The 139,897-nt window shown below is 41.4% G+C and overlaps 5 protein-coding genes, 1 long non-coding RNA gene and 1 other non-coding gene across 9 annotated transcripts in view; 3 read left to right on the top strand and 4 right to left on the bottom strand.

Annotated features, from left to right (window-relative positions):
* LOC145458605 (uncharacterized) overlaps positions 1 to 24,897 on the top strand; it is a 42,949-nt gene extending 18,052 nt beyond the window's left edge. The window contains exons 10-16 of the mRNA XM_080337022.1: positions 2,518 to 2,693; positions 2,760 to 2,860; positions 4,139 to 4,213; positions 19,594 to 19,759; positions 22,572 to 22,690; positions 24,005 to 24,117; positions 24,575 to 24,897. Of these exons, the coding sequence (XP_080193148.1) occupies positions 2,518 to 2,693; positions 2,760 to 2,860; positions 4,139 to 4,213; positions 19,594 to 19,759; positions 22,572 to 22,690; positions 24,005 to 24,117; positions 24,575 to 24,734 (910 nt within the window). The 3' untranslated portion in view covers positions 24,735 to 24,897. The remainder of the gene's footprint in view (positions 1 to 2,517; positions 2,694 to 2,759; positions 2,861 to 4,138; positions 4,214 to 19,593; positions 19,760 to 22,571; positions 22,691 to 24,004; positions 24,118 to 24,574) is intronic.
* The window catches only part of LOC145458607 (S-adenosylmethionine synthase-like), a 178,678-nt gene extending 124,981 nt beyond the window's left edge, over positions 1 to 53,697 (top strand). Inside the window, exons 2-10 of one of the 2 annotated variants that reach the window (XM_080337025.1) lie at positions 44,938 to 45,095; positions 45,382 to 45,459; positions 45,611 to 45,733; positions 45,796 to 46,052; positions 46,487 to 46,612; positions 47,916 to 48,008; positions 51,592 to 51,774; positions 52,242 to 52,375; positions 53,146 to 53,697. In XM_080337025.1, the coding sequence (XP_080193151.1) occupies positions 44,996 to 45,095; positions 45,382 to 45,459; positions 45,611 to 45,733; positions 45,796 to 46,052; positions 46,487 to 46,612; positions 47,916 to 48,008; positions 51,592 to 51,774; positions 52,242 to 52,375; positions 53,146 to 53,317 (1,266 nt within the window). In that variant the 5' untranslated portion in view covers positions 44,938 to 44,995 and the 3' untranslated portion in view covers positions 53,318 to 53,697. Of the gene's footprint in view, positions 1 to 44,937; positions 45,096 to 45,381; positions 45,460 to 45,610; positions 45,734 to 45,795; positions 46,053 to 46,486; positions 46,613 to 47,915; positions 48,009 to 49,676; positions 49,860 to 49,920; positions 50,058 to 50,121; positions 51,043 to 51,591; positions 51,775 to 52,241; positions 52,376 to 53,145 lie in introns of those variants that run through there. The other variant, XM_080337026.1, reaches the window with a different exon arrangement.
* LOC145458614 (uncharacterized) lies at positions 13,492 to 21,314 on the bottom strand. The gene is made up of 2 exons (XR_013921167.1): positions 20,454 to 21,314; positions 13,492 to 15,645 (listed from the first exon to the last, which is right to left on the bottom strand). It is a non-coding gene; the product is annotated as an uncharacterized LOC145458614 (long non-coding RNA).
* On the bottom strand, positions 36,904 to 36,976 carry Trnar-acg (transfer RNA arginine (anticodon ACG)). The gene has a single exon. It is a non-coding gene; the product is annotated as a tRNA-Arg (tRNA).
* A 12,455-nt stretch (positions 53,698 to 66,152) lies between the features above and the next one.
* On the bottom strand, positions 66,153 to 70,950 carry LOC145459307 (uncharacterized). The gene is made up of 5 exons (XM_080337953.1): positions 70,543 to 70,950; positions 70,167 to 70,420; positions 67,981 to 68,079; positions 67,598 to 67,821; positions 66,153 to 66,598 (listed from the first exon to the last, which is right to left on the bottom strand). Exons 2-5 carry the CDS (start codon positions 70,411 to 70,413, stop codon positions 66,404 to 66,406), a joined length of 765 nt encoding a protein of 254 aa, XP_080194079.1. The 5' UTR covers positions 70,414 to 70,420; positions 70,543 to 70,950; the 3' UTR covers positions 66,153 to 66,403.
* A 3,329-nt stretch (positions 70,951 to 74,279) lies between these two features.
* LOC145459306 (uncharacterized) lies at positions 74,280 to 105,721 on the bottom strand. Of its 2 annotated transcripts, none has more exons than XM_080337951.1 (26): positions 103,678 to 105,721; positions 102,109 to 102,429; positions 101,935 to 102,045; positions 101,689 to 101,847; positions 99,612 to 99,720; positions 99,431 to 99,543; positions 97,130 to 97,211; positions 96,949 to 97,068; positions 96,043 to 96,151; positions 95,850 to 95,971; positions 92,229 to 92,308; positions 91,608 to 91,732; positions 91,382 to 91,544; positions 89,485 to 89,625; positions 88,318 to 88,411; positions 88,088 to 88,255; positions 87,001 to 87,094; positions 85,156 to 85,303; positions 84,510 to 84,917; positions 82,321 to 82,435; positions 79,770 to 81,227; positions 79,637 to 79,707; positions 78,622 to 78,721; positions 77,343 to 78,239; positions 76,019 to 76,120; positions 74,280 to 75,952 (listed from the first exon to the last, which is right to left on the bottom strand). In XM_080337951.1, the coding sequence occupies exons 1-26, from the start codon at positions 103,792 to 103,794 to the stop codon at positions 74,610 to 74,612; spliced, it is 6,870 nt and encodes a 2,289-aa protein (XP_080194077.1). In that variant the 5' UTR covers positions 103,795 to 105,721; the 3' UTR covers positions 74,280 to 74,609. The 2 variants fall into 2 exon arrangements, with proteins under 2 accessions (XP_080194077.1, XP_080194078.1); XM_080337952.1 differs by having other exon boundaries at positions 96,043 to 96,148.
* Positions 105,722 to 115,096: 9,375 nt separating this feature from the next.
* Positions 115,097 to 139,645, top strand: LOC145458795 (uncharacterized). Its single transcript, XM_080337285.1, has 20 exons — positions 115,097 to 117,944; positions 120,527 to 120,695; positions 120,758 to 120,943; positions 121,007 to 121,114; positions 121,173 to 121,306; positions 122,665 to 122,825; positions 123,041 to 123,260; positions 124,746 to 124,904; positions 125,815 to 125,956; positions 127,628 to 127,842; positions 128,062 to 128,142; positions 128,474 to 128,573; positions 130,197 to 130,429; positions 132,620 to 132,816; positions 133,793 to 133,961; positions 135,307 to 135,462; positions 136,382 to 136,462; positions 137,145 to 137,302; positions 137,941 to 138,058; positions 139,272 to 139,645. The coding sequence occupies exons 1-20, from the start codon at positions 117,762 to 117,764 to the stop codon at positions 139,488 to 139,490; spliced, it is 3,189 nt and encodes a 1,062-aa protein (XP_080193411.1). The 5' UTR covers positions 115,097 to 117,761; the 3' UTR covers positions 139,491 to 139,645.
* Positions 139,646 to 139,897: the final 252 nt, after the last annotated feature.

Below are 139,897 nucleotides of genomic sequence, written 5' to 3'. Positions count from 1 at the left end.
TTGCTTTCCGTTTGTGAATATTTAGTTACTCTGTACTATGAGCTTGACCCGCAATCACACTGCACGAACGTAATACACTAAATGTGGGTAGTCAGCGATTGATGCTTATTTTAACCAATCATTGAAAATGATATAAAAAATACGTCGTTGTCTAATGTAAAATATCCAGACGGTGTACGGGATCAATCTTGATTACATATGTTTATTGTATCATAACAAAAAAATATCTGCTATTGGGGTGATGGCTACTGCATAACTTGTTTATGGCGTAACATTGGAACCAAGTATAGAAACCCATTTTACAATCTGCTCAATATAAATATAGCAATATAATAGTCAGACACCAAATACATTGTCCGGTCTGGACTCGACTGTAAAGGCATAAGCTTATATTCCCTTGCAAGTCCTGGTCAAACTTGTTGGCAAAGTGACGGAAGATGTTGATTTTATGGGACTATTATAGCATTTTAACCGGAACCTTTCAGGGGTTCGCACCATCCCTAGTATTCGGTCTCCAGTTCGTTCATTACGACTATGCACGGGAATGCGGCCGTAGGCTACATAAGTAATCGAAATGCGGCCTTGAATAGCAAAAAGTTTGCTGCTGCTGCTGTTTCAGTTGCTGAAGAGTGGTGTCAGGCAATGTTCCCTCTAATTTTTCACGAGTCTGCGCAAACAGGCCAACTCACTGCGCAGACCCCCGGAGTCTGCACTTTTTTCAGTACTTACCATCTGTATTGTGTGCCCGTTTAGTGGTTGTCTCTGCTAAGCGCGCGAGGCGCGAACAATTTATATCATTCATCAATTAATCGGTCAATCTGATAGGGAATTGCATATGTATTGGAATTAATCGTTATCCTCTCTCTGCTCACATAATCAGATTTACCGGTGGAGCTGATCAAGTGGGGTGTTTGGGAATAGATAGGCCCGCTAAATAATAATAAAACATCTTCGGGTGTACCCGTTGGTATCATTACTTCGTAACATGATGCTATTTCGTGACTATCTGCTATGTCAAAAGATATTGAAATCGCCCAAACGTATTGAACTAAAAGACGTACACGATTTCAAATTGGTCTTTCACTACTGGAAAAAAATGTTCTCTAGATATGGCATTTGTCTTGTTGTGGGACTCGGATCGCCAGGATAGGAACATTCGGCCCCAGCTATTTAGGACCTATGGACAATTAAACATATATGTAGCCTATATATATCGAAGTTTTCATTCAGCACAGGGGCAATCCTTTTCGGCCAAAGTTTTCTCGCTGCTGATCGTTCTGGCGCACTTCTTGGAGTCGCATGTTACATAGCCTATAACTTCATATGTCTTGGCGCGTCGTGGTGCGGTAATGGCCGACGCCCAAGTGCCCGTTTCTATAAATCATGTGTATTTTTTTGTTTGGAAAGGGTACCCAATAATCAAGATATCTGACAATATTAAATCGCGCCCAGCGCGAGAAAATTTATTGAAAAGTCCCAAAAAATACACCATGATTTATGTTAATTCACGAAATAATTTTCGGCCCCCTTCGAGCGAGGCATCTCCAACTGGGGGGTTTGGGGTGCGGCAGTTACGGTCCTGAGTCAATCTTACGCAATGTTCATGCCACGCAGAGAAGACTATTCGTTAGTTTCTCGCAGATTAACTTCGAGATGGCCCATTGTTATTTATAACTTTGGTAAACCATGTTATTTCGCCATTCCCAGAAGATAATGTGCTATTGAAATGATATCAGTATCGCTCACGCATACGAGACCATACTAAAAAATTTCTTTCGTGAGGCGCGCGTGATTGCAAATTCTCATTTCTTCGCGGAGCGCAATAATTAACTTTGCGGGCCGCACTTGTACCTCAGTTTCAGACTTCAGTGATAACGCTATTTCCCTATGGCAATGTTCCATCTAATTTTCCACGAGTCAGCGTGCCTGCGTGGTCCATTCTCCATTGGACAACAGTGCGCAACGACTAAAAAAAACATCACTTCGGATATTTTGTGCGCAGCTTAGATTTTCTGTGCGCAGAGACCGTTTCAGCACTGCGCATTTGCGCACGTGCGCAGCTTAGATGGAACACTGGTGTCAGGTATCATGCGCAGCTCATAGTTCAAAATAGAAAGAAATTGATGATCATGATTACTTTTTGTTGTATTTGTATTTCTTCAATAAAATATTATTTCTTTGTGGTTACTATGCCCTTCGCTCATGTTAAAGAGTAGAGCGTTGTACTGACGTAGAGTCATCAAAACAGCGTTACCTATTTCAATCTCGATATTGAAGTCATGCGTCCCGCGGTCTCTACGAATTTCGAAAAGTGGTCCACGACCCATTTTGAGTTGGCGACCCCTGTTCGAAATGGTATTTCAACGATACATTTCAATGGATGACTTTGAATCGGTATTCCAGGCAAGGATTTTAATTAGAAACATAATTCGTATATAGAGGGATTTCTACTTTTGGTAATTAAAACCCCCCTCAAAATATGTTGTGCTCTCTTTACCAGCTATTTTCTATGTACAGACCGTTGAAACAGATAGCATCTGGTGCAATCTGGGTTCTTGAAGAAGATGAGCGATTGAACACAGTGGAGTCGACAAGGAACATTAGTCGCTCTAGTCCACCCCGGCATTCCAAATCAAATAAACGAAAGATGGCGTCGGTGAAAGAGGATATGCATGAAAAACAAATTTTGGATGGTCTGAAATCTAATATAAGCCCACTACATTCGCAAACGTGACGCGTTCTATCTCCGACACTTTCAGATGATATCAATAGTGAGTCTAGCACTGAATGGAGAGCTGCTTCATCCGGCCAACATATAATGATAAGCTACCAATGGGCTCATCAAAATATTGCAATACGAGTAAGATTACGTATGTATTCAGCCATATTGCTAACTGAAAAGGAGTCACGTCGATGCGATATTAGTAATTAGTATAGATGGGCACAATGATCCAAGAACTCGATTCCGAATCATGATTCGAGTCGAGTCGAGCAGTGCAAGACAATCTTTTCGAGTAGTAAAATTACCTGCCCCGCTCCACTAAAAGTTATATTACACAATGTACATACCTTGATCACCAGAATCTGTGAGCAATATTTCACCGGGAAGAGTACATGGCTTCGGCCTTCATATTCCCATACGAGCACACTCTTAACGGTGTAATTTATCCGGGATAAGAGTTTCAAATGTGGCGGGCCGAAAGTCCCGTCAGCTCAAAACAAGAGGCTGTATAGTATAGCAGCCGAGGGATGCGGCCACAGACGTACCTTCAGTTAGCTATCTGCAAGTCTCGCCTGCAATACTTTGAGAAGTCGAGTGAGAGTCGGCAAACCCAACAGTATCAGGCATTCTAGTACGACCTGGCTGGCAACCAGGTACGAAATGCCTGATCTGTACTCACTGTACCTTCCGATCATAGGCAGAGGTTTTTCTCCGGGCTCTCCGGTTTCCTCTGTCAGATAGGACGAGTGAAGAGAAACAGAAAAGAGAGAAATACAGAAAAAGAATACACCAGAAGGCAAACTAAACCAGAGGAGAAACATTTGGTACTTTCGACCATTTGGGAACCCAAACCAAATTGGCAAAAAAAGCCAGAGGGGGAGTAGGCTGCGGCCCTTCAGACCCTTGCCTGGTCTCCGGTCATGCTAACTTCGCCAGGTACCAATTTGAAAATGCGATACCAACAAGTATTGCGTATATCACACTTCTAGATATCATAAAATTATATTTATATGTACTGTATATACAAGATGTTGCTTGTCTTTCGACGGAAGTGAAGGTTCACCATGATACAAAATCAAGGGTTGAGCAATTACATAAGTTCTAATTGTAGAATTGTAGCTAATTTTTCAGAATCCTCGAAAATTGCTGCGCAATAAGTATGAATTTTACTTATCATTTATGGTCCCATGTATGAGGCTGCCGCTATCCATAGATATTGGCTGCAAAGTGGTTAAGCCGGAGGTCGGTCGCGGGCCATGCAGTTTGAGCGTCTCTGATCTAAGCTGAACAAACGGCTAATCCCGACATATTATACCCAAAGGAAATGTGTGTCTGAAAATGGTTCTTGCAAAACCGCATTACCGTTTATTATCCGGTGACAATCGCGCAACTCAGTATCTTCTAACACATTTTCAGATAAAGGATGAATTGGAAAAGTCAGGATACCGAGTATGGATAGATACGGAGTCTATGGGCGGATCAACATTACAGGTATATGAGCTAATATTTTGTATGAGCTGATATTTTGCCTTGCGATTTCTGTTGGGGTGCGACTTGCGGGGGAAGTTTGTGTGGCGTATAATTAGTTAAACACGCCAATCCTTCTGGAGATATATCCCATGACCGTATAACGAGTGTTGTTTGCGTGTAACACCTTTTTGGATTTCTTGGGTGGTACACGAAAACAGAAACCATGACACCCCTGGGATATATATCCATAAGAATTGATGTGCTTGACTCATTTACACCTGTTGGAAGGGTGTGAAAGCACAATTTGGTATCTGGAAGTGCCGTTGACCTGATTTATATCCCACGCTATGGTGGAAATCTGATAAATGGGTATACAGCAGGGGTTTTTGAAGTATGGGTCGCGACCCAAACATCGATCGCGAAGTGTCTAATTTTGGGTCGAGACGGAACCAGAGAGATCTTAGAATCTGTGTGTAGTTTAATATTTGTTGCATCATGCAACAGAAAAATTCATCTGGATAGTTTAGGCATTTCCGCGGTTACTATAGCCCAGTCACCCCAGTGCTTTCCAACCTGTGTGACGGTTCGCACTTGTGCGACTGAAAAAAATTGCAGTGCGGATGACGAAGGTGGTGCGAATAGTGCGAATGAAAATCCGGATCAAGTGCGAATGAAAATCTCTGTTAAATTTTCTGACGTGGAATAATTCAAATAAACCTTATAGCAAATTTAAGATCAGTGTAACTTTTGTAGTTGCGACGCAATTGTAAAACTTATACGACGCACCACTAATCGTAGCTCTCACAAGCCGTAGTGAATTAATATTCCGGCACTATAATTATTACGTAACCAAAAGCCTGGTTTGGACGCTGGTTTAGTGGCAGTATAGAGATCTCTGCAATCTCTATAGTGGCAGACATACAGTATGAAAAATGACTTCAAATTGACTTTCTACTCTCTTTCGCTAAACAATCATCATATTTTTGTAATAACTGTTCGATAAGCGCGAAGCACGAGGATAGTAGTAAATACCACCCACCATTACATACTCAAACTTGCAAGTTACCGTAACGCAAATTTTTACCCCTTCAAGGGTTATTAAAGTATGGGCCGCAAAGGGTATATTTTTGGGTCGACACGGTGCTATCTGTTAATATGTATGTAATATTTATTGAATTTATTGCAAAAAATCCTGCGATAGATTTTACATATCCAAGGTCATTGTGTTGATTGTATGAATTCCTTTTCATGGGTGAGGCTCGGCCGCTCGGGTCGCGAGATGCCACAAAAACTCAGATTTTGGTGGTAGTCGAAAAGCAGCTTTACCGTTATTAAACTTTAATGAATTCTTAAGTTAGATTGAGCTATCGAGTAAAACACACAGTATCGTGAGTTATTTGCTCTTCTCATAAACTCGCGAGACAGAAGTTGGAGCAACGTATCATAAGGTAGCGATCTCTAATGTGCCTTGATCGTTTTGCACCGTATGTTCCAATGACATAAGGCAAAAGCCTCTACACAAACATGTGGGCGTTTCATCCTTTCGACAAACTAGAGCCTCGCAGGACCTTTGTGTCGACTCTCAAAAACGATTCCTGCCAGAAAGCATTTTTCACTCGCGAAAAATACGCTGTATTTTGGATAGTAGTGCAAAACAGATTATAAGACCTGGCCATCCAAGCACTATAGTAGACGTTCTTGTGCAAATTCCCAACAACATTGTTTGGCCGAGAAGGGTTTTAGGGAAATAGTTGAAAGCAAAACAAGCGAAAAAAGTTGCCTTTTTAATGAGACACTTGACAGCTTAAGCTACATAGTAGTCAATTTATTGCACATCTATACAAAATGTTGTTAAGTAGGCCTATCTTCATCTTCTTTATGTGTAACAATTTTCGATTAGTTTGTGCGAATGAAATTTATTTTACAAAAAAAAGTGCGAAACGAGCTCAAAAGGTTGAAAAGCACTGCTATAGCCAATAAGCGAGACAAGTAGAAAAACGTTACTACACTATGGCTTGATCATGAAAATTAGGGTCACCATATGTTCTCCATTCCGGATTCCAAAATATAGTAACCCTATTAAAATTTGCCGACCTTTATATTACACAAATAGGTTCGTGGTCATGCTAAGATGTCGGAAGTTGGATTCTTGGAAAACACTTTGGGAGACCGATGGAGTGCTTTATAGTAGGGGTGTGCAACTAGCGGGTGCAAGAATATGATAGTGTTGGGATGACTCGAGTCATGACTTGACTCGAGTCAGACTCGAGTCACCTTTTTCGCATGACTTGACTTGACTCGAGTCACTTTGCTAAAATGACTTGACTTGACTTGACTCGGCGTATCAGAAATGTGGATTGACTTGTGACTCGGACCAAAATTCACGAGTCAATTTCAAGTCATCAAGTTATCGGTGTGGATAAAAATCACTGTATCTTGCATATATTAGGATTGTTCGCGAAACGCTGGTGTAACCCGTGAGAGCGAATAATCAATCAAATATTGTGCGTTTCACTAAGTCTCGATTGTTCTCTCACAAATAAATTGACCGCAAACGAAGTGATTGAAGCTTACAGCTTACGTTGTCGTAACTTGAGTACTAAATTAATAAAATAGCGAAATGTCTATTTCTGTTCTCTGTTCTTACCCTAACCAAACCAAACCCTTTGTCTTCTTGAAATCGAATATAGTTTAAGTAATTCTCAATCATTGGCGCAGGCTCGAATTGTATCATCAATTTGTAAATGGGTAATGTGTTGCATCTTATAATTATGTTTGTCTATTCTCTATTTTGGCTGGTAACTATAAACTGAGGCTATGCAAATACGTAGTTTAACAGTTCTACGTATATGTGAGCGATACAGCGTCTTCTTGCGAGTATATTTAACTCTGTATTCGTTCATCGGTTCGGAAGTAATGACCACTCAATCTGCATTTCAAACAGCTAGCAACTTGCAATGACGTAATAATGCATCATACTTCGAAAAGGCAACTTGACTTGAAATGTGACTTGACTCGTGACTTGACTTGACTTGACTCGACTTGACTCGAGTCACCTCCAAAAATCGAGTGACTTGACTTGACTCGAGTCACCTTTGAAAATCGATTGACTTGACTTGACTCGAGTCAAAATGTGCAATGACTCGAAATGACTCGTGACTCGAAGGTAGTGACTTGATCCCAACACTGTATGATACACGGTATTTCGAGGTCAATCACTTCCGCGCCTGGACACATGAATGCATGAAGTTTTGGCCAACATGACGAGTAAAGTGCGGTTTCAAAAAGAGCTGCGGCGATAAAAACCCAGGCCAAAATTGACCATCGCTGGTTGGCCAAAACATTCGATCTTGATATGGATATATGGATGTGGACTTGGAGTAGTCTTTGAGATCAGACACCCACCTAAGCCTAGGCGAAGTAAAAAAGAGGCATGCACACTGAATGAAAAGTACAGCAGAGTACAGCATGTGGCGGAAGTCGAGATCGATGTTAGGTCGTGGTCTGGTAATCCTGAAGGCTGGCTAGTATTCATAAGAAAGTGCTTGTATTTCGACTTGAATGCGGTCATGCTCGACGACTGTCGGATAGCCGGCGAGATGCTGTTTCACAATTGGGGTCCGGCATACTTGATAAAGCAATGCGTTTTCGTGTATTCCGTCCTGATCATATGATAGTTGTTCTTCGTTGACACGCGTTTGCGGTACTTGTGCGCTTTTGACTCCGAGGTGAAGTAGTCGTTGAAATCTGAGGGACACTGACCGCAATGGAACTGATACATAAACTTGGGAATTTCTAGCTTCCTCATATCTTCTACGTTTAGAACACCAAATCTTTTGAGTAGCGATTTATCAGTTGCACATCCAGGCCCCCGTATGGGGCTTTGGCAATGATACGGATGATCCGATGTTGTAGTTTCTGCAGTGGGTCAATCGTATTCTTGCAGGCAGCACCCCAACAAAGAATTCCGTATTGTAACTTTGATAGGCGTTGAATAGTATCGACAGAACCCTAACTGGTAGAATGTAGGTAAGGCGGCGAAACGGACCACATACCTTCGATAATTGTGGTTTAAGGGATTGTATGTGACTCTTCCAAGACCTGTCCGAATCCAGTAAAACACCAAGGTATTTAGCATTTTTAGCGTTGGAAATTGGTTGGCCAGCGATGTCAACGGTTAGGTTATCGCAGGAATTCATGACCAATAATTGGGATTCGCAGCGTTAACCAGAAGGCTATTATGGGACGTCCATACTCATGAACTTTGGGCATTTGATCACGGGTTGCGGCATTCAAGCTTGCGGTAGTATGTGTGTGTTTAGAATGTATACATTCTATAGTGCGTGAGATAGGAGGTGACTATATCGTCAGCGAGCAGTGTGGTATTCAATGCTGAGGTTTCAAAGATATAATTGACATATAAAGTAAAAAAGACCGGTCCAAGAACTGAGCCTTGCGGAACACCATAGGTAAAAACGTGGGGGGACAAGGTGTTGGATATCGAGACCATTTGATAAATCGTAGTCAGCTAACTTTTCATGAGCTCTAGTTGTGGACCCCGGAACCCGTAGCGCGCCAATTTCGAGAGAAGAATACCATGATCGACGGAGTCAAACGCTTTGTTAGATCAAGAAAAATGCTACACCCGACACTTCATTTCTCCAAGACATCATATAGTAATGTTCAGCCACTGTTAGCAGGGTATGCGGGGTTTGATGCTTTTTGCGGAAGCCGAATTGCTGTGGAGAAATGATAGACATCTTGGCGAGGAACGAAGATAGGCGGAAGAGGAGCAATTTTTCGAACACAATTCCAATACACGTTAGGACAGATATAGGTCGGTAGTTGGTGACATATTAGCTCTATCTCCGGCTTTGTAAACCGGGACAACTCTGGCAGTTTTCAAATAATTGGGGTAGGCACCATTTTCTATCATGAAATTGAGAAAATGGGCAGTTTTAAAAACCAGGCTGGAATTACATCATATCCAACTGCCTTAATGGATTTAAGTTCATGAATTGCAACATAGCTCTTCCGTGGAAGTTGCAGGCTCGAGCATGATGGAGTGGGATACTGATTTAACATTTAACAACGCAGGTTTCGAGATAGATGAGGCGATATTAGGCCCTACATTGCAAAAATATTAATTGAAGTAATTTGAGATGACCGCAGGATCTGTCAGATTGTCCCCGGTAATCGAGTTCGTGATTTGCGAGACAGGCCTGGGGCGTTTTTCTGGTGCAAGAGCAATTTAATTCTTGACCAGGTGTTGTGAGTGTCCTTCCTATGTTTGTTGAAGAATTTCGCGTTAGCCTTCGCTTTTGCCTTGGAGACATGATGGGCGACGAGATTTCTGAAGCGTCTTAATATTTCTCGTTCGTCTTGGGGAGTGTTCGTGGTATCGAGTCTGTGATGCAACCGGTTTCGTTTTCGGATCAGTTGCACCAACTTAGAAATGGTCGGCACCAAAAAGTTGCATCCTTGCAATCTCACTAGACAGTAGTACACACGCAGTATAAATGCGACCCCTGAGGAAAATAAAACACGCCAATTTGAAGTCGCGTGCGCCAGACATGTTTCATAGCGGTGCGTTGCGCACAACTGTTGACTGCGTTTCATGATGTTATTTCGTGACCTCATATCTGCTACGTCAAAAGACATTGAAATCGCCGAAACGTACTAAACTAAAAGACGCACACGATTTCAAATTGGTATTTCTTCGCTGATGGCGGGATGGTATTTGCCTTGTGGGATTCAGATTGCCAGGACAGGAACATTCCGCACCAGACATTTAGGCGCCTATGGACAATTAAACCTTAGTGTATGGATATCGAAGTTTTAATTCAGTATAAGGTCAGTCCATTTTGGCCTTGGTTTTCTCGCTGCTGATCGTTCTGGCACACTTCACAGAGTCGCATGTTACATGGCCTAAAACTTCATACGTCTTGATGCCGCCGGTGCGTCGTGGCGCGATAATGGCCGAAGACGAATTGTCTATTTCTAAAAATCATGCATATTTTTTTCGGGGGTAGGGTACCCAATAATCAAGATATTTGTCAGCATTAAATCGCGAAAATTTTTAGAGTAAATCGCATAAACTTTTAAAAATATACGCTATAATTTATGTTAATTCACGAAATAATTTTGGGCCCCTTCGAGCTCGCCCTCCCACTCACAGTTATATCGTGGTCACATAATATACTACGTGCCTACGTCTTTATATACGGGCAAGCATCATTTGGATTAGAATGTGGCGTTTGATTTATACCGTGGTGTAAGTCTGAGGTAGGTTCTAGTTTTCTGTACCACGGGTGTATATTCACACCCGTATATCATGGGGATATATGGGTGTCAATACACGCTTTTTTCGCTAAGATTTTAGATTATTTGTGCAAGTCATCACTAGGGCCAGTTTTTGCAACTTCTGCAACTTTTTTTACACCTTCCGGCAGCTTCCTAGATACTCAGAATCTATGTACTATGACGTTTTAAGCTGTTTGGAGGGATCTTATAGTGCAACTTTTTGCAACTTTCTCAATTTTTCATGCCACTTTTTACTGCAACTTTTGTCAAATATTGCGTAAAAATGTGAAGGAGTGATTTAAAGAAACATGCTATAAACTATTTCTAGATTGGTTCTATTCTCTTTTACTTGCATAAGAAAGAACTATATGATGAGTTAGATCAGGCCTGGGCAAAGTGCGGCCCGTGAGACAAATGCGGCCCGCGAAGCCATTCTGTGCGGCCCGCGAAAGGTTGCTTGGAATTCATAACATTAAACCTTCTCTTTGAATGTTGATACGTGTACTAAAACCATCAACTAAACAGGAACTTCGTTTAGTTTGAAGCCTGTTCATTATTATGCAACAATTACGCTGCCTACGTACCTGACATTCGTAATCCAGATTCAAAATAAAGGCAATGTGGCAAAGTATGAGTAACCATTGAATTCACAGGAAATCACTCTTTCCATATAGTTTACGTCAAACCTTCTTTGTTTCCATTGTCACATTATGCATCATGCGGGTACGGGTACATGTTGCAAATTGTTACGAGAGGCGTTTCCAAATCCTTAATTCGGAAAACAAATCAATCTGTGCTCGCGTGCTCATCTCTATCACCCATAAAAGACAAAAGGGCATGTCAAAAAGAGAAAGCCGAAAGCTGAAATTCAAAGAAGGTTTAGAGCACTAAATATTTGTATACTGGAGTAAACTCGGTAAACCCATCCTTTTAGCTTGTGCCGGTACGATATGGCGAATTCACACATGCACGGTTGCCGGGCACGATGTTTGGCCAGTAAGATTTTAATTATGACAAAAACACGAAACAATCGGTCAAGGGAGAGCGAATTTCAGAAAAACTGCAAACTATGCTCAACATCAAGGCTATTTGAGCTGCACACTGCTCGGAATCCAGCAACCAAGACAAGCTTTGTACTAACCGCTATACATTTCAGTGCAGTGGCTCTCGAACTGGGGGACGTGAATGCATCTGAAGGGAAGCGCGCAGCTGAAGTTGAATGAAAAATTTTTCGAGCTCCGCTCGATTTAACTCCGGCGTATGCTATATTGCTCTGTGTATTGTCCGACTTTGATATTACAGAATTCTCTCGTCAACAACCTTAACCCTCCATGCCGTCAAACTATCCGTCGGGATTGCTAGCATGCTGGTTGCTCTTTTTAATATGTTGTGATATCATGATATCTCTATCTTCTCTATCATGAAGGGGGCGTGTCTAAAAAAGTTTGAGAACCACTGTTTTAGTATAGGGGTTTAAAAAGAGTTAAAATGTATCATGTTCAATATTGTTTCGAATCATGACGGCTAATATATATTTTTTAATTAACCGCCACTTTCTCATTACCTAACATCAACACATGCACAGAGCAGCATTTATTAACATTGTAATTTAGAAATAAAATAGAAATACGTTGGAAAATATAGCTAAAATTTTTCACTCGGCCCGCCAACGTATTTTCTACTTCTCGTTTGCCCGCGGAGGAAAATAATTGCCCACCCCTGAGTTAGATCATGCTGGCCTACTAAAACAGTAGCCATGGTTAGATGCATCTCAATGTCTTATGTGACACGATTCCTTGCAAGCAAGAAGTTAAACTACCCCTGCCAAGCCCCAACGTGCCCAAACAATATGTTAATTATTCGCTTTTTTTAATTCTGTCGTTTAAATTTGAGATAGTTTCCTATTTCACGAACGTCCAGGCTATTGATTTTGTTAAATCGCCAAGAGTGAGTTTTTCTGCAATGCCGTGGGTCAAGTTTGCAGACCTAGGGGTTTGGGGTGCGGTCATAGGCGCTGAACTCTGATTTTCCCTAGGTGTGCGAGATCGATGACGTCACAAAGGGCTGGCGTCATAGTGCGTCATAATTGACAAATGAGCCGACTCGCAAGCGTTCAATATCACCTCTCACTTGTATATGGTGACAAAATCACGATACTATTAAGCAGGCGCGTAGCCAGCCGGCCGCTTTCTGGACTGATTGAATTCATTTCAAAGTTACCAAGGTCGCATCAGTTTATTATGGTTAAGCACATGCACCAATGCCGGTAATACATCGATCGGATCAGCATCCTTGTGTAATGGACTCGCTCGCGTGATATATATATGCGTTACACATCACGCTACCATAAGATTACAAGCGAGTCCGACTGTGCATGTGAGCTGTGCAGTCAATTAGCGGGCTACATATTAGCCAACACGCGCGCCGACAATTAGGAGATTTCACCTCGAGAACAAACGAATACGCATTTTTGGCGACGGCTAATAAACTACAGTTACGGAAATTAATCTCCCAAATGGAAAGTCAGTTCCGGACTCTACTCATTAGTGACTCTGATTTCAGAGGAGTCAGAAGTTTCGATATCAAGAGCCTGAAAGACATTTTCCAATCATAGTATTAGCGTTAATCAAAATCAGGGGTGGGCAGTTATTTTCCTCCGCGGGCCAAATGAGAAGTAGAAAATACGTTGGCGGGCCGAGTGAAATTTTTTAGCTATATTCTCGAGCCTATTTTAATTTTATTTCTAAATTACATTGCTAAGAAATGCTGCTCAATGAATGTGTTGATGTTGCGTAGTGGCGATTTATTAAAAAAATATCTATTTGCCGTCATGATTCGAAAAATGATAACATGATATATTTGTAACTCTCTTCAAACCCGTGTACACGTTCTTCTGTTAAGATACTAAAACTGGTTCTTTTTGGGCACGCCCCCTTTTCTATGATCGTGAAAAATTTCGCGCGCAACCCCCTCCCCATCATGCTATCACAAGATACTAAAATGAGCAACCAGAATTCTATTAATCCCACCAGATAGTTTCGTGGCATGGAAGGTTATGGTTGTTGGTGAGAGAATTCCGTAATATCGAAGTCGGACAATACAGAGAGCAGTAGCTATACTATAAGCTGGGGTATATCGCGCGAAGCGCGAAAAAATATCAACTTCAGCTTCGCGCCTCCCTTCAGATGCTTTCACGCCCTCTCCAGTTTTCGAGAACCACCGCACCGAAATGTAACTGGGATAGTGCAAAGCTCGTCTTGGTTGCTGCATTCCGACCAGTGTGCACCTCAAATAGCCTTGATGTTGAGGGAAGTTGGCAGTTTTTTCTGAAATTCGTCCTCCCTTGTCCGAGTGTTTCGTGTTTTTGTCATAATTTAAATCCTCAATCTCAGCGACATGCTCGGCAAAAACCAAAAGGACCGGTTTGCCCGTAACTCCAGTAATGCTCTAAACCTTCTTATTTGAATTTCAGTTTTCGGCTTTCTCTTTTTGACATGCCCGTTCATCCTTCATGGACCCACCCGTGATAGATATGAGTCATATAGTAATCGCGAGCACTGATTGACTTGTTTGTACGAATTAGTGATTAGGAAACGCCTCACGTAACAATTTGAAACACGTAGGCCTACACCGTATATTGCGTAATGTGACAATGACAACAACGTAGACTTGACCTAAACTTTATGGACTGAGTGATTTCTTGAGAATCAAATTGTTACTCATACTTTACCATATAGCCTTTATTTTCAATCTGGATTACGCATGCGAGGTAGGTAGGCAGGGTGATCGAGGCACATTAATAAGCAGGCTTCAAAGTAAATGAATCTCCTGTTTAGTTGATACAGCCTACGGTTCAACTCCTCGCATCAACATTAAAAAAGCAGGTTTTTTATGAATTCCAAGCAACCTCTCGCGGGCCGCACAGAATGACTTCGCGTGCCGCATTTGGCCCGCGGGCCGCACTTTGCCCAGGTCTGATCAAAATCAATTACGCCGCCGTCTGCTTACGGTCAGAATGTATTTCAATCAATTCCGTCGATGTTCAATGTCTGCGCCAGTCTGACACCACAATCACAGAAGACGCGATAGTTCCGGCCGGCGTATCAGATATCATATGTTTACTGTACACAGCACAAGATGACAATCGCCACATTTCGCGTCCAGAGAAATTGACATCTCTGCTAGTATCGAGGTCTCGGTTTTGTTGGTTGCCTGTCTCCTAAATACTTGCGTCCAATGTATTCAGGCGCATGGCCGAGTTGTTATGGAGTCTGTTTTACAATGGCGGCGATTTCAGGTGGTTTAACCCTTTCTCATCTTTTATAACTCAAACCTTGACACACATCTTCTGATGATGCTATGTTCAAGTACGTACGCGTCGCACATTCGATGTCAATCTTTAATCACAATCGAGCGATAGGATCCAAATCATGCTAGGCCCGAGACGCGATAGTTAGGCTAGCAATGATATATTTCGTACCAGGTCTATTTCAGACGCAATTGTGTAGGGCTGTAGGCCAACGATGGTATCGTGCGCAGACCAGCGATGGTATAGTGCGCACCGGACCTATTGCAGATGCGATTCTTCAAGCCAGCGAAACTCGGCTTGGTAGACACGCGATAAATCAGGCCAGCGACGATTGCAGAGCGCGCGGCAATTAATGACGTAATTTCGCATTCATCTCGGCGGGAAACCGCGTTGCGTTACATTGTGCACAAACGATTCCCGCTAATTGGAAACACGCTTCTCGCTAATTGGAGGTGGCCGCGCGCAACTCTGATCAAATAGGACTAACTGAGTACTGTATTAGCGTCGGAATGGCCATTTTAAAAGGACGAGGTTTTGCTACGGGCTTCAATATATTGCTGCTGATTTGCCTACGTGTTCAGCAGCACTACGAAATGCATTGCTTATTTCTAAATCGATCAATTCACCAGCCAGTCAGTTACAGACCTAACCGAATTCTGGGTATGCCGCATACCTAAAATATTCCTAGGTATGCGCGGCATACCTAACATACCTAAGTTCAGGGCCTATGGGTGCGGTATTTGACAGTTGTTTTACGGGGAGGGAGGGGTGGATTATCGCTATGTTGTTCGTCCTTTTTGAGAGAAATTATTCCGCACTGCGTCATCTTATTGCTGTGTACCTGAAAAAAAAAAAGTGATTTTATGCGGTTTCGCCAAACTGTCCGTGAAATGCTAAAGCAGTGGTTCTCAACCTTTTTGGCCCGCGGACTATTCTCAAGCTCGCCTATATATCCGCGGACTCGAGCTATATATTAATGAAAATTAGTTTTTTTTTTAATTTCTATCCAAGAGAGTGCGGTATCAACGAAAAAATCAGGCACTGTTTTTCACTCAACACACACTCAATTAGAGCCTTGTCCTTGAAATTGCTTGACAAGTTTATCGAATTCCGGAATTGTGGTTGGTAATGTAGGCCTACATCTGATGTCATCTAGCGGTTGAAGTCTATTGCGATACTTCTTTTGATCATCGTCAGCGTTGAAAAGTCAGATTTTCACAGGTATGTGGTTGGAAATGGCAAAAGAGCTGTTGCAGCTTGCTAGCAAAGATCTGAAAGACTATGCTCCATCGACTGCACAATTGCCCAAAACTGAGTCAAAGAAGCCTTTTTAAAGTTGTCTTTCCATATCTGTCGGCTTTGCAATGCAAACAACTGTTCATGTTCAGTAATGTAGTCCATATTTCGAGTTCTACTGTTAATAGACAACTATAGATTGTTTCTGTGATGAGCCCAGCATGTCCCTACGATTTATCAATATCCAAATAACGTCTACAAGTGGACCATAAGTCTCAGCGTATATCACTCAGCGTATATCGCGCCGAAAACGCTTGCATACGTGTGTATGAAGAGCTGTCATAGGGGTTTATACCTGGCATTTTCGGTATGTGAATACTCAGCGTCAAATTCCGCATCCAAGCGTACCAAATTCAAGTCAATCCGTCCAAAATTGTACATTTATAACCAGGATGGAATAGGTTATGACAATTTTACCAATGGGCCACCTCGGGCATAAATGTAGGGCATTTTGAAAAATTCCAGTTGGCGATAATAAGGGTTTATAGGCACACCTGACATATTTGGTATCAAGCAAGAAAGATGCTAGCGATGCGCAAAGCATATCCGTCTTGCCTGTGACACTTGCAACCAAATGGATTGCCCAAGACACAGAACATTTCAGGAGAACGAACATTGCTTGGAATGCTGAACAATTTGTTGTAGAGCTTGATGTTTCGTTGTTCATGCGTTTGAAATATACGTGGCGAAACATCGCTTATTGAGGTATCTCTGATATTGCTTTCCAAACTACATTCATTGTAGTATAATTTATTAACTTGAAGGCATTTCGTATGACCCTCATCAAGAGTTAACGGCACAATAAGAAGCATACAACGAAAACCAAATTGGCAAGATATGACGTAACAGTGTAATAATAAAAAGGAACGCTAGCTGGCCAGAGTCAGCTGTACCGGTAGTCTAATAAAGGGACAAGACAAAAATAAAATTATACAATGCACAGAAGACGTTACACAGACAATTAGCGGTATATATTTATGGCATACTTAACGATTGTAGACAAACTCTTTCTCCTTCTTATTGTATATCTCTTGATAAGGGGAACGCGAAAAGTCTTCGAGGTAATAAATTCTACTACAATGAATATAGTTCTGAAAGCACTATTCAAGCTCAGTACCGCTAGTCACATATTTGGGTATCTTTGCATTTTATATGACAGCTATTAAGGTGACTAACAGTTCAAGAGTTGTATTTTGCGAATCACCCATCAAGGTTGAAGCCCAAGTATCAAATCTGAATTTGACGAACCCGGACCAGTACGGGGCTCATGCACTTTCGGACCAAAAAGCTATTTTCTCCGTAAGGCTGTGATGACTTTGGTCCGAAAGTGAACGAGCCCCGTAGGTCCGTCAATTTCATGTTCCGAAATCATATCGGAAATTCAAGAAAAAACTCTAAATTTCGATATTTTATGTGGATATTCGACATGCTCAAGCTAAGACTATGTCCGTGGACCTCCAAATTAGGATCTATGATCGTTTGGTAAGGTTTTATCAATAAAAAATCATCTAATATAACACATTCAAAATGAGACTTCCGCTTTTCCATTGAAAAACATGGGGAAATATCAGGTTGACAATTTGTCAACGTGTGTGTCGATTAATTTACCGAAAATCCCTGTGCTCGCGGACTCATCCATGTCCTTCCACGGACTCATTTGAGTCCGCGGACTCGGGGTTGAGAAACACTGTGCTAAAGTAACAAATTTGACATCTCTGCATGAAGCTTTCGAGTAACTCATACCCTAATAATCTAACAAAAATCATAAATGCAACTTTTGTTAAAATCAAGTGCATCTTTCTGACGATTTTAGTGCAACAAAAACTTGTCCTAGTCATTACTCGATTGAAGAGTCTTTGTACTCGGGGAAGTAAAATTTCCTGCCTCACTTGCATAAAAGGAAAGGAAAAGGACGTAGTTTATTTTTGTCCTTGATGTTTTTGCGGCATATACACCGACTCATGATACACATACACACGATCTGCGCATATGCATACCATGAGTGCTTGATGTACATATGCCGCTGGACAAGGAAGTACAAATATAGCCTTTACGGCTTTCTAAGTCATGCACCACCCCTCCATGCTATCCCAGTAATGCATTAGCACCAAGCAGGGAAGTCATGGATACCAGTGTTACTAATCCGGTCTTTGGTCTGACCCGGCCGGGAATCGAACCCACGACCTACCGATCAAGAAGCCGGACGCTTAACCATTACGCTATCTTGTCCGTTAATGTCGGTGCATACAATGCACAGCCGAGTTTTAGTAGGCCCGAGTGAGGTTAATGGGTCGATCGCTAACGACAACGTCCTTGTCCATCATCCATTCCATCTTTTTATTGCCGCATATAACTTTCCATCGACCAATAAGCATTTGAACTCGTACTTGAGGCGCGCTGTCCGCAGTTAGCAATTACAATCCAGACTATGTCTAGGACAGTGGTTCTTAAGGTTTAATAACCTTGGGAACACTTACGGCCCTTGCGCTATTCTGCAAGCCCAAAGTTTTACTGAGTCATAGAAACATAAGTTTACCACAATGCATATCTAAATACAGATCTAATACGTTACTATAGAATAATATCGTGCACACAATGAACTGTGCATCAACAGAATGTTAAAGGAATAAAACTATTAAAATATAATTCTCACACAATAAAGCGAAAACGTTATAATGAGTGTTTATTGACAATCATTGTGACTCCTGCTGTTTCCTTTCAGACCAGAGAAATGCGAGGCATTGGAAAGTGTCATCGTTTTGTTCGGTCGAAACGCAACAACTTGATCCTAATTGCTTAATTGCAATGGAGCATATAAATACTGCTGATAGTATCGGCATTTCAGAACGACGTGGTTTCGATTTCGAGCCCAAAACCTCCCCTGCCTACGCCACTGCTCATGACTTACCGCGACAACAGTCACCATTCGACAAATGATCGCGCCTAATTCCCTGGAGCCAATGATGGCCATGACGGGCGTATCATCACAAATTATATGCATGAGTTGAGCGTGTGTCTTGACCCTCAGTGAACCACTGAGACTGTCTCATGGAGCCCTGTATAGTGTTCCATGGGACACCGGTTAAGACACATGGTGTATGGTGATTAAACTTCGTGTGAGAAATGACAGAATATTCATTTATCAAATAACTAACTGAAGAGCTTCTTGGAGGTACAGAACTTCAATATACAATTAAATAGTATATTCATATTGAAATGAACCCGAATATGTTCGGCTGACACTCGTCAGGGGTAATCGTCAGCAAAATATTGTAAACACTTGAACTAGTTGCTGACGATTACCCCTGACGAGTGTCAGCCGAAAATATTCGGGTTCATTTCAATATGAAAATAACTAACTGTGTAAATAACAACTTCATTAGCAGCTCGCATGCTGCAAAGGGTTTGCCACCCTTGGCCTACCCATCCCAACGTATACTAAAACACCATTTGGTATTGTACTGATATATAATCCTTGTCTCTCGTCGTTAAGGCTATGGCTGACGCTGTCGAAAAGTCCGCAATCGTACTAATATGTATGTCGCGAAGTTATAAAAGAAGTCGAAACTGCAGAACCGAGGCGGGATATGCGTATAAATTGCAAAAAGATCTGATTCCCATAAGAGTTGCACGAGGCTACGACCCTGATGGCTGGCTCGGTAAGAAAATTGCTACTATTAGGTTCAGGTGGCGTTGTTCAATAATCTCATCAATTCAAAACACCACAACATCGCGATTAAATTTGGTTTAATATAATTTAATTGCGTTACAGTATATATCAATATACGTTTAGGCCTATAGTCGTGTCTCCTGAAGTGCGACGATGAACACAATAGCTCAGTGTTATTAAACCTTTTTGAGCTCCATTCGCACTTTTTTGGTAACATAAATTCCATTCGTACAAACTAGCCGAAAATTATACAAAAAGAAGATGAAGATACTTAACAACATTTAGTTCAGATGTGCAACAAATTGGCTCCTATGTAGCTGAAGCTATCAAGTGTCTCATTGAAAAGGCAACTATTTTCGCTCATTTTAATTTCAACTATTTCACTAAAACCCTTCTCGGCCAAACAAGTTGTTGGGATTTGTACAAGAACGCCTAATAGTGCTTGGATGGCGAGGTCTTAAAATCGGTTCTGCACTACTATCCAAAATACACCGTATTTTTCACGAGTGAATAATGCTTGCTGGCAGAATTCGTTTTTGAGAGCTGACACAAAGGTCACGGAGGCTCCAGTTTGTCGAAAGGGTGAAAATCTCACATGTTTGTGTTGAGACTTTTGCCTTATGTCTTGGAAAATAATGTCCAAAACGATCAAGGAGAGTAGGCACATTAGAGCTCGCTATTACCTTATGACATGTTGCTCCAACTTGTGTTCTGCTTTTTTTCTTTTCGATTTCTCATTTTCTGTCTCGCGAGTAAAAATACCAAAGCATCTTTAATGTGATGGATAACAGGCATTACGTTCATTGTGGTGGCATAAAAGGTACATATTTGGACTTCTACATATTACATCATATTGTGACGTCATAATGACTGATACTCGATTACTCGACTCGAAGCATATTAGGTGATTCAGAATCGAATCACTCAGGTACTCGATTTTGCCCAGCCCTACTTGAGAATCCATAACAGTTTAATAACGGTAAAGCAGCTTTTTAGACTACCACCAAGATCTGAGTTTTTGTGGCATCTCGCGACTCGAGACTCACCCATGAAAAGGAATTCATTTTTAATATTACAGTAGTATCCTACGATTTTACGGACATGTATCACACACAGAACGCGCACACCACAATTCTATACCCAACACAGCACTACAAAACATGTCTGACGCGCGCGATTTCAAATTATGTGGTGAATTCAATTCCTCTGCGTGTCGCAGTTGTACTACTGTAACTACTGTCTACTCAGATTGTAAGAACGGGACTATTCCGTGCCGACAACGGAGCATATCCATATCGAAAGGTTTAGCCATCCAGCTTCGGTCATTTTTTACCAAGGTTATGTCGCCGCTTAGGTTTCTGGCACCGCATTTTATCAGCGGTTTGTTGGCCAAAACTTTTCGTCGTCAGCATGTGCCCCGACGCAGAAGAGGTTGGCCTCGAAATGAATGAGTGTCATAGGCCTGAACTCGCTCGTTGCTCACCCCTACACTGGTTCATCCGAACGGTCTTCGACCATGTTTTCCAGAAAAACCGGTCGGGCAAATCTTAAGGATTCTCATGATAAAGCCATATTTTCTGCGTGTCTCTCTTATTGACTACAGTACTCAACATAATGACCTTGGATATGTAAAAACTATCGCAAGATATTTTGCATTAAATTCAACAAATATTACATACATATTAACAGATAGCTCTGGCACCTTGTCGACCACAAATCATACCTTTTACGGTCCATTCTTTATTAAACCTTGAAGGGGTAAAAATTAGCGTTACAGTAACTTGCAAATGTGAGTCTGTAACGATCGTACTACTATCCTCGTGCCTCGCGCTAATCGGACAGGTATTACGAAAATATGATGATTGTATAATGAAAGAATGCAGAAAGTCAATTTGGCGTCAGTTTTCCAGCCTGTCGCAGGCTCAGACGGTCTGATATACTGTATGTCTGCCACTACACCAGCTTCCAAACCAGGCTTTTGGTTACGCAATAATTATAGTGCGAAAATATTAATTCACTACGGCGTGTGAGAGCTACGATTATAGTGGTGCGTCGTAAGTTAAACAAGATTTTACAATTGCGTCTAAACTGCAACTGTGACACTGTCCTTGAATTCCCTATTAGGTTTATTTGAATTATTCCACGTCAGAAAAATTAACAATTACTCTCGATTTTCATTCGCACTCATCCGGATTTTTCGTTCGCACCATTCGCACCATGTTCGTCATTCGCACTGCAATTTTTTTCATTCGCATAAGTGCGAACCGTCACACAGGCTGAAAAGCACTGCAGTAGCTTTAGCTTATAGATCGTATCGGATTCGGCGAAATGATTCATGTTCCGTGGCAACTTCATAGGGTTAATTCAACAATATGTTCCCTATCGATTTATAAATTTTGTATTGTAAGATATGACCGTTCGCCCGTTGCTGACATATGCACAGTACACACGTACAGATAAGGATCACAGATTCAAGTCAGGACATCATATAGTATTATGCTATCAAAAAATACCATTATTCTGCATTCTACGGATTAGTAACGTCACATGTCCAATGATATCACCCTGCTCCAATCTCAAAGCCTAATAGATGAATAAGAGCGTGTTGGACACTTCCTATGCTGATTGAGGTGGACGAATAAGCACTTATGATATATACTATGCAGTTACGGCACAGAATTATGCGCGGCGGTTCATGAATTGCAAAATGATTGCATTCACAATCATTATATCACGCATGTTTCGAAGTGTTTGTATATTTAAAAATTAACATTTACTAACAAAATACTAAATTTATTAAGGCGCCTTGCAAGAAGCGAAGCTTTACTTCGATTTCAGTGACTTACCGGAGTTCGACACGATGATGCATAAGCTGAAAAAAGAGATCGGAGACAAAGCTAAAATTGTAACTGATGCTATAGTAAGTTTTCTATTTGCAGGAATGTCACATGAAATTAACCTCTCTCGTTCATCGTGGGTTCTCAGGGCGTCGACCCCCGTACCACACTGCTCTGAGACCTATCGGCCTCATAAAATTATACGGAGCACAATCCACCGGCCGGCACATCTTCGCACACACGCCAGCTCAAATATAATAGCCACACAGTAAAACAATGCGCATGGCCCCATAAAGTCATAATATCGGGCAAATATTATTCTCATATTCACCACCGGTCCCACAACACTATCACATACCTTGCCTTTGCAAATCTGCAATGTGATGTAATCTACTGCAAAGCATGAGTCTAGTGGTTTCCAACCTTTTTCGTCTCGTGGACCCCTCCGCCCGATATTTGATCGAAAATCCCTCCCTGAAAAGTTGCTAGGTCGCTAAAAAAGGTACGTGTTGTGTGGTAGAAGACGGTAGCCGAGAATAGGGCAGAGGGCAGAGGGCAGAGGGCAGAGGTGCCCGAACTATTTCGAATGCGGACTGCATTATCCTTTGGTGAGGCTTGCCACTTCTGTAAAAAATTATTCTATTGTCTAGAAAATATATGAATCAAAAGAAAAGAAGTCATCCGCACCCTTTCCGTTGTGGAATCATTGCACTAATTTGGCATTGAATTTTCCCGATCGAGTAGCTGTTGACTACAAATATGTCATCAAGTTCGCTTGCCACGACTTTGAGTCGGATTAGTGAATTTGGAATGTATTTTTAGCGATGGGCAGATGTTGAATTGAAAAATGGTAAATAGGTCCATCGTTCACTAGCGGCCTCGTCGTAATAGATTCGGCATGACTTTACCACGATTAAGAAAGATTTTGTCGAGAGGCTGCCACGGGCTACTCAAAATCGGCTCGCAAGTCGCACATTTAGTACATATGAGCTATATTCTCAAAAATTAGGGGTATTCGTACGAAAAGGGAAGATTTCAAATAACATACTTCAAGCTAATATTCAGCCAAGAGGAACTTAGCTATGGAAAGAACTAGTTTCATACTGTACAGTTCTGCTATACAAATGAAACATTTGGTGAGTCGGGTGTGCCAGCGCTTACTATCCTAAAGCAAGATCCGCCCTAAAAATTACAAATTTCCCCCTGATTGGATAATTCCCCACTGGTTGGAAACTAATCTGAATGATGGAACTACAGGTTTATATGAGCGTTCGTTGATCGTGGTATGATATAACACAACTCGCACTGTTCGACTTGACTTCCAGTGTTTCATGAAGTCCCTTCATTTAGTTATTGGTAGATATTGTACAAAATGAAAAGCTTGCATTTTTCAAAAGGACGGACCCCGTAACATCGCTAAACAACACTCCGCGCATCCGGCGCGTGCCCGCGTAGAGGACTGGATGTCAAAGGAAGTCAGAAAATGGGCCTCCCAGAACAACGTTCAAGCGTGAGATTATACGAAGTTCTGTTATCGGTTACATTGATGAAATAATCGCTTCATGTCTGATGAATATGATCATTGGGAAATTCGTGTGACACTGCCAAACTAAATTGTTCAGACTTTGCTGTGACAGTAAATCGCGCGAAGCGCGAGGTCAATTTTCCAAATTGCTCCCAGATTTTTAATCTCTTCCAAAATACCCAATTTAGTTTCTGTTGGTTTACGGAAAATTTTTGGAGATTCCTCGGGCTTGCCCCCTAAATTGGGTGCTTGGGATGCAGAAGCTAAGGATCTGATTGTGGCGCCATATTACCGAAACTTATTACGTTAATTTTGTTACGAACGGTCATGCATGATGCATATCAACACTATATAGTAGTTTAGACAACGTGGAGCCGAAGGTTAAGCTTATACTTGCTGTAGCATGGACAGGTTTGCATAACGTAAATTGATTGTTTTACAGGAAAACTTTATCATCGTTTGATGGCAGAACCCTCCTATTCTTGAGGAAACTGAGCTGCGACGCTCCGGAGTTCTACTACAGATTTGTATACGACCAGCTGGGTGTGACTGCACTCAGCAGCATCCTGAATCTTAACGAAGCTTTAGAAGCATTGGACTGAGTTTCTTTTAGTGGCACAACGTGAGGTGTTAAACTGTTGAGTTTATGATATAGCAACTTGTTATTTAGTGATATAGGCAGTATAATTGAAAATGTATTTTATTGTAAAGACTGCAGCGGTCGGTGGATCTTCATTGGAATCGGTATTACAGTTTCTGCCGTAACGCACTATATAGCATTGCTGACTAACGACGACCCAGAATTCTCTTTCAAGTCTTCAGCCCACACGCCAATCCAAGGAGCTTATTCATCACATAGAGCATGCAGCTCAATAGTACCATGGTCAGAAACTTGTTAAGTTATCAGATCTGAACGGTACTGCGGTATAATTATCAAGACGTCTGAGTCGTAGTTTGTTAAAATGCCCTGGCTCCGATACCGACTGATTTAAAATCGAACAAATGTTCAAATAACAGGCTGATTCAATTGGTAAAAATAATGTAGCTAAACGTTTAATAAATGTATAATCATTATCTAAGTAGATTTGCTGAAATGTTCTGGTTGGAGATCTATCAAGAAAATATTAGGAGTCGGATTAGGTGTGTGATTGTGTACAAAGTCTCCGGGGTCGGGATCGGTAGGCCTTTATGGAAAATGTTTGGATTCGGAGTCGCAATCGGATTCAGTGGTAAAGTGAGAGAGAGAGAGAGAGAGATATGGTATTCTTTTTCGCCTGCACCATCGAGATGCTTTGACGACGGAGTTGCGATACGGCCCCATGAGGTCATCTAGTCTGCGCCCCCGTTTTTTTCTCCTCCATGCTATCCGTGATTGCTGAGCGCCTAGCAGGATAACTGCGGATACCAATTTTCGAGTCTTTGGTATGATCCGGCCGGGGATCGAACCCACGACCTACCGCTCGAGAAGCCGGACGCATAACCATTACACTACCTCGCTCGAACTCGTGACCTGATTTAACACACCCGGTGACAAGGGGGACGGTATGCGCTCACTGCTTTACTAGTGAGGATGATATAGACAGTACAAGTAAGCACAAGAAAACAATGGGATAAAATTACCACTGCATTGCAATACGGCGACAAGATAATGCAGTCAAGAAGGATTTTAGATATCAAAAGCACCAACTAGGGAATTGAGCTGTTTACAAAGGTGGCGGAGGCAGTGCGTTTACCCTCCATGTCACGCATTGCTGTCGCAACAAACACAGTTACCACCACTTGACATGGCAGACTCCACTCTTCCTCTCAGGAAATTTCCGTGCCGATTACGGTCGGTAATCAAAACGATATCCCGTGGCTGCAAGTCACGCCGGCTGATATTCCATTTAGTAAGTATTTTGCAGTGAGCTGACATTACATTTACATCCGAATGTGTTGGCAAGATACTGGACCCTGCGCCATCTCTTGACCGAAAACCGATCATATTTCTGAACACGAATTTGGGAGGGAAGAAAAACCTTCCACTCTAATGTTATAACATGCGATGGTGATGATAATGTGGAATTTGAGCCGAGTGGTCTTGTAAATTTTTCTCTGCCAAAGTAGGCCTACTGCACAATATTATGTGCGATAAAGACACGTGACGAAATATAACCAACTTTCAACAAGAATGGGTTGAGGAGAGGCTTTCACTGTACTAATTTATCTTTCTAATGCCCACCCCCATGTGACAAACACATTCGATTGGTACAGCTTCAAGGTGACGTTTTAAAATGCATTTCTGGCGCCATCGAAATTTGCGCAGAGGTGGTCAAAGTAGTCAGGAAAGCTACTCAAGTAAAGTAGAAGTACCGACGGAAAAATCTACTCAAGGACGAGTTGAAGTACTTCTTTCATAAGCAACCTAAAACTACTTGAAGTAGAAGTAGAATTGACTGGTTTTAAATCTACTCGAGTAAGTAAGTAGTTGTGAAAACGATCGTAATTCGTTCGCAGGGATTGTCAAAAGGTGCAAATTGAACTATGCGGATGGTTTAGAGAACTTAATTCATATTGATGCATCCCAGGAGGTGTCAATTTTTGACAGAATAAGCAGTCGTCCACATCATGGGATGTAAATGATAGTATTGATACGGAAATGCGATACTAATCCTTTGCTTACTCGAACACCCCTTTTTAGAGAATATCATTGCATGGCGCCCGCCCCCAAATTATAAGGCCCCTAGTTCAGTCGAAGAGCAATACGGAAAAGTTGTGTCGTATACGGCTTTAACACTTTGCGCGATTAGTATACGTTAATTAAAATATTGCAGATCGTAAAAATGCCATATAGTGTATAGTAGGGTTGTCCAAAATTTGGAAAATCTCAAGAATGGTGGGTATCAATGTCTCATTCTATAGATTATTGATAAAAAACCGCAATGAGCCTGGAATAAGCTCACAGGAAAGTTGTTAAGATTTGTCGCCAAGCGTTTGAAAGTAGCTACCGACGAGTGGGCGTACCAGCGACCATAGAACGGCAACAAGACTAGTAATCACGAAATCACGGCTCTCGATTGGCTAATCGGCTATGCTTCAGTGATCACAACGGTAGTGGCTTGCTGATCAGTTGTTAAAGGAGTCTACTAACGGCGGTGATTCTGTAAGCGCATTGTAGGTTGGTTGGCAGATAATGATTTAAGATTGATTCAGGACATGTTGAGTGACTAGATACATGATAATGAACAAACAACAGCTACTTCACACAAACTTAAAGCATGACTGGCTTACTGTGAAGGAAACCGCCGTAGCCTACACATGTCTGTTTTGACCGATGGATAGCACAGAACATGCGGAGAAATATTGCAAAGGCGCTTATGCAAGAGGCGAACGAATTTCTTGTCTCAGAAGAGATGCATCATAGTTGAATACAAATATAAAGCTTAACAATGACACTACTTGGTCTGATCTTATTAGGCTCCAGTCGTGCTGTATAACTCAAGTCTTGAATGCTCTAAGGATTGGCTGAATAAGTTTTATGCTAGGGACTTATTAAACTCGTACAGCAAGATGAATTCATTGGTAAGTGTTGTCAAAGTCGTCAATGAGGCCGTAGAAAGAGGTGTAGAGGTAAGCACAGACTATGCTGGATTGCTGGTATGACCAGCAAAAATACAGTACATCTTAGCACGTCCTGAAGAAATCTTGAATCATTACCGGCTGTAACACTACAAATGCTGGAATGTAAAACGAGCTTAAAATGCAATGAAGCAGTGCGATAGTTACATTTCTTCGTGGTTCCACTAAGCTATATGGTCGGCCAATATAACATCTTCTGAGCAGATAAGATTTTGTGCGGCATCCATCTCACGTATGGTGTGCTGTACCAGTTTGCGATGACTAATATACTTTACTTACGCCCAGTCTGACGTATTTGCAACCATAACTAGGTATTTCTTGGATTTATATCTAGTTCTCAAAGAGCACAATCATTCACCGTTTCACCTCTGTCATGCCTGCAATTCTCTGAGGCTAAGTTAAGCTATACAATCAAACTGTCTTTTTAATGGGCATAATAGCATAGTCTGTGCTTATACCTTTTAACTCTTTGTGCGGCATCATTGACGACTTTGACAGTCCCCAGCATATACGGCTGATTCAGCCAATCCTTAGGGCATTCAAGACTTCAAATATACCACGACTGGAACCTAATAAGATCAGACAAAGTATAGTGTCATTGTTAAGTTTTATATTTGTATTCAATGATGATGCATCCCTTCTGAAACAAGAAATTCGTTCACCACTTGCATAAGCGCCTTTGCAATATTTCTCCGCAGGTTATGTGCTATCCATCGGTCAAAACAGACATGTGTAGGCTACGGCGGTTTCCTTCACAGTAAGTAAGCCTGTCATGCTTAAAGTTTGTGGGAAGTAGCCGCTGTTTGTTCATCATCATGTATCTAGTCACTGAACATGTCCTGCATCAATCTTAAATCCTGATCTGCCAACCAACCTACAATGCGCTTACAGAATCACCGCCGTTAGTAGACTCCTTTAACAACTGATCAGCAAGCCACTGCCGTCGTGATCATTGAAGCATAGCTGATTAGCCAATCGAGAGCCGTGATTTCGTGATTACTAGTCTTGATTCCGTTCTATGGTCGCTAGCACGCCCACTCGTCGGTAGCTACTTTCAAACGCTTTGCGACAAATCTTAACGACGTTCCTGTGAGCTTATTCCAGGCTCATTGTTGTTTTTTATCAATAATCTATAGAATGAGACATTGATACCCATCATTCTTGAGATTTTCCAAATTTTGGACAACCCTAGTGTATAGTTTTATTTTCGGATAATATAAGGCATTAATACACTTGCTGTTATACTTCATCATGTACGTTTTCCAGACAAAAGAACTGCAACTATAATTAGAACTCAACGAATAATACTCGTAATTGAAAGAAAAATACAAATACTACTTCTAAATAGAAGAAAATATATCTCATGTCTTTTGTCCAGAAAGTTTCAACGGTGGTCTGCTAAAACAGGTCTAACGTTAAAAAAAGTCAAAGTCCACTTTTCCAGGTTGGAAAACGTCATGGGCTGCTAGGTACAATAGATAATTGCGAGATTGCGAAACGGTAGTTTCAAACGTTGGGGGGGCCATACTTACTGTGATGAAATATTTGATATTGGCGACAATGCGGGGTGAACGGAACGACGCAACCCGGTATCAAAATTATATTTAGCGATACTTTCGTTAAAATATATTGGTCACTCCATGTGCACTCTGCGCGAAGCGTAACGAAAATTCTGGATATTACATGACTTTTATGAAAATTAAATGCTGGTACTATGTGAAAACAGCCCCGAAATTCCTTGGGCTATCTTTCTTATAGGGGGATTAACCTACTGCTACTTGACAAACTGAAAATAGCGAGATGTAAGTAAGTAGTTCACAAAATATTACGAAGTAGAAGTAGCGTATTCGAGTTAAGTACCCGAAGTAGAGGAAAACTACTTGAGTACTTCGAAAAAGTAGAAGTACTTCGTTACTGACCACCTCTGCATTTGCGCTACAATCACAACTCAGCTGCTTAATGGGACACTGGCGTGCTAACATTCAGCGAAGGGCAGTAATGAGGGAATATGTAGTTATTACGACTCCAAAATAAATAAGGCACAAATAAGTATACAGAGCCAACTCAACCACTCTAAAGAAGTGGGAGATGGAAGAGATTTTTGTACCGCAACTAACATACTTTGACAGTGCACGCATTTGATAGATAGAATGGAGTAGAGACCAACGGGCTTTGTGAGGCTGAATACCTTTTGAGTCGGAAGTTCAATAGCAGTGCCGCCACATATATTTACATCATATTCTTTGACCAGTGTTATTTCCATAAAATAGTTTCATTAGTTTGGCATCGGAGATTTCGACTCTGTTAAAGGGGCACTGCGCTCTAAAAATGATGTGGTCTCAAATTGAAGGGGAAAACGAAAAATATTTTTGGCCGCGGCCATTTTCTTCAGAACGCCACCGTAATGGGGCAGCAATTTATTGAAATTTCCACAGGACCTTCACGCTCCAGCTGTCGCAGTGGCCCTTTAATACTATTACTGACTCTAGTGAAAACGCGATATTGCCCTTGTGCGGTTATAACGATATCTCGCCACGACCACGTTCCATTCGAACCACTCGATTTTCTGCATCATGCAAGGTGTGGTTTTGAGCTCCGAAATGTCACCTACTGTGATAGGTGTGAGTGTAAACTCGCAGCAATGCGATGAGACGATAAAGTTTTCAAGTCATCTGGTTTAGAATTGGTGAATTAAAGCACCATAACCGAATGGATCATGAATGAATGAACAAACCGCAAAAGTTGCAGATACCCGTTCTTACCTGTCGTTATACAAGGCATTTATTGCTCTTCGTGGTGCAGCGTGTATGGTGCTTAATTTTCTATATTCCACCATTACAATCGAATACGCGTTCCTCTTCTTAGACAGGCTGTACGCCTTTCTTGTGACCTTTTGCTCATCATCCATCCATCCACAAAACAATTCGTAGAATTCGTAGAATGAATGTCATACAATATACATTATGTACAATATTGCGTTATTTCGTAGATTTGACGAGACTATATCCGGATTTAATTGAACATTCATTAAGTTCGACGTTTAGTATGAAGACACGCCCACGTCGCCTACTGGTGTATCGTGACTTTTGAAAGAGTGTATGCTACGTATTATTGGTCGGTCTGGAAATAAGCCCATATCTGACTGATTTGATGTTGCATGTATAGTTTTCATTTACAATCCTATGCACACGATACGACCATACCTCAATCGTCGATTGCCGTAGGCCTATGTCGCAAGCCCATGCACTCTCAACTCATCACACAACGTAGATTTACATCGTACGTATCACATCTACATTTTATTCGAACGTCGCTATTTAATAACAATTACAGAGAGACAAACCTCCGGACCAGCATTTAATCTAACTTCTCGGACCAATAGATTCGTGTGGGTGTACCTGACATGAATAAATTATGTATAGAGTAGATGTGGTTCCAATAGCACATGTCTGACATTGATCGTTTTTTATGTTAGTCCAGTCGACTCGCTCTGTTTTTTTGTTCATGTTCATAACTACAAGTACATTTTGCTAGCTACCTTCAACACATATAACTGGCATATATTTCAGATGTGAAGTGCAGGCCTAGGGCTGGTATCATGCTATGTGCTGATATGCATCTTTTTTATTTAATACTATCTTTATTTTCCCGTAAAAATATATTATTTGCAGACAAGGTACTATATACACCCAAATCAAACCAAGTCATGCAGAGTAATTTATGGGGGGATGTGTGGCGCGGTTGGCTAATAGTCACCGTCAGACACGAGAGCTATAGGCTAGTCCCGACTCTGCCTATAGTTTGTATATGTTGAAGACTCGGGGGTTTATCTGCTCTCCTCGTCACCGATCTCACTGTGAATGCGGTGTGTGTGTGTGAAAGACCGGAGTGGACATGAGATGAGCCTAATAATTCAGCAGAAATGACGAAGATAATGTATGGGGAGTGGGGACGCGTGAAAGCGTGAGCAACAGACTGCTAATGAAAGAGCGCGAGGACGAGTGACGAACGACAGATTTGAATAGGCCAAAATGCGACTCTGTTATATGTGTGAATGAAACAAAATGCAGCAAGAAACGGATCTAAAGACAGGTAAGCTTTATAGCGGTGGTTCTCAACCGGGAGTCCGCGGACCCCTGGGGGTCCGCAAAGCCTCAAAATAGTTGATAACCCAATTTGTATTTTTTTCATAATCGGAAAGTCACGAGGCTGTTTCGCTTCGTTAGTAGTAAAACTCCACAGCTCACATCAGCAGAATGACCGTCTGAGATGAAATATCCTTCTGCGTAGACCAAATTGCCAATAGCCTACTGATACAAACATTTTGCTGTTTAGAGATGTTTTGTTGGGGATTGTGGGAAAAAAGTTGGATGAGTTGGGTAGAGTGAGGCAACGCACCTACCCTAAGCGGGAAACGTCATAATACCCACCAAACTAGTCCAAACGGGTTTAATTTCGGAATTTGCGCGCCAGATATTGTCGCCATACTCTACCACAGAGGTCTCAAACTCAAATGTAGTCGCGGGCCAATTTCATAGTTTTTGATGGCACCGCGGGCCGCAGCACCAAAAATAGGGGTATGCAATGTATTTTCAAGTATAAGCCTATTTTACGAGACCTTGCAGGCTGGCATACCGCGCGCGTCATGAAATGTGATTTACTATTGTCATTTCACGCCTGTTACGAAAAATATCACATTTTCAAATGTTTGAATAAATTTGTGGTTGCACTTGGCATAGTCTGTCAAAAAAAGTAGTTATAGACCCCATGCGAGAGTACAAATGCATCTCATGACATTGACGCATGACGCGATAATTTGGCAGCTAGCGGACATTTGACGTGCCGCAACTATTGGTACATTATACAAAACTTGAACGAAGATTGACCTGATATCAGAGCATTGGAGCAATACATCCTAATCCGCGTTTCGGGCATACTCCTGATAACTAGGCTATTGATCATGTCATTACCAAAGTCAAGTTATATTATCAGCGTTAGAATTACAGATCAATAACAACTGCGGACTGATTAATGTACCATAGCAATAGAAATATCTAGTCGTCGACGAATCCATTGGTATTACAGCAATGGAGCGTAGGTTACTGCTACGTTACTCGCAGGAAATAACTACCTACACATTAAGGGGGAACAGAATGCCATTGGTTGTCATACCGACCTATACTTAAATAGCTAAATACGCTCCGCAACGTAAGCTACGGCCTTTCGCTATATTACTATTTCCCATAACTATAACAGTTTGGTAGTTTGTGGTTGTAGCAAGTCACGACATTCCGAGTCACAAGTCCTTCTCTGATTGTAACGTTTGGCCCGACTCAACTCTAGTCATTCTTATTTTACAACCCATTCGGTACGAGATCGAGTAATTCTGCAAAACGTGGCGCCCAAGTACAAACCACAATTTTCAGTCACGAATTATTATCAACGGGCCAAGTCCTATCATCATAAACAGATAACCTGATGTATTTAGCTGATCTTCCACCGCATGGTAACTTTTGAAAGTGATGTGATAGTAAAGTTTGAGAGTATAATCTCAGAATTTTGGAGTAGTTTTAAAAAAAATTTTAAGTTCTCAAATCTAAAAAAATGTATGCGGCAGTTAAATATTGTCGAATACTTAAAAATCCAGAATGCCGACGCGGGCCGCACAAAATGATCTGGCGGGCTGCGTGTTTGAGACCTCTGCTCTGCCACGATCGTCTGGAAAGTCCAGGTATCAATTATCATATGTAAAATTATCATTCATCTATGTCCCCCAATTTGACGTTTTGCTACATGGGTGGGGCAAAACGCCTCCATTGGCTTTTACCCCGTTATACCCTACTAAAATATTGTATGCCACTCAGTGACCGATAAACATTGAATCCCTATACAGACCTATACAGTATACATGCTTCTCCGCCTCATCATGGCGTACCGGATCTTTTGAAAGCAAATTTCATCCAGTAACACCAAATGATTATGAATGTCAAAAAACAAGTCGGAAGTTCTTGAAATATATCTTGTTTACTCGGAGAGATAGTCTATATTCCACAGCTGAATAGAAATTCTTATAGCAATGGTGTTCTCCGAGAAGGCATCCTTGATGAACCAATAAAAGGCTACTCAATCCACATTTACTGGACTTTAAGGGGTGGGTCGTTTTACCCACAGATGGGGTAGGCGTTTTAGCCTCGAGGTCGCCATTGTTTGTGGATCAGCTGCCAGGTGGTTATTGTGTGAATTCGCCTTCGAACTGTGGCTTAAATCCAACTACGTGCAGTGAAATCATAAATCGAAACGGAAAACTCTCTGTAGCATCCGTTAAATATGAAATTTCACATGGTTGTAAAAGGTTCTCTTTTGATAAGAATACATGTAAAGGTCATAAAATATCATAAAGCATTACAAATCTTCATCCTGGTGTGGAAATCAAAGTAACAGTTCCGTCTGACCATTAGGCGATATTTGCGATACTGTGACGCATTCAACGCTCGCTTTATTCTGCCATATTGATGGTGGGCGTCTGACATCGCCTGGGCGTTTTACCCCACTCAACCCCAAGGTCAATCACGGTGAATTCGAAATGTTTACAAAAATCCTTTTTCTTATGTGATATACATAACCATTTTTCCATAATAACTTCAAGATAAGCTGCTAGATAGAAATAACCAGGCTTGACGTTATATGTTCATTGAAAAGATTGTTTGTCAATTTCGGTGCCATATTGGTTGCTATCACACCATCTTATTTTCAAGAAAATTCATTTTGTTGCTGTTTATCACATGACGATTGCACGATAATTGAGCTAAATTTGAACTAAAACTTCGAGGGTGTCCGCGGCGGTCCGTGATGGTCCGATATAGGGGTCCGCGAAGACAAAAAGGTTAAGAACCACTGATCTATATTGAATGTCAGAGGTTCTCAACCCACGGTCCGCAGACGTTTATTTTGCGGTCCGCGATACCGTTCATTGTGAAAGCAATTATTACTGGCACGATATTGTCACATATTAATTTTGATGCTTAGCTCTCTTATCGCACTGTCTCTGTTTCGTATGAATATTCATTTTTGATGTGTTCTGCTTTCTTGATAAATGCTCGAGCTTAGATTGTTATGGTTTTGAATCTGTATTCCGTTGGACTGTGGTTGAAGAGAACCCAGCTGCGTAGTACATATTTTAAAGAGTGTTTCACTCACCGCGAATGCCTTGAACAGAAACAAGAGCAAGGAATGGGAAATTAAACGGCGAAAACTGGGCTTGTAACTCTGCGTGGAACAATGAATTTGCTTTCTCAGATATAAATGGAAAACCGATATGTCATATTTGTCGAAGAACAGTTTTCGTAAGTCGTAACGAAGCGTAGAAGCTTAAAATGATACCACAACATTTTCGTATGGAGTTATACACATCGCCTGATATTAGAAAAAAGGTTGTTAGCTAGGTATCAAACCCAGCAATCCATATTTCGAGGCATTGTAAAATTGCCGACGACGTTGCAAACACATCGTTCCAAATTGCTGGGAATATCGCTAAAGCCAATAAATTTGCTAGACAGGTGTAATTTCAATGAAGTGTGCGAGTAATTGCTGTTTCCGGAACTTAGTAGCAGTGACAACATCACCTGACATATTACGAAGCTACAGTTGTCTGATTCAATTCAACCGTGACCAAAAGAGTAACAGCATTGTCAGTCGATCTTTTATCGCATGTTCTGAAACACGTTGCCTCGTAGACTAATTTATCCTAGCATTGGATGAATTCACCGACTTCACAGACATTGCATAGCTAATTAATTGGGTGCATTTTATCAGAGTGGACATATTTGCAGTGGAAATGCTGGCTGGGCAAACATGGGAGGGGGACCATCGATAAACATCTACTTGACAAAGCTAACTTCTGTAACTAATGGTGCAGGGCCCCTGCCATGCAATGAAAGTGAAAGGAGAAGGGTGATTGGTTTGTTCAGAAATGACCCCGAATGCCAGACTTCTTCTCACATCACGGAGAGCTCAATGTGATATTGGCCTCTGTAACGAAAGAGTTACCATAATTTTATACTTGCTCGCTCACGTTTTGAAACGGAGAGTTCGGTTTTCTGGCGGAAGGGTTTGAAATATGCATATGCCGGCCCGTATACGACTGGTAAATAGGCTACAGTAGTCTAGGGTTACCATACGTCCTCTTTTAAGGTACTTGGTAACATGCAATTGCGCGCAGCGTGAAAAAAATTGAATAAAGTTGCATAAATTTTCAGAAAAATACTTTATAATTTTTTTCAATTACGACATAATTTTGGGCCCGCTTCGAGCTCGGACCGCCCCAATTGGGGGCATTGCGGTGCAGCAGTTACGCTCCTGGGTAAAGGTGCCGTAAACTGTATCCCATAGTTGTACTAATATTTTCACCCTCTCAAGACACATAATACACAATGCGATGAATTGAACAAAAAGGGGGTCGAGGGTGCTGGAATGTTTAATTACGGCAGATGTGTCGTGGATAGGCCCATGAGAATTTAGATTACACAATAAAATCTTGAAGTCTGTCAGCTTGGTTGCATGCATTAGCATTATGCGGAGGTGAACACTTTCACGAAAAGTTAGATATTTAGCTGAGTGGTTGAGAGGGAGGATGAGCAGGTTGGGAATCCTAATCAATAAATAAAGGTCTACATCGAAATGAACTATATGCGTACCTATAGTGTGATACAAAGACGATTATGTTTCATTGAAATATGTAACAATATCTTATCGTTACCCTATTTCAATGGTTCCCAACGTGGGCGATTTGGCGGCCTAGGGGGGCGAAAATGACGAAGGGGGCGAGAGGGGGGCGAAAATGGACAAAGGGGGCGAGAGGGGGTGATGACGCGTTAAAACGGCTATATAGGAGTTAAGTCAGAGAAATGACCTTTTTTTTAGTCAACCCACGGAAATTTAGTTGCAAAAGTGTAAAACCTTTTTTTCTTTTTTTTTAGTCAACCAGCCGATGATTACAGATTGTACACGGATTTTTCAGTTCACAAAATCTGGGGGGCGATGATCGGCGTTGAGCTCGAAAAGGGGACGATGAGTCGAAAAGGTTGGGAACCACTGCCCTATTTGAAGGCTACCCGATACCCCTGTATGTATCTACGCACGTAATTCAGTGAAAGCCGAGCACGCCAGGACTCGAACCTGGAATCTTCTGATTCGTAGTCAGACGCGTTATCCATTGCGCCACGCGCCCATCGACGTCTGAGGTGTGCACACTTCGACATATACCCTTTCACGTTGTCAAGCGTCCTGGACATCTTAACGCGAATGATGCATTTATATCTCATACATAGGGAACCTCATTATACTGTCGAGGCAACATAATATTATTAGAAAAGAGAGAGAGAGAAAACAAAGGAGAGAGAGAGAGAGACAGAGAGAGTGGGAGAGCGAGAGAGTGGGGACGGGACAGGATTCTGCCGAGTGCATTTGCCGACAAGTGCAGGCTTGCCAGATTCCTGTAAGCTGACGTAATCTCAAAAACAATAATTTTCCTGTGTGTCAGCCCTGCGCGGCTACTGGAATTAGATTACATCTGTCACCTGTCTTGCGTGCATCGAAAATTGTGTATTCTTCTGGCACTTTCTGGTACAGAAGAGTTCACTTAGTATGAATGAGACAAATAGACCTATTAAAATAGTGATGTATCCTGCAGGTTTGACGTGTTTTCGGTTTTCTCCCCTGCAGGGGTGATAATATGCATTTTCGCTCCCTGCGTATATACCAAAATCAATTCAGTAGTACCGCTGCGGCAGAAAATATGGAGATTCGTCTTCTGTACTGTAGTTATGATAGCATCATTCGAGCACTGCGTCCAAAACTCTTTACCAAAAGAAAAAATTGCAGTGTCGGGCTGATTGAGTTCGTCACTCTGCGACGCGATTCCATTCGCCAGGATGTAATGCGAATGACACAGTTTGTTACAGGGATATCCCTGAGTTTGTTATCATCAGTCCGTCATATTTCCTATACGATACAATTGCCTACGTTAGGTTAAGTTAAGTTATCGTAGGCCGCGGTGATTAGTTTTATATTTGTCGTTCCAAAATACACCCGCCCAAGGAATCCGCTGATCAACAACTATTCTCGTATATTTGCGAGTACTGATTGCCAGGACTGGATATAATCGAATAACCTGACTGATTCGATTCGGAATCAAGTGTAGGCTTCGAGTCACGTCGAGTACCACTTATTATACCGTCATATGATGTCATAACAGCAGTAATAAAGCAAAGCTTATATACATATGTCGGCATTTGAATATAATGAAAAGAAGACATCATAAACTCCATAAAAAGAGATGGAATACAAATTGAGCTCGTTTACATCAAGTCATGGCGGCAGCATTTCTACTTGTATCCATATATCATCCTTTCTTCATCTTGGAATTACTGTGGCAATCCATTAATTTTACACTGCTGACTGCATACTAATATACCAAGTCTTGCCTGTGACACGTCAATGTTTTGATATGCCTACCGGCACCTTCGGAACGGACAATATGAGTTCCGGACGGTGGCGCATTATATTGCGCTAACATGCCCCATTGCCCCATCGAAGTATGATATACACCAGGAGTTCTCAACTTCTGTTGCATAACTGGCCGCATTTTAACAGCAAAAGACGCCGCGGGCCGCAGAACATTATTACCATGTATTTGTGGGCTAGCCTAATATTAAATTTAGACTACTGAAGGGTTACCATATTTTGGAAATCCGAAATGAGGACACTTTTTCAGAATTTTGAGACTCGAAAAACCGGAGGAAAATCCTGAAAGAATGGTAAATTTGTCCCACTTCGCGGTCGGTTGACTAAAAAAAGGTCAACTTTCCGGCTCAGCTCCCGAAAGACCCGCCGCAACGTACTTCGGTGCTGATTTACGGCATATCAGTCGAATTTGACCGTAAATTTGACCAAAATTCTCAAAAAATGGGACAAAATCTCAAAATAGAAGACAAAAGAGCGTCCACCGAGGACGCTTTCAAAAAAGTAAAAAAGAGAACAAATCCTCTTAAGTATGCAGTGCCCTTTCCCCAAGAAAAAGACCCGTGATTGATAGAAATGGGCATATCAGCGTCGGCCAATACCGTGCCACGACGCACCAAGACATATGAAGTTTTAGGCCATATAACATGCATATATGTTTAATTGTCCATATGCGCCTAAATGGCTGGCGTCGAATATTCCTGTCCTGGTAATCTTAACCCCACAAGACAAATGCCATCCCGGAATGAAAAATTATTTGCCAGTGAATAAATACCAATTTGAAATCGTGTGTCTTTTGGTTAAGTACGTTTGGGCGGTTTCAATATCTTTTGTCTTAGCAGACAGGAGGTCACGAAATAACATCAAGCATAGCGAAGTTACCAACGAGCCCGTCCGAATATGTTTGATGATTATTTACGGGCCCTACATTCTCTAAGACAACACCTCAATCAGATGTACCGATAAATTTGATTACATGGGCAGAGAAAGAATAAAAAAATTCATAGCGATGTATATATATGCAATTTCCGATATTATCGTCCGATTCAATAATGAATTATATAAATTTATAGCGCTTCGCGCGTTTAGGCAGTGTTATACTGACTCAGGAATGAGTAAAACGAAATTCGCTCTCAAGTAGCGGTGAAAACCGTATCCTGACGGGGGGTATGGATGGCTATAATATAGGCTGAATATAGCATTTGCGCCAAAGCTAAATTCGAGCAGAAGCTGTAGGTAGGGTAGTCTGTTCCAATTGGTGCTGACGTCATTCCTCAGTGCGTTCCAGGTCTATGTGCATGTACATTTTCATAATTTGCTTTCGATGTTTTGAGGGGTATTTATGGCCTTTAGCTATGAGATTAAAATTAATTGCTATGACATTTTCGATCGACTGATGCAACATTTCAACATTGCTCGTGTTTCGTTTCGTTCAGTTCAATCAACTATGCATGGATCGGATTCGCAACATTCAAACAGTTAATGGTCGGATAGGGCGAGTGGTATGGTCACGTGCAGTCAATGCAGGGTCTGCCATTATCCTTCTACCTATAGCCAGGGTTGAGAACGAGCCTAAACAACAAACTTTATACGAGTCATTCCAGAGTTTACAGTTTATACGTCAGTCAGGTCGAGAAATTTCCATCAGCGCCACGCGCCAAGCGAACTGAGAGCCCGAGTGTTCGAAACAAGTTTCATTTCATTTCATTTCTCGGCTCATTTGAGTCATTTGCCTGCATGCACCCAGAGCCGTAAATACCGCACCCCAAATCCCCATTTTTTGGGGGGGGCGAGCTCGAAAGGGAGCAAAATTAATTCGCAAATCAACATAAATTATTATGAAGTATTTTGTGGGAAATTTCCTAGAACTATAAAAAATTGTTCGCGCTTCGTGCTATTCAATTACCCTTACCGCTCCACGACACGCCAAGACTTCTGAAGTTTCGGCTAACATGCGACTTAGCGAAGTGTGTTACCAATAAACCCTTCGCCGAAAATGACCGCTGCATGTTGGTCGAAACCATCAATATATATATTGCCAATTGTCCACTGGCGCGATATAGTCCTGCGCTTGCTATCTACAGTTCCGACCTTCCTCAGCTTTACCAGTAAATCTATTCACGTGAACTGAGAGAGGATGAAAAACTAATAGCAATATACGTAATTACCAATGCTATAGTATAGATCAGACCTGGGCAAAGTGCAAAGCTATTTTGTGCGGCGCGCGAAACGTTGTTTGGAATTCAATCAAAACATAAAACTTGCTTTGTGAATGACTAAAACCATAGGCTGTATCAACTGAACAGGTAATTTGTTTACTTTGAAGCCTGATCATTATTATGCCACGATTAGGCTGCCTACGTACCTCGCATGCGTAATCCAGATTCAAAATTAAGGCAATGTGGCAAAGTATGAGTAGCAATTAAAGTCACAAGAAATCACTCTTTCCATATAGTTTAGTTTCAACCTTATTCCTTGTTGTCATTGTCACATTGCGCATTATACGATATGTGTTTCAAAGTGTTACGTGATAGGTTTCCAAATCCCTAATTCGTAAAACAAGTCATTCAGTGCTGGCGATTACTATATGACTCATCATATCTATCACGCACATGCCAAAAGAATAAAGCCGAAAACTGAAATTCAAAGAAAGTTTAGACTTCAAAGAGCACTAAATATTCCAATACTGGAGTCAGGGGTAAATCCGTCATTCTAGTTTTTGCCGAGCATCACGCAGATATTAAGGATTTTAATTAAAATCGGTCTTATGACAAAAACACGAAACACTCGGTCAAGGGAGGGTGAAGTTCAGAAAAACTGCAAGCTTCGCCCAACATCAAGGCTATGTAAGCTGTGCACACTGCTTGGAAGGCAGCGACCAAGAAAATAAGCTTTGTAACATTGCATATTAATTTCAGTGCAGTGGTTCTCGAATTGGGGGCGTGAAAGCATCAGAATGGGCATGCAAAGCCGAAGTTGATGGAAAATCTTTTTCGCGCTCCGCGCGATTAACCCTCAGCTCATAGTTATTGCTCCGTGTATTGTCCGACTTTCATATTTCAGCGCTCTCTTATAAACAGCCATAACCTTCCATACCATCAAACTATCCGTTGGGATTGCTTGCATTCCGGATGCACCTTTTAATATTTTGTGATATCATGATAAGGGGGCGCGACATTTTTCACTATCATAAAGGAAGGCGTGTCTGAAAAAATTTGAGAACCACTATTTTAGAGTCTTAATAGTAGGGTTATCGTATTTTGGAAATCTGAAGAAAAGAAAGTTTTTAAAAAATTTCAGACTTACAATACTGAAGTGAAATTCGGAAAAAATGGTAAATTTTTCCCGACTTTGTAGTTGGTTGACTAAAAAAATGGTCAACTTTCCGGCTTAGAATATCAACCTATACTTAACAAAAAATTTCAAAAAAGAGGACAAATCGTCTTAAAAGAGAACGTATGGTAACCCTACCTAATAGAACGTCACTTTCTCATTTCCTAACATCAACACATTCGCTGAGAAGCATTTATTAAAACAATGCAATTTAGAAATAAAATTAAAACACCCTGGAGAATATATAGCTAAAATTGTTCACTCGGCCCGCCAACGAATTTTCTACTTCTCATTTGGCCCGCGGAGGAAAATAATTGCCCACCCCTGGTATAGATAGACGTAGAGAATCTTCAATCCTGAATATGAAATTTTTCGCGCCTTGGGCGCACCACGTGCACTAGTACACAGTTTCCCAATAACGTTTTGGGGTGGGGCTGACGAAGTACTGCTTCGGTCCCACACGCACCAATAAATACCCTATTAGACAGATATCGGGCATCCTAAAGGCCCGTTGGAGGCACTTTTTGTGTTTTAAACAATTGCATTTTGTTTTCGAAATTTGTAAAATAATGTTATAATTGTGTAAATACTTTCGAAAAATCGTGTACTATGAGCCTTTGGACGACCTTTACTAAACATAATCTACGTATACGATATGGAATGGTTGGAACCCTCGAAATCGTGGCCAGTTCAACAGTTATAATACATGGTTATATATCAGTGGAACGGAATGGATATTCTGTTGATGACCGCCGACTGATGCCGCGTGACAATGTAGTCTTGGTCAAAGATATTTTTGATCCATTCAAAACGGGCCGGAAACCTTATTCGGGAATGGAGCCATATTGACCCTATTCATATGGAGCCATGGAACAATGCCAATCTATTGTGACTTCCCTATTGAAAATTCGTGACGTCATGGCGTAGCAGTAAAAAACTTGTTCTGAACGAGAGCCCATGTTTGTTTTATATTGATACTTGTTGTGAATGCAACCTTACGCGTATCGTTCCGAATTCTGTCAATGTTACCAATCGACGGTGCTATACTTCACTTCGCTCTTGTTGTTGAGGAATACGTTGATAACAGAAACATAATTGGCGAATTTGTACGCAGTATGTCTATTTATTAAACGAGCATTATAGTGCCCGAGTACCCTCAAAAACAAAATCGTTTGCACATCGTTGAAATCGCAATTCTGAATGGCTGAATTCATGTATGGGCCCTACTGGGAGAAGACGTGAATGCATATCTTGCAATCATCCTTGAATCGAAGTTCCTTGGGGTTATATAGCGTTTGTAGAGTTAAAATGTGCTGTGAAAAGTTGTAACACAGTATCCAAAGGTATCTAAAATACCTAAAGAATGGCAATAATCCGAATTATACTACGATTTTAAATGTCGTAGTTGCGTCGTAACATCCATACACCGACGCTAGATTGTGACTGACGCCGTACCTTGCACCGAACAGAATATGTCTCTGCATTAGAAGGAACCGTGAATGCGAGTAGCTGGTAGCTAAAGCTTGTACGGCCTATCTGTCAAGCATCGAACCGAACACAGTCCCGTCTCAAAATAGTGCAGCCGCAAAATTTTGCAAGTTTATAATCCTAAAACGAAAACTGTTGTGAAGCGATGTTTTGTATTGACAACTTCACCATTATTACTAACTAGGGATGGTGTGAACCTCTGAAAGGTTCAGGTTAGTGTGAACGCGAACCTTTTTGAAAGGTTCTGTGTGAACACGAACGCGAACCTCATGACGTCACGTGACGTCATATTGCTAATTCCAAACCTACATTTCAGTGAAGTAATATATAATGTACAGCACGATACCTAGTGACGACTCGAGCCACATAATGCCACAGTGCTAAAGTACATACTAACGTTTTAAACGTCGCCAAATGTATCCACTGGAGCAATCAACTGATATATTAATCCCATAAAATCAATATCTGCCGTCGCTTTGCCAGCAATTTCAACAAAGACTTGCAAGGAAATATAAGCTTACGCCTTAACGGTCTAGGCCAGACCAGACAATGTATTCGGCGTCTGAGTGTTGCTAGGTTGATATTGAGCAGAGTGTGCTATGGGTTTTACCTCATTAACAAATTATACAGCAGTAGCCAACAACCCAATCGCACGGATTTGGTTTTCATGATACAATGAACATATGAAATCGAGATGGACCCCATAAGCTTGCTAGATTTTTTTACATCAGACAACGATATCAATTTCCTTGATTGGTTGAATAAGCATCATTCGCTGACTACCTATACATGTAGCGTATTTCGCTCTTGATGTTGTGTGATTGCGGGTCAAGCTCACAGCAGAGAGTCACTAAATATTCACAAATAGAAAGCTGGATAATTCGAGAAAACTTTTGTAACAAAACAGGTAAAATGTTTGAGATTGTCGAAGTGCATGCTCGTTTATTGTTGATTTTGTATGCTGCCAGCGCCATGTATAGAGTGGACCGGAGTTTCAGCCACTTTCAGTCAAAGATGTTATATTGACGTGAAATTGTAATATGAAAAGGTTCACAGAGCAGAACCTACCAAGGTTCGTTTGTGAACGCGAACCTCTAAATTTCCGAGGTTCACACACAGAACGCGAACGTGAACCTCACGTTCACACCATCCCTATATACGAACGCATAAGATAGTATCTTGCTAACCAATCTACTGCTGCTATGCGCAATTGCACAAATGCACATGTACTGTGCTTATACAACCAATGACGTGGCCGAAGTCCTGCAAGTAGCCTTTTAAACCGATACTGTAAGAAGTTATGAATCTTCCTATTTCTAGTGGTAACTTCGTTTGAGCGCCAGCTGTGACCAATATCATGCGAGCCCTGCATCCGGACACCCTATTTTCGCAGATAAGTTTGGTCAACGCGTTCCATACGTGGTTCGTGCGTGATCTGTGTTGGTTTTGACCGAATAATCCGAAAATTCGCTGACACCATGCGATTGCGAAACCCTATTGAGTAAACCGTGAGGTGGCAGAAAACGCACCAATATGATGTACAGAAATCTTCACGCCTTCTAAACGCCAACAATATACGTCACTGAGCGACGGGTATATAAGCAGAAAGCACTCTCGATCGTCCTCCTTCGCTTAGTGCGCGTCCGCTCAGCTGGTAGCTAGCGCTCTAGGTTAGTCACATGTTGCTTGCTAGTGGCGGGAATGCAAAATGTGGTGATCTGCTTATTCTATGCGGGTAGCTTGTTATAATGCATATGGATTTGCGGTATGTTATATAGATATGCGCGTGCAGACAGTGTATTGTTTGAGATGTTTTGCAACAAATTTCATCGTTATCGTTTTGATTGCAGCTGCATTATTCTAGCATTTCCATCGTGAATTATTCGTACATATTCTAACTAGCAACATGAACGGTCATACGAATGGTAATAGCAAGCCCAAGCATACGGGAAGCCACGATGATACCTTCCTCTTCACATCAGAATCGGTAGGCGAAGGTCATCCAGGTAAGATTTTCCATAAACAAAATATGTTGGTGTTATCAAGTTGTAGGCATAATGTATTTTGTGAATGTCTTGACTGTTGTGCACCGGCTGTATAGTTGACTTCATGATATGCTGATCTCGTTGCTACGCCCTGGTTATGCAATGGTAGCAAGTAGCCTGTACAGCTAGCTCTCTTCTGTATTTATGTATATTTTTGTGGAATTGAACAATTCTTAATCTTTGAATCTCAATCGCCTTGATACTAGTTTTATGTATGCAAAATATTTATTATTGCAATTTCTTTCAGACAAGATCTGTGATCAGATTAGTGACGCAGTTTTAGATGCTCACCTCGCTCAAGATCCCAACGCTAAAGTTGCTTGCGGTATGTTGCTTCGCCTACTGCAATTGAATGTGTCATGCAACCAAATATTATGCTGTTTTTAAATCATAACTGCAGTGCCATATCGATGCTATATCACCTACTGCAAGCATGCTGCACAATTCAAGTCAAATATTTGTTTGTTTATTGTTAGAAACCTTTGCAAAGACCGGGATGATATTAGTCGGCGGCGAAATCACTTCGAAAGCTGTCGTTGATTATCAAAGGATAATCCGTGACACTATTAAAAAAATAGGATATGACGATTCTGCAAAAGGTACGTAGTCCGTGATGCCGTAAGTGGTAACCACCTAACCTAACGTATTCACGTTTTTCCAGGATTTGACTACAAGACTTGTAATGTTTTAATTGCACTGGAACAACAGAGTCCTGACATTGCCGGCGCCGTTCATGTCGGTAAAGAAGACGAAGATATTGCGGCCGGTGACCAGGGACTAATGTTCGGCTACGCCACTGACGAGACGGAAGAGGGCATGCCCCTTACCGTAATTTTAGCGCACAGACTCAATGAGAAAATGGCGGAATTGAGACGTGACGGCACGCTCGGATGGTTGCGTCCCGATTCGAAAACCCAGGTCTCTACAGTTACTCTTCTTCAAAATATATATCAATAGACACCCAGTGCGAATTACTGAGTTATACTAAGAATAACGGGCTTTGAATGGATTGTAAATACAAAAGTTTTCAAAAGTTACCAGGTGTTGGATGTTAACTGTTCTCTTCAAACATGCAATGGCTATTGTTTATTAAACTCTAGCTTACAAAATTGACATTAGCTTTTGCACAATAACAAGCTCAGCAAATTTTTGATATGAAGCCAAATGTTTGTGCCGCGCCAGATAACATGTAGATATTAGAACGATATTCAATTAATCAGTGATCATGGCACCATTTCTATGAAGTGTGATCAAGGCTTTCTTATCGACATCATAAATATGATCTAGACAATTGAATATTGAATAACCCGTCAATAACTAGAAATAATCTGACAAACTTGATTGTAATGCAGGTTACCATTGAACACAAACTCGACGACGGGGCAGTTATCCCTCTCAGAGTCCACACAATCGTGATATCAGCTCAACACGCACCCGAAATTGGTATTGAAGACCTTCGTCGCGAACTCATGGAGAAGGTAAATTTGTTAAAATAGTGATTGGTTGGTTTTATATAGAGAAATAATTTTATAATTACAGCTGAACAGTTTGCTTACTGCAAGTGTATTTGTTGCAGTCTTTGTTTTGTGAGCAAAATTGAACATGTCTTGAAACAACGTAATAGGAAAAATAAGCATTGTCAACTGACTGAATTCACCAAATTCAGTATCACTGTAATGATGCCTTTTTTCTCTCCGAATGCAACTGATCACTGTTTCTATGAGTAAAATGCGGCAATTATTATATATTCTGGGTGTTACCAATAGAATCAGCAGTGCATTCATTCTGTATGACTAGGAATACATTTGCATCATTATTGCCATTTATTGAGGCATCTTGCAATGCATGAGTAGCAAACTGTTTATAGCCTTCAGATGATATGCGGAGCTCTGCCACCTTTATCATCCCAGTGCATGTTTACTAGGGTTTGTAACATGTTTTTGTGGAGTACCACAACGCAGCTCCTATCTAGTAATGTAAATTGATCTTGTGATAATTGGCGCTTCGCACGGTACAAGGCAAATATTTTTCTGACTCTTCTCGGGCCTATTTCGTGGCTGCAATCTGCAAGTTGACACAGTTTAGGACTTTGCACCCCTTCTGTCCATCCTACTAGCTGTTATGTCATTTCTATGGTGATGTCAACAACTCAAATGTTGCTTTTTAGGTGTAATGATTTGTTTTTCAGTTAATACTTATACAAGATTTTCAAGTTTGTGCATACTAATACTCTGGTAGTGAAACCATCTTCGAAATATATCTTTTTTCAATATAGAATAGATGTTTTTTTGTTTTCAATATGGATTTGCAATTTATGTGCTTTCAATATGGAGTTGTCAGTCATAAGATCAATCACTACACGCTTTTGGCATCATATCCAGTATCCACTGCTTCAGTGCCTAATTTTACCTAAAAACAGCCTAAATATCAATAATTTGCTTGTAACTTTTTTCTGTTCATTTTCAAGACAAAGTTCTGTGGAAGTGAGATAGAAAGGTTCTGCATCTTTTAAGCCCAAAATCAGCTTTCTAGCGTAAGCGGTAATCAATATATAGCAAAATTAGCTATTTTTGGCTCGTTCAGTGCAATTGCACGACCACTAGAGGGTGCACAAGCCCAAAATTATCATAGAAATTTATTTTTTTAATTTGGCACCACATATCAAGGGTCCGTTTTGAAATTCAAAGTTTTCCATTTTTCACTCCACCCTACCATATTATATTGCGTAAAATGTGTTGGCACATTTTGCATATCATTTAGTCGGCGCGTTACTTTGTACAGGTTGTAAAGGTCGTCGTGCCGTCTAAATATTTGGACCAGAACACCGTGTACCATATACAACCGTCTGGAAAATTCATCATCGGGGGTCCACAGGTGGGGAGACGATTATTTTTTCGTAATCGAGTCTGCGCATGGGTGTAGATCAGTGGTTTTCAAACTGCAAATTCTGCCGGATGATTCGGCTTGGCTATGAGATCATCGTTGCAATTTATGACAGGACTGAGAGTGAGTGCTACTCGATGTTATATCAAGTGGTGGTCCATGTAATCTGACTGGGGTGTGACAGCTCAGCGGAGACGTGTCTGCCAATCAGCATTTTACCCTGTTATTTAAACTGGGCGAGATGACGAAACCGGCCCTCATAATTCTTTCCTAACATCATACACTGCCGACACTAGAATGATGCAGCTACTGCAATGTAAACAGTGGCTCCATACTCGAGCGCTACCTTGTCTTAGAATTGTGATGATTTCACTGACAAGCCCAACGCATGTTGCCTTGCGTAATAATATGCTTAGAAACTGGTTTGTGATTTGTTATCGAGTGTGGTGATAGAGCGTGGCAGACCTTTTAGTAGGATTTTGTGTTTTCTAATTTTCAAAACATAGTGATTTACGATGTTGAGCTGATGCGTACAATTAATTCAGACGATGTCGTGCAATGTATGTGAGTTGTGACGTCTTGCGATGATCGTGCAATTATTGATACGGCAATGTGTGAAAGAATTTTAGCAGTGTATTATTTTACTGGCAAATAGATGTGATCTGCGGTGGGCTCGTTGTGGCCGCATTTAATCAGATGTGTTGTTGAAGTGACACGATTTCATGATTCAAAGCTGGGAGTGCGTCTTAATTGATTGCGGATTCAAATTCATTATACATGGGTGTGTTAGTATGGTACAAATTACTAAAAGTACACAACTCTTATGAATCTTAAAGACAAAAGATCATGAACCTGATCAATCTGACGATGTACGGTTTCGTTTGAACGAAATTTATGGACAAATTGCTCCATCCACGGGAATTTCTTGCTCAGACCTGCAGGCAACTACACTTGTACCTATCCCGCTCTGTATCAGTCAATACTATTTCCTCTTCAAGGCGTCCTGCCGTGTCTAATAGCGAAGTGATTAATGCAATTACTCAAATGTAAGTGTTGTCAAGTCTCAATACCTGCAGGCTATTTCTATCCTGCTTTGGAATCTATTTTTGGTCCGGTTGTTTGAGCTGTTTTTAACCTTCGCTCCTACTCGCTGTACCTGTACTATCCGGTTTGGCGCTGTTTAAACAAGGTGTCTTTGTCGGTCGCCGCAGCTAAATATTTGCTCGGGAACTCTGCTCAACCTGAAGCCGGCTGTTGTTCCCTCGCTCGTGTTGTAGTGAATGTTGTTGATTCATAAAAATTAATGCAGGGGCGTAGCAGGGATGAGGCGTCACAAAGTTCAGATCTGTTGTGGACGATCGAATGATATGATGTCTTAATCCTGAGTGGGCCCTGGATTTTTAGCTCCCTCGCTACGCCCGTCGAGTTGTATTTATTTAATTTACGGAGTTGAGTATTTATTTAATTTACGGAGTTGAGTAGATGAAATTTGCTAATTTGTGAAATTGCTGTTTTTAATCAGTAATCGTGGTGATGTGTTAGCAGCGGGTTGGCTGATTGCCTGGCACCGATGTAGAGATTTGGGATCGATTGGCATGGTGTGCGGTGTCGATAACAGATATCGGTGTAATGATGTCGCTGACATGGTGCTGTCTGTAGGGAGACGCTGGCTTAACCGGCAGGAAAATCATTGTCGACACGTACGGGGGCTGGGGCGCACACGGTGGAGGTGCCTTCTCCGGCAAGGACCCGTCCAAAGTGGATCGTTCTGCGGCGTACGCCGCGAGATGGGTCGCCCTGTCGCTGGTGGCGGCCAAGATGGTGAAGAGGGTTCTGGTACAGGTACGGTTCGTCATTTTAGTGGTTACATAATTGGTACTGATGTTACAAATCACGTCAAAAGGTTTCTTACGCTATCGGAATCGCAGAGCCTATGGCTATCTACATCCACAGCTACGGCACTTCGTCCAATTACTCCGATAACGAACTGCATGATATCGTCACTCACAATTTCGACCTCCGGCCTGGTGCCATTACCAGGTACGATTCCTTTTCGATTCAATAAAATAGGACGAAGTTTTGAATAACCGATTGTGTTTCATAGAGCGCTGAACCTCAAGGCTCCGATTTATCACAAGACTTGCGCCAACGGCCACTTCGGCCACACTGAATTCAGCTGGGAAAAGCCGCAACCTTTGAAGATCCCGAAACATATGATTTAATTTTGCCGCGACGCGTTGAATGGACCTAGTCGGTTTCGCGCGATACATGCCTAATTGACTTCTGAAGTCCTTACCTCAATTGTTTAAATTACGATGCCAAAGTTGAATCCAACTATACCGCCGTTGCTGGTGTCCTAATCATGGTACGCGGTGCTTTTAGTATTACAAAATATTTCGATTTTAATTGCTCACGGTACATACTTGCCGACGGTATGGCAGGATACTACCTATTTGCATGCGATCTTGTGCCTTTCATAAAGTTGCAAACATGCCATTGCTTTTACGGTTTTATTTTACTTCCTAAATGTTTTTCTGTCTCGTTGATTTTTTGCATGCGCCAGCGTCTCAAAAAGCTCAATTGTGTTGCGAATGTGCTTTGTGTTACCACACCAAGGGAAGGCTTGGCTTGTTAGTAGTGTCAACTGAAACTTTTCAACTTCCAAATGTGAGATTACTCATGGGCCCCTGCACATTGTTGGAAATACAGCCCCATGTTTCGATGCTACTGAATTTTTATCCTGACACCAACTTAACTATTTAACACAGATATGATTCCTGTAAATCAAAGATAGTCTAAATTTGGGAATGCGATTGTACAACTATGCTAATCGTCTTTAATTACTTTATCGCTTACAAGTACATGTCTCGTCGCACACATTGCACTGTCCTGTGACTCGCGCTCTGTGGATGCATTCGTGCTTTTTACTTTTGACATTGTGAAAGGTATTGCGACCATCTCATTGCATTTGCGATCATTCGTCCGCAGCTGTGTGGGAATGGAATAAACATGTTCAGCAGTTGCACACCTTTTGGGTTCGATGTTTTTACTGGTGGAGAAGGTAAAGATAAACCGGTTCGAAAAGTTTCAAGGCTGGTAAATTCCGGCTGCATCCAGTTTTGTGGACTTGCAGTATCAGGCACTGGACTCGGATTATCGATAAGCGACATATATTGTGATCGCGAACGATTGTCGGCTTATTGACCAAGTGAAGTCGAATGACCCTACATGGACTCGTTTACCCAGACTTTCTGTTTGCAGTAGTAGCTGGCTGTGTTTGCAGTATCGGGTCTCATTTTAGCAGGCGATAATTAATGACTCTTGCAATCGAAAAGGTAAGGAATGGGTGTGAATGGTTACTCTACTCACCGAGAGATTGAAAATGACAAAGCAAAGATTGTTGACGTATCCGGTGTCTGGCGTTGAGAGTCACAGAATGTAAATATTTTGTCAGAAAGTACCCTGCGTAATTGACAAGATGTTCGGTGTGAATGACATAGCCTATCGAGAATTACTGCTTTTTTTCTGAGATGTTGAAACGTTACAATTAGCTGAACTTGATATTTTATTTCAGAGTGACGCGGGTTTAACGGGACGAAAAATTATCGTCGACACGTACGGTGGATGGGGAGCGCATGGGGGCGGTGCTTTTTCTGGCAAGGATTTTTCGAAAGTCGATAGGTCAGCCGCATATGCAGCGAGATGGGTCGCCAAGTCTCTTGTGTCTGCCAAGCTGTGTAAAAGAGTATTGGTCCAGGTATGTTGTTTTATCAAAGATAACTGGCGATGGGACATATGTCGACCGTCCCTAAACAGTACCGAGGTTTTGCTGTTAGACCTCCGTCTTACTCGTTTTGCTAGATGAGCCAGAGAATGTCTTTTTCCACTTTACAATATTTTGGCCATGTCCTATGACTGAATTACACGCAAGAAATAGACTGCATCATTACAATTTGAAATTAATTTCAAAATTGCATCTTTCTGTAATGCATTTTGAGGCGCTCTGTCTAAAACACATTTTGAAACTTGTGTGGTCTGCTATCCATGTGACTAGATATTGTCAGCATTGTTCCATACTCACTGCCTGATTAGTTTTGGTGTCCCTTAATCTGTTTTGACAGTTATTGATGGCAGCATTATTTTGACTTGATGATATTGTGATGGATCCTGATTTTTTTTTGCATTTTTCATTGATATAATTATCGTTTTCAATTCATTTTACAGGTTTCTTATGCGATAGGGATCGCTCATCCTCTATCGATATTCGTAAGTTCATATGGTACATCGAGCCTTGAGGATAAAGAGTTGCTCAATATCGTGCAAGAGAATTTTGATTTGAGACCTGGAGTAATTGTGAAGTAAGATTTGTGTCTGTTTATTTTTCAACTCTACCCACTAAATAGACTTGGTATATCATGACATTTATTGATGGGTGGGATTTATGTAGAAACTGGATTAATTCCACATTAGTAAACATTGAATGGGCTGGTCATATGTTTTGAGTCGATAACAATAATAGATGCTCAATACCTTTGGCGCTGTTAGTGCATTGGATGAAAGATCATGCGTGCAGCTTCATGCTCCATCCAACTTCGGAGATCTCATTTCATAATTTAAAATCTCTGTAGTTTTTGTTCCACACTGGCTATCAGCAGCAGACTTGGGGGTAAATATGTTCCGTAATGTCGTTCAAGTCATTGTCGGTGGTAAGACTGTCACTGGCATTGTCATCAAGCCAACTGACACTCAGTAGTAGTAAATAATAAATACATCAGCATGCAAGAATATTAGTAGTGAAGGAATGGTGCGTAAGAAGAATATAAAGTAAAGTAAACGCTAATTTTATATTATATAAATTACGGCATGCAGATATTTTTGTATAGGCCTACCATCCCTCCATAGTTATCACGTTAACAATCGATTAAAGACAACATAAATTGTCAATTTATGTGAGTGCAATCATGAAAATGTAGAGGGAGGTGTCATATATAGCTTGATATCGGAGGTTTCAAATAGCTCAACACTGTTCATAGTAGTGCAGAATATTTGTGCTTGAACGGAGTGCTGTTGTGTGGATGGTTGGTGTTTCTGTATTTTTGTCAAGTCATGGTTATACTCTCTTCACCAGGGACCTTTCTTTGAAAAATCCAATTTACGGCAAAACCTCATGCTACGGTCATTTCGGAAGGCCGTGCTTTGCGTGGGAGCAACCTAAGAAGCTGGTAATTTCTAAAGCAGTGCAGGCGAAACTTGATGTGGAGATTGCCGAACCGAAAGAAAAACGAATGCGAAATCACTAAATTATTTCTCTTAGTCTTATTGCGAAGCATTGATGTACAACATCAGTATGTTATTTTCCTCGTGTCTGCATGCTCGAGTTTTGGATCAATATTTTTACTGCAGATTCATAATGCCATATTTTGTCACTGGATTGCTTGATTTCGTCACTACAATTATGGGAATCATCAATCGTGTGGCAATTTGTGTCTGATTTTGTTAGTTTATCTTCTGCACGAGAGAACACTGCTCCAAATTCATGGAGTGACCTTATGCTGCTATTGATCAAACAAGATACTTTTCCTCTGTGTCTTTCCTAATGTTTTCACCGCATTGTCGACTTTGTTGGTTGGAATGGCACGCTATTCTTGTGTTAACATGACTTGGGTTTTTGGTGAACGTATATTGAGTTGTCTAATAATTCAAATAGGGCAGGTTAGCAACTGGAGCTGAGGGATCATTGAAGCACATCACGTTTGGAAATGGGCATTAGTTTTATTAAAACGATCAGAGACCACCTTTCTAGATCAGGACACGCCATGTACTGCTAGATTTCGAAACGGTAGTGCCAAACGTTTCGCTAGGCCATATTTACTATGATGAAACGTGTCATATGGGCGGCAATGCGTTGTGAACGCAGCCCGGTACTCAAATTACATTAGGTTTATTATTAACAATTTCAATACACCACAAGACTGCGATACAATGAAAAGATAGGATGGTGTCGAAACGACTTGGAGTAGTCTACAAAGTCAAGACACCCACCTGGCCCATGCGATGTAAACAGGAGGCATGCACACAGAATGAAAAGTAAAAGGAGAGGTGACCTGTGTCGGAAGACGAGATCGGTATGTCTGGTCGTGGTCCGATAAACTTGATTCAGAACTAGTACTGATTCAGTAGAAGTTGTTCGTATTTCGACTTGAATGCGGACATGCTCGACGACTGCTGGATAGCTGGCGCGATACTCTTCCACACTGTAGGTCCGGCGTATTCAACTGTACTTTCGTGAAAACATATTTGTCACAACACATCTACTTTGCACGAAGCGCCATGAAAATTCTATCTATGCTTTGCATAACATTTGTGAAAATTATATTATTGTTGGTACGTTGGTACGCCGTGAAAACGGCCCCGAAATTCCTTCGCCCCTCTCTCTAATTGGCGGATTATAATACTTCTACTTGACAAACTTGTAAATAGTGAAAAGTAAATAAGAAACTCAACATATTACGAAGTAGAAGTGGCGGAAAATTAGATTTACTTGAGTAAGCACTACACGTAGTGGTAAACTACTTGAGTACTTTGAAAAAGTAGAAGTACGTCGATAATGACCACCTTTAGTGCCTCGTCTCTCAACCTACGCCAGTGTTGGCGCGATTATCGTGCGCGTTCTCACATGTGATGACACAATCGGCGTTGACTAAATCGTACGAGCAGTTTTGATGTAACCTGATAGCAGTCAACGATTGTTCAGCGTGGTTCTGCTGAGCCTCCATTGTTATGCCACATAAATTAACTTCAAACGAAGTGATCAGATACCGCTACTACACAATTATTTGAAATGCCCCTATTCTCAAATTTCTATACTATGGTTGTACGCGGTTGGGGGCGACTGGCGAGATAGCGTAGTGGTATAATCCACTGCTGCAACACCAATGGGTTGCGGGTTCGAGTCTGACCGATATCGACTCCAGATGTTCCTTCCTAAGTGTTGGAGGTTTATCTAGGTTCCTCCTCGCCATCTCGTCCGCGTAAGCAGTGTCTTACGAAAAGCCTATAGAAGTGGGGCGTGCTACAAGTCTGCAGTTACGGAATAGGCCTACAAATGGAAAATATCCACCTGGTGTTAATGACCATAGTATTCGACAAACACAATGAGTACCACAAGCAAACAAACATAGCGCAAACTATGATTTCAATTGGTTATAGCATGAGGATGCAAAGCCTGAACATGGCTCACTGACCAAACCAAAGGAGACAATAAAACAGTCATAATGTGCCTATCGTAGATATCAAGACAGTATAGTTCTTGCTATATTCTTTCGATACAAATGAACTTTCAACCACTGTTTGAGATGACTCAAGTCATGTTTCGTAATGACTTGATTTCATTCCAGTTTCTGCCCTATTATGACATGAGTCAGAGTCGAATTTTCGAGTCATTGACTATTCTACTGTGTAAAGCCAACTAAATTTATCAGCCTCTTTGAGATAAAATGACAACGGCATTGTTACCAATCCTTTTTTACTTAATTCCATAAAGTAAGTTATTGCAGACCGAATAGAACAAGGGATCGGCAACATCTCGTATGCAACGTGCCAAATGTCAAAGTATTTCCAACTCGCGTGTTAAACATATATATTTTTGTCATATTTATTGTCGTTCCAAGCAAGAAATACCACGAACCGCTTATCTGAAGGTGGCAACGACATCGTTTACGCCAGTGTTTCTCTAAGTAGGCCCTACTGCAATGGTTCTCAACCTTTTTGTCTACGCGAACCCCTTTTGGACCGCCACGGACCCCTAAAATTTTAGTTCAAATTTTGCTCCATTATCGTGCAACCGTCCCCTGTCTTGTGAGAATATCATTGTGGGCTAATGATAAACAGCAACAAAATGCCCATTCTTTAAAATAACATCATACCCTGCTATTTATGGAGAAATTGGGAAGACTTTTACTATTTCTGTAGCTATATATTTTTTTAAACCGCGGTCGTGTCTTGAAAATCCGCGCCGTGGATTTGTTATGAACGAATGCCGAAAATCCATCTCCACAAAGATAGCTGGTGGCGAATGTAATAGTAACGCGCAACACTTCCGACGACACTTTTGGGTATGATTGCAACATATATGATATCAAAACTGAGACACAGATTCTTAGTGAAGATATATCATCCAGCAGTCATATCCATCTATCAGTATTCTGGAATAGAGGCTATGCATATCACAGGAGAAAAATGGATTTTCGCAAACAGATTTTTTTCCTACTCCTCCCCCCCCCCCAAAAAAAAAAAATCATCTCGAAATAGCAGTATGTTTGTATCCGTAGGCTATTGGCAATTTTGATATTAATATTAGTTTGCCCAGTATATTATTTCATCTCAGACGGTCTTTCTGTTTCTGTGAGTTACTAAGTTTTTTTAGTTATGAATTGAAACTGTCCCGTGAATTCCCTAAGTTACAAAGTAGGTTATCAACCATTTTGCAAATTTGGAGGTTTCGCGGACCCCCTGAAAATGCTTCGCGGACCCCCGGTTGAGAGCCACTGCTCTACTGGTTGCAAAGGGTATAAATTTGGGTCGTGACCGCACCGGAGCTGTCGTTTAATTTACGTAAGAATTGATTAATTTCTTGCAAAAAATATTCGTACTTCGATCGATCTTCTGTGGCTGCTTCGGTCGTTTCCTATAGCCTCATGTGTCCGCTACCGTAGCCAATAATTGGCACGGACACCAACCACGGCTTGATCATGAAAAACGTGACCAGGCCTACTCCCGCATTATACAAGGCTTGGGTCGCGAGGTGTTAATGAAACTCGGATTTTCGTCGTGCTATAGAAATTTTAATCCATTTGGACTAACTTTCAATACCACTAGGAAAATTCGATTCGAGATAAGATGAACATGTTGGTTTAGAAATTAGCATAGACCGCATTCGGCCGTGGTGTAGCTTAGTGACAAAACCAATGCTGATGGGGTCGCGTCCCGCGGGGTCGTAATTTTCCAATTTCAAAATGTTTGTTTTACTTTTTCTAACTATTGTGGTTTTAATGTCGTGTGCGTCAAATCAGTTGACGTGTCATATAAAATCATCACAATTAAGTGGCACACGTTCCGGGGGTTGCCGAGCTCTGGATTTGAAGCTGCATGTAAATGAGCTGAGAAGGTTTGCGATCGCATGAAGTGTGGGAGACATGAAAACCTATGGAAAAAATGGAATTGTGATATGAAATTTTTCAAAATTTCGAACATTTTGGCATGAGTTCCGGACTCATATTCAACAGCAAAATGCCGGAGTATGGCATTCCTAATATAGCTCATTCTTCAACTCGTTTCATGAATGAGCACTTGAGCTGCGTTCTTAATTTCGTGAACGCGGGTTTGGAATTTTAAATTATTTGTTATCATTAGGGGGATTTATTTTGACATGTCAAAAAAAGTCAAAATTTTGCCAAAATTGTAGCGTTCGGTCAAAAAATGTCAAGATTGTTTACAAAGTCAAAGAATTTTTTGCAACCTGCATTTCGTTTGTGTCGTAGATTTTGTACTGGCGGTGAACTCATCTTTGACAATTTACATCTTGTAGCCTACTTTGTAGGCCTACCGTTGCAGATGGCCCATTGTCTGCTCATTATAGATCATAAACATTCAAATGAAACAAATAGGTTGACATGGTGTTATGCTCAACGTACCGCAATATCCGAACTGCAGCAAGACTGCGTGGGCATTGTATGGCTCTTATATCAAGAAGCGCATGATGAAAATTGTTGTTCAGTGTTGTCAGCCAACAACTGCTGCTGCTGAACGTTCTTTCTCTATTCTTGGCAAGCTACTTAGTAAGGACAGACACTTTCCACCCGAAAATGTAGGAAAGTATCTTTCGTCGTACCACAACAAATTTTTACTATTTCTACCATAATACATGATGTTACTGCTGGAATTCTTCGTAGGGCCAGATTTCGTTAAACTAAAGTCTTTTTCAGACAGACAGTTCAGACCAGAAATGAAGATGAGTAGAATAACTCTAAAATTATGTGGGAAAACACCTAATTTGCATACGTTAGATCAAATTCAGTCAAAATTTAGTTTTTTTTAAGTTAAAAAATGTCAAAATTTTGATTTTTTTAGGTCATAATCTTCCTTTTTTAGGTAAAAAAAATCGCCCTAGTAATCATAAACAGTTGGCTTGAAGTCAAAGCTTTAATGATTACAGAACATTGGTGAGAAAAACATTGTTGGGAGACACAGTTTGAATAATTATTATCATTACATAACTTTGTTTACGGCTGCGATGAAGGCCCTATATATATCGTAGACAAACTTATGTAATAATTTAGTCGATAATTAACTAGTAACATATTCCTAATTCTATGTGTGTTAGTGTGTCCTTGGTTAGCTTGCTTTTCTACAATGTGGATAACAACCGCTTGATTGCACAGTTATCAACAAACACATTTCAACTGGCCAGCCGGCGCATGAAGAGGTTTGCAGTCCGTGCTGTATCAGCGTTAAATGATATGTGTTTGCTGATTTTGGCGCAGCTTGGGATATCCCTTCTTCGAGCACAAACAAAAGACACGAAATTTTGTACCTGTCACAATATGTTCATCTTCGCCAAGCAATATACACATTGGTGCTATATAGTTACTAAGGATTTGTGAAGTATTACGTTATGCCGTTTTCCTATATTCCGCACGCGTGAAGAGTCGAAATCCAACGGTTCGGTAGATATTATGAGTTTTAGTCATCGCTTAATTCCATTCATTCTTTATTCAAGAAGATACACTCGCAGTATACCCAAATTGAATCTCAAATGTCCACTCGTTTGAAATTGGCCCCGGTATTTTATTTTTCGCTCCGTACAGGTTATGGCACAAACAGCACTTATCACATCATTTTCTTCACAAAACTCTATCTCATCTGTAAATTTAGATTCATATTCATTGAAAGCAAATATAATGTCGCAATCTTGTATTTGAATCGCTGCAAAATGATGCGAGGCATATCAGCATCGGGGAATTGAGGATGATACCGACGGCTTTAGCGACATCAACTAATTAGTGTTTACAACTAATCGGTGTTTTGTGCCCGGCATAATAGCCTACTTTAGGGATCACCAACGCGGTGCCCGTGATCTACCGGTAGCCCGCGAGAACCAGATGAGTCTGCCGTGGTCACAGTAGCAAATATTCAAACGACCGATTTGAAAGTTCGATCTAAACGGAGAAGGATTTCATATGAGCAGCAGTTGAACATGGGTCAGTCGATCCTAAGGAACATGCGAACGTAGTTTTCGATCGGGGCATTGCTTGTTTCCGCCCACGTGGGGGCTTGGTGGGAATCTAGTAAATATTCCCGAGTTTCGACGCGGAGATTGGCGCTTCGGCGCGCAGTGCGCCAACGCAACTAAACGCGGATACGTTAGTCTGAGTCCCGGTGAGTGAGAGTTTTCTGTTCTTCGTCAAGGGGCGGAAAAACTGCCCAGTGCCCTGAATGTCAAACTAAGAGATGAGGAAATTCAACCGATCACGGATTAACGGTGGGGGAAACTGACAGCCCGTTGCATTAATCAGTAGGCCCACCCAAGGAGTATAGCTCTTGGTTTTAAAAAAAAGGTTGGTGACCCCTGACCTACAGGGTGTCGAAATGTCTCGCACTGGGTATCTCATCACCGGCGGTTCCTGCGGCAAAATATTGGTACAGGATTCGAGACTAGATGTAACTGTTACACAAAGAGTAATTACCTTTACCGCACCATATAGTCACCTAAATCGCCTGATTGCTGAATTGATTGCTCGACCCGAGAGAGAGAGATAGTCTTTATTTTTCATTCAACCGAAATACATTACAAACAGCAATAATGGTGGTACAGAAAATACGCATGCACAGTATTCGGTATTATATAGGAATGATCGATTGGAGATCAACTAGTCTGATCACACCTCGCACCTGATCACATCAAACTGCAGGAGTGCAGGTACACTTAAGTGAATGCGCGCCTTCGTAGAGCGCACGCCATATCACGGCGATTGTTCAATAAATCAACGAACAATAGTGCATCAAGTCGAATTGGACCAAAGGTCGTTATTAATGATAACCTCTTACAGAGATGCAGAGTCGATCTGAAATACGATGCATAATATGTACCTGGATCTCATTAAATTTATTTATAGGTGATTGGAGATTAATATACATGGTCACTGCAAACAATGGGATATATGTGGCAGTTGGTCGTTTGTCCAGCTGGTATTCCATTTCATTGCACAGTTCTACTATGCGGTTATGCTATTGACTACAGATAAATGTTATGTCAGTTACACTCAAGTTTATATTGGGTCGTATTTTGAGTTCTATTTACTGTGCCGACACGGCGGTAAGAAAGGGGATCAACGGTTTCACCATACATTGCTTATTGCCGTCTTTCCGTTATTTCAAGACTTTTCCTTTCCCTAACTGTGTGAAGTATTAACATCAACTTCTCGACTAGCCAAAGCTACAGAGAATCGAGATAACATCTACCTAAGCCAGTGTTTTCCACCTTCCTTATCTCGCGGATATATTCCACATCCACCAAATTACTCGAATCACTAGGAAAGCAGTATTTAACTATTTCGGCCACAAGCGGCCATAGGTTGTTGGTACCAGTTCTGTTCTTCCATAATAGCAACAAAAGTCAACTCTAGCTATGCACGTAATGCAATATTCCGTGCTTCGTTTTTTCATGAGACTTCCTAACCTTCCTATCTTCATTTATCATTAGCTAATTTACAACACCCTTTGTAATCCAGCTACTGTCTAATGGTCATAGCTGGGATGACTCGAATCATGACTTGACTCGAGTCACATTGCAAAAATGACTCGACTTGCCTCAGCGTCTCAGAAATGTGGATTGACTCGTGACAAAATTTACGAGTCAATTTAAAGTCATTGAGTAATCGGCGTCGACGAAAACGCTGCAACTTTAACAGTGGTTCTCAAACGGGGGCCCACGATCCTCTTGGGGTCCGCGAGACAGTTTTTAGGACCGCGAGGCATAGATTGAAATTTTAGATTTTTTGATTATGAAAGGTTATTTAACAATGTTATGGCTGCGCTGTCAAAAACTCAACCAAACAGATTTGATCTGATTGCGAAAATCAGCTACATCCTGTACATCAGGGGTGACCAACCTTTTCGGCGAAAGGGCTTCATGAGCAATGTTCCCTCTAAGCAGCGCACGTGCGCAAATGCGCAGTGCTGAAACCGTCTCTGCGCACAGAAAATCTAAGCTGCGCACAAAAAAAATCGAAGTGATGACTTCTTTTTTTTTAGTCGTTGCACACTGTTCTCCAAGGGACCGCGCAAGCGTGCAGACTCGCGAAAAATTAGAGGGGAAAATAGTGTTATCGCTGAAGTCTGAAACCGAGGTACAGGTGCGGTTGTGCGGCCCGTAAAAGGTAAATATCGCGCTCTGCGAAGAAATGATAATTTGCGAGAGATTTTTCTTTTAGTATGGTCTCGTACGCGTGAGCGATACTGATATCATTTCAATAGCGCAATCTTTTCTGGGAATGGTGAAATAATAAGGTTTAACAAAGTTATGAATAACAATATGGGCTAGCTCGCGGTTAATCTGTGAGAAACTAACGAATAGTCTTATCCGCGTGGCATGAACATTGCGTAAGATTTATTGTACAATTACATGCTGTGAATTTTCGAAGTCATCACTTCCATCAGGCAAATCTGATCACGTATGGCGAGATAGGATAATATGCAGAATACGCAAGTACAAGCACCAATATTGCTGAAAAAAATCCTTCGAACGGGTATCTTCTGTCGATAAGGTCATACGCTGATATTGTTCTTGCTTCAGTCAGACTTGAATATTCGTATCATTATATCTGGCTGGTGGTCTTGATAGTAATCAGTGCATTGCTGGTATTAAGACGTCACATCAGTGTTTTAACGCGGTAGGCCTACATCAGGGGTAACCAACTTGCGGCCGTGGAAGGAAATTTGTGCGGCCATGGACATGAAATGCAATTGGTATGTGCTGGCGGCCGTCGACATGCAATTTGTATTTGCTAATTGACTCCCGATTTCTTGAGATATTTTACCTGATCTTGAAATTTTCTTCGCGCTGCGCGCGATTCAATGTGACTTCATTTTTGGATTTTAATATGTAGTAGCGCCCTTTCTAAGCAGTGTCCACTGAACAGATTCGAACAGTAGGTGATATTTTTCTTTTTCGAGCGAGAAAGGTCTGCGCTCTGCCAAATATGTCGAAAAGCCAAAATAGCAAACGAATTTTCGGATGGTAAAATGTGGACAGCATGGAAGTCACGAAATAGCATCCTGTAACGAAGTCATTATACCAATGGGTACGCCCGAAGATGATTATTTATTATTTGGGGGTCCTAACTTTTCCAACACACCTCCCTCGATCAGCTCTACCGGTAAATCTGATAACGTGAGCAGCGAGAGCATAAAAATTGATAGCTATATACCAATTCAATCATGAATTATAGAACTTTTTCGCACGTTTAGGCGGTACACCTACCAAATGTAGAGACAAGAATGGCGGCAAAAAGCGTAAACCCTGAGGGGGGTCTGGGGGTTCGGTTTATGAACCTATGGGGGGCCTGCTTGCGCACTATTGTCCAAGGGCCTGCGAAGTGAGTTGGCGTGTTTGCGCAGACTCGTGAAAAATTTGAGGGAACATTACTCATGAGATAAAAATAGCACTTATTACCACGCACCAAAATCGATAACAATTATGTCATGAAAACTCTGTAGGCTAAGTCTGTATTCATGTGCTAACCGCGCCAAGCGCGAAATTTTTTGAAAGTTAATAAATGAATTCCGTCAATAATAATTATCGTTGCATTATTTGGTTGCCTCTATATACCACTGGGCTCATTTAGCCAGGACATGACGCTTGGACATAGCAATATAGAAGATGTAAGTGCACATACGCGTCTATAATTTTATGCAAAGGTTTAATCTCCGACGATGTTTCTGCGAGTGCAGACGCGATCACGCGATGTCGCATGTTGACACGTTCTCCCATAATTGCGAATATAATTAGTCTCAATTCCGTAAATTGGGCGTATTTTTAATTTTCAGGGCAGGTGGCACCAATACTAAAAGCATGAAATCGAGTGACAATAAATCTCGCGAAATGCTAAGATAAAATATGAAGTCAAATAAAACTGCCACGAAATATTCTACATTATGATCATATACGAAGATCTACAAAAATTATCGCTACGCCAATGCGTTGGAACTGATATTTTAGTCATCAACATACTAAAGTTTCCTGCTAAGGCCCATCAAATTATAGGTTTGTCTTTCAAGTTCACAATAAATTATCTGAATAATATAATTATTTGATATTATGAACTAATTTCGAGAATTACTTCACGGGCCGCTCAAAACTTCCTCACGCGCCACGGATTGGCCACCCCTGATTTACAGTGACACTATAAAATCGAACGTGCTGTTTTCTGTTGATGTTGTGAGGGACCGTGAGTCATTTAAAAAAATTAATGAGGGACCAATTCCTTTTTTTTTCTAGTTTGAGACCATTGATCAGTACATATATGTTCTGTTCGCTCATTGGTTCTTAACTTTGTCACTAGCGCCCCCAAGGGGCGACTTTGACTGGGAAGCGGTGGAAATACTCATTGGTCGGTATGGGGCACGTTGGGGGCTCTAAAGAATGATGGTATAGCAGTATTCCAATATAGTATGAGATATTTGGGATATATGAGATACTGGGACCGGAAATAATAATATATCCGCGGTAAGTAGAGCTTGGACAAAATGTTGAGCCAGCAATAGATGTCATGTTCTCGACCAAACATTTTTGGGCTAGGGAGCATTTTGCAATTTTTATCCATTAGCACCACATCTCCCCTACTCATTGCAGAATAAATTGTGACCAAAGTGATCAAATCTCTATATTTTACGTCGCGATTCAGGCGAAATATACCGACAATAAGCAGAACGTTTCCACGAATGCATTAGTCCTTATATTCCACGTAAAAGGTGAGTGACGTGATTCATCATCATCATCATCATCATCATCATTGGTTTATTAGCAATTTTATCAGTTCAATACACCACAAAAATGCGATACAATGAAAGATAGGAAGGTGTCGAAGCGACTTGGAGTAGTCTATGAAATCGGACACTCACCTTGCCTAGCTAGGCGATGTAAAGAGGAGGCATGCACACTGAATGAAAAGTAAAGAAGATAGTATAGAAAAAGCAAGCGACAAGAATGGGGTGGCATGTCATGAAAGGCGAGATCGATAGGTCAGTCGTGGTTCATTTAGTAGTAGTTGCTTGTATTTCGACGTGAATGCGCATGCGCATATTTTTAGCACACAATCGCCGTAAACGTAGATTATGCAATAAATAGTTTTCATGCAACAATATGATCTTACAGCCAGATGCATGTCCAAATTTGAGAGCAACAAAAGCAAGAAAACAAAATTCAATAAACTTCAACGTATCGCCCGGGGTAGAAGTGGAATTGATAGGTTGTTACGGTAGTCGGATTTTAGCTCCTAAAATAGAGAATATGATGTTTATATCAGTAATTCGACTATGGTCAATGGTCATCCCAGCCCAAAACAATTCCAATAGTGAAGTCCAAACGAAAAAACCCGATACGACTTCGACCTCTTCGCCACAGTCTATTAGTACATCCATTAAAATAAGGGGCGCTAGAACATCGATAGCTCTGCAACGTTGCACTGTAGAAGAAACGTTAAGAACCACATCGCCAGTGTAACCTGTGGCCAGTAAGAGTAACAAGTCAAGTTGGTTTATATCACAAATAAATTGACCGTAAACGAAGTGATCATAGCATCGGGATGACGTTGTCGTAAACCGAGGAGTAAATTAATATAATATCATTGTATGTCTGTTCTGTAGACTGCTCATGCTCACATATAGTGCTCAGTGCCCATGCCCACCTTAACCAACCCTCTTGTATACGGTCTATACCTGTATATTACGCATCAACAATTGGACTTGTATCTCGTGGATGTGGATGTAGATTACGTATTACATCATAAAAATATGTTTTAACTTTCTGAGTTTCCGTCTTCTATCCTCATTTAGAGGCTGATATTATCTGACTGAAGTTATACAGTTACTTATGTAGTTTAGCAGTGCTACGTATTCGTGAGCGATACAACGCATTCGTGTGTGTAGGCCTATTTAACTCTATATTCGTTCCTCGATGCAAAATAAATGGCGAGCCAATCTATAATTATTCAAACAGCTACCAAAATGCAAAGACGCTTAATCATGCCTCACTTCGAAAATTCAACTTGAGATTACTTGTGACTTGACTCACGACTTGATTCCAGTCACCTCCAAAAATACAGTGACTTGACTTAACTTATAGGGTTACCATACGTCCTCCTTCAGAAGAATGTGTCCTCCTTTTTGGCAATTCGTCCGCCTGTACAGCTTTTACAGCTAGGATAATGAACAGAGTCCAATGGAAATCGGCATAAATGACGGGAAATAGGTAATACGCCGTTCGAGCGGGTCATTCGGGAGTCCATTGTAAGTGGTGACCCTTTTCCAGTAAATATTACAAAGTCAGGTGTTTTCAATTTCGGTCAACTAACTTTTATGATTTGGTAAAAGTGTCCTCCTTTTCGGCTCCCAAAATATGGTAATCCTCTTAACTAAAGTCAGAATGCGCAATAACTCGAGATGACTTGTGACCCGAAGGCAGTGGCTTGATCCAACACCACATTTCGCATGTGACAATAACGCAAGGGGCACGTGATAACTTACGATTATACAATCTGTCAACATTATTACCGACGACAAACGTACTCGATGACATATATCTTTCAAAACTTCGAACTCAGCTGATGAATGCGTGGAGACTCATCAGGTATATAGTACTCCCGATACATGTGCGGAGTACATTGTACAAGTAGGCCTACAATCAAGGGGACTATTCAAATTTCAGTCAAATATGAATTATAGCCATCAGGCAAATATGTTTGTTTCCTAAATTTATACGAGGTTACGAAATAATTGATCGTTGTTGGTGAACTAGAATTTTTTGCTCGACTCCATAGCCACTCTTATCTGCTATCCTGACTTTCCCAACGAACAGGATAAACTGCGAAAATGACCATATCCATTATCCACCTTTTCGTTTCATAAAATATAAGCATATACGATCTCGTTCATCAGTATAATTAATTATCCGCTACGCAATAATGTAACGTTCAGAGCTATTGGCATATATCGTTGCGTTCATATGGTTAAAATGAATGATACATGCATGATATCAGATGTAGAATAAAAATATGTTTTTAAAACTTCTGCCCGCTAAGTGACGATGCCGGTATACACTTGGAGGATGATCAATTAAGAGCTTTCTCGCAAAATCCACCGAGAAGCTTGGCAGTTTCACGCTCGTCGAACATTCCGGCTCCGGATGATGCGGTGGAGTAATCTGTGTGAATTCCAACGTGGTTTAGAGCTTGTGTGTACGGCCTGTTCGGATACCATTTTTGATAAGGAGCCCATTGGCTATTTGTAAGCTTGATCCTTCGTGCCTGATAGAAGATAATCTTGAATTAGACATAATTAAGTGAGCTGTATGAGGGAAGACGTCAGGCCAATCGAACCCTGATTTTTCGGTTCGGTCTCGAAGAAAATATTTTTTATCTTGAACTAGGCCACTGGTTCTCAACCGGGAGTCCGCGAACCCCTATGGGTCCCCGAAGCATTTTCAGGGGGTCCACAAAACCTAGAAATTTGTAAAATTATTCATAATCCAATTTGTAATTTTTTAAATTACGAAAATCACTAGGCAGTTTCGCTTCATAATTGCTAAAATCTCAGGACTCATATCAACGTAATGGACGTCTGAGATGAAATATCCTACTGTGCATTTTTATTACTCAATAGCTTACCGGCACAAACATCTTTCTGTTTAGATATGTTTAGTTGGTGTTTGTGGAAAAAATAAAAAGATGGAGTAGTAAGGTCAATCAGGGTGAAATATTTGCAATACATTTTGGATTTGAAGTTGTCAGTCTCAGCAAATTAATTAATAGTTGTTTGAAATAGAAATTCCTGAAGTTTTTTTCCTAATCTGTGAAAGGCTCGAAACATCATCACGGGATCCATTTTCCCATATAGCCGCAGAGTCTTCATGTAACCACACTTCCAGAATAACTCCAAGATGAGCTGTTTGGACCCCAACTTGTGCGGTCCGTGACGGTTCAAAAGGGGTCCGCGACGACAAAAAGGTTGATAACCCCTGAACTAGGCCGAACGGCAGCCAATACCAATTCTGTAATCTTTATGGCTTGATTGGTTTGTTGTGATTCGTATTGGCAAACGTTGCATTCTCTTCTCAATCCACATGCCACTGGCCAATCCGCCTACGGTCTTCTTGACACCCGTCTACACCACGTTTGCCATCCGCACAAGTGCGTATACCATCCCATAGGTTAAAAAGCACTGCTAGAGGATTTTTGACGATGCACAAATATTGTACATATTGAAGCGTAGGTATTTAAATGTGTAATTCGCTACGTCCCACATACCTGTACGTCTATAGTCATTCCAGTCCAAATGTGATTGTATGTGTGGGCAGTCGGTGATTTGGAGCGTATGAGAGTTTCGACTTTTTGATAATGCTCTCGGTCGTATATATTGCCGAGGTGGCCCCCGAGTCGTGCACATGCTGATTCGGCTTCGGGTACATTTACTCTGGACCCGGGCATAAGTAAGAAAAAGCATTTTTCCTCGTAAATGATATCGCATAATTCTGAATAAAAATACGTACTGGTCTGATTTTCCTGTCATTTCATTGTAATTGAAAAGCCTGGAATTTCCTGATATTTTAAATAATCATTCAATGGTATAACTAGACTGCATTCCGATTTGTCCCTATACGTCACTATAGTAATTTATCCATAATATTCACCAAGCAATTCTTTGCGAATGTAATTTTCTTCGATAAGAGTTAATCTTCTTCTGATTTGATCCAACTCGTCTTCGGTAGTAGACCTCCCTTCAGTCCATGCTGAAACACAAATTAGATTTCATTACAGCGGTGATTTTCACACTTTTTAGAGCGCGACCTCAACCTCACACATCGAAAGATATACATTGCAGATGTTTAGTCCTTAGTACATGCTACGTTTTTACGCGGAAGTATGACATATAGCTAATATGCAGACAACCAGTTGTACGCTACACAATTCTATGAAACAATATTTACAACAATAAAAGTCTTCAATGAAGTTGATATGTCACTGAAATTTGTCCGCCGGTATTATGAATGCACGACTGTTTTATATATTGTGCGGTATGCGTGCGTCAATGGTTGTCAATTCCCCATCGGTTTTCTAGTACCGATCTCCTTGCAGGAAATTCTCAAGCTCGCGGACCCCTTGTCAGCCCACAAGCTTACGGGACCACGGCCTAACATATTGATTTCGCCTTCCGTCACATGTCACCTCATTTTGTCGCTTTAGTATTATCTTCTTTTATTCTTCATTCAGGGTGCATGCCTCACATCACCTATAGGCTCAGGTGGGTATCAAAGACTACTTCGACACCTTCCTAACATTTCATTGTATCGCAGTCTTGTGGATTATAAAATAATGTGAGCATTTAGCATGCCATATGTTGGTGTGAGTTAGATCGCGACTTCTGCTCTGCGATCTCATTTACCCGCTACGGTAGTGACTGCTGATAAGCTAGTCTAAAAACGCTACTGTGTTATCAGTGGTTCAACCTCAGCAAGTCGGGCCCCAACTCTCTCTCTCTCTCTCTCTCTCTCTCTCTCTCTCCCGTGTAATTTGGAGCTTTCTAGAGAAACGAAATGTTAGACTAATCTTTCTATTAGAGCTTCTTGGAGGTATACAGAACTTCAATATACAATTGAATAGTATATTCATATTGAAATGAACCCGAATATTTTCGGCTGACACTCGTCAGGGGTAATCGTCAGCAACTAGTAGAGAATTGGTAACCATGAACACGTCATCAGCCGTGGCATAGAGAGGAAATTAACGCAATTCAACGCAGAAAAACAAACAGAGCCCACCGAACGAACAATAAAAGATGTTTATATCCATCTACCTTGGATTGGCCCCATTTCCACCCGCTTTGAAAATCAATTGATTTCTGCGGTCAGTAAGTGTTACGACACAGTCAAAACCAATGTGATTTTTACGACTACACAACTGCTCCCTTCAACACGCAAAGACGTGCTCCCTGCACTTCAACAAAGTAATGTAGTGTACGAATATAAGTGCCACTGTGATTGTGGCTACGTGGGAAGAACGTCAAAACGTCTGCAGGAACGCATAAACCAACATGTCCCCAGATTTATCAGAACACGTGCATCACGCTCAGTGAAAAGCTCACCCTTAACTCATCCGCTTAAGATTGATGCTGATCGATCAAAGACCAATAATTCTGCCATCGGCAAACATCTGTTAGATAATCCGATTTGTGCGAATAATTATCGAGACGACCGATTCCGAATCGTTGGGCGGGGCCGTTCACAATTCCATTTGTGTGCCTTTGGAGTCGACTTTTATCAAAATACACCAACCAAAACTCTGTCAACAAAAGGAGTTCGTGTACCACCTAAAAATAGTACATTGAACGCTCTCTCTTTCATCCTGGTGACGTCATATTTTGTGATACGATTGTTGATATACAATGTTCTTTCCAATTCTCTACTAGTTGCTGACGATTACCCCTGACGAGTGTCAGCCGAAAATATTCGGGTTCATTTCAATATGAATATACTATTCAATCTTTCTATAACAACAACAAAAAAAACTTGCGTAATACTGGGATGAGGACATTTTTGATGTTCAAGCCATATTGCCGTCACAACTTTTTTGTGTGTTTCGAAGCTTTTACTGTAATGACGAAAATAGAGTTCGATTGATGTGAATATGCATTGAACAATTGTGCGACAGCCGATGATGACAACAACCAAATTCAACATTTGGCTAGTTGCGCAACAAAGTGCCCGAAAGGCGAACAAAACAATTTGAAAAAAACGCATCCCGCAAATCATATATTTCAAAACAAATTTTTCGTCAATTATTCGCTGAAATGCCTGTCGGATGAAAAGCGATGACGTACCTTGCTTCAAATTCGCTAAAGCTTCCTCGTTGACAGGACCAGGTGAACCACGTGGCCCTCTTGAACCCGTTGGACCAACCGCTCCTCTTTTACCGGGTCGACCCTGAAGAATTATTTGCGCCGTATCTTCTGACTGTTCATGACTGCCCAACTGCACAGGCTCACATATCATGCGGTTGCTGATGCCCAGGCAATAACTGGCGAGCATCAAGATTACGAATGATCCACAAAACCTGCCCATCATCATGAATTCCCTGTAATATATGCAGTTATATGCACATTAAACAATGCTTATGTTAATATATTCATATTTGTGAATATATTCACATTATTTAATAGGCCTATATATGCATAATACATCTCATTAAAACTATACCTTCATTGATATAGTATAAAATAGCCTCAAAATACTACTTTCCGCATGTGATATCTAAGCTAAACCGAGAGGCGTATACTCGTCCAGCAGTCGAGTGCTGACTGCTTGAAATGAAGCTCCACAGGCAAATATATACAGAATACTATTCGGGTTTTTTCCCGGCGTTAGAGAATTAGCTCCAAATATACTTGCACATGAAGTGCGATGAGCTCATATAGCATACGCTATAGTTCGAACTAGAAGTGATGGCTCTATTACCTATGTGGTTAAAGTAGGCCTATAGTCATTGTTAAAACTCAAGTAGAAGTAATGCAGTATATTTCTACTTCATTTGGTGTAGAAGTAAAAGTAGATGTAGCGACACGTCAGAACTACTTCATGTGGAAGTAGAGATTGAATATCTGAAGAATACATAAGTGAGTAAATTTGAAAGGCAGACTCGGTGAATATGGTCGCATATTTAGAATTGTCGTTGCCGATCGCGGGTGGCTAGGCTATACCCACTATACTTCGGAAATTGCAGGGTGCATATTTGCGAGCAACGCAAAACATAACTATAACGACAAGTCGAGTCATTTCCATATTTAAGAACCTGTTGACTTGAGTCACGAAAGAGTTGCAGCTTAAGTCCATTCATGACTCGAGTCATTACAACCTAGAATCATAGATACTAGATATCAGGCATAGTTTTTGCACGAAATCGGCTGTGAGAATACATTTACAATTTCAAGGCACGGATTGCAGAACATCAATTACAACGTCACAATTACCCAAGATAAATGCCACTCGACATTGAAATCCTCAGTGCCATAAACTAATATAATTACAGGGTGAGTCGAATTATGGAACAAAGAAATCACAAACAAGTCCACGTGATAATTATTCATTTATTACGATGTTTTCGGTTAAAGCCAACCTATCATTTATATTCCGATAGTGTGAATAGAACTTTATCCTGGCCAATTTTCAGCAGAAATGCATAGCCTCAAAGGGCGAGAAACACTTGTTTTGATTTTGATCAAGCTGATTGATGTGGTAGCGGTCTCGTCATGGGCATGCATACATCTCATTATCACATATCACATTTGCGTGGGAACTTCGCCACGAGCTTATAGTTGCTCTACGCGGGCTCCTGAACGCCATAATTCTGCGAAGAGATCAAATACACTCAGGTGATATTGTGTGTTCAATTCACGCTTTTGAGAAAATGCTACTAGAGAAGATTAGATTATATATATGCTTTCATCGACCACATACGCTTCAGCACATTCTTTAATTTGCAATTTGTTTCTCAAACTTTTTTTAGACACGCCCGCTTTATGATAGTGACAAATTTCTCGCCCCCTTATCGTCCTATCACAAACTGCAACCAGGATGCTAGCAATCCAAGCGGATAGTTTGACGGCATGGAAGGTTGTGACTGTTATTGAGGGAATTCTCAAATATGAACCTCGAACTATACACACACAGCAATAATTATGAATTGGAGGTAGATCGCGCGATGCGCAAAAAATATTTAAGTTGACCGCAGCTTCGCGTCCCCCTTTAGGTGCTTTCGCGCCCCTCAACGGAGTGCACCCCCCTAGTTTGAGAACCACTGCAATAGATGAACAATCTCACGCGGGCGACTTGCTGATGCTGTCAATTATTTTTTGTTCCGTACATGTTTTTATGCTTTCTTGCATCGCTGAGTTTTGTCACAAGTTATACTGTCAAAACCTACTTACGGTCACCAATAGCAGGGCTGGCCAATATCATCGATCACGAGAGGATTATGAGGCTATCGTGTCAGCTACCGTAGAAAAATTAACTGATAGACTCGAATCAGTCATCCGTTGCCAAATTAAGCCATTTGTGAATCCATAAACCTCAACTATATAGGCGGGTCAAAACTGAAATTTCCTTCGCAATACCAGTACTGACCTGTGCTAGAGTCCAAGAAATAGTGAGGAACTAGATCAGGGCTCGGGAATCTTTTCGTCAAAATTTTAGAGCCATTATCATGCAGAAGTAATAACATCCGTCATAATGTTTTTAATCTCTCTCCAAACTCTAGGAATGGTGAATGACATAACCCACCCCGCCGGAACACCTCGACGGACCTTGAAGATGAGATCGACAGCTAACACATGTTCATGTTCATCTTTAATCCAGCCCTTATTTTGGTACTCTCTAGTCCAGGGACAGTTACCTAGGCTTACCATACGTCCTCTTTTAAGAGGATTTGTCCTCTTTTTTGACTTTTTTGAAAGTGTCCTCGGAGGACGCCCTTTTGTCCTCTTTTTTGAGATTTTGTCCTCTTTTTTGAAAATTTAGGTCAGATTTAGAGGAAATTGCGAGTGACATGCCGCAAATTAGCGCAGAAGTGAAGCTCCGGCCGGAATTTCGGAGGGAAAAGCGGTGATTTCAGCTCTGAGCGAAAAGAAGACCTTTTTTTTTTTAGTCAACCGATCATGAAGTGGGAAAAATTTACCGGTTTTTGAGAATTCTTCTGCAGTTTTGTGTGTGTCCTCTTTTTTCATTTCCGAAATATGGTAAGCCTACAGTTACCAAATGAAGTAACGAGCTATAGAAGCAGTTTAAAGTGGCAATGAGCTCTAAATAAGATGGATTCTCATAGTAAAGTTGTAGGAGTGAAAAATATATTGGCAGCAACCATTCTCCTCACAGAGCCGCCGTTTTCGAACTGGATTTTCACGGATACCATTCCACTATATCTCAAAGGTATCGCAGTCACTCTTACGTCACCGCTCATAACCTTTTGTCAAATTTCTGGCATGCATTTCGTCACCGTAGCGTAACACTTTGTCGGCGCGATCAAACAAGTCAGCTGTCCGGGAATGAAAGGAATTCAAGATAGTAGTCAGCCGATATCATGAAGGAATTGTGTCTTACGAACCACGGTGCACATCTTGGTGCAGTTAGTGAGAGCGATGTACTAATTCGTCGAACGTCGTCCAATGTTGTCACGGTGCTGAAGAACCTAATGAATCCGACTGCTTCATTTGAAGTCTATTGATGCTTTACTTATGGAAAGATTGGAGTTCACGCCAACGCATCCAATGACTCGCGGACCTCAGAAGGAGCGTGACGTCGTCTTGTATAGAACGCGCGCCATAACTGGGGGACTCGAGATTCGCCATACGAAATCTTTTCACCCATCTCAGTAAGTGACAACGCCATAATCAACACTTGCTCAGACCAAAACAAGCCTTTGCGTAAAATCACCCCTGCAGACTTTCATGAACTATTCGATGCGCAACTAGAACTAGGAGATACTCACTTCTTAAAACACGCTGCTGGAATTATAACTAACGACCTCAAAAAATACGTACCTAAAAACTAACTAAAGCACGACAATATCAATGTACACTACGCACCAAACTCATTTAGCGCGAGCGAGGTCTTTTTTCAAGGGTCCACTCTGCTGTAAGCGTGGTCCCTCGCGCCGATGGCTTTACCAACCACCCTACCTCATGCCCATGGAAGTCCGGATTCTCAAATTTCGGAATCATTGTATCGCATTGTATATCAAGCGTTCTGACAGGATGATATGAATGAATCGTAGCGCCGGTTTGTTTTGAACTGACATAGCTTAGGCAACTCACTATAGTAAACATTTCAATAGGTTTTGTTCACTTTTCTTCCTTCCAAATACTTCGCGAAGGCCAACTCGCAAGCCAATCCAGGCTGACATCTCTTGCCCCAACCCTCCCAACACGAACACACACGCTGTGTACGGAAATCCAATTTACTTCAACATAGAACTCAGCACGCGAAAAGTCAGCGCTAAGCTATCAACTAGTAATATAAAACTGCCGAGACATTTTCAAAGTGAAAAAAAACTTATGTACACCCTCGAACGAACTCCATAATCGAGGTATGGTGTGCAAGCTTACGAAACGCATCAGTATGAGACGCAAACGACTATTTCATCCGATGCAACAACGCTCAACTACGAGTTATTAACAAAGCGTACGCGAAGCATTAAGGCATAGACACCACTATCAGATAGCTTTACGCAAAAGTAAAGAGCAAACAGACAAAAAAAAAACAGGTAGACATCATCACCTCGCCGAATAATGTGGAGCGGTGTAGCTCACGTTAGCGGGCCGGACCGGCATCGCATTAGCGCCGTGGTGGCCGTACACTTCGTGATATTGTGACGGCTGGTACGAATAACCATGGTAGGGCCGGTGGTCGCCTGGTATATGACAAAATGACGACGTGGCTGGTTTATAAAAGGCGTCGTTTGAGTCGTGTGCGGGCATGTGCGATTCGTTACGGTATTGTTGCGCCGTGTCACTGTTACTGTACGTGGCTGAATTTAGTCTGTGAGACGGGGTAGGCCAGTGGCCCGCATTGCCCGGATTGTACTGCAGTTCAATGGCGGAAGGATAAACAGGATTAGTTGGAAATCTAGGCATGTGCTGTTGAGAGTAAGCGTACTGTTGGAAATATCCCGAAGGGTCCGGCGGTATCGACCCGGCGCTAAGCCAGTGCCTCTGGTACGCCACGCCACTGTCCGACAGCCCCGGATGGGCGGATTGCATCGAGGGCACAGTGGATTGCGTGCAATACACGCCCTGCGACTGCGCGTACGGGGGCACGCTGGTAAAGTGCGGCTGTCCCGGGTGGGCCGGCTGCTTCGCAGCTGTGCCCCGGCGGTAGTCTTGCGAGCATTCCTCACTGTATCTCACGTCTGGCGGGAATTGGGTCGCAGATTTTGAATACTCGCATTGTCTCTGCGCGGAGGAACCTCCTACCGACCAGGACGAGCGGTCCAACCCAGGCCTGTGCCGGCGTTCGACACTACCCGGCCTTGCGTCGGGAGATATGGAAGTATTGTGTCCACGCTGCGAGGCTGTCAAATTCTCGCCCCGCTGCATCATTTGGGCCGATTTCCTGGGTCGCTTCCGTAACGGCCCGGTTTTATCAGGCAAACGCACTGCGTCCACAGACGCATGCCGCCTCTCGTCTATCGTCTCTGGCAGACCGTGCAGGCCCGGCGAAAAAGTAGTCTGATGCGCCGTCGGCGTGGAGGGCTGCTGCCCGCAATCCATACTACTGTTACTCGGCGGACCCGTGCCGCAATAAGACTGGGACCTCCCTCTAGCGCCAGGGATTTGAATGTACCCAGGCGATTGCTGTTGGAGAAGGCACGAAGAAAGCGCTTTGGGGTCGTTCGGCGACTGAACCGGCCCCTGCGCCATTGGGCTTTGCGACAACCGGCAGGGACCCATTTTTGGGGAGGGGCAGATGTAGGTGCCGCTCGTAGAGCTGAGATTGGAAGCGGGCCGCATGGGAACGCTGGGTATCTTCTGACAAGAATCTTGCGGAATTTGTTGTACCGGGTTAGCCTGAACGAGTGGAGCCCCGGTCGTTATGTCCGACCCGGCATTGCTTTGCACTGAACGAAACAAGACATGGCGTTGCGGCAACGTGCGCACTATGCTACATGACAATTTCGACTCACCTGAGTTGGGTGCCGCGGAGCAGACTTGAATGGACGCTTCATATTTCGCGTTCGGGGGTTGAGAATGCCTGTTCTGGACAGACGATCTGGGATTGCCCACCCCTGCAAATAACAAAGTCACAAAATTATACATGGTCATTATATTATTATTATTATATTATAAACAGTTGCCCGACATTTGAGCACGCGATAGTGAAAATGACAGTTGAGCATGTTACACTTTAGCAGGCGTCGCTCAGCACGTGACTTTATATCCCCAAAACTAACCCTAACCCTGGAACTAACGCTTATATATATACCGCAAGAACCCCACCGTGACCCTAACCTAACACTAAATCAAACTAACATGCCCATCTGTCCACGGAATAATATCTCTACTCTACACGCACATATTATTACAAGTGTGAGCAGGGCCCGACTAAATTAATGACAATCACGACCCCAGAAATTAGCTTCAAGGCCAGCAACTGTCTTCCTCAGATTTGTATAGAGGGAAAATAATGTTGAGGAAATTTGTTACTCAATTTCGTTCTCATGCACCAGACTAAATGAATATTTTTACGGGTGCTTGTAATGATATTATAATGACGGTCAAGGCCAAGGTCGAGTCCAAGTGAAGTAATTTCAGGGCGGCGGCTCGAGCCGTTTCTGAGTCATTCAGGAAGAAATAAATGAATAGTATATTCGTATTAAAACGAACCCGAATATTTTCGGCTGACACTCATCAGGGGTAATCGTTAGCAACTAGTAGAGAATTGAAAAGAACATCGTATATCAACAATCGTATCACAAAATACAACGTCACCAGCATGAAATTTCGGATACTAGAGCGTTCAACGCACTATTTTTAGATGGTACACAAGCTCTTTTTGTTGGCACAGCCTTGGCTGGTGCATTTCGATTAAAGTCGATTACAAGTCACACAAATGAAATGGTAAACGGCCCCTTCCAACAACACGAAATCTGTCGTCTCGATAATTTTTCGCACAAGCGGGATTATCCAACAGATGTTTGCCAATGGCAGGATTGATGGCCTTTGATCGCTGAGCACCAAGCTTGAGCGGATGAGTCAAGTGTGATGCGTGTGTCAATAAAGCCAGTGACGTGCTGATTTATGTATCATATTTTGTGATACAATTGTTGATATACGATGTTCATTTCCATTCTCTACTAGTTGCTGACGATTACCCCTGACGAGTGTCAGCCGAGAATATTCGGGTTCATTCCAATATCAATACACTATGCAATTGTATATTGATATTGAAATTCCGTACCTCCAAGAAGGTCTTCGAAGAAGTAAATAAAATTAAAAGCCCGCACTCACCCATCGGATTGTCGCAGCTGTTCATGCTCTCCGGCGACGTGTACGGACTCGAGCCGTGCGCGCTCGAAGACTCGTAACCGCTCGAGCAAGGCTCGTGCGGGTTCGCGCCCTGCCCCTGACCACGCAAGTGCCCGTAGCCTCCCAATTTCCGCGAAGCGTGCCTGAGATACGGCGTTCCCCCAGGCGCCGGCGGCGCGTTCAGTTCGGACTGCGGCGTTTCACTTATCGGCGCCAACACCGAGTTGGATTGCTGGTAGCCGCTGTTGCCCCGATTTTGTTCGTACTGGCAAGCGGACGTATTGTCCCGGCATTCGTCTGCGTCTAACGACACGCCGGGTTCCGATAACGGACCCGCACAAAATTCATCAATGCTTGCGGTGTCCGTCAAGAGCTGCGTCCGTTTTCGCAAGTCAGATTCGACCACGGGCTCGACACAAAAAGTAGCGCTACCCGAATATCCAGCGTATATATTTTGAGATTCACCCGCTGGCTCTCCGGGCATTAAATTTACAGAATTATCGACGCCGTACGACACAGTATTACCGTCCATCGTGCCTACGTTAGGTTCTAAAGTTTGTTGAATTTGACGGAAAGAATCGGCCGCAGACGCGTCGCTAGCCCCGCGCACACGAGGGCCGGCCACTTGCATCTCTGGACCCGTCATAGGCCCGATTTCGCTCTGAGTATTTTGAGTCGATGGCATGCCGGTTATGGAGTCAGGCACGTGAATTTGCAGATCGCGCGATTCTTTCGGCGGCGAAACTGCTGTTTCTACGTTAGGCATGCAGTTCTGCTTGAGTTGGTTATGCAGTTGTTCGAGTTGCGGTATCTGCGACTGTTGTTGGATGTTAGCAGGCGATGTCCAGTACATCGATTCGTTTTGAAATCCGTCCATGTCTGAAGATAAAGAAACGGTCAGACGAGTAAGCAAAATCAGCACAGCAGGATACACCTTTCGATTGAAACTAACAGTGTCGATAATAATAAATAAGCAGAAACAAGCAAGCACAACTAACAAAGTCACGATAAATGTTCGAAGATGAGAAAAAACAAGGCCAGTATGATCTAATATGGGTTAATATACAAGTTTTTTTGGTTCTTATTTCAGAATCTAAGACTTCTCTTCTCCACCGGCACGACATTCCACATCTTTGGCCTTGTACTAATAGAGATCCGGGGCATGGAACTTTGTGCACACGACCAATTAAAAGCACAGCTAGTTGTGTAATAAAAAATTACCTAGATGGCGTAAACAAGTGTGATTATTCTACATTCTTACCTGGACAAGGCGTTATCGAGGCGACGGCAGCATTGATCTCGGCGTTGTTGATTTCTTCTTCCAAACTCCTGCAGTTTTCATCGACCCAATCATTGGCATCCTAGTACAAGGGTTCACATTAGTATTTTCACAGCACTTAACACTGTCCACTACACCTGTATGAGATATACAATCATGTGTTGCTAGCAACCTTATCAAAGTATGAAGGCAATCATGCGAACCGTTGGCTAGTTCAGACATTTTTCAATATTTACAATAGAATTCATATATCAGCATAGCATACAGTCCAGGATTGTTGATACACAATATTATTTCCAATTCTCTACAATTAACCCTGACTAGAGTCAGTCCTAAATATTCGGGTTTATTTCAGCACCGGTACGAATATATTATTCAATTGTATATTGAGGTTCTGTACCTCCAAGAAGCGAGGGTTTGTAATGACTCGACTCGAGTCACGATTTTCTGATGACTTGACTTTACTCGAGTCATTTTCTCAAAATACGGAAATGACTCGACTCGAGTCAATCTGTGTATTGGCTCGACTTGGACTCGAGTCATGGCGCATGACTCGAACCAAGTCATATGACTCGAGACTCAGACAGCCAAGACCGACATTTCATTGTAATTTCGAAGACTAGTTAAGTAACCACACTATTGGGATTTCGTCTATTGGTACTGCTACTTGAAAATGCGACCAGAAACTGCTAAAATTTGTGAAAATTAGTATATTATACAACATATTAGTCAACACAATGACTTGGACTCGGACTCGAGTCATAATATCATGACTCGGAGTCGACCCTCTGCTCGCTTACTTGGACTTGGACTTGACCTGGTGGTGAATTGGAAATGACTCGACTTGACTCGAGTCAAAACTATAAAAGTGAGATTGACTTGTGACTCGGAGCTTTGTGACTTGGTTACAACCCTGGTGATATCTTTACATGTGACTCAATATATTTGATTTATATGTTAGCATAAGGCAAACCAACAACATTAACGAGACGCTCACCTGCAAATCAGCCTCGATATCTGTAGTCCGCTGGCCAGCGTCTACATCGCCAAGATTGTCGTGCGGTAGAACTAAAAAACAAGACCTCGCTCAGTCTACGGCACGAACCACAGAAAATTTCAAACGCACAAACCTTCCCTCTCCTGTACATTACTGTCTTCAATTTCCGCACCGGCGCCGTCCCGCGGAGATCCTTCCTCCCGACTCACGATAACAGACTCGGCCAATGTCGCCGACTGTCTCGTATCGTCGCAAACCACTGTTGCATCACAGTCTCGTGAAATTTTGTCACCACTATCGGACCCAGCGGGACTTCTAACATCGTCCTGCCTCTTTGGAGACGACGCATCAGGACTATTACAGTCGGCTTTACTTTCAGGTGCCACAAACGTCTCCACGGCCGGGTCACTGTTTTCAAAGTTTTTGTCGCCAGGCACATCGCTGTTTCGTTCGGTTTTAGATTCATTTTCGAAACCAGCATCGCTATTATTTCCGTCCGAATCTTCTTGAATTTTCGGTGCCGAATCCATCTTTTCTACCGTTGTCCGAGTCGGTAGATTACTATCCGACTCGCCTCTGTCCTCTGAATCACTACCCCCGTACTCAACAGGAGTATTATTCCCATCAGCCCCCAGTCCCAAGCCATTGTCCACTCTACCACCGTCACCGGACCGGTCCGAATCGCTACCCTTCGTGTCGACGCCGCGGTAATCCCCGACTTTCACATCGGTCCGGATTTTTTTCTGCAAACCGACCGCAGACTGGCGGGGCACAAAACTTTGCCCCGCCGGTCCATCACTGTCGCAAGACGACTCATCACACGACGAGTCGTCGTCGTCAGCAGAGGACGAAGTCAGGTCGCCAGACGTGTCAGACCCGGTGCAAGACGAAGACGACGAGGTTGCCCCGCCGCAGTCCCCGTCACGGCGTCCACCGTCCCGGTACTTCATGTCAGCGGGCCGAAACGCCACGGACGCCGTTTTCGTGAACAGTGCCGGCACCTCTTTCTTCTGCTGCAGAAACGAAACGGGCGAGTCGGGCGGGAGTGCCCCGCCGGTTGTCCGGGGCAGAAACGGCGCGTCGCCGCTTTTCGCATCCCGGGAGAGTCGCTCGAGAAGCTGGGGGCTATGCACTAAAAAATGTTCTCTCTCAGTATTTCCATTATTAGTGGGTTCGGGCGCACGGTCAGAGTCGCAATCCATAGACCCGGCTTTATCGCCGGGCGACCCGGGACTCTTCGCCCCTTCACACTCCTTCGAGTAGCCTTCCGATTCTTTGCGAAACTCTTCGAATATGTTCTCGGAATGGGGGGTGATCTTTCTCGGCGAGCTTTTCAGCTTGCGTTCGGCCCTGGACGACCTCGGAGTCGCGTCAGACGGCGCCCCTGTCCCGTTCGATTTGGGCGAAAAATACTTGAGCAGCTTCTGCTGCTGTAACGCTTTGGACCGTGTCGTCTCCGGTGTTCCGTTACCCCCGGGCGTCGACTGTCTGCTTTCGTTACGACTCTTTGTGATGCCGTTTGGGGTGGGGGCCCCTCCATCCGTACCTGACACGCGTTCGCTGTGGCCGTTCTCTGTACCATTTGCACGTGCTGTAAATATTCACCGGGTGAGACGTAGTAAAGTAACAGGGTTGTAATGACTCGAGTCAAGATTCTCTGATGACTAGACTTGACTCGAGTCATTTTCTCAAAACGCGGAAATGACTCGACTCAAGTCAATCTCTGTATTGAATCGACTGTTGACTCGAGTCATTGTGCATGACTCGATCCAAACCATATGACTCGAGACAGACAGCCAGAACCAACATTTCATCATAATTTCGAAGAATAGTAAAGTAACCACACTATTGAGAATCCATCTATTGGTACTGGTACTTGAAAATGCGACCAGAATCTGCTAGAAGTGAGGAAAATTAGTATATTATAAATGCGAACCATTCGATATAACCGAACAGAGTTATAAAAAGTGGATTTAACAAGACTTTAACTGAAAACTGAGCAGTCAATACCATGACTTGGACTCGACCCTCTGCTCGCTGACTTGACTCGGACTTGACTCGGTGGTGAATTGAAAATGACTCGACTTGACTCGAGTGAAAACTATAAAAGTGAGATTGACTTGTGCCTCGGAGACTTGCTACAGTACAGGCCTGTAAAGTAACAAGAAGGCTTGATTCAAAGAACAGGCAAGTGCTCGGACACAGCATTCAGACGCCAGACTATCACGCAGGGTTGTAATGACTCGAGTCATGTTCTTAAAAACGGAAAATGACTCGACTCGAGTTATGGCGCATACCTCGACACATTCTATTGTTCAAATTGACTTGCGACTCGAAACCTTGAGAGTTGCTTACAACCCTGCTAACCCCGGTAAAATAAGGGTCAATTCGTGTCGTTTTGGCTACTTTGGACACGTCACCACTACAAAACTACCAATTACATTAAGCTAATTGCCTTAATTAGAATTCTAGCAGTTAATTAGAGACTTAGGAAATTGCAAATTTTATTTTAGCGATCAACACAAAACAATTAACGACACCACAAATAAGTACGGTTTCCCAAATACATAATCAGTTTCAGTGATACAGCAACTGTCTGCCTTCGGTGAATTTCAGGGGGTTCAACAAAAGTTATTTCACTTTGACACGTGAACATCAGTCGCCAGCATTAACTCATTACTTACGTTCTGGAAAAACATCAATGTCCGTCCCACAATTATCCGATTCCCCGGAAGTCATGTGAGGCGCCCCCAATCTCCACCCGTCTCCATGGCAGCTGTCTGTTTTTTCTTCCGTTTTCTAAATATCGAAGCAAGGTTAAGAATGGAACAACCTAACAAAGCAAACAACACTAGCAGTTTCATTTTCGGTTTTAAATCTGTCAAAGAGCTCCAAAGAGCGAAGCACATAGGCTCCTTAGTTCCATTGATTGCTAAGCTGGGCATTGCTGTGTGCGACACATCGGTTACGGACAACTGAATTACTCTGTGTTCTTAAAATGCTGAACTAACACAGGAATACAATTTTTCGTTTGACGAATTACGGGCCAAAACTTGCAAGGCAGTTCAAATATGATGGAAGACCATATTTAAAACAAGACGTCAATATCAACACACTAGCTCACGACAAAAATAAAAACTCGTGGAATTACTGAAGAGACATTATCCTGCGGTTTTGCGACAATATGAGAGTTGAAAATGATGTACACAACACTAATTGATGCGTACAAATACTTGCTTAACATAAGTGGAGGCGCATATACCTCATGAATAAAACGGCAAAATCAGGCATTGAAAATCATTTCGAACAAGACTCATCAATGAAATCAGTCGAAAAGCATTTTCACGTCGAAATATACAACTACTACATTATTTGCCGATATCAGTAATTCAACTTGGGTCAATTATATAGATATATATGTTAAGAAAATCAAGTCTGGTGGACTGAAATATGATCACAAAACTCGTACAACAGCTCGACAATCACTCACAACATCGGCATCGAAAATCGTATTGACACTGTCCGTAAGTATTCAAAATATTCAAATATTCAGACCATTTATTACTTATCAACCATGATGCTAGCAAAAGTTCCCATTGACTCACGCATATTGACGTAAGCTATTCGTGGACTGCGTAATTCACTTTACCCCGCGCTATTAATAACCGCAGATTCGCGTGTACCTAGTGTCATACCACGTCAAAATGAATGGCCAGTCACAATGCACCTATTCAGGAAATGATTTGAGTGGTGAGTAGCCTATGCTTTTAGTGACGTTGGCCTGGTCTTGTTTTCAGAAATGTACTCCATAACGTAGGGTCCTGGGGATTTCCCCCACTCTTTTATCAGGCCTAACTCTACCCATGAAACTAGGGCTGTAGAATCTGTTCGGCATGGGGGCAAATTATATAAATCACGCTGTGAGGCAACGATGAACACTAATACCTTAAAAGGCCCACTATCTCATTACGAGTCACCAAAGCGGCGATAGTGAGACGTCAATAAAATTTGATATCTGCTATGCGTCAGGAAAATTTTCACGCTACAGGAACAATATTGTCAAAAATATGTGCATACTTTGTTGATTGTAAGAACAAGGTCACAAAGCCGAGTAAAACAATTGCGGAGTTACGACCAATCATAGTGATTTCGTCAATGTTCACGAAGACCAAGGTAGGATACTAGAGATGCAAGAGCGGTGTAGAAAAGTCATACCAAGTTCCAATAAATGAATGGAATACGCCAGATACCGTGACAAGAATGCCATGACCAAGATTTTATTCCTGGCACCTAGCAGGATGAGATTGATTCCAAGAAAATCCAGAGCTTAGGAAAATCTGAGGATGTAGTGCATAATATAATCCATGTTTTCGGCCACCGGTCTTTTTTGGCTTCTCTCTAAGCCAGGAGTCCTTCACCCGGTGCTCGCTAACTAGTTTTGAGCGGTCCATAAAGGACAATATTGAAACCACAACTATATCAACATTGTCTTCATTAGAAATAGTACGTTGATGCGTAATTTTATTTTGTCCTTCATGTTTTACCGCATATACACCAACTCATGATCTACATACACACGATCTGCGCATATACATACCATGAGTGCATGATGTGCATACGCCACTGGATAAAGAAGTTGAGGCTATCTAAGCTTTGCACTATCCCTCCATAATATCGCGTAAATGATTAGAGCCAAACCCCACGACCCACCTCCATTGTCTTTTCAAGATCAGTCTTCATTTTTTACTTACGTTTAAAAAAATTACGGGTTTCGCGCTCAAAAAGGTCAACAACCCCCTCCCCCCTCGAAGCCCCCCTCAATCTCACCACAAACCAAGCAAAATCGGAAATTCTTCGTAAACAACCAACTCACCTTGGCGGCGGCTTTCTTCTTTTTGATTTTAACCCTGCCCCACGGGTAATCCTTGACCTTCCGCCTCCTGCGCTTCTTGGCCGGCGGCGTCCAAGCCCCCGAGACCTGATTGAGCGCGTCGCTACGGTCGAACATGGGACCGCCGTTGGCGTGATGCGGCGACAGAAAGATCAGCTTCCGCTTCCGAGATTTCATCGGGTGATTCGGGGAAAAAAGCTCGCCATTCGAATTGTCTTCATTATCGCAGTCTACTTCGACAATACAGTCTTTATCAGAGTCTGCGTCAGAGTCGGCCTTGCGTGCGATGTCACTACCCTCGTTTTTCCGCACGTCAGACGACGGCGAATCCTGCCGATCGTCTTTACTGTCGCGGTTCATCGAGTCTTCCGGTGAAACTGTTTTGCCGATCTGTAATACAATGAGGATGAAGCGATAATGATGCTGTGATACAGCTAATCAAGGTTTCAAGGCCTCCTAAATGGGTGGAACATATCGAAACCACAATTCTAGCTTACAAATTAACTCCTAGTGAAGAGGGGCGTATTTTTTATCTCTAGAAAAAAATCATCTCTCGCTATTCGACGCAAAACGTTACGATTAGTATTCAATTCATTGTGCTTAGTTCTACACGCATTACAAATCGTACATATCCAGAGTTTGGCTTCACTGCGATCAACGGCGTCCATCGCAAGCAGTCGGGATCCACCTTGCGCAAGACCTTGGCGCTAGATTCCAGAGCCCGGCGTTTTCGTAGGTGCTCCGCGATCAGTCGCCTCCGTCGCTTGAGATTGAACCTGCACGAGACACAAAAAATTGTGACACCAGGGCGGATGCGGGCAGTCACAGAGCGCTACTGCTTTTCCGAATACCTAATTAGGTCACGTCTATTAGTACCGCTTACTCGGTACCACCTACAGTATTCAGTTAAACTTATTCACTCTTGATTTTGTAAAGTGAAAAGTGGTTATTCTACTATAGTAGATATACTTGTGTCGCTATTTCCCCAAATAAAGCGGGTAGAAATTTGAGTAGCAACCAGTGTTGGGACGGCTCGCGTCAGCTTTTTCAGATGACTTGACTCGAGTCACTTTTCAAAAAGGACTTTACTCCACTCAACGTCTCAAAATTATGGATTTACTCTCGAAGGAAGCAAAAATGTCAAGGCAATTCAAAGTCATTAGGTAATCAGTATCAATGAAGTCGATGTATCTGTGCGTAGCGATAAGTGCCTACTTTGTCGTAGGCTAGCAGTAGGGTTGGGACTTCGGGATCAAATTTAAAATCCCGGGATCGGGATTCCCCGGGATTAGAAAAGTAGTAAAATACACATACAAGCTACACAAACAACATTTTATTGACGCAAAAACATCAGAGCATCAAGAGCATCATCGTTTAGACCAGGGGTCTCAGACTCAAATTTGCTCGCAAGCCAATTTCGTAGTTTCTGATGACGCGGCAGGCCACAGCATCAAATAGGGAGTCTACGACAGCATTCCAGGGCATCGTCGTAATGAACTAGCTGGACACGTGGACAGCTAATGCGCATACTAGGATGTCTATGTTCATTTCTGCTGAGCTCCGGACTTATCTATTTAAACATATAGGCTTGTTATATGCACCGAAATCGCGAGTGGTCACTGTAGTGTTCATGTTATGGGTCTGTACATTGTTTATCCTTCCTCAGCCCGTGTGATCAGATTCACCGGTAGAGTTGATGGATGGGGTGTTTTCAAAATTTTAGGGCCTTCGGGTAGGCCATTTCTTAGTAGTAACTATGTTGCATGCTGTTATTTCCTGACCTCCCATCAGGATTGTCGGTATGTGATTCACCATTGTAATATTCACGAAAAAGTCATATTTTTAAATATTTTATTAAAAATATAGCTGTGCATGGCATAAATTGGCGATATAATGAGTTTAAGACAGTTAGACACCATGCGAGAAGACATATGCATCATGTCATCGTCAAAGCTGTCGCATTATAATTTCGCAGCTAGCGGGTATTTGACAAGTGATAGAATTTAGGTTTTTGGAGTGGTTTTAGAGGGAATGATAAGTTCTTAAATCCGAAATAAGATATTTTCCAGTTAAATATTGTCGAATACTTGAAAAAGGAAAATGCTGAAGCGGGCCGCGAGTTTGAGACCACTGTTTTAGACAATCAGCCGAGTTTGTGACACTGCTTTATCACAAAAATAAAAGAGATGGCGCTGCGTAAGCCTTGCTAGATGCTGTTTACAAATCCCGGGATTTCATTCGTATCAATTGCATTCGTATTAATTGCATTAAATCCCGGGATCCCAGGATCCCGGGATCGGGATTTCCTAGGGTCCCAACGCTACTAGCAGTGTATTCTCTCTGGCAGTGTCTTTCCGCTGAGTGCTAATCATAACGAACCTCTTGCATAATATAAATCAGTTTGATATATTAGCTTATACAGTTATACTATTGAATATTTGGTGACAAGATTGTTGATATACGACGTTCTTACTTCATTTGAAACGGCGGAACGTTTTCCGTTTCGCTTTTGCGTGCGATCATCCCCATCTTTTGCATCGTCGCCGCTATGTCGTGAGGGCACAGACCTGAAAAGAAGTCGACACGGTAACACTCACGCCCACACAGACAAGACAAAGAGAAAAGGTGAACCCCAGACACCGTCACTGCCAGTGTCAGATTGGACGCCCAGACAGCGTTGTTCCCTGATTGCCCTATTCACTGAATCGGTTATGTTTTAACTTAACAACTTACTCTTTACATATTGGATTTTGTAAAGTCTAGCATAATTGGGGATGTTTTCATTACTTTTACCAATAAAATTGTCACCACAGCCACACGAAATAGCCCCTGAATCACTGTAACTGAGTATATTTTCGAAAATTGCACCTATTCGCAGCGTAAGGATCTAGTCGCAAAGCTTCATTTTGCAATTTACAAAGTAGCCACCTGCGATTAACCGCCAATAATTTGCGACCCCTCGATCAAACCCCCTTTTAGACACCACTCGCGCAGATTTCATACCTTCATTTTTCTAATTCGACTTGACGTTGCACAACTATACCAGTACGGTAATTGAGAAGAAATGTACGACGTTACCTCAATTTCTGTTGAGTACCAAGCTGACAAGTTTTATCGCATCTGCCCCTCTATATCTCAAAGCGTATTCACGTCTCAAGTAGAGATGTACACGATTGAGTAAGCCAGTTGTTCTTATCTATCAACTGGTTTACAAACAAAATTTGCAGAACCAGTTCGACTTATGCCGTCACAATGGAATCAGAGTAGGCGTTGTGTACTTGCGCATTTGTAAAATTTCGATTTTCAAATTTATAGAAAATCAAGTTTTTGTAGAAATTTCATTTGTTTTCGGCCATACCTTGGTCATGTTTATGTATATCACATTGTTTCATGATGAAAACTTTTCTCAAAGTTAATTTTCTCAGAACGTGTAAAATGTACATTGGATATAAGCTACTTTGATTACACAGACATGATATAATAATCGGACAAACTATATGGTAATAACATATCCCTAAACCTCTTTGCTTCAAGCGTAAGCCAGTTTTCGAAACACATACCCGTATCCTTGCTGATCGCGCGGAGAGACAGCGACCGACCGTTCTGGCATTTCGAAAAATACTCCAAGAGCACATTCGTCCAGTAAGCCGTGTACGACACTTGACCTAAATCGGAGAGAGGCTTTTCCGGGGTACCGATTTGTCCTTCCATTTTAGACAAAAGGTAACCTGGCGGAACGAGGTCGGAATTAATACCAGCCACTCCAGTACCATTGATGACAACCACTTACTGAACTCTATCAGGAATCGACCAAACCCTTGGCGCTGATACTGCGGCATGGTCATGATACAGGAAACGTTATATTTTTGCTGACAATGCTTCTCCTAAAAAGAAAAGAGAATTGAAGCTCATCCAAAGTGCGAACATATCACTGGCATCCGATCCATAAATATTACGGTTTGTTACAATGACAGCACAACGACATAGACCAAACTAGAAATATTACATTATCATCACCACGCTACAATTCGTCTCTCTAGTGGGGCGTAGTGACAGTTTATGAAAATCAAGTACAATTCTCCCGACCGCTTGGCTAGAAATTCCATACAAAAGCGAGCGATTTCGCGTGTAAAAGAGAGAATGCTTGTGTAAACACGGCCGGTCATTCCGAGATGAGTCAGAAAATTCACATGTCACAATATTCTCGCAGGGAACCGAAATTTCGATCTTACACGAACTGCGACAAGTCGCAGATCGCACGAGGAAAATATCATCATCTATCTCCTGTCATCAAGGGTCAAGGCCACTGAACCATGCAACGCATTCTTGGTGTTGGTGCATTGCTTACTTCTCTGTACGACATATAGCAGCAGTGATATTCACAATATCACCGAGGTCTTACGGCAAATAGGTATGTCAGGTGGACCTCTTATTTGGTGGAGCTGGGACAGTGTCACGGAAAAAGCACACAAAATACCGTATTTTCGTTAAAATAGCTGAAAAAAAGACATAAAAATGTGACTCGTCAATAAATATTATCAATTGCAAAAAACATCATTGAAACGCCGGCCTCCACCTTCAAGTACAATATTATCACTCTTTCAGATACAGACTCGTTGGATAGCACACATTTATCCATTACAACAGATATATTCCTAAAAATATCTAGATCAAATGCAAAAATCCAAAATCAAATTGTCTTCCATCTCCCGATCAGATGCATTTCATACATCAAAATGCATAAGATAGGCCTGCATTAGGATGGTAGCAGTGACTCCTGTGATGACAATCTAGCAGATGTAAAAGGCACCAGAAAAAACAAATTGGACTTTTGTCATACTGAGAAAACAAGAGCCTGAAGTAACGGCGACATTCCATCTTCGATTAAAATGAAAATCTAGTTTGGTCCCGCCCACTCCAAAAAACAGGTGTCTGAAATTCAAAACCGAGCCGTTACCTTTGAAAAATACCCAATCAGATGGCTGCCCTTGCTGTCGTTCTTCGTCAGGCAGTAGAACATAAACGGCTCCACGTCGTAGTAGAGTGTTTTGTGGTCGAGAAACAGTTTAGCCAGAAGGCACAAGTTCTGACAGTAGATCTGAACCGGTAAATAATTCATTACTATTCAAGTTCCCAGAGCTCACGTAACTAAACGATCATAAATCGAAGCCAAAAATACCAAAATGAACACGTGAACGCACGCAGACACCATCATTAACGCTATTGAAAATATTTTTGTGTCCTGTGCGAAAATCCAAGTTAACGATTTTACATCGTCACGACGATATGTAATTTGCATCGTAATACTGTTTAGTGTTTACATGGGGTCGTATTTGAACTCGAAGTTCAACGAGCCAGTTTTGCGCATGCAAAAAAAAAACACAAACAGAGTCAGACTACAAATTGATGCCGAGAACGCTGCAGAAAATCAAAGGCAGAATTCCAAGCAGACATCACTCGAAATTAATTAATTGAGGGATATAAAATGAACCCTGTCCTGAAGTTTTGAAGTAAAATTCCAAATTACAAGTCGATATCAAAAATGCCTCAGCTTTTTGCAAAAATAAATGATCAAGTCAGCGAAAGTTTTAAACACGAATAGACGCTGTTGTTCAAAATAAACTCTGCAGCACAAAAAAAACAGGGCAATCAGTAACTATTCGCATCATCGCAGCAACGGACATGAATCCCTGCTCGCTCTAGCTGTTTACTCCGTTTCGACATAAAGAAATCAATAACATCCTAGCACTGACGCCAATTACAATCACCTCGCACTCCTAGAATATTGGCGTCGGGTGAAATTGCAATAAAGGGCAAATCTAATGGGCGTATCAAGGACGTTTGCCCTGACATCTGAGCATGTGACACTTGAACGAATGATTTTATAACCTCTAGTGGTTAGTAGCTAAGTACTTCAACCTTTTGGAGTCCTTAACTACTGGCATCACTTACTTAAGTGGTTGTTACCAGACTATTTCCACTTCCACTTTCCACCATTTTCATGCAAATAAAAAGGTAAAGTACAAAGTAGTTTTGAGATGGTTTCGCATGACTTTTCCGGGTGAAATTATGCTGTTGACTGGGCGAAATACCGACCACATCATGATAGCAGCGCATTTTTTTACAAATTGCTTTATTAGCAGAAACATCACTTATTTTGTGTTGTCGCAAATACACATCCTGCAATTTTGAAAGCAACTCCTTACCTGTTTACAGCTAAGTGTATGCAACGCAGCAGTCGCAACACCACAGATCGAATATACTTTACAAAACCACTACGTTTCATACCATTAATTTTGTACTTCCACACAAGGTAGCTCTGGAATGACTCTAAAATCGCTACGTTTACTTGTAATCGAGTCTTGCCGCATTACTCCTACTCCTACTTGAGGACAATCCACACTACTTTGAACACCTATGTTTATTACCCCAAAAGTAACCCCCTAAACAAACCATAACCCTAACCCAGTAGTTCTTGCACTGAACTGCAAGCCTTTGGCAAACCCCACATTTTCACTCGAGTCACGAACGCAAATAAATACCATATTACTCATCTAATACATTGCTATAGAATACTGTAGCAAGAAGAAAAAAACAATACAACCGGACTTAAACCCAGAAGAAAAATATTATAATTAAGAGTTACTGCAAATAAGTCTAATTTCTGCTGCATGCGTCCGGTGCGGGCATTGACTTACTCCAAACCACTTAGACTATGATCCCCATTAAGAACCCATGCTTTAAACCTAACCCTATATCCACACCAACCCTACCCATAATTAAAACCCACAATCTCAAGTGTCGTATGCTTGCATGTCTACGGACTATTACGCGCGAAGAAGTTACTGTGTTACCTTGCTGATGTTGCCGTCAACCTCAAATACGGAAAGCTCCCCCTTCTTGTAGATCTCGTTCGCGGGAGGATGAAACCATTTGCACTTGGCCGCATGCCGCCGCAATATCGTTCGTGACTTCATATATTTTAAACAAAATTCGCAAAGAAATAATTTTTTCAACCTGCGACACGAAAAGAAAATCGGTAAATTCTGCGAGGACGACGAAAAGTGACCGCGCATCCACCTGGCGTACTCCTGCGGGTAGGGCGACGAATACCAGGTGTCGATGACAAACTGCCCGAACTCGATTTGTTCGGGGCAGCGCGTTTTTGACGGGTCCGGGACTTCCGCTTCGGTGACGCCCACTCTCTGAAAACGCGGTTTCTATTTAGAGCAGAACTGGACAAGAGATTTTCAACACTTTTTTACCTAGATTAGAATTAATTTACTGAACTCGGGCAACACTCACTTCTGCTTCCACGGCTGTCTGCATTACTTCACAGACTTGACTTTGTGAGGTGGAAAATGTTTTTTCGACAGATCTGCACCGCGTTTATCAGTAAAATTGGGAAAAAAACACAGATATGAGTATTTTTTTGACTTTTCGTTTTCACACCACAATTGGAAAATAGTTTTGGTCTCGTTGAAATAACTGTACAGTTTTACTTCTACCGCAGCCAGAGCACCGTCACCGAATGGTCTGACAACCTTTCCAGTGGTTATGAAAACAAAATCCCGTGACGTTTGAATTTCAGAATTTTTCGATCACACACAATATCGTACATAAACTGCGTATCAGTCGTCGTCACAGACTGGTTCGTCCCGCAAACATCACACCGCGCTCCACAAATCAAACGTATCTCACCTGAAGGGATTCCTCCCTCGCCTTGAAAAACATGTTCTCGTCCAGTTCGGTAATATCCGCTTTACACGATTTCCCTTGACCTACAAAACAAGTACGTTCCCATTGCTGTCATCTGCACAATTAATAAAGCGCCCGGGGCGTTCGGGAAGGATTTCCAAGGCAAAGTATGCTGCCAGTGACAAATAACAAGGCAGACACAACATGAAAATCCGTCTGTAGTTCTGGTAATGTCATCACAGTGAATTCGTAAGGCGTAACCATTCTCATGATCCACATTTTGCGAGAAAATATTTCGAGTTTGACATACATTGTTCGTTTAAAGTAGCTTGACATATTTTGGAATCACTTCTTCAAAGGTCAGTCCCAGTGCCCTCAAATACTTTTCGAGCACCAGCATGACAAAAAAATTTACAAAAATACTTGCGACCCGAGCAATTTGTAAGCAGGTGATTTCCCGGAAAATACACTCTTGCCAAGCTTGCTAGCTTGCTATAACATATTCTCGCAGAAAATAGTGTGCGAATAATTACTTTCTCATCTTTTGGTTATGAGAGCAGACAAAAAGAGAAATGAAAGAAGAATAGATGAAACTTGACACACATAAAACTTATAACCGAAAGAGTGTATTCATTTTCCTCAATGACATAGACACGGTGTTGAGAATAGACCAATTCAATTCCAGGTTTCATTTTAAGACTTGTCTATACAAGACTGTCTTGTGTAACTATATTTAATCTGTATTTGCCTATAAGGTAAGTCAATACCGAAAGTTATACCAAGCGATCTGTTGATTGACTTTGACTCACATTGTGGGTTTCATATTTCAATCGATGGAAATACAACCACCACCCTCAATCGGGATGTGAACTTTCGAAAAGGCCCAAATGCAATGCCTGTATGGTAACAACAGAGTATTTTGTGACCCACACTTGAAGGATTCGTAACATAAATTTTGCTTGCAAGGAGTGTTTTATGGTTTAGTACCTGAATCAGACAGTTAATGACAGTATCTGGAGGGTTATTTAATATATCTAACCTAATATCAAGTAGCTTGTATAACAAAATGTGTTCTATGCATATCACCTTAATTTATGACAAGGAACTACATTTCCTTAGTTCTAGGTATATAAATGCGGCCCAAACTAAACCAAAGAGGCGGCGGCATACAATGTGATACCACTGATAGCATATGCATGGAAGAAGAGTATTTAGCTGATGTTTGTTGTGTCACAAATCACAATATTCAACTACAATTCACCATCGCAGGCGGAAATTTCGTTGAACAAAGCGTAAAGATGTTCCAGGCAGCAGCTATGATATGGCGTATTCAACATCATAATTCATAAACAATGATTCCCATAGAATGTACAAAAGAGGCCACATTCACAGGAAGACATATACTGTTTCAAAACAATTCAAACTGTAACTGCCCATCGATTGTGCTCAATAATTGGAATTAAATCACAAGTCATAACCACGCCATCAATGAATCACCCATGAGAAATTACCCACGTATTGATAAACAAACGCTAGTGTTAGCTTTAATCGAAGAATGACATGGCATTATAATACAATAACAAAACGCATAGCCAGAGACAAGTACATCTACTTCCCTTTTACGTGCGGTTTATAAATAGCACTTGACCAGTTTTAATGTAACTAGCGCAGCAAGCATAGCTCAATTCGTTCAGCAGCCGGAACAACACAAAACAGATTCCTCAATACACTTCTGTGAAAAAATGTCACAGCGCTTTATCATCGCACACAAGATTGCTTTGTTAAAACAAGGCTAGATGTACTTGAAATCTGCGATCGAGGTCAAATACGAGATAATAGCCTCTCAATAGAGAGAAAAGTACCGGAGAGAAGACCTGGTGGGTGGGGTGATATTGAAAAAATATTAATATGTCAGCTCCATAACAAACCCAAAACACAATACTTTCTGATAAATGTCTGGAATCATATCCAAGCATCAATTATGACTTACAAAACAGAGCTGTCGTGTTCGGAACTATTTACAAATATACATAATTACAAACAACATACAGATGCCTCATTAATGTTACAAATCCTTTAAATTCGATTCTAATAATTGTATGTATGATACACAGTGTTATTAATTAATCTTATATCGTGAACATGGTCAAAATAGCAAAGAATCAATATGATAGTAAAATCCAAGAAGAAGAGCTGTAATGTAGGCTAACTAACAAACATCAGTAGGTTCTAATCAGACTGAGTTAACAGAGCTAACTATATCAGTCCCTTGAGACCCTGCTCAAGGTAATTTCCATAGTAGTTACCAGATAAAGAATCATATTCCATCACCAACCATGTCAAAACCAGCAGCCTTAACCCCTTATTAGAAATATGACCTCAACCTGACCCGTAAGGTAAAGATCATGAAATGTGAGGTCATAGGATTAGCAGTAAGCCTACTTATCTTACATAATGAACTAACGAATAGTGTAAACAGGAAAGTGAACAAGGAGCATTTATAAATGTATATCTCACAACCAAGTTTCTGAATTCAAATTGTAAACAGCAATTGACGCAATTACGAATGCTGATCCCGCAAAATAATAATTAGCAGTTCACATCAGGGTAAATTTACCATACAAAAAATATAACTTTGTTCCAGCTCCAAAGCAGGGCTACTCCCATGAAACATTATGCGTTGATACATCTATAGTCTAGACTGGTTTTGTCATCAGTTTAAGTTGTTAATCCTATTTATCCAGAAAACTTGGCGGGACCTATGCTAGTTGGTGGTCTCTGTGAACATCTCCAATACGTTTCATATAGTAGTATACCGTTTCATATAGTAGTATACCGTCAACTCGTTGTATATATCACGCATACTTTGCCGAAAGAAAATCAAAATCTTCAAAAAATTTGTTTTACCCCCCAAGATGCTAAAAGGGACATCAGTTAGCCTACTCTGATTCCAATGCAACGATTATGTGGCCCAGACAAACCAGGTTTACAAAAATATGGACCGCTTGTAAAGACAAATGACTGCTGCTGCGTTACATGACACCGTTTGATGTCAGATTAAGCTGTTGTCAACAATTGCTTTCAAAAAATCATCTATGGCTGGAAGATGCCATATCATTAATATAGGCAATATTATATTGCTATACGATTCACCTATTTTCACCTCGAGAAGTGATTTTGATCAATGCCCCATATATTTGCGAAGGGGGTCGGTTAACTTTCTAAAAAAGTTTTAGGGGTCGGGTCCATAAGAAAAAAGGTTAAGAAACACTGGGTTCTATAAACTTTTGCAGACTTTGAACATAGGTAGACAGTGTGAAGCTGTGAACTCATTACACAAACAACTGTTGACATTGAGGGTATGCCGTTTGAGAAACATTCAACAAAGGAGAGCGTCTCGGAATACAATAATCACCCTCTCACATATGCATAGATTAGTGAGGCTTAAAAGATAGACCAAGGCTCAACCAGGTAGGTAGACCGAGTCAATAATTTCAAAAACAATACCAAGTTCACCAAAATCATACTTACGGTATCGCTATATCACACAAAAGGCAATAACGGGGTCTCAAATAAAGCAGCAGCAAAGCTGACAAGCACGCGTCAAAAATGGCTTAAAATTACCGTCAACTTTAGCCTCGTCGACATCCATTTCCTGTTTTCTATGCTGCCCCATGATCACCAATTGCGTGGTCCGTGCCATGGACGTGATGGTCCTCCGTCCGGACAAGGACGGGGTGAAAAATCTGAACGAGAATCACAAGTGTAATTGGTCCGCACTCTGCCATGCAAGACACGAGCGTTCTCGCGACGTTACCTGGTCATCCCGTCGATAAGTCCTTTTGGCTTTTTGTCATAAGGCACTTGAAGATAATGTTGTCCCCCGGAAGTAGTGATGCTTTTAGCACCGGAATCCGTGACATCTTCTGAGAGAGTAAGAACAAACCGTCAATCTCACTGAGGCTCAAGTCAATGATTATTTTCACAATGGCAGTTGAAAGGTAAGATGATCAGCTTCTGTAGCCCATAGCACGGTAACAATAACTTAACAATCATACCTGCTATTAAAATTTCACTCTTTGATATATCAAATTGATTTACACACGTTTTTTGTGAGCCTGACTTACGAAAATCGAGTACGACAGAAGACAATAAATATTATATTATATTACATAAAATTAGGAAGTGAAGCCCAGTTCCGTACATAATTCCGTAAATAACTGCAATACCAAAGCTTTCCCGGACACACATTGCCTTGTCCATCAGAAATCAATGGAGATAAGACTTTGAATCACTTCACAATTGGAAAGATATTGAATATGCAAAGAGCCGAATTTACGACAAATATCTCCAGTTGCAGATCGTTTATTCGGATAACTGTTCTTGGGTATCGAGAAAACTGATATGAACGCAACGCTATTGATACCTGCCGAGGCAAAATGACAGAGATATCTCTCAAATTGATTTTTCAATCTTGTCGGGCATGAAACCTAATTGGCTTTATCGGTGTCTGGGGTTAATTGTTTCTTTAATGAGTTTTTCATACCAGTATTGATACCAAATAAAAATCTATCTTCAACATCAAGGGTGCGTAGTAATCAAGGATTTAAGGTCCATAGAGATTGGGACAACAAAAAGAATTAAAACTAATAGCTACAGGTCGATCAATTCGGAGACATCTGTGATCAAATCGTTAATGAGTAGAGTTTAACAGTGATCAAACCTGATGTCTTCTGGTCGACTACAGAAATGATTGGGCAAGAACCGTTATTTGTAGATGAACTGTGGTTGTTTGAGACGGACTTGTCAGATTCGGTCTTGCAGATTTGACAGACAAAGGAACCTGAAATGCACGGTAATCGGGTACAAAACGGAAAATCCTGAACAATTCAAAGCCGCATTACCTTTGGGCACCTGCGTTATCCTGGGAGTGCAGCAATCCAAATGGAAACCCCGGTCGCAAGAGTCGCAGAACAGCAAGTTCTCCTGAGAAAATACAATTCAATTAGTCAACGATTTAAATGTTATAGTGTTGCTTGGATGAAAGAAAATAAAAATTTCCCAATAGTACTCATCGAAATTGTATACCAACCACTTAAAATGAGTTAAGTCCCGGTTTGCTCAGTGTCAATGACCGCAATCCAAGAACCAGCTACATGACAAATCATCCTACCTCAATAATGCCACAAAATATTCGGATAAGAAGCTGCCCAGCAGACCACAACTCAAAAGAAACAAAATCGAAAGTACTAATCCCAATCGAATTTTTGATTAAACAAAAGGCAGAGGCAGAGTATAAACTTTGCGCAAAACAAACTCTGTACGATCATAACGCAAAAAGGTGTAAGGTAAATATCTCGGACAGAGTAATCCGTCTGGAGTTCAGATAGGGTAGTCCTTCGATTTGCTGCCTTGAGAATTTCAAGCATTTTGGGTTGAATTGCCACACCACGATGACGGCTGAGCAAGCATATGCCTAGGGCATGCTTTTACAACTAAGACTTCGATGTAGATATACAATTTTCAAGTAGCCACCAACACCGTTTGAACTTGAGCAGAGGGCAGTAAACAATGCAATTTCGGTTTCAATAATTTATCACCCTTTGTACAATGCACACTGCACAGAATATTAGCAAATAGACAGTTGAATTTGCTAAGCCACATACTGCTAACGATACAGTTACATATGTAACCACTATAATTTAATATACAATTGGTTACATACACTTATATAGACTCTGAGATGGATTGGAATAAATTTCATGAACAGATCATACACGTAAAGTACAACAACAACAGTTGTTAGTAACAAATTTGCGGAAAGTGCACACCCATTATTCTTCATTCAGTGCAGAATAACAGGAAACACACCTTGTATATTACTGTCGAGCCTGTACGCTACAAGACCTATCAGGTATCACGAGAAAGACATAACTTCAAGGAAAACAATAAGAAACATCTCGGTTAGCCGTATCTTGTAAATTCGGTTTAGAACCGCACATATGATCCGTCATTACCTAAAGGAGAAATACCATCTGGGTGGTGAGGGATGCGAGATTCCCATTAATTATTCACGAATTCTCAATAAATTAAGGAACAAGTCACATGCTGTGTTTTATTGAGTATGTGGACTTGGAACCACCAATTATAATATATCGCAAAAGGGTAAGGTGGAGTTTAGGAAACACATGAGATATGACAGTAATTTTATCAACATAGTCTTAATTATTCACTATTCAGATGCATAATTTGAAAAAAGGGCATATTGCTATTAACTCTGCTCGAAGAGCTGATGTAATAGCACTGTTAAAATGCATAGTTTATGGCCTTAATATGTACTATTGTACATGATATCATAATAATGCAAGTGGAGCTCTTATTGCAATCAGAACAAGCAAACACTAAAATTGAACACTTCTTAGGTCTATTCCATCAACAGCCATTTTATCTTAAACGCTAAAAACTTACTTCGCTAGATTAGCTAAAATTAAGTTATGAATTAATTGTCAATGAGCAATTTGTTCATGAGTGCAATAATGACCTCATAGGTTTCACTTCGTGCTGCAGACAAATTTTGGCAGATACTGATTGTAGTGCATGAAAGAAACCAGAACAAAGTATAATGACAAGTACCACTAGGGTCACGTTTATAGTTTATTCTGTTATTTATTTAACATACAGTTCCAAATGAACTTCAAAAATACGAAATAGAGATTCGTGAAGTTCATGCTAAAACGCTACAGTTAGCACTGTTCACTAAAACCATACACGAATACAGTGATAAAGTTGTCTGTTCATTAGCGAGACTGTATTGCTGTGTGTGGGGTGATTTTCGACATTAGCAAATAGCAGTGAGTCAGATATTAACACCATGCTGACTCTGGCGAACCAGACATACCTTTCTATTGAATTCTAGACAATACAAAATGATTCAGGGTAGGCATGAAAAATCCACTGCCTACTGAGTCACCAATTATGATGCTATGAAAAGTTTTGAGGAGGGATATTACTCCTTAGTACTCATGATCCAAATTAATTCAATATACACGTCCAGGGTGCTTTTGATTACAATACTGGCAAATAATTGAACAGAAGTCATGCAAAATAACAAGAAACCATATAAAAATTAATTACATAATGAATCCATGAAAAATCAATGCATCAAAGGCACCAGCCCGGCTACAGCAGAACAAATTTCAACTTACAGCATTCATCTGGGAACCACAGACATAGCAACTCTTGCATTCGTTACACTGCCAGCGTAAGGTTTTCACTTTTGCCGTTATTTCAGGAGACAACTTCAAACACGAGGGATGTCCTGCGAAGATGCATGAAAATTCGAGATCAGAGCTACCCAAGAACAACTGAAATCATTCTATCACTCACCGCTATGGCCACAATCAGCGCACGACAGCAACTCTTCCGGCTTTCCAAATTTGTTGCATTCAGCCGTGCCGCGGCAGTCGCCGCATATGTACATGGGCATCGCAACGGCCTAAGATAATAGAGGTTGGTTAGGGATGAAAACACATGATTAAATGATAACCAATAGTGATCATTCTGGATGGACAACACAAATTATTGATTTAAATCAGGTGTTTTAAATATCAAATCAAATTGGATGCAGAGCTACTTTAAAGCTTCTATTTTCTAATTGGGCTTTGTTTTCATTGACAGCTCTCACAAATCTCTTACTCGATCACATACTCCAAGATTATGTACTCACTGTACAGAGTATATTCTCATTCAAGAAGCTGGTAATTGTAAGTATTAGGCCCACTGGTAATTTCATTCAAACAGCCGAAAATATTTAAATTAATGATGCGATTGGGCTGCCCTTGACTTTGCCCATCCCTGGTGATGATTAATAACAAGTCAAATTACAAATCTATATCCAGTTGTGAGCTCCAAAAATTTAAATTTCAAGTCTAAAACGTAAACTCAGTTAACCTTAAAAACGATAATAACTGTTTGTGTTCCCCATCCAAGAGATAGGCTGTTATTGGTAATCAATCATCCGACACAGATACGAGTGTCAGATTCTAGACTTTCTCAAAATGCTCTCACACCCAACCTGTGCTAATGGTAAATAATACAACAACACGATAATGATGTATGGATGTAGGCATGCTTTCAACAATCAAATTGGATGAGACAGAATCAAAATAACGGTAATCCTGAATCTACAATATCCATCAATGCATGGAAACTGTTATTAACATGCCTCAAAACTGTCGTACAATGCCGGGGGGGAAAACTATTAAATCATCTTGACTAGAGTTACTTGAATGCCAAGTGTAATGCGGATGTCGAAGCAGTACACAGCCACAACATGCAATGAAATTTGCATACAGTGGCCAAGATTAAACTATGACAAGAGTCCAGCTGTCTCTTGTCTTGTCTGCAAGAGTGTCTGTTGCAGATATAGGGTATTTAAAATTTCAGCCAGTGCCACAAATAGTTTCAAGGATGCCCTACCCGTGACTGGTGGTACACTGGGACAAGGCTTGACGTGCCAGCCGGTAGTTTCAGGGAAGAATAACATATGTATTTACCGGAACAATGATAACACAGTTTAATTAGAGTTATTCAGATGCGGGTGGAGTGTTGTTTAAAAGAATTGCCGAGGCTCAATCAATACAGTCACAAATGCAGATAACTGGTATGTTATGGTTGTTATGCTTTTTGAATGACGGATCAGATGTAAAAATTTGGATGTGTCCAATCATTTGTTACCGGTAAGCAATAATGTGATAATAAAAAGATGTCTGTCCCCAGTGAACTACTTATCAAGTAAATACTAACTTACGCTACTTCCAACAAGTATACTACAGTGCCAATTTCGCCAATAGATAAGGTCCACTTAGTAGCCTACTTTCCTCAGTAACAGTGGTTTTAGCATCCCGCCGATTACAGCGTAGCAAAGAATGTTGATTGTACAAAACATTACCACCAATTTTGACACATGCATGGGCAAGTTCAAAACCAGTGGCAGGTCAGATTCGACACGCAGGATAAACATTGCCGACCGCGGCCCTACAGCATTGTAACATTGTTTTGACGAATTGGCATAATACATAAATATAGTATCATAATTCAAGTTACAACAAACAATGTATTCATAATTCATATTGCCAAATAATTCAACTCGAAGCTTTTCGACCGACTCTCATCAGGAGCGAACGTACCGATGAGAGTCAGTCGAAGACCTCAAGTCGAAAATTTTGGCAGCATGAAAATATTGTTTGTTGCGATATATTCAAGTTTTGTATGGTGTGGTTTAAGCATGAATATTTTCTTGTTCGTCACATAAATATTGAAATGGGTGGAGAAAATTTTCTCAGTGCCAGAAAAATGATGTGGCTCGCGTACCCCCAAAAATTACCTCGCGTTTCCTGGTTTGAGAACCCCTGTGCCCAATAATCAATCGGCCTAATCACATCATCGGAGTAAAAGCATTCACCTTGGCTACATCCGAATCTTTGGGGCCCTCTGTGACATCGTTATAATCCTTTTTTGCGGCAACTTTTATGATATGACCGTCTTTCAACAATCGATTTCTGGCAACTCCCAATTTGACAGCTCCCCTTAAATGGCGCAAGAATTCGCTTGCGGGCATGCCCTGCAAAATAAGTTTAGACGAATTGGTTCCTGAATTAATATTTCCAAGCAAAAATTTGGGCTCAGCTGCACACGAAGGCTATCCCACCTGAATATAGTAGAAAGATGTGATGTGCTTTTCCACATCTTTGAGAGTGCACCCATCAGGTTGCTTCATGGCAGTGATAGCATGTGACAAGACCTTCACATAGTCAGAGTTCTAAATAAAATCATGAAGTATTTCATGGATTTGCAATCATAAGTCACATGTGAAATCACAAACTTTTATCATCTTGTGCCTTTGCAGAGGATCTTTTGGAATGAGTGTGATTTCCGGAGGAGGAGATGTTGGAACAAGAGGAGATGACGTGGATTTGGGTGCTTTGTTTGAGGCAGCAGTAGGCGTGCGCCCAACCGTTTTCGGAGTCATAGTTTCAGGGTCTCGGAAAGACCATTCTCCGCCACTCATGAGCTTCAATACTTGACCCCTGGCCACCATTTCCTCAATAACTGCAGTAAAATCATCTTCCGAAAGCTTTGAATGCACTTTGCCGACAATGTTGATAATTCTTTTCAAGTTGGGACGTTGTTTCTGGCCTTTGATCTGTAAGTAATCAGTCGAGATGATGAAAAGTACACTAGTTAACTAAAGCTTATCTAGATATCAATTCCACAGGGTTGGAATGACTTGAGTCACGATTTTTTGAATACTTGACTTAACTAGAGTCATTTTTTCAAATGCATAAAATGACTCGACTCTAGGCAATTTGTGTATTGACTTGACTTGTACTCGAGTCATTGTGAAGGACTCAAACCTGATCATATGACTCAAGACTAGGACGGCCAAGACAGACATTTCATTGTAACTTCAAAGAATAGTAAAGTCACCACGTTACTGGTATTTCGTCTGTCAGTCCTGATACCAGGAAAACAGGACCACAAACTGTTGGGACTGAGGAAAATTATATAATATATTATATTATGAATGCGAGCCCTTCTATATCACTCAAGCAGAGTTGAAAAAAGTGGGTTGAATCAGATTGAACTCAAAACTGATCAGTGAACACAATGACTTGGACTCGGACTCGAGTCACAGCACTATGACTTGGACTTGACTCGGTGCGAATTGAACATGACTTGACTTGACTAGAGTCAGAACTATAAAAGTGAGATTGATTTGTGACTCGAAACTTTGCAACTTGGTTCGACCCTGCAAATCCGACTAGTAATGGAACAGCTTTTCGTAATGTAAGTTGATGACAAGATGGCATGTTTTTTGGCCTTTTGAAGCCATTTTTCTATGATTGCTATAAAATTCTAACAGTCTTGCAGTAATATCGAATGTGTGCTAAAAGTCAACACAAAGAACGAGACCTCGTTCAGAGGCACATTTTGAAATAGTATTTTCAATTCAATTCAAAAATAACCATGATGAAGAAATGTTATGGGTTACTGGAGGTGTGGAGCATTCTGGAGTAAAACAGAAAATACTGCATCGTGTTTGATCTCACACATATGGAACAGAATGGCATCATTTACAACAAAGCTGCATGAAAAATAGAGTGAGCTGGTGCTTCAAATGCCATAATATGATCATGTTACTGGCTTCATAAATCAGATAACTTCACTAGCCAATTCTATGGTGTGTCGCCACATTTCTGACATTCACCACCTTGAATTTTCATATCACGCTTGCAAGGATTTCATCATGGCATAGGTTGAATTGTTCAACATTCATGGATGTGCATGACTGAAGAGTTACACCTAGAACTTGGACAACACAACTTGAAACCCTGAGACAAATCAGGTACGTGCAACAATTTAAGAAACCAAGGGAAGCACTATTACTAACCCGATTTATAGCCATCAAGACGTCATCCTTGATTGGGCCCATATCATCGACACTGATTTTTTGAGCTCCAGTTGGGGTGCTGCAAGTACTCCCTTTTTGTGATGTTTGCTTCACCATGTTGGTAGTGAATGCAAAGTGCAACGTAATCGCTCCAATTATACACAATTAAGTTACATCTTCCAGGCAGAAGCCCATAACATTCATTGTAGAATTGTTATACAATAGCTAATTGATTTCTTTTATCAAAAAGTCACAACGGTGATAATGCTGTAGAAATAAAGCACAACATATTAGCAGTTATGAGCACAATGTTACCCTTCTCAAATGTATATTATTAGTATGGATGTTACATTTGGATAAATAAACTTCTGGCGCTGACATAGTGTTAACTGTCGAATATATTGATAAACCAATATAGACAAGAGAGAGAGATCAATGCAGAGAAGACAGACAATTTAATCAATATTGATCAACTCATATATATTTCTAATTGTACACAAATCCTTGAGACCGCACGTCCATGTCAACATATCCCTAAGAGTGATGCGTCAAATCATTGGAGGCGCATGTGAATATAACAGATGCAATACTGAGTTAATTGCAGCACAGAGAGAAATTGTATCATGCTAATTCTTTGCCATCGATCATGCATCGTTCACAGCCATTGTCTCACTTTTTTGTTGGTGTTTACATGCCCCTCAAATCAAGCCAAATCTTGGCGTGTATACTTTGAGCATGTGAGTTCACGGGGGCAACATTGTGGCATAGCATGGTATGTTATGAAACGAAATTTCAATGATTGTGTGATACGCACGCCCATTCGGCTGACAATGGTCTTCAACTCTTCGTATATACGCAAATCTTCCTTCAATACCATACAATACAATTTCCCGGGCCCACATACATCAAGTTCATACACCTCATTGAAAAGCAAATTTGCAGGGCCAAAATGACTACTACAATATCAGACTATGCTCATACCATTACGTATGCAGTTAGATCTGACTTGGCTTGGCTTCTGCAAGTTGTCACTCGGACACAAACACAAGATTACATACCGGTAATACAAGATTACATACTAAGCAGGAAAATACCCATCAGGCTTGTTGCAATCAATCAGATCAAGCTCGCTGTCATTCATGCTTACAACCTCAAGAATCTCACTTATGACTATCACTTGTCGGGTAAATCGAATTAAGTTTAGGCCTACCATACACTTTACTGCTGTGTTCATTTGTTGTTGTGCAATTATATTGTAAACATGTTCGCCAGGCTATGTAACTTCTCCTTTTGATAGCACTAGCCTTGTTTGTCTTGATGCATTCACGCAATTCCAAGTTGATGTTGGATTTGCATCTACTGATGCTTTATCTTATGCAATAAGATTACTACATCCCCCTAGGTATTACTATACGAGCCTTGATACGACTACTTTGATATTTTTGAGCTATATAACACTATGTTTATTTTTTTATTTTTTTTTATTAAATTACTTCAAATCGTCGCTGCTCACCTGATATATCAGGCAAAACGTACCGAGATTCCAGTAGTGACAAGTAGTACGGTATTTGTGTAACATGAACATGACAACATTTATATATATAAATAAAATGAAGTCACTTCAAACTTAATTTCATTTTCCTAAGTCTAAAACAGTCTCGAAATACTTTAAAACTATAGCTCCAGCGCTCCAGCTTGCATCATTGGAAAATCATCTACATACCTTTGTATGAAAGCCACTTCTACATTATTCGAGTATTCTGAGTCTGGGTTGTAAATCGCTAATTGACGACCGTTAACCAATGGATAGTATCTGCCGACTGCTGGTAGCTTAGATATACATGATATTATATATACCTTACTGTACCGCATTCTAAATCTCTCTCGCTATCAATATACCAGCTTCTATACACCTACTCTGGAACCGGAATTAATAGTTAACTAACCTGATGTTAAAGCAACATCTAATTTGTAAATCGGCAAACACAAAAGCAATGGGGAATCAACCCTATTCCGTATATGAACTTCAAAACTTACACCATCATGATACAATAAAGCAGCCGATGCATGGAATCGGAATGAATATGGAAAAAATTGAGAAGCAGATAACATCATGTCACGTGACCAAGAGTTTACGTCATTGTTGGGAATCCTTTCTTTGGATATACGATAGTTTCATTCTTTCAACATTGATGCACAATATCACGATATCTACTGGTAAAATTGACCATTTAGTTAATAAGAAGCTAATGCTGATCCGATTCTATTTTCAAGGTAATCATCATTACGCGTTAATGACAACTTAAATATAAACGGAAATTTTCTCTTTCGAAGTCTACGCTGCCCAACCGTAAACATGCATCACGTGACCATATGAAAGCGGTGTGATGGTTTAGGCCAGGGATGCCAAATTCGATTTGAATCGCGAGCTGAAGTCAAACCTTCTGGTCGCTTGCAGGCAGTACCAGTCAACTAAGGCCTACACCCTACTTCCAAGCCCATATAACTTTCTTTTTTAGTGGAATGATTCATTATCAAGCCAATAGTATGCATAATATCAGATAGCTGGTGCTCAGTTCAGTTTAATCATTTCAAAACACCACAAGACTGCGATACAATGAATAGATAGGAAGGTGTCGAAACGACTTGGATTAGTCTTTGAGATCAGACACCAAACTGGGCCCAGGCGATATAAAAAGGAGGCATGCACCGCACACTGAATGAAAAGTCAAAGTTATAAGGACAAGCAACAAAATGAGGTGGCATAGGACGGGGTAGACGAGGTCGATATGTCAGGTCGTGGTCCGGTAAAGGTAAAGTAGAGTGCTGACTAGTATTCCTTTAGTAGAAATTGCTTGTATTTCGACTTGAATGTGGACAATGGACATGCTTATTGCTCAATGGGCAATTGGACATGCTCCACGACTAGCGGATAGCCGGCGATAGCAGTGCTGATCGTAGGCCTAGTAGCTCATCTATCACTGCATTACCAAAAATCGAATTGGGAAGTATACCATGATTGGCGGATTGACAACAGCTGCAACTCACTAAAACAGTCGCTCTAACCGTCGTGTCACGATCATATAATAAGTTGTGGTGTTTCATCTATGCTCCTTTTGTTTTAGAGTTGATGCGACTGACCCTGTTAATGTATTGTGGGTAATACAAGAGATTTAATGGCAAATGCGGACTCTTCGGATTTGGTCAATCTGTAGATTACTACTGATTGATGTGAAACATGTGACAGGACGGTGGTCTTATCAGGAATGGATAATGACGGCTGCGAATTTCTTGTCACTTCGTAAATAAATAGGCTAAAGTCGGCCTAGGCTGCTGCGACCTAAAAGTAATATTTGTTAAAATCGTCATTAAACGAAAGCTACTGTCGCACTAATTCTGAATAATATTTAAATTATAACCTGGTTTTTCCACAATCCTAAAGGTCGGGAATTGGCATTGTTCCAAACAGTTGCCCGACATATGAGAATGCGACATTTTAGCATGCGTGTTGTTTCATAACCCCAAAAGTACCATAACCCAGTGATTCTCACTTCTCGACCTTTTAGAGCTCGCGGACCGGTAAAACTTCAAACCAAATGTCGTGGACCGGTGACCGGTGTGAACCTTCAAAAATCAAAATTAACCACCCTAAATTCAATTACGCAATAAGCAACGTCTTTGAATGAAATGCTGGATAAATGATATAAAAAGAAAGTGCTGAATTCATATGTGTAGAGCATTAACGTTTGATGGTGTAGGATAACTTATATATTACTCGAAGATTGCGTTGAAATGTTTTAGACAACATTTAGTTGTCGTAAAAGTGTAAAACACGACTCAACTGCATGCAGATTGCAGATACTAGTCCATCACCGGACCACGACTGACATATCGATCTCGCCTTCCATAACATGCCATCCCATCCCATTTCTTGTTGCTTGCTTTTTTCTATACTATATTCTTTACTTTTCATTCGCCTATAGGCCAAGCTGGGTGTCTGATTCCACGGACTACTCCAGGTAGCTTCGACACCTTCCTATCCTTTCATTGTGTCGCATTTTGTGGTGTATTGACCTGATAAAAATTGCTTATAAAACCAATGATGATATGGCAGATCCACAGCGTTTGGCAATTCAATGTTCCCTCTAATTTTAGATGAGTCTGCGCACACTCACCAACTCACTGCGCAGACCCTTGGAAAACAGTGCGTAACGACTAAAAAAAAAGGTCATCACCTCGGATTTTTTGTGCGCAACTTAGATTTTCTGTGCGCAGCGACCATGAAAGCACTGCGCATTTGCGCACGTGCGCAGCTTAGAGGGAACAGTGTTTGGCATGTAGATTCAAGGCATGTGATTCGGGCATTTGTTGCACGCATATGTTCTACAGCGTTAAGCATCTGCTACGAAGCTTTCACACAAGCGAAAGGCTATTTGAGCAAATTTACGCATGTTGATTGATGGTGCTAGTTAAGTTAAGGGCATAGCGAAAGCTGATTCAACGACGACATCGAAAGCGTAAATGAAATGAAATCCAAGGAATATGAGCACTAGGGCTCTTCAAAAATGACTTTTTTTTTCTCAAATCGTACTGGCTACTTGATAAAATTGTTAGGTTACCTAATTTAAGCCTACACACAAAATTTGGTTCAATTCCAGCCAGTAACCGCTTTGCTACTGAAGAAGAAAGTTTCTATTTATTACATAAAAATAAATAATAAAAAATTTGAAAATTTTCTGTTCACCCCATGAAAGTGTTAAGCTGTCTATAGAAACGATCCTCACCAAATTTGGTTCAATTCCAACCAGTGGAAGCGGAGTTATTGCCGTCGAAAAATTTTGATTTGAATAATTTACGGTGACCGATTCTTTGTTTATTTATTTTAGTTGTGCTCACCGTAAATACTATTTTATTCAAATCAAAATTTTTCGACGGCAAGTAGCCAGTACGATTTGAGAAAAAAAAAGTCATTTTTGAAGAGCCCTAATGAGCACAGCGATGACGTGGCTATTAGTGGATGAGAGGGTCAGGATGCTTTGCTAAGTCGAATATTTATTGACTGAAAAATAGGTCCGAAAATTTGTCACCGCGAGTACAAGTCATTCCAAATTTCTCATATATCGTCAAGTCATTAAAACGCGTGACTCGGATCGTCAAGTCAAGCGAAGTTTTTACTCGAGTCATACCAACAGGGATTGGTTGGTACTGAAATTTTCGTATCGTTGCATCTACATCAGGGCTGTCGATCAGACTGCCCTCGGAACGCATCGGCATCCGGCCCGTCCGCGGCTGCAACAACAATGGGTGCGGGTTCGAGCCCAACCGAGGTCGACATCAGAATTCTGATACCTAAGTGTTGGAGGTTGACCTAGGCTCCTCCTCGCCACCCAGGGCCGTAACAGCACTTCGTCAGCCCCCCCAAATAAAACTTTGGTCTTGCCCCCCCCATTGGGTTATAGACCGAACTTATGGGGGGCTTCGCCCCCCAGACCCTCCTTCAGCGATACACTTTTACCGCTATTCATCTTATTAATTGGTACTTTGTTTAGTGAATCAGCTTCTGTCGTCTAAGCGCGCGTAGCGCGGGAAATTTCTGGAAGTCATGATTTCATCGGTCAGTATGATCGGGAATTGCATATATTGTTATCAATTTTTATCTTCTCTCTGCTCACGTAATCAGATTTGCCGGTAGAGCTGAGTGAGGTGTGTTTGAAAAGGTAGGACCACTCAATAATAATTAAACATCTTCGGGGGTATACCCGTTGGCAGGAACGAAACAGCACCTCGTCAGGCCCCAAAAAACGGAGGTCTTGGTTGGGCTCCCTTAGGGTGATAAAACGACACCCCCCCCCATCCCGTTGTTCGCGTTTGTCACGAAATTATCCGTACCGTATTGTGAGCCAGCGCGAGGCGCGAAAATTTTCGATGATTTATGATAAAATCGGTCAATCAGATCGGCGATTACATATATATTATGCTATCAATTTATTGTCCTCACTACTCACGTAATTAGATTTACCGGTGGAGCTGAGTGAAGTGTCTTGAAAACGGGAGGGCCCGTAAATAATGATTAAACATCTTCGGGCGGGCGGACCCGTTGATATGACTTCGTTACATAATGTTATTTCGTGACTTCCAGTCTGCTATATCAAAAAATATAGAACCGCCCAAACGTAGGCTTCTAAACTAAGAGACGCACACGATTTCAAATTGGTATTTCTTCACTGGCATAAAATTTTTCCCAGCGGGATGGTGTTTGTCTTGTGAGGTTCAGATTGCAAAGACAGGAACATTCGGCGCCAGTCATTTAGGAGCCTATGGACATTTAAACCTATATGTATTTTGTGTATATAACGAAGTCTTCGGTCTGCATAAGGGCATAGACCTTTTCGGCCAAGCTTTTCTCGCTGCCGATCGTTCTGGCACACTTCTTGGAGTCTCATGCTATATGGCCTAAAACTTGATTGTATGTCATGGTGGGTGGTGGCGTGGTAATGGCCCAATACCCAATAATATAGATAAAAGGCTACTTGAATTCGCGCGCAGCGGGAAAAAATTCTGAAGTAATTGCATAAATTTTCAAAAAATACTCTATGATTTATGCTAATTCACGAAATAATGTTGTGCCCCCTTCGAGCTCGCCCCCCCCCCAATTCGGGGGTTTGGGGTGCGGCAGTTACGGTGCTGTCGCCACCTCATTCGCGTAAGCGTTGTCTTACAAAAAGCCGTGCCATAAGTCGGCAATTACGGAAAATAAGGAACAATATCGGCGTTGTGTAAATGACCATAGTAGTCGACAAACACACCATACCACAAAATAATAATAGTAAACGCCAAGCCAGCAGTGCGAAAAGAAACGAGCCATATTTGTGAATTCACGGAACCACCGTACCGTGTTGGGCCGGATTTTCGGTAGGACTTTTTCGTTTTTGGCCGGATCAGTACTTTTTCCTGATACGGCCGGAGCCAGAGGGAATTTGCAAACCGGATCGAAGCCGGACCAGAGAATTTGTCGATCCACTCCGCACTATTCCACCGATGTAAAGGCCTACAGCTGCTGACTCAAATCGTTCCGACCATTGGAGAACCCGAATAGTGATTTCATAATAATGAACTAAATTATAACTTACGTGTCTACCGTTAAATCTTTTGTCTTTCTTTCATGCAATGATATGCGTTCAAATGTGTTCAAATGTTCAACGTCGCATCACGACTAAAACGAAGAGGTCACATAAAAATATGTCAACTTTTGTCGTCGTTGAATTTATTTGTTTTAGCGGTTCTTATTGTATTCAATCCTGCAGCCATTCTACCAATTTGACCCATTCCATAATTTGATAATAAAGGCGTTATTATACCCCGTGATTATAAGGTATAGGCCTACTGTAGCTGCAGTGCTTTTCAACCTGTGGGATGATACGCACTTGTGCGAATGAAACAATTGCAGTGCAGATGACAGACGCATAGTGCGGATGAAAATTGTGGATATTTTAATACTTTTTCTGACGTGGTATAATTCCAATAAACTTACTGGGAGATTTAAGTACAGTGGCTCTCTAATTTTGTCATCGCGACGCATTTGAATCAACCTGTTTGACTTATGACACGCACCACTGTAATCGAAGCTTTTATAATAGCTTTGTCTCGCACCAGCCGTAGTGAATTAATATTTGCGTACTATTATTATCAAAGCAATCAAAATATAGTATGGTTTGAAAGCTGGTCTAGTGGTAGACAATAGACGTACAATGAATGAGCAGTGAGCACGTTTGAGCCAACGACACGCGGAGGACATGACCTAAAATTGACTTTCTGTTTTCATTCTTTCAACTATCATCCCGATGTAATTAAGGCTGGGGTTACCACAAGGTTTGCGATTGGTATAATTTTGACTCACGACGCACCAGACCGATCTTCCAATATCAAAAAATTTCTTCGTGCTTCGCGTGATTTCCATCGCATTGTTTGTGAATGGCCGAGGATTTTGTGTTGGGTACTAGCCAATGAGCGAGACACGTAGAAAAGTCGTTATACTATACATGGCTTGATCGTGAAAATGTGCCGACCTCTGTTCAACACGAATTAGTTTGGATTCATGATGAGATTTGTCGGACATTAGTTCCATGGAGAACACGGCTGGGGTGCTTTATTGTAGAGGTGTACATCTGTACAACGAGCTGGTGCGGGACTATATATGAGACACGTATTTCGCGGTCAACCCCTTCTGCGCTAGGACGTATGAAAATATTGGGTATTTGCCTAATTTCGAAAGTAGTTGAATATTCACTACATATACTGATGATTTATTGTTTCAAATTAGTAAGTTTACCTCTACCGATGTTTGCCCATTTTAATCCGCAACTTCGGGTTTTAAGACTGGATTTTGCCTTTTTTATGCAGTCGCGAATTTGCTGACTTTATAATATTAATAATATATAATCAGTTTTTTTGTAAATAGGTTGTGAGTCAGTATATATCTGGCGAAAGTGGGTAACGGTTTCCACTTTTCGGCGTTTTACAGTTAGCCTACCCCTCATAGACAATAAGCGCAGTGGTTCTCAAAGTTTGCGACACACCCTCACTTGATGATAGGGAACAATTTCACGCCCCCCCCCCCTTATCGTCATATCAAAAAATATTCAAAAGAGAAACCAAAATTTTTACAATCCCAACGCATTGTTTGGTTCCATCGTAGATATTATGTAGGGTTACCATAGGCCTACGTCCAAGGCCGTAACTGCCACACCCGAACCCCCCCCCCCAATTACGGGAGGGTGCCGAGCTCGAACGGAGCCCAAAATTATTTCGCGAATTAGCATAAATTATAGAGTATTTTTTGAAAATTTATGCATCTTTTTCAAAACGCACGATTTCAAGTCGCCAAATATCTTGATTATTGGGTGCTCTTCCCCAAAGAATTAATACGCAAGCTTTATAGAAATGGGCGTCGTTACCGAAAACGTCGTTATATATACAAAATACATATAGGTTTAATCGTCCACAGGCGCCTAAATGACTTTTGCGCCGAATGTCCCTGTCTTAGCAATCTGAAACCTCACAAGACAATATACCGTCCCGCAGGGAAAAATTATATGGCAGTGAAGAAATACCAATTGGAAATCGTGCGATCTTTTACTTTAGTACGTTTGGGCGATTTTATATTTTTTGATATAGCAGACGAGAGGTCACGAAATAACATTATGCAACGAAATCATACCAACGGGTAGGCCTACGCCCGCCCGAAGATGATAAATTATTATATACGGGCTCTACAGTTTCAAAAGCATCTCACTCAGCTCTATCGGTAAATTTGATTACGTGAGCAGAGAGGACAAGAAATTGATAACAATATATATGCATTTCCCGGTCTTATTGACCGATTTTATCATGATCGAATTATCGAAAATGCTCGCGCTTCGCGCTTGCTCACTAAACAGTACAGCTATAATTTCGTGGCAAAAGCGAACAACGTGATGGGGGGGGGGGTCAGTTTATCACCCTATGGGAGCCCAAGACTCAAGTTAGTTTTGGGGGGCATGACGAAGTGCTGCTTCGTTCCTGTCAACGGGTATACACCCGAAGATGTTCAATTTGAGTGGTCCTATCAATTCAAACACACCTCACTCAGCTCTATCGGTAAATTAGATTACGTGAGCAGAGAGAGAATGAAAATTGATAGCAATATATATGCAATTCCCGATAATATTGACCGATTCATCAGTCATGATTATGTAAATATCTCGCGCTTCACGCATTTGGGCGAGAAAAGCTGACTCACTAAACGGACAGCGGACACCCAATGAATATGATAATTTGCGGTAAAGAGCACATAGCGTGAGAGGGGTAAGGGGGCGTAGCCCCCCCAGAAGTCCGGTTTATCACCATGGGCCCAAGAACAACGGTATTTTTTTGGGGGGCGGGGGGGCTGATAAAGTGCTGTTACGGTCAACCAACCACGAGGTCGGAAAAAATTACCATTTTTCAGGATTTCCGGTATTGGAAGTCTGAAAATTTTGAAAAAGTGTCCTCTTTTCAGATTTCCAAAATATGGTAACCCTATATTATGGCGGTTGACATACTTCTAGAACATGTAATTCAGACTTTACACAGAGAAAAAAAATTATGAGCTGGACGTAATAAACACGGAGCGCCAAAAAATTTCCAGTTCAATATTTTGTCAAACATAATCTTGTGTCATGGTAGTACCATAGCGTCCTATATGGTGTCGACACAAGCAAATCTCACGCCTCAGTGAAATTGTATCACGTCACAATTTCCATTTGGCTACAGGCAATTTGACGGTCATTTTTGACCGGCTTGCCGAGCATTAAATTTTGGAAAACGGGTATCAATCGAAAGCTGACTCTCCACTGATTACGAAAATATAAATTTAATTCCGCTCATGGCCCTGGAACTCCCACAATCAGCCTCGAATTTTTCATTGTTATGGAGATTGGCACTGGGACGCAACAATGCTGTCTGGCGAAACGAGAGAGTAGCTCAGGACGTAATAATGCTGTCTGGCGAAACGAGAGAGTAGCTCAAGAGAAAAAGAGCCAGACACCATTCTTGCGTCTCAATGCTAATCTTCATAACAATGAAAAATTCGAGGCTGATTGTGGGAGTTCCAGGGACACGAGCGGAATAAAATTTATATTTTCGTAATCAGTGCAGAGTCAGCTTTCGATTGATACCCGTTTTACCCAATTTAATGCTCGTCAAGCCGGTCAAAAATGACCGTCAAATTGCCTGTAGCCAAATGGAAATTGTAACGTGATACAATTTCACTGAGGCGTGAGATTTGCTTGTGTCGACACCATATAGTACACTATGGTAGTACGTAGCACATACATATTTTAGCGATTTTGTTGCCTAATTCCCCACTTGATCTTTGCTCAAACGTATTTGACGATGGTAATCAAATACCAACAGGGAAATGCATTCACCATGCAGTTACACTTCATTCAGGGACATCTTTGGTTCGGTATCAGTCAAAATCTAGCATCGGTGTATGGATGATACGACACAATCATGACCACCCACTGCACAGTATTCGGTATTAGATAGGAATGATCGATAAGACCGTGAAGGTTGTCTAGTCTGATCACACCAGCATCAAACAGGTACACTTGACTCTGAACAGTCTGGCTGTAAAAAATGTTTAGTTAAAAAAGGAAAATATCAAGATTTCGTACAAACTGACGAAACGATCATGATGCCAATTAAGATGTAGAAGGATGCAAGGATAACAATCTACAGCGTCGCTTGTTAGAAATTGCTATGAAGGAAGTATCGAATGCGTCCGTAGGACTTCATGTCAAATTTGCTGGTCCACCGACAGCCGGATGATAGAATATTATCCGGTCTACCAAGCTCCGGAATCCGGATAAATCGATGCAGCCGCAGACCGACCATAAAGACCCGATTTCTCTGGCGAGAAACGAGCGGCAGTATGGACGGAATGACCAGAGAGCTTGAATCAGGGCTGAAAGCTGAAAGCTGGACATCTTGATGTATTCATAGTGTTACGAGCCATTGCTGTTCGCATCTACGGTAAATCTTCTGTGAATGCGAGTTATGTCTTTTCTTGATGCATAGCAGGCTATTGGTACCGATGTACTTTTGCAATGACGGCTGGTGATTTTAACTAATGAATTGGACAGTCGCCACTCTAACGGTACCTAATTTCAGTAATTTGATATTCACCGCACCATATTAGTCAACCTAACAGTTTGATGTCATCACTATGAATGATTTTTATCTCTGTAAAACTTATGCTTAACACATCACGTTATATTACCTCATTACCGCATTATTACTAGAACAGCACAGACAACCTTAAGACTGTCGCCATAAAAAAAACCTATACGTTGCATGAGTATTCTGCAAAATCGTTCCTTATTGCATGCTCCACAGTCCACACCAATCACCATTATAAGAAGAGTTAACTAGAAAAATTGATGTTATCGCGAACCAGCAATTATGAGATCATATAGGTTTTTTGTGTAACTGGTATATTGAAATGCATATGTCATGGTTGCCATTTCACCCCTACTGACTTCCGGTCAGCATCCCTAACTCTAGGTTTACAGTTGCTGAAACGTCGCTATGAATCGCGTTGTGGAAATTTATGTCTTACATATCCTGTGCGATAGTTGAACAAGCACCACTGAGGAGTAGATGAACTATTGTAATGTAATACTATACTACCACATGGTATGGTATGTCAAGTATCGTTCATGGGGTGCTGTGTCATATCTATACTGACTGTGATATTTGTGCATCATCTGATGAGGTATTGATATTGTCTATCACCCTGCTAGTGTGCTGGTATACCTTATAGCAACTGTCCCCTTTGATGACTTCCATGTGTGGCTAGTGATTTCTTGTATTGCAATCATGGAGGGGAAGAGGAGATTGAATTATGATATAGATCATAACAGCTTCAGCTTTGCTTATAACATGTATAAATATGTTGAAATAGTCAGCATTTTTGCAATTGTCCTGTAGTACACGAACTGACGATTTCATATCCCTTCACTGCAGCCATGTTGATCGTTATTTTCATTATTCTCTCTTCATTGTTTCTCGTATTTTACATGGGAACAGAATTAACTTGATTGGTTGATTCTCACTTACAAATCAATTCACTATTCACATAACGTATTGATACCATACCAAGGTTTGATTAAATTTTGTCATCGTTTGGTCGATTGCCAAGAGCGCTCCACAAAGTTGACGTCTTGAACACTGATGTAACAATTGTAAAATCAGTGCATACCTAGTCTGTTCGCTATCATTCTAATGCATTCAAGGCCAGCCGCTACATTCTTGAATGGGTTTTAATGGCCTTGTACAAGCCTGCAAACATTTTGCTCGATGTTGGTTGATTAATGTGGAGATTTCAAACTTTAAAAACTGAGTTTTTTAGCAGTTTGAGTGATTAGGACGTTTTTGCATATGTGTATGCTTTTTAGGCTATCAAGAAATATTTCCAAATTTAGAAACTGCGTTTTACATAGTTACCTGTGGAATCTATGGTTATTTGTGACTGCTGGTGTGTTTGTAGTGACTATCTGGCATCACAGACGATCATCACCTAAAATTTTAGTTTACTGGCAACTTCTCCATTCATTATTTACAATCGCATACAGCCCTTCAGTAGTCGAATGAAGAGCTTTTATGGAATGTTTGTTATGTGTAAACGAAGCCTAATAACCTTGTTAAATTTATGTCTCATCTATATACTTGAATGCATATCTTCTACATGCCTGTATGGCGATATAGCGGGTCTATAGAGTTCTGTTCTATTGTACAATTTTGGTTCACTAGACTGTGAAGGGCGCCACGGTGCCACTAAGCTACTAACCAAGTACTTTCTATCTTGTTGTGGTAAGGATGCTCAATTGTGTGCTACTTTTGGCTTGGCCATGAATTATTTTCAATTTTTCATCAAAGTTATCAGAGATTAGGTTTAATATTTTCAGCAATGCAATGAAATGTTACCCAGATGGGAATCGGCCCAAAAATGTTACTTCAAATTTTCTGTCAAATGAATATATTTTTATAAGCCTATAACTTTTTTCAAACTAATCAGACATTAAATCAACGAAAAGGTTAACTAACCAACGACGTTTATTAAGAGTCAGTTCAAATGCAAACGCCTCTACAAGGATGATGAAATTTTAGACGCTTAACCAGCAAGAAGCTATACAGTAATTGCATGAGCGTTTCACTGATTGTGTCAGTCCTAGAGTTTGTACATAATTGTGACTCGACATGATGTTTCAAATTATATAAAATAAATAGGCCACACACCAGTACAGTGTTATTGTGTTTAATCATCAACAAAACAACGTTTATATTTGGGGGAGTGTTTGGTACCTGGTTCAATGCCCAGGGGGGCACTTTGTGAAAAGAGTGTTTCGAACTCAATGTTATGACCTCAATCAGACCTTCGTATTAGATTATTAGAATTTTCGATCTTCTTTACAGTTATCGTCTCAATTTAGTCTAATAATCGAAGGCGAACTGCCACCACTACATGATATTCAAGAGCTCTGGCTCCATTGAGTTGCTCAATCATGGAGCAGACAACTTTTTGGGTCACAGCCACTTCTAATGGATCTCTGCTGTCCAATAGTTTGGATGAGGGCCAAACGAAAACAGAGGAGCTGGCCTCCGTCTTCAACCAGCCGACCGTCATGAATTTTGCGACAATATTTGCTGGCGCCTCTGCGTCCATCGCTAACACAGGATCCAGCATAGTGAGTTTTTATTATATTTATTGAAGCTCCATCAAGTACTTGTGTGTAATGATGCGTTTTTGGATTCCGAGAGGCAGCTCGTGCACTTGTTTCTTGCTATGGTAGTAAGTAATTAACCCCGAGTTTAAATTACACTGAGTTTGTGGGGTTATTCGTAAATTTCCAGGCACGCATGTACCATTTCCGCTCTTGTCTTGTAGGCCTGTAGAATTGTACTGACTATTTAGCGGTAATTTGCTTATTTAACAACCTTTGAATAGTATATTCATATTGAAATGAACCCGAATATTTTCGGCTGACACTCGTCAGGGGTAATCGTCAGCAACTGGTAGTTAATTGGAAAGAACATTGTAGCCTATATCAACAATCGTATCGCCGGAAATATTCAGGTTCATTTCAATATGAATACCTACAATTCAATTGTATATTGAAGTTCTGTACCTCCAAGAAGCCCTTAACAACCTTTGTACTCAAATTTCTGGATTTCATTTCTGCATTAATAAATGAAGATTCATTAGATAAAATATTCTTGGAAATTGTGTGACTAGACATGAACTTTTCCAAATACATGATGTTTTGGATCTGGTAATTGTAATCCATATAAAGTTTAATGTGAAGTTTATTAAGCCCAGCATATTATGCTCAACTATTACCAGAGACGTCACAAGATTCTTAATGTAGGACTAATGCTTTTGAGAGTCATCCATTTTTTTGCTTACTTGACAAATGATATTTGTATTTCATGACGTCTTAAAAGAAATCAAGTTTATAGGGTATGCAACTCATCTGATTATATCTTTGAATAATGAGTTCAGTTGAAAAACATGTGTAGATCCAGGGTGAAATGGTTTTCAATGTAGAACAGTAAGTGATTACTCTTGTGATATTGCTGAGTTTGTAGAGTCAATTGTTTAATTAATTCCGATTTAGTACACTATGGAGAAGCCTGAAGCCATCCTATTCCAGATCTTACACTGTGCACTGGCATAGCAACTGAAATTCAGTCTACATAAATGCCCTGCTGCCATATTTTATGTTGGAGTGTTACTTGCAGTGTTTGCACTCCAGCATAATGATCATTGGGGAGTTTCCTGTTGCAACAATGAGGTTGTATCTTTGATAACTAGCAGCCTATTTTATGTTCTCACAAATGCAGGCTAATTTGAAAGAAAGCTGGCCCTAGGTACCATAGGTTCTCCTTATCAATGTCGACGTTGTTCATGTATTATGTATGTTGTATGAATGTATCAGCCATCGAATTACAGATTTGTTAGCAAGGCTGCATTTTCTTAAAAAAAAGTATTATTATAAAATCTTGTCTAGTCAGTAGGCCTATGCATTTTCATTCACACTTTCATTCACATTATGATAACAACATTGCTCGATAAGTCTATCTGGTGAGATACACATAGATGTCAATAAAATCTAATATCCTAAACCTTTGTATATCTTTATCATAGCATAAATTGATAAAAGAAATAATGATGACATGCCCTGCCTGGTTTTGAAAATATAATTTATGCCATGTAAAGTGAAATCATCTGCAAATTTCATTTTAGGCAATACATGTAAGTTGTAATGTGCTAACTATGATAACCATGCAATAACCAACTACTATTTTGTAGAAGCGTTATCATAGCAGCAATATTGTAAACATACCACGGGTGCACTTAGGCTATGTAAGCCTTGTGTCCAGATGTGATGTTATCGAAGGCCGATTGGGTGGCTGTTCCTCTCCTGAATTTGTGGTGCAGAACCATTGCATTGACCTCGTACAGGAAGACTCAGACTGGCTATTGCCTTTATTGTAGAAAACAAATTCGCCCTTCCGCTGCATGTCCCTTTAGTGCTAGGTGTCGAGTGACTTGCTGCTATCAAATTTCAGGCCTAGGATATTAACAGGACCATGACACTGTTAACCCTGTTTGTGCATGTAGCCTACAAATAATTGAAGGACTTCTTACTTGTTTTTATGTTCCGAACTCAGTTCACTGGTTTCTTGGTTCAAATGTAAATTCTATTAATTGTTGTGACTACTCGATGGCACTAGTGTTTATGGTGGAAGGCTGTATTTTATCCGCTATAGCCTATGTATTTGCAAGGATAGCTTACGACATTTACCGACATTCCATTAAAGATAAATAGTTGCAAAGTTTTTGATGGAGTCTACAGTGTAAGCCTGGGTCGGAATTTCGAAACCAGCTCCGAACCTCAGACTCGCCAGCCCGAGCCACATTTACGTCGCGTCAGAATCACATGTCAAAACAATTTGATTTTGCCACCAGAGTTTCAGACAGATTTGGGGGAAAACTAAGTTATCACTGTCAACTGTAGGTTATCTGTGAATGGCAAAAATAGAATCCCTCTATCATTGATCCACAAACTTTTGATCGTAGCGAGACGATAGCTTCCATTTGATTGCTAATAAGAAATATATAAGAAAAGTATACATTTGACTTGTATCAATTGATGCATCCAGATAGATTCCAGCGTTTCTAAAACTAAATTTGTTTCCGCCGGCCATGTCGAAATTTGTTTCCGCCCGTTCTGTTTTATGACATTGGTCCAAATTTCATTTCCAGCCTGGACAGACCGTTCCGTCCCTGAACCAAATCGGTATCTCACCATCGAAAAGGACAGCCACACTGATCCCGATCAGCAATCTGCAACCGGTCACGTGCATCACACAAGGATCTCATGGCCCCGGTTCTCTCACACCCACCACAACGCCCATTGTGAACGCGATAAACGGTAGCGTGTGTCGTATGGAAGACATTTTGGGCGCATTTGTAACGTACTGATTATATTTGTAGGAGCCGACTCGTTGACTCCGGTGACCACTGTGTATACCTTGCCGCTGTTAACGGACGCCGGGCAGATTCCGAAGAATTTCATCCAGCAAGCCGCCGCGGAAAGCGGTTTGACATCTGACAATTTAACCAACGGCAGAAATCCGATTTATTTAACTTCAAACCCAGACCATGGATCACAGACTTACGGTATTGCGTGTTTATAATATATTTGTCAAAGATCGTCAACATCTGTGTTGATTGTCTTTACAGAAATTAACGTGTCCACCACCGCCAATAACTCAGATTCTCCGAGCGGCACCAGCTCATCTGAAAACACCATCGCCATTTTGCCATTGCAAAACGAGGCGTTTGTGTGCGGTGAGTAGGCTCAGTGTCCCTTTCTTTTCAGCTTCTCGTAAATGTGGATACCTTCCAGGCGAATGCGGCAAATCGTTTGAAAATGGCGGGCAGTTGAGCTACCATACCTTCGTGGCTCACGGGGAACTGCAAGCGAGGCCCCACAAATGCACGGCTTGCCCGGAGAGTTTTCTGACGGAGCTTCATCTGTCGGTAATGTATAACGTAACGGTTTCAAAGTAGCAGCGATGCGCTGTGTTCAGTTTCATGAGGTGACAGAGGCTGTTTCGATTGCTGTGATGTGACTATTGTGATATACTGCTTTGTGCAAGTGTGTCTCGTTCACTAGTATCTTCGCCTAATGTATTGTCTATCGACTAATTTCTCTAAAAGGTGCTCAAGGCAGACATTTTTAGGACGAAACTGGAGCATTTTATAAGTCGTGATAGTTTGTCTCAAATTAAGACTGCCACAAAATATGTGGCATGCTGTTGAATAGGGGTCTTGACTATACCAATACTTGTCTCTATCAAAGATGAGGTAGCCTCCCTTTTCTTTAGAACACCCCTTTATTCTCGGGCTGGCTAGGCGCCTGGGTACTGATGTTGTTTTAGCATCTGGATGATTTTTATCTGTAAATTTCGCGGCTGTAACGATCTATTTTAAACCAATTGGCAGCATTACTTGGAACTTTCTCCGCTATTAGTGGTGAAACTGCAGTCGTTCCACCCTAGAGTTGTGAACTGTACTGTATTGATAACCACCAACCACACCACCCTCATTGACTAATGGTAGGCAATCTAAATATCAATCTTGAGGTGCTTTATCTTGGTCATAATTTATTCATCTCTTTCTCTGAGCAGTTTTGATTTCTTGGCTAGCTCATGGGAGCACTTATGAATATTGACCTCGATTAATTGTAACTTTGATGGCAATATTTGCACAACTGGTGTAGTTTGAATGTATTGTCAAATATCCTGTTGTGACTATCTTCAGTTATTGTAGGACTCCCATCTCGCTTACATCAAGCAATCACTTTGCTGAGGTCTGGTTTTTGTTGCCAAGAAAGAATATATTGTATCTCCGTGTTCATTTGATATGAATGGAAGTATCTTCTTGTATTTTCTGTTCCTGCATTTGTCTGGTTTTACTCCGAAAATAATCTATCAATGAATTGGACTCATAAACAACTGACTGTTCAGTCATTACTGTGTTTTGGTAGCAGCACCATTTATGGGTTTACGGAGACTAAATTCGTTGCGAGGGTCGTGATCCAAAATTACAATATTACTTATTTGATGTTGCAGATTTGGATATATCATAGCGGTGTGGGGTTATGTAGCAGCAAAGTATGTGCTAGCCACTGTTACCATCCTGGATTTAATAGTAAATTCCATGCTTCTGCATACCGTGTCCATGTATCTCTACTAATTTGGCTATAGCATTAAAGTTCTTTTTATGAGGATTGTTGTCACAACCCCTTCATCATTTTACTGAAATTCTGCATTTAGCCAGTCCGATTGGCAGAAAAAGCTTATATTTTGTGTGAATCATAACCATTCACTCTCCAGGATCACATGAGGGCTCTGCACCTACCCGCTGAGCAAGGGGGCGGTCCCCCTTTCATGTGTAGTGAGTGTCTGGAGGTATTCGACGACGGCTGCAATCTCAATTTTCATTTATATATTGCGCACACGATTCAGGGATCAAAGTCGAAGCAACTGCAATTTCCGTGAGTAGAAAATCTGTCTTCTAAATTTTCCGCAGCGTGAGATTTTGTAAGCTTGTTATTTGTGTGTTTTTGTTATCAAAGTAATCAACGTCAATGTTATTAAATTTCTGGTTTGTCGTAGTTCTTGTTATGTGTATGTGATTTACGTGAATAATATTATATATGATAGCGCTGGTATCATGTTATGTTGAGAGTTCATCGTTACTGCTATTCAGGTGCCCGGAATGCGGCAAGATGTTCCCGAAATCTGTGTTGCTCACTGCCCACATACGCGACGTACACAACACGACAATCTCGACAATTACTCCGACCACTATATCATCAGGATTGACTGTGCTACCTGCTAGCGATACCGTCACGAGTTACAAATGTAAAGATTGTGGGAAGGCCTTCAAAACGCAATCTTACCTAAAGCAACATGTGATGGCCGTTCATGTAAGTATTGTCTTTTAATTTCTCTCAAGTTTCTTTTCCTTCTGATTTTAAATTAGAAATGGCAGTTGTTAGCTGCTGTCTTAGTTCTAAAGCTAGAATCTAACGTAATATAGCTTAATAATACTCGCAATGAAAGCGGCCCGTTTCGAAGCTTGTCCGCTTCATGTACTCTATTGCAATCGGAATATCTGCACCCCGATTTACTGATGAATAATGCATTGGTCTGCAGCAATAATTTTCAGCAGAGGAAGCTCTCGATTTTGCTGCCTGCTATCAATATTTGCATAAACAGGCATCCCTACGTATCAGCGAAATCTGTGGTGGGATGGGTTTGAAGGCAAATCATTTTTATGCGAGTCTTGAAGGCCGGTTCCTCATTCAAAAATCTTTTCTCCTTGTGAGCTTCGAATGCTCCGAAAAACAATCCCATCGCACCACACTTCGATCGACTGCGGTAAAAATTCTGTCATGTTACTTTCCTCGGTAAAATATCAAATAAATTCTCGGGTGCCGGCACCAAGGTGGTTGATCATTAGTGTTTCCTTGCTAACGTCCTGACTTATCTTATTGGTTTAGCTGAACGCGTTGCATATTTTATACTGATTGATAACTGGCTTACACCGAGGTATAACCCGTAATCGTATTCATGAACCGCTAGGGACAGTCTATGAATGGTATTTTTCCGTATTGGTTTCGGTGGTGAATCTAATCGCATCCCTGTAGTGTGCCGAAAACGTTTGCCCGAAATATCAACAGTGACGGCTATAATATTATTCTTACTAATAAGTCTCACACAATGCACAGTATGAGTGTGTGTGTGTGTCTATTAGTTTATTGCGCGCTAATACGTAATAACCACAATCACACTAAGATCTGAACAGATAAAGAAATGGAACTGAACATCTTTAAGCTCCCGCGTGCAGTGCAAAGCCTGGGGAATGCAAGCGAAGCATTTGGTCTGTAACTGTTGAGTAATGGTTTATTATCGTGAGCCATAATTAAAGGAGAGATACTTTACAGCGTAACGACAGTTGTGATGCATCACTTATCAACTCCAGCGTATTTCCGCTAGCAAGTTGAAGATCAGCTCTGTCAGTGCGCAACTAACTCCCCAAATCGCAGTCATTTAATTCAATATTTCATTTTAATAGTATATCCATATTGAAATGAACCCGAATATTTCTTGCTCTTATATTCGAAATTTCATGCTGGTGAACACATATTTTGTGACACGATTTTTGATTTACAATGCTCTCTCCAATTCTCTACTAGTTTCTGACGATTACCCCTGACGGGTGTCAGCCGAAAATATTCTGGTTTATTTCAATGTGAATACACTATTCAATTGTATATTGAAGTTCTGCACCTCCTAGAAGCTCTTCAAATATTCCATTTGTGGCGGCGGCTTATTCTTCACTCCCAGGCACCCTGGGTCTAATCCGTTTCTGAACTACCGATGCTAATCGATTGCGATGTCTGACGCAGAACAAGCCGCTGAAATGCTCCTTGTGCGGACGCGGTTTCGGCAGGAAGAGCGACCTCAAACGTCACACGCGCGGCGTACACATGAAGAAAAGACCGCACGTCTGCGACAAGTGCGGCTGGACGTTCTCAGAGATCGGGAATCTGAAGCATCACATTCAGGTGCCCGTTTGCGACGTTACAATTAAGGAATGGCATGACAATTCGAGTATCGAATTTGATGATTATTGCATTATTTACATTGTCACTGCCAAAACCAGGGTTTCGCAACAGGCGCGCGGCCAGCCGACAGAAGGAGGAGTAGTGAAACAAAATATGAGAGAGGAGGGATATTTTGAACACAGACAATGTTCTGAACTAAATTCTAATATATTAATCAGGTTAAATCTTTGTGCAAATGCCAATGCAACAAGGATCAGATCATATTGCCCTCTAAACCTCTCCAGACATAAAGATATGTCGGTTACGGCATATTAAAATATAAATTTAGATATATTTTACGAAATTCAATACTGCTGCTGGGGAAGGAATCACAATCAAATTTCTCCGCGCTATTGATGACTGGATGTGCTGGCATAATCTACTATAATTAGTGGTTATTTAGAAGATTTATCTTGTTACGGCAGTGTACAATGGCAAGAAGAAACAACATGAACACGATGTGAATGCATTCAGAATATGGGATAAGCAGTTTACAATAGCAGAGAACAATAAGGAATTTTAAAAGGGGTTATCCGTTTCTAACCCCCCTCCGTCTTCGTAACTGGTTCGCAACCTGTTTATAGTCCTTGCCCCATTTTCGATTTGAAAATGTTGTACCACCCACCTCTAAATTTTGTGAGCTGAATACTAAAAAAACGCACCTTTGCAAACTTAGGCTGAACACCATTGACCTTAAACGTTTATATTTGAAGACATGAAGCCTGTAAGCATGACTTACTTTTTGGTACTCGAATTTGCATGTGCTTCACTCGAAAGTTAATCAGGCACTGGTACTCAGTTTTGTCCAGTGATGTAGCTACGATGTGTTGCCTAACTGCGAAGGCGTGACGCGTTCTTTCTTTTCGTGTAGGCGGTCCATCGGAAGCAGAAAAACTTCCGCTGCATGTACTGTGACAAGACGTTCGCTCTGCCGTCGTACTTGAGGACGCACTTGATACGCATGCATAGCGTCGACATTGAGACGTTAAAGGCGGCGTCGGAAAACGAAAAAGGTAAGCGCCATCATAGTGATGACTTGAAACCATGGATAGGGTGGAAAATTCAAATACCTTTCAAGTACCTATTATTCGATCGCAAAGAAAACAACGGGAAGGATTGTAACTAAGTCGCAAGGTTCCGAGTCACGACTCGCGAGTCAATCTCAATTTTATAGTTTTGACTCGAGTCATGTCGAGTCGAGTCCAAGTCAGCTAGTAGAGAGTGGAGTCCGAGTCGTGGTGTTTTGACTTGAGTCCGAGTCCAAGTCATTATGTTCAGTTTCCAGTTCAATACAGTTCAACCCACTTTTTTCAACTTCGCTCGTTCATAATATTGTAATTTTCCTCAGTCTTAACAGTTTCTGGCCCTATTTTTCAAGTAGGCCTACCAGTACCTATAGACCAGGGGTGTCAAACATACGGCCCGCGGGCCGCATCCGGCCCGCCAGACGATTTCATCCGGCCCGCGAAGCAATTCTGAGTAGATTGAAAAATTCTTATATATTCAGCACATTTACAACAAATGTTGAGATTTTTTGCTGGAAATACTTCGTTGTTAATAGGCTCCACTTACAACTTACGGTGAAATTGACATCAAATTTCAAAAAGGCACACTAAGTTCGGAGTTTTACCCAAATATGGACCAAAAAGTGTTTTTTCGCAGAATCAAAAACGTCAATGAGTTATATTCATATACATGGGAAATATATTAGTAGCACAAATATATAATTGACATATCTATGGTGGCGCTGCTGTGTCACTTTCGACGCAATAGATCCACAGACATGAGAGATACCGGACTCGCGATGTAATAATAATAAACCAAATTCCAACGTCCGCGTTTCCAATTATATATCTTGTGTACCTCACAACGCATATGCAGGGCCAACGCCAGATTACGACTGCCACTGTTTTAGCGGTTCTGAACTGTATGCAACAAGACAATCATCGTATTTTGCCAATTCCATTGTTTGCTAATAAAGGTCACTTGTGAACTTATGATCCGTGTTCTATTGTATATGCTTTTGGCGTATTCAAGTGAAAAGCAAGAGCACGAGGTAACATTTTTAAATCAGTTGACTGGTCCGGCCGGCGAGCGATTTGTAGGCTTGAATCCGGCCCGCAACGCAATTTGAGTTTGACACCCCTGCTATAGACGAACTGCCAGTCATGTGGTGACTTCACTATTGAAGTTGCAATGGAATGTCTGTCTTGGCCGTCCTAGTCTCGAGTCATATGACTTGGTTCGAGTCATGCACAACAAGTCGACTCAATGCAATTATTGACTCGAGTCGAGTCACCAAAAAATCGGGACTCGAGTCATTGCAACCCTGATAACGAGCGTTTTCCAGCACATTACAGATATTTTGATATTTTGGTATTTTTCAATGCAGTTAGGGGCAATGCTGTGGTTCGATTGCAAGTTCTCAAAAGTTTTTACCACTGTACGAATTATCAACGGTTTCAAGACTGCCTTGATCGTAGAACAGTATTGAAATTGTTGATTGTTGATTATTGGGAATAGATGTATTGTTTGGGTGCACGGAAAATGTCTCTCACAACTCGACTCCAATCATTACAATTGATACCCAATTAGGATTTTAGTAGTCGAAATACGCTGCTCTACTAGTAACGTCACAGTAAGCTACGGTGGCACGACACTCACCAGCGCAAATTCCGATGCAGAAACGGAGAACTTTGCCGTGGCGCCGTCTCAGTTGAGCCAAGCCCAGCAACAAGACTCGATTTCGGACGCCGTCAATTCGTCCGCGGTGATCAGCCTCACAACGTCCGGCTCGCGGGCCAACGCGATCTCTCTGGAAGGGCTGCAAATCAACATCGCGCAGGTCGTGAGGTGTTACGAGTGCTGCCAGACTTTCGACAACGCCCAGCAGCTTCAGGTGCGATGTAGGAAGCAATGTCCGAACTGTCTTGAATTGAATAATATCGTCGATACAATTGTTGATATATGAAGTTCTTTTGAATTCTTTAATAGTTTCTGACTATGTCCCCTGGCGAAGTGTCAGCCGAAGATATCCGTGTTTCTTTCAATGCGAATACGTTATTCAATTGTATATTGAAGTTCTGTATCGCTAACAGTATCTCCGAATCTCTTTTAGGAGCATGTGATGTCATCACATTCGCAGCCTTTCTGGTGTACTTTGTGCGGGGAAGGTTTCTCGGCCGCGTCGCATTTGCAGGTAAGCGCCATTCGTTTTGTTGAATAGTGTTTATTTTCGTTTGTGGGCAAGTCAGTTTAAGTGACTCCAGCTTCTTCTCGCTGTGTGGCTCGTTATAATGGCGTCTTCACAACAAAAAGGCAGAGAGAAAGACCTGACAGGGGACGTATACAACTAAGTAAAGAAGCAAACGAATACGGATTAAGACACCGAACTTTGCCCTTTCGACATCATCCTATCTATTCATTGCGTCACGTTGCGTCTTGTGTATGGCATCGTACATTGTTCGTGTCTCAAGCAGATAAAAAATATGACAGTCAATAATTGATTTTGTGTCCACGTCCGATTTTAGCTACACCTTCAACTGAGGCATTCCGACATGGAGCAGCAGCCACTGCAGCAGCACTCGGTTCAAACGGTGCAGGCTATCGATTTGCAAAGGAATTCCAACGGTAGGTTATATTATACTTTGTGTTGTTTTATAACGGATTTGCGGTACACAGTTTGAATAAAGCTTTCAAATAAAGTTTGTAATAAAGTCTGTTAACTCGCAGACTTTTTGCGTGCCTCTCGCCAAGAGTTACAGGCGCGATAAAGGAAATAACAGTGTTGAATTCAAAGTCTGATTGGGGATTATTATTGATGTTATTTTTAAAATGTGACATTGTTGCATCATATTTCACTCGTTGAACTGCGGCATTTCCTAAGTCTTGGCAATGGCTCTTGATAAGATGCATCTAAAAAATTTGTTTTTTTGATGAATGTTTTCCTTTTTATTACTTTCGAGGTTTGCAAAATCCACACTTTTTATTGGGATTTGGTTTCTATCGTGGAATTTCGATTGACTGTAAATTTTTATTCGCTGTTGAACGATTTCAAGCCTTCGCCCGATATGACATGATTTTTTTCTTCAAACGTGCTTTATGAGGAATTGAGTACTGGGTTGTAACTAAGTCACAAGGTTCCGAGTCGCGAGTCAAGTCATTTTCGATTCACCACCGAGTCCAGTAAGCTAGCAGAGTGCCGAGTCTGAGTCGTAGTGTTTTGACTCGAGTCCGAGTCCAAGTCATTATGTTTACTGTTCAGTTTTCAGTTCAATCAGGTTCAACCAGGGTTGTAACCAAGTCACAAGTCAATCTCACTTTTATAGTTTTGACTCGAGTCAAGTCAAGCCATTTTCAATTCACCGCTTGAGTCAGGTCAAAGTCCAAGTCATCGAGCAGAGGTTCGAGTCCGAGTCATGGACACAAATCACCGAGTCAAGTCCGAGTCCAAGTCATTCTGTTGACTACTCAGTTTCCAGTTCAAGTCTTGTTAAACCCACTCTTATAACTCTGTATGGTGATACCAAATGGTTCGCATTATAAGATACCAATTTTCCTCAGTTTTGGCGGTTTCTGGTCGCAATTTCAAGTACTAGCACCAATGATAGACAAAATACCAATAGGGTGGTTACTGGTTACGTTACTATTCTTCAAAAATACAATGAAATGTTGGTATTGGCATGACTCTCGAGTCATATTACTTGGTTCGAGTCATGCGCAATGACTCGAGTCCAAGTCAAGTCAATACACAGATTGACTCGAGTCGAGTCAAGTCATTTAAGCATTTTGAGAAAATGACTCGAGTCATGACTCTAGTCATTACAAAACCCTGGGTTCAACCCACCTTTTTCAACTCTCATGGAGTGATATAATAACTCTCATTCACAATATCGTAATTTTCCTGAGTTTCTGACCCTGTTTTCCAAGTATCAGGACCGATAGACGAAGTGCTATAAATGTGGTAACTTGACTATTCTCAAAGTTACAATGAAATGTCTTTCTTGGCGGTCTCGAGTCATATGACTTGGTACGAGTCGCGCACAATGACTCGAGTTCAAGTCGAGTCAATACAAAAATTGTCTCGAGCCGGGTCATTTTTCGCATTTGAAAAAATGACTCAAGGCAGTTCTTCGAGAAATCGTGACTCAAGTCATTAAACCCTGATTGAGTATTTATGACTGCAGTTGACATTAAAACGTTGAAATCCAGCGTCCGGGCATATGTCTCCAACATGAATGATGTTTGCTCCAGGTCAAATTTCTTTCGAAATCCGCAACCCCGTACCTGTAAGCGGCACGATATCGGCCCACGCCATGCCGGTGGCGCCGAAGCAGCACATCCTGCCGTCCCAGCCGTCCGCCATGGAAGCGCCCGTGGAGGTATCGCCGCCTAACCAGGACGTGTCTCCCGCAGACGGCGTGAAATGCAACGACTGCGGCGGCGTGTACGATTCCAACGATGACAAACATTTTTGCTGGAAAAAGGTACGTACCTGAATGTAGAGCACAGACCAGATATGCTAGCCGTCCAATTAGTCTAATTGCAGCGGAATGTGGGTAAGCTAATTCTAATTTAACTTGTGAAATATTTCTTCGCTCCGATTCTAATTCCAATCTAATTTCTGGCTCTCCTGCAAATGTTCAGACCAGGGTTGTAACCAAGTCACAAGTCGATCTCACTTTTATAGTTTTGACTCGAGTCAAGTCGAGTCATTTTCAATTCACCACCGAGTCAAGTCCGAGTCCAAGTCAGCGAGCAGAGGGTCGAGTCCTAGTCATGGTATTATGACTCGAGTCCAAGTCCTTGTGTTGACTGCTCAGTTTCCAGTCTTTTATAACTCTGTTTGGTGATATCGAATGGTTCGCATTGATATTATACTCATTTTCCTCACATTTAGCAATTTCTGGTCGCATTTTCAAGTACCAGTACCAATAGACGAAATCCCAATAAGGTGGTTACTTTGCTACTCTTCGAAATTACAACGAAATGTCAGTCTTCGCCGTCCAAGTCGCGAGTCATATGACTTGGTTCGAGTCACAGATTGACTAAGTCGAGTCATTTCCGTATTTTGAGAAAATGACTCGAGTCAAGTCGAGTCATGTGAAAATCGCGACTCGAGTCATTACGACCCTGGTACAGATGTATGCCATCCTCATGCTTACGAGTATGGACTCTGAATTGAGCCGCACTTGACTGACGTCTGTTGTATTTATTTCTAATTCAGAATGTAATTCAATTTTTAAGTTTTTGAGAATCAGTCGATGAGTTCAGTCATTCTAATCTAATCTGAACACAAATATGTTGCTGTAATTATAATTCTACTCTAATTTCGAAATGCTAAAAATTTTCTGGTTGCGTAATTCTGCTATTGCCCGGTCGATGTTGGAATTTCGAGCCGATATCGCCAGTTGAAATTTTCGATGCTATTTATTGCTTGAAATTTCATCATTTCAATAAACCACAAGACTGCGATACAATGAACGATGGAAAGGTTTCGAAACGACCTTGACTATTTTTGCCAATATAGGCTGTATTACAGTATATATATATATGTCATATCAAAATGCGTCATCATTAGGGCAAATTTTTTTTATTTAAAACCAAAAGATTTTGACCTAAAAATCAGAATTTTGACATTTTTTTACCTTAATAATCTTGATTTTGACCAAATTCGGTGTTTTTCCACATAATGTTAGAATTGTACTACTTATTTTCATTTCTGGTTGGAACTGTCGTCCTGACGAAGTAGTTGACCTGAAAAATACTTTTTTGCCTCAAAAACTGACAAATTTTTACACGAAAAAACTTTATTTTATTGAAATCTTGTCCTATGAAGAATTCCAATAGCTGCATTACGCATTATGGTAGAAATAATCGAAATTTTTTGCGGTATATCGAAAGATACTTTCCTACATTCTCGGACAGAAAGTGTCTGTCTTTACTAAGTAGCTTGCCAAGAATGGAGAAAGAACGTTCACCATCAGCAGCTGTTGGCTGACAACACTGAAGTTGTGCGTACACTGCTGGTGACAAACCGTATCGCTTCATTCTGGCATTGGTGTCTACATCACAATTTTTCATCATGCGTTGCTTGATATAAGAACATTGCAATGCCCACGCAGTCTTGCTTCAGTTAGGATATTGCGATACGTTGAGCATAACACCATGTCAACCTATTTGTTTCATTTGAATGTTTATGATTCACAATGAGCAGACAATGGGCCGTCTGCAACGGTAGGCCTATAAGGTAGGCTACAAGCTGTAAAATGCCCAATGGTAAGTCCACCGACAGTGCAAAATCTACGATGCAAACGAAATGCAGGCTGCAAAAAAGTTTCAACTTTGTAAACATTTGTGGCATTTTTTGACCTAACGCTACAATTTTAACCTAACTTTGACTTTTTTTTACATGTCAAAAAAATCGCCCTGTCATTCAACTAGAACTTCCAATTGGTTGCGGTATTTTGAGAAACAGATCCTATGATAGATTAAAACTCGAAGGTTGTCAAAAAGTCATCGTTGGTAGTCGTACTCAAGTGGAAGTAGAAGTAGCGTTGAAGAATTTCTGCAAACAGAATAGGCTATTATGGAAGCAGCTATCAGCCCGGTATTTTAAGTGCCTGATGCGCTGGTCGTTCACTAATAACACTGTATTTTCATTGTTTCGTACTCAGGAACCGCTAGCAAATTTTCTCTCCACCGACGACCTCACTGTTATGAGAGAGAGGCCGCACCTTTGCAACGCCTGCGGCAAGCGGTTCAAGACGTTGACGCATTTGAAGCAGCACGTCCGCTGCGTGCATTCGAAGGAGAAGCCGCACAAGTGCAGGCACTGTGAGAAGAGTTTTGCGAGGACTAGCGATTTAAACAGGTGCGGCGCCGCCAACGACGGCTTGAAAACCGTCCGGGGCTTTGGAATTCTTCTCGGGTACTTATCGGATAGGGCTGGACGCAAGAAATCAAGTACTCGAATCTGAGACTAGTAACGAAATCGTATCTACGGAGATATAGTTTCGATATTGCCTTACTGAATTGGGAGCCTGAAATTTCGGTTGTTTGTAACTTGGCAGCTGAAACATGTCACGCAAAGCGACGAATGCTCGTTGAAACAATATTTCTGCGAGTCTGCGAGCGACCCACGGAATTGTCACTCAGCGCCATGTTTTAGTCATTGAAAAATATTATTTTTGACAACTCGTCAATGGGAACGGGCAGCTTTTTTTACAACTTCCGGCAGCTTCCTAAATATTCAGAAGCTATGTAGCGTGGTGTTTGAAGCTGTTCGGAGGAATCTTGTATCGCAACTTTTATTTATCTCTTCATGTAACTTCTTGCAACTCTTTTCTATTTTTTGCGCCACATTTTGCAAGTTTTTTTTTTCAATTTTTTATGCAACCAACTTACTGGAAATATTTGGCACTATATGTAAACAGATCGCTTGATTATTTCACTGTCGTTTAAATCCGAGGTTCTTTCTGATCTGACGTACGTTCAGGCTAGACCGCCGAAAATAATATTCATTTTTTCCAGGCTATTGATTTTGCTGAAGTCGCTAACATTGAGTTTAGCTACAGTGCCTTGGATACGGATCAATTCGAGCATCTCATACCCTTGTCCGCAAATGCAACATTTTAGTGCAACTTTTGTGAAAATTAAATGCAACTTTCATGAAAAATAAGTGCAACTTTCCATGGATTTTACGGCAACAAAAACTTTCCCTGTTAATCAGCCTTTTATCATGATATCAAGGAAACCCGAGTGGGTTCACCCTGTCTGATCCATACCATGCGCGAGCGTCTCTATAGTGTGATGACGATGGTTTGTAAGTCTTTCATCTTGCGTTGCAGACACATAAAGGGAGTGCACGAGAAGATGAGGCAGTCCCGTAACGGCATTTTCGTGACGATCAAATGTTCCGAATGCGGCGCCATGTTCACGGAAACGTCGCAACTGAAGCGGCACATCTACACGCAGCACTTGCACGGGAAGCCCAGTTTCAAATGCGCAGACTGTCAGGTAGCCTAATTAATGATGTGCCTGCGTATTGATAACTAATCCACAGATAGATGCGAAACATCTGACTGCTTGGAGTTGTGTCGATTTTTTACTTTTACGGGCATTTTGGACTAGCTGCTGTGTCCTGACCACATTATACTATATATTTTTGGAATCGGTGCGACAGTAGCTTCGTTTAAGATAGAGTTACTATACGTCCTCCGAGTAGGCCCAAAAGTCCTCCTTTTTTGGTAATATGTCCTCCTTTATAACAAAAAATGCCATAAGTGAGGTGAGATCTGGATATCGACAGCGGTAATGGCAAAGATGACTAAAAAAAGGTCAATTGCAACCGATTTTACGTGGGAGCGAGTCTCTCGGGGGTAGAGTTGGGAAAAACACCTTTTTTAGTCAACCCAATAATATCACCTGTCAACTTTTTTAAATTACCCGTCTTCTCGTGCGCTATGATATCCTTGCAAAAAGCGTCCTCTTTTTCCGATGACAATAGGCCCATATGGTAACCCGATGTAGGACCAGGGTTACGAGTCGGAAGATTAGCTGAAATTAGCCAACCGTGCAGTCACTTGTTCCGCATCTATCCACAGCGTAGTCATTCATAGTGTTTTTGAGAATATTTACGAATACGCTTCCGCTGGTATGTGTGGGGCTCTGTTCTGGCTGCCTGAAATGCGGTGAACCCTAGGGATTTGGTTATGTGCCAAAGCAGGGCTAGGCACACTCAAGCCAGTTGTTTTTCGAAGTTGATTTAGTCGAGGCATTGCATACGCAAAATGACGCTAGAACCTGGTGCGGTTGTTGAAAAATATATTTAGCTATTTCGTCAGTTCATGACAGATTACCTCAAGAAAGTGAAGCAAACGTCTCATATAACTGCATTCTGCAAAATGCAAGAAGTAATTTTACCTAAAACACTAACTGGCTGTAGTCTAAGCAAATAGATATGGGGCAGATCCCTCCGTTGCAAGGGACCTTGTGTGTTATATCTAATCCAGTTTACAACCGACTTTACCACACAGACTTCGGATGCCAGTTATGCTGTGTATAGCGGTTTGTATAAACCTTGCACTTGGATGGCGTTGGATATTTCGATAGAACCCTGCCATTAATGGCACTCAAGTATCCAATGACTACTTCCGATCACCTCTTCAAGCTGAATAATACCGAAATATTATATTCCGACACCATAACGGTTAGCTTACCCTGTTGTGCTGTGCGTGGTGAATCTGGAGACTCGGTTGTGCTGTGCGTGGTGAATCTGGAGACACGATTTTTTCATGCTGTCCCCGTTTATCTTGCTTTTACTACGGACACTACCGTGCCAACGTTATCGTTTGCTTTTCAGGAGGGCTTCAAAAATGAGCTTTCGTTCCAAAATCATATTTGCCACGAAGAGGAAAGGCCTCACGTTTGCATGATATGCGCGAAACGATTCCAAAGGATACAGCAGCTGAGACGGCACAGCAGAGCAGCCCACGGCAGACACCATGAGGAACCACAGGTAATTACGTGGTTAAGTCTGATGTTTTCATACTGTTTTAACTTTTGTTTCTAAATTATTTTGTTAATAAATACTGCTAAGTGTAATGAGAAAGTGACGGTTAATTAAAAAATATCTACAGAATGTTAAACATGATACATTTTTAACTCTCTTTAAACTCTAAACCCCTATTCACGCTCTCCTATCAAGACTCTAAAACAGTGGTTCCCAAACTTTTTTTTCACGCCTCCCTTTATGATAGGAAAAATTCCGCGCCCCCTTGTCCTGATATCACAGAATATTAAAAAGTGCCGCCGTAATGCTAGCAATCCCAACGGAAAGTTTGATGGCATGGAAGTTTAAGGCTGTTGACGAGTAAATTCTGAAACGTCAAAGTTGGACAATATATGAAGCAAAAACTGTAAGCGGGGGGTAAATCGGGCGTTTCAATATTCAATAAACTTCGTCTTCACCCTCCCTTCTGATGCTTTCACGCCCCCCTCCCCAGTTCGAGAAGTACTGCACTGAAATGTATAGGCAATAGTACAAGCTTATCTTCTGAACGGCGTGCAACTTACATAACCTTGATGTTGAGCGAAGCTTGCAGTTTTTCTTAACATCTCCCTCATTTGACCTAGTGTTTCGTGTTTTTGTCATAATTAAAATCCTTGATCTCGGTGACATGCTCGGCAAAAACTGAAATGACGGGTTTACCCCTGAATCCAATATACAAATATTTAGTGCTCTAAATTATAAACCTTCTTGGAATTTCAGTTTTCGGCTTCCTTTTTTTGGCTTGTTGGCATTTGGCATGTTGGTTTGATACGGTCTATGGTTTTAGTCATTCAAAAAGCAAGTTTTATGTTTTGGATTCTAAGCAACCTTTCGCGGGCCGCACTTTGACCAGGTCTGGTCTACACTAACAAACAGCTTGTTACAGGTACACAAGTGTTTTCAATGCGAAAGGGTCTTCGGAAGGCCCATCGACCTGGAAAGACACATTCAGGCGGTGCATTTAAAAGTAAGTACCGCCTCGCCTTTACACTGTAGCGACAGAACAGGTGCCCGTACGATTCTACTTGTATGCATTCAAAATATCTCACCTTGTCGAAATTTTTATTATGTAAGAATCACAGGTAGTGGGACTTTATGTCGTTGTAAGGAGAGTTCATACAGGCGGCACCACTAATCTAGTGGTTACTTTCACTGTATCTCAACGTAATCTTGATTTCTACTGATGTAGTATCATTAGTAAAGTCTGTATTCTGTACATGATGATGATAATGTCGCCGCTCCGGCTGGACACAATAATTCAAGTCCTTGGATCGTTGTCTAATAGTACGGGTCAAGTCAATTATTTACCGAGTACCTGTACCAAATTTACATGTCCCTCGTGACTCGTAGATATTTTTTATCGATTGCCATCAGCGTTTTCAAACTTCTCCCCTACTGCTTGACAGCTATATTTGTCATGTCACAGCGTCCAGCTTGAGCACGCGACACTGGAGCATTTCGGTTGAAGTTAGGGTTAGGCTATGGTTAATATCAGGCTTCAGGCCAGATGCATGCTAAAGTGTGACCTGCTCAGCTGTCATTTTTCATTATGTTGTCTGCTCAAATGTTGGGCAACCTTTCACCTTCCCCCGGTGAAGATATTAAAGAATTCCTTCAAAATTTTACCATTTCTCTATTACGAATCGCAGGAAAAACCTCACAAGTGCACGATATGCACCAAGAGCTTCGGTCTGCAAGGGAATTTAAATAAGCACGTGCGCGCGGTCCATCTGCTGGAGAAGCCCCATCAATGCGTGGAGTGCGGCAAACGGTTTGCTCACGTCGGCGTGCTGAAAAGACATCTCAGGTTGGCAGTTCGGCGGTACGCTCTCGTGCCTTGTAGCTAGGCAGATTGCAGGGGTGGTCAAAATAGTTGCCGTTGGTACTCGGGTGGAAGTAGAAGTGGTGTCGGAAATTTCTACTCCGGGACAAGTAACAATTTCCAATAAAGTATTCTAGGCGTGGTTTTGCATAAAGAACCAAAAACTGTTAACTGTGGGCTGAAATAAGAACCACTTGGTGCAGCAGTGCATGTAGACAAAACCTGTTTCAGTACTCTTGCAAAGCAGACGAGCTTAGTTCAGTGGTTCTTAATCTTTAGCACCAATCTGCCAGCCTGCAAGCCGAATTTTCAGTGGGTCATAAAAAACTTAAATCTGTAACAACATACATCTGTAATTACACATGCAATTTATTACTAGTGATTACTAGCGCGCAAAATGAAATGTGCAGCAACAAAGTGTTAAAAAAACGAAACCAATGCACACAACGTACTACCACAACCGTACCAATTAGACCCCTGATCGGGCCTAATTGCCTGCAATCATATTCTTGAGTTGAGTTTGAATCTTGGCCTACCCGGAACCGCTGAGACTGGCTCATGCAACACCTGTTGAAAACCACTTGCTTAGTTACTGACTGGTGGCACGTAACGTTGCGTTGCAGGGACATCCATTTCTACGACAAGAAAAGCAGTGTCAAGCAACGGCTGGCGGCGATACAGATGAAGAAAGCCAGGGCAATTGTGCAAAACGCGGCAGCCAACAACGCCGAAAGCTCTCAAGTACGTTCGATTAGGGAAAAGCGGGTTTTGTTGTCGGGCTAATGTAGATGAGGATTTGTGGCTGTAGAGTAGAGCTGGTCAAAAATGACTTTTTCCAAATTTCGCTGGGAAGTTGCTTGGCTTCCTAAAACACTCTGTTCACGAAATTCGGCTCAATTCCAACCCGTGAAAGCGAAGTTGTCAGAATAAAATCACATCTCTTTACATCAACTACACAGTGAAAAGTTAAGAAAAGTAAAAGAAAAGTTATTGGAGCAGAAAATTTTGGGTTTCCTAAAACGAAAAAAATCTTTCTATTCAGATTTCCCCACGAAATCCAAAATATATGAAAAGATATAAATCCAATGTTTTCTGAAGGATTGTAATCAAGTCACAAGGCTCCGAGTCACGAGTCAGTCTTGCTTTTATAGTTTTGACTCAAGTCAAGTCGAGTCATTCTCAATTCACGGCCGAGTCCAAGTCAGCGGGCAGAGGGTCGAGTCCGAGTCATGGTATTATGACTCGAGTCCAAGTCATTGTGTTGACTGCTCCAGTTGAAGTCTTGTTAAATCCACTTTTCAAAACTCTGCTTGGTTATATCGAATGGTTTGCATTTATTTATAATATACTAATTGTCCTCACTTGTAGCAGTTTCTGGTCGCATTTTCAAGTACCAGTACCAGTAGACGAAATCCCAATAGTTAGTGTGGTTACTTCACTATTCTTCGAAATGTGTCGGTCTTGGCCGTCTGAGTCCCAAATCATGTGCAATGACTCGATTCCAAGTCGAGTCAATACCCAGATTGACTCGAGACGAGTCATTTCCGTATTTTGAGAAAATGACTCTAGTCAAGTCATCAGAATATCGTGACTCGAGAGTTATTACAACCCTGGTTTTCTGCTATGATAAGTTCGCTTCTGCGGGTCGGAATTGAGCCAAATATCGACTTCACCGTGTCAGTGATATCATAATTTGTACAGGGATGCAATTTCAATTGTGTTGGTTTCGGCCCGCGTCTCAAGAAGATACATCGGTTTTATGCAAATATTTAAAAATGTGATATTTTTCGTGCCAGGTGTGAATTGCTAGCCTACATAGTAAATCATGGTCCACTTCCCTACTTAGAAAGACATTGAATACCCAATTGATGCTGCAGCCCACGACGTCATTAAAAATAGGAAATTGACCAACTTTGTTCTCGGACACTTGACTTATCGTGTGTGTCCGCTACAGAGTCGACAAAGGACCGACAACCTGTCTGCCCAGAACGACATGCAGGATTGTCGACAAACCATTACGGACTCGACGGTGGACCAGTCCAGCGTGGAAGCACTCGGGGTGTCTGCTTCCGTCGCGTTCACAGTGCCGCACCAGCTCGCAGCTCAAATCGAACACAACTCGCCGCCCGCGCGACAGTGTGATATTGCAAGGCAGCGCAAGGTGTCTGCATAACCCCGCCTGTGTTACGTATTCTTTGACGTGTTCTTTGTTGATTAATCAAGCGGAATTCTTGTTTTGTATCTTCTACGCTCTTTTTTCTTATTATACAATGTATTGACTGCTGTTCATCTCTCGTGCACTGATAAATGTACATTCTCTCGCCTTTCTGCGATGCGTGGTTCTGTGGAGGTGGATTTTGGTTTTTGGGTGTCGGGGTACGTCTTTCTCTCGATTCAGGTTGGGCATAAGGATGGAGTACACGAATCCGAATCGTACACCCATTTTCACTAACAGTTATGCTATCAACGAGAATTATAGCTTCGATGCTCTTCTCCCGACGTGGAAGCCTTTAAACAGGTCGTTTCACAGCTTCCAGGCATGTAGTCATTGTAGTGCGATGCTACGCACTAAAAAACGTT

Source organism: Botryllus schlosseri, chromosome 16 (genome assembly GCF_051294905.1).
Source record: "Botryllus schlosseri isolate E-star chromosome 16, Bs_hap1, whole genome shotgun sequence".
Lineage (NCBI taxonomy): Eukaryota > Metazoa > Chordata > Ascidiacea > Stolidobranchia > Styelidae > Botryllus > Botryllus schlosseri.
The sequence above is the reverse complement of the archived record's forward strand: the minus strand, read 5'-3'. Positions and strand labels throughout refer to the sequence as shown.

Coding starts and splice junctions, on each gene's coding strand:
- LOC145458795 (XM_080337285.1), top strand. CDS start 117,762: ATGGAGCAGACAACTTTTTGGGTCACAGCCACTTCTAATGGATCTCTG. Junction 120,944..121,006: donor CCATGGATCACAGACTTACG/GTATTGCGTGTT, acceptor TTGTCTTTACAG/AAATTAACGTGTCCACCACC. Junction 123,261..124,745: donor AACATGTGATGGCCGTTCAT/GTAAGTATTGTC, acceptor TGTCTGACGCAG/AACAAGCCGCTGAAATGCTC.
- LOC145459306 (XM_080337951.1), bottom strand. CDS start 103,794: ATGGTGAAGCAAACATCACAAAAAGGGAGTACTTGCAGCACCCCAACT. Junction 102,430..103,677: donor TCTTGATGGCTATAAATCGG/GTTAGTAATAGT, acceptor GATTACTTACAG/ATCAAAGGCCAGAAACAACG. Junction 85,304..87,000: donor GTTCCGCCGTTTCAAATGAA/GTAAGAACGTCG, acceptor TGTCTCGTGCAG/GTTCAATCTCAAGCGACGGA.
- LOC145459307 (XM_080337953.1), bottom strand. CDS start 70,413: ATGATGATGGGCAGGTTTTGTGGATCATTCGTAATCTTGATGCTCGCC. Junction 68,080..70,166: donor TTTAGCGAATTTGAAGCAAG/GTACGTCATCGC, acceptor TTTGTGTTTCAG/CATGGACTGAAGGGAGGTCT. Junction 66,599..67,597: donor GAATGACTATAGACGTACAG/GTATGTGGGACG, acceptor ATCTTCTATCAG/GCACGAAGGATCAAGCTTAC.